Raw genomic sequence first — 122,261 nt, forward strand, 5'->3', positions numbered from 1 at the left:
TGGCTTGATGCAGTTATAAAGAGAAATATGTATGAATGAAAATTACAGAAACAAAGTATAGCATAGAAATAAAAGGATGTCTAAACATTAAAAAAGTTCAACTGGTTAAAGCTAAAAATGTGATGAATCAGCCCCTAGTGAGAGGTGATTTTAGTGAGAATTTGCCAGGAATTGCACCTTTCTCTGTGCATTAATGCCGTGAGCAGAGGGAGTACTGTGGCAGCCAGCTCACAGCTCTTTTATTTCAGAGGTACAAAGGTTTCTGAACTTTTCCTTTAGGCCCAGGACAGCTGCACTAATTGATCAAAGCACAGCAAAACACAGGCCAGTATTTTCTCTCCATGCCTTCCACCTTTGCATCTGAGATGTCACAAAAAGAACAGCTGTGTGAATCAGCAGGTTTGCGTGCAGCTCTAGCTCCCACTCTTCCTTCCTGCCTTTAGGCATGTTTTCCAGATGATGATGTAGTGTTTTCCTGCTTTTTGGTGTTGAAGTGCTTACAAGGGGAGTATTTATAGGGAATGTTTTGGGATGTATCATATTTATTTCCTACATCTGATGAAATGATGGTAAGCCATTGGTAAGCTATAACCTGTTATGGGTTTTTACTATGAATGATCACTATACCATTGCAGAAAAATACGTAAACTTCCCTTCACCTTTCCAGTAGAACTACATATGGTTCCTTCCCCATATAAGAGGGAACACAGCTCACTCTTCACAGCAAAATATGAATAATGTAGCAGATCCATAAAAGGTAGGTGTTTGTTCAAGCAATAGAAAGGAAAGCAAAGTAAGGAATCCTTCCTTGATTCCCTGAAAGCACTTTTGGATACGGGAGTGTTGTCTTGAGATCAGCTGTAAAAAGCAGATGAAGAGAGAGGAGGTGGCAAGGCGTAAGCATCCTCCTACACCTGTATGCACTAAACCCCTGCGAGCATGAGTGTGACCTCCTGCAACAGCCCAGCCCTGGACCTTTCAGCCACAGTCTGGCTCTGCTGGGGCTGCACAGCAGGACGGACCCAGCTGCGCCTTGTGCACCGCAGACTGTCACCAGCGGAGTGCCCAAGGGTGTGCCAGGGCAAGGAACCGGCTGGCAGGAGTGTGCCTGCTGCAAGAGCATTGCCGTGGCTTCTGTGCCGCTGGGACAAGTTCGCAGTAGCGTGCCCGTGTCTGAGTCTCCGCACTGCCCGAGCTCTGGGGCGGCTCCGGAGCCGCGACAAAGGCAAGGGACACGCTCGCCGTGCGCTGCCCCCGCGGCCCGGCCAGAAGGGGCTGGCAGCGCAGGGAAACGGCCGGGGCTGTGCAATACCGCTCCCCCCTGCTGCTGCGGAGCCGCTTCTGCTCCGGCACAGAGCGGCAGAAGGCCGGAGAGGGCTCCAGCTCCGCTCACAGCCGTTGCTCCCCGGTGCCGTGCCGAGAGCGAGCGCCACGTGTGCGTGCAGCCGCACGCCGCCCCGCGGAGAAGCGAGGAGGCTCGCAGGGCTCCCGCCGGCTCCCAACAGCGGCCGTCGCTGGATGCGCCGGGACGGCGCTCCGCCCCGTCCTTCAGCGGCGGCTGCCCGTCCCCGGGCCGCGCTCCGCCCCCCGCGGGCCGCGCCGCAGCGCCCCGCTCCGGCCGCGCTCCTTCGCGCGGCTCCTTTAAGGGCTGCCCCGCCCCGCCCCGCCCCGCGCGCCGCTGGGCCCAGCTCCCGGGGCGGGGCCTGGCGCGCGGCGGCGGCCGGGGCGTTGGGCGGGCGAGACGCCGGGGCGGCCGGGGCGCGCGGCCGCCGACCTGCAGCGCCAGCGGCACCGCCGCCCCAGCCCGCCCGCCGAGCCCGCCCGCCCGGTGAGCACCGCCGCCGCCGCCGCGGGGGGAGGGCGCGCAGCCGAGGGGGCGCGGGGCGGGGGCAGCGGGCTGGTTGCGGCGGGGCGCCGAGCCGGGCCCGCCGCCGGGGAGTGGGGAGCGTGGAGCGTGTGCTGGGCGGGGGCCGGGAGCCGGAAGGTGTCGGCGGCGCTCCCCCGGTGGCCCGCGAGGGGAGCCCTGCCCGGGTGCGGCCCCGCACGGAGCTCGCGGTGCTCGGGGCTGCGGCGGGAGCCCTTCCCCGCCAGGCTGCCCGGCCGCCTCCCTTACATAATGTCACCTGTGGTACCTGCGGCTCCCTCGTGTCACAGCGGCGGGTGGTCGGTGGTGACGGCAGAGGTGGGCTTTCTCTGAGGTCAGCGGTCTTAAAGTGTGTGTGTCTTCGGGCGTCAGCATTCGCTTGGTGCGGGATGAACCTCTAGGATTTAAACCCCCTAAGTAACAGCAGATAAGCGTTCGCCGCGGTCTTCGCTTTTGCCTTTCGTAGAGCTTTTGGGTGCGTCGGGAAACACAGGGAAAGTGGTGTCCGAGATGAAGGTGGTAGTGGAGGCACTGCTGCGGGGAATTCAACGTGAGAAACTTTGTGTTTGTTAGGTTTTCATCTTTGCTTTCTTCTTTATGGTGCTTTAACACTGCCCAGAGGTCAGAGCTTCCCTAGCAGCTGCCTTCACACGTGTGCAGTGCTTAGGCTGAGCCTCTACTTGTGTGTGTAACAAATCTATGGTAAATCCCCCGTGGAGGACCTGGAACTCAAAAATAGCCGTGCTAGGCTTCTCAGAACCGACAAGCAATAATTGTTCTAAGTATCCCTAAAATTGGGTAAAGGATGAAAAAATACAATAATAAATTGTTCTTATTTCTAATATACTAAGGGAAATAGTAATACAGTTTCTCAGCTTTGTAGTGTTCTTTTAAACAGATTAATGCAAATACAGTAGTTTCAAGTGGGCGTATTCTCAAGGGGGTTATGTTATTGTGGGGGATAGACGTGATCTCAGTGTAGTTACAGTAACACAGATTTTGTTGAGTGGAAGGGAATGAGAGGAAGTAAATATATAAATTTAAAATATTCTGAAGTAGTTAAGAGCTAAACTGAGTCGATGGGCAGAGAGGATCTTGCACTTGTCTGTTTGCGCTTCCTAGTGGCTTTTTGTGCATGTTCCCATAAAAGCTATTATGTAATGGTGCTTCTCTTGGCAGGAATCTATTGTCACCGTAGTTCCTGAGGTTTCTGGAGCAATGCAGCTTGTTCAGAAGTGTCATGGTCAGAACAATGGGAAGAAAAGTTCTTAATAGGAGGTGTTTAACCTCTTTAATTTTTCATGCAGTAGGACTAAGCTCAAGACATCTGGATCTTTTCCAAAGTATCTTTGCCGTCCTCTGTTGTTCAGCTTGTCTTTCTCTTCTCCTAGGCTGCGCTATAGCTGTCGGGCACCAGCTAGCTGCTTACATCTGCATCAGAGCTGGGAAAACATTGACTCTCTCCTTTAATAATATTTGTTATGCTTCTCTTTCTAGTATTTTTTTTTTTGTTTTCCCCTCTGAACAGATGCAAAAGTGATATAGTTAAAGCACTTAACTGTTGCTTAGACAAGAAAAAAACTTGAGATAATGGGGAAAGGGAACTCTCCCAGTTCTCATCTCTAGTTTGAACTTGTCTGTATACATCAAAGGGAGGCAAAATGCCTAAGCAGAGAAGGAATTTACATATTAAATGCCAGTGCTCTATGGATCAGTTTCATGCACCTCCTCTTCAGGGGTCTTGATGTAAATCTCTGCAAGTCTGCCTCCTTTTCTTCTCTTCATGACATGCTTTTTTGGGGGGTGTATTTTGATGAAGAGAGAATAATTCTTTCTAGTAGTGTAATTTGGTGGCCATTTGTGTCACTGGCAGCTTTACAGATCATAATTTTGTCTTTGTAACTTTCATGTTGTTTCTGGTAGTAATTCTCTAAGCAAAACTTTGAGAAAGAACTAGTTTTCTTTTTCTTGTTTGCAGTTTCATCTTCCTTCTTACATTGGCTTGTCCTGTTATTTAAATTAGTGTTTTATAGATCACTAGAAAAGACAGTACCATCTGAAAGTAGGAAAGTATGTTTCTTTAAGGGCCACTGGGTAAAGGATGTGCTTGAAAGATCTGCAACTTAATCTAACTAGATTTTGAAATTGAAGGTCACTGTAGAACGAAGTAGCACATGATAAGGGAGCCATAACCTCCTCTTAGACAAGTTACTGTCAAAACCGAGGTGCCCCCATATCCTCTTTAAAGGCAGATTACTCTCTGAAGTGTGGGTCTGGGAAAGTACTAATCTCGAGGCAGAAATTTCCCAACCACAAGTGTAGCAGAGACTTTGGCTCTGTCCCCTTCTCTCTCTGCTTGTCATGCAAATTGACCACCTGCAGATTTTGAGGAGAACCCAATGTCCTTGAGTTGTGCAGTGCTCCGTGTCTCTGCTGAAACAGTTTCCACACAGTTATCAGCAGTTTATATTTAGTGCAGCGTGTGAAGGTGGACTGAAATGGCTGCTTGAGCACAGCTGCCTGGGCAGTCAGCAAGTAATGGTAACTGGAGTCACTAAATGTGTGTCCTGCGTGCAGTGTAGTGGTTTTGATGGAATTCATTCTGTCTTGGGGTCAGAATTCTTTTCTGCTGCTTTGCTCCTGCCTTGAGAATTGTTACGACTCTCAGTGAGAGCAGCCTGCGATGGTCTTAATAACCTCGGCTGTGCAACATTCTAACCATAGATTTGGGTTTCTGTGACTGTTCCTGTTGCGTCACTTCTGCTTTTTATCGGTGTACTTGCTCACACCACAGCCGCCTACTGCTGTACTGCCCAAGTACACCTCTTGCTTGTTCTGCTTTTGTGAGCAAACAGATCTAAGTTGCTGGCCTCTGTCAGTCCAGGAAGGCTGGATGCTGCACTCAGGGTCTGTGTCAGGCCACTGCTGTTGTATTTTTTTTCCCTTTTATAAGTTGCATCTCTTTTTGCTTGCCTGAGATACTTCCCGAGAAGCCTATTATCTGTGAATAACTGCGTGAAAGGACAGTAGCTTGGAAGCCTTGCTCCAGAGTTTCCTGGACTGTATCCTTTTGTGCACTCTGCTTGGCACAGACACTCCCTGCAGCTCCTCTGCCCTTTGAGCCACTTGTTGGCTGCTGTAACCAGCTGATCCCAGCTGATCAGGCTTAGCTGGGAGAGGCATCTTTCACTGGCAGGGTTGGTCCCACAACCTGTTTGCCTGAAAGACATGGAAGGAGGGAGGAGAGGCAGCAGGGATTGAATTCTGCTTTAGGGCTATGTAAATATAAACATAAAGGCATTTCCTAGAACAGGGAAAGGGAAAAATTAACCCATATATAGCAAATGTATTGTGGTATTACTTTCAGTAGATTTCTTTTGCCAAAATACAGTAGTCTGTAATTATGTCTAGTTTTCATGACAGGTGTCATATCCTTAGAAATGCCATCATGCATGTTTAACCTCTTGTCATTAAGTTACTCTGTGTACAAACAGAATTATTTCAGATGTAACAATTTAACCTCCAACACAGAGTGTTGTAGTTGGGAGGAGATAGATTACTCCAGTGAAGCGCTCTGTCTTTTTAAGCCCATCTGTATAATTCATCTGGCTTTGCTGGTCTGTAGTTAATGTAGATGGTCTTTTCCCTGACTCTGCTAGAAGTCTTGTTTATGGAGCTGCAAAAATTGATTTTAACTTTAATCAGTAGAAATACTTCCTGTAAATGTCAGGAAGTGAGCTTTTGTATGTACCAGAAAAAGTTTTCATCTGCCATTCGTATGTTGGCTGTTTTGTTACTGAACAGTGGTAGCTACTGCTCTCTCACAGGAAGCTTAGTGCTCTCACATGGCTTACTACATGATGCATTCTGCAAAGTCTGTTTTCAGACCAAGCATAATGATGCTAATAAGAGACCAGTGAAAGCCTGGCCTGCTGTTTGCTTGCTTATTTATTTATTTTAAATATTTGTGTGTAGTGATTCAAGACAGTTTTTTGAGGAAGCTCAATATTGAAGAGCTGCAGGACCAGGAGTTAGAGGTGTAAAATCCCTACTGTTTTCCCACTGTCTCAGTTGTCCCCCCCAGTTTCTGTCTTTCCCTGTGTTGAACAGTGGGCAGGCTCCAAAAGTGGAGCATACATGGAGAACTTTGTCTGCAGCACAAGGGATCTCTGTGTCTCCTGTCACTCTGGTAATTCCCTGAGGGGAGCTGCTAGCCTGGCAACCAGCCTGCCAGCAGTAAATTGGCTTCCTGGTTTAAGTGAGTGTTGAGTGGAATGGATTGGTCATCACTGCTGTGGTAACCTTGTAACAAGGCAAAGTACAGCTTTTGGAGCTGGTTGAGCAGAGTCAAGGGAAATTGGCCACTGGAATCACTTTCATGTGGTAAATAAAACACCACGTCATATTTGTGCTACAGAATAGAATGGCTTTAATTCTTATAGTGTACACTTGCCATAGGAGTAACTTCCTTGTAGGCAATTGGACTTGGCAGGGGTGAAATGTGCATCATTTTAACCTCATGCTCAGTAGTGAACTAGCTTCAATACTGTGTCTCATAGTTCCCTTAGCTTACACTTCAGAAGTGCCAGAACCATTTGGAAAACTTCAAAGCCATTTACATTTTTCCTCAACTAATTTTCCTCACAGTTTATAATACTGCTGTGCTTCACTGCAGTTCCTGTTTTTTCCTTGCATTGATTTAATGGGATTTTGTAATAAAATGAGTGGGAATTGTAAGAATTTCTGATCAAAACCAAGTGTACTGCCTGTTTGGAAATGAAGATAGAAAAGAAGTTATGTTAGTATATTAGATCTCTTTCTGCAGGACCTTTAGGGGCACATAAGTTTTAAGAGGGAAACCCTGCTGATTAATCACTCTTTAAAAAATCAGCAAGCAAACCAAAACCAAACAACATCCCTCCCAACCCCCCAATTCCTGTAAGTGAGCTTGAGAATGATGTTAAAGGCTGCTTCTTTGAAAGGAGCTGTATGTGTAGTGTTAAACCTATAGGTTAGTGAAATGCTTGGATGTCATCAACCTATTTATGCTCTTTGGGTTTTCTTTTCTCTGTAAATAACTTCTTAAAAGTCTTCAAGGACAATATATTAGAGCAGCCCCCATTAATACAGTTTTATGGGGGGATGTGTTAGAATCCCCTTTGGGTATTGGAGCCCATTTGTGCTGACCACTCTCAAAAGGCATTTTATTTAGACTCAGTAAGGTACTCTTATGTTAATTAAAACACCTCCCCCCACCTCTCCTTTAAAGGAAAGTGCATACTGGGTATGTATTTCTCTCTAATGAGCCGAAAGCCAGCTGATGTTCAGTGAAGACAACAGTAAGTTATCATTCTGCTGTGTATGGATTCATTATATTTAAAAGCTAAGACAGAAACTGCTTCTAAAATACCCTGTATAGGTTGTCCTTTGGTGTTGATATGCAGACTGAGGAGAATCTCTTCTGTGCCAAAACACCAGCCTGGGAGGGTGATTGACATATCTGCTTTTCAAGAGAAGTGTCAGAATTGCAGAGCATTGCTCAGAGGGTATGAAAGCTTCACTTCTCCATCTGCTGCCGCATATGCCACTGGCGAGCCAGCGGCCATATGTGCGATCATCCTGAAAGCTTTAAAGCCAGCTTCTTTCTGAGGGCCCCTCACTCCTTTTCAAAGTCCAAAAAGGGCATGCTGCTTGCTTCAGGAAAGGGAGGGTCCCGTTTTCCCCTAAGGAAAACCGAGTAGTGTGTCTTTGTAAGCTAAAGCACTATTGCAAAGAGCTGTCTGATCCTGAAATGCTGCAGACTCATTCTGTGATGTGCAACAAAAGTGTGCTGGAGACTCATTGCAAGCTTTGCCATGGTATATAAGTAGACTACAAAACCATACAAACTTACTAACAGAGATTAATTAAAAATAATATAATGCGTATGGGGAGCAAGGCTGTAAGATCAGGGTGTGTGTCTTTTTGTAAGCATATCAGAGATGTAAGAGCAGTTTGCTAGGTTTACTTCTCATTTCATTAGCTGTGAGAACCTTCATCTCAAATATGTTTATGTTTTCCTGTCTTGCAGGGCTTACACACTTCTGCGACTTAAAAAGCTGACATTTAAATGTGACAATGAAATGTTTAGCAACAAAGGAGATCTTTAAGCAGGCTAGACAAAAATTCCTTTCAGCTGCATAGTTTTGCTCTCACTTGGATGACCAGTTTTCCCAGTTCTCTGTTTGTTGTTGTGCTTCCCAAAGTGGAGAAGGTTTGCCTTATTAATTGCCATCTTTTTAAGTACTGGAATTTTTAGTAGTAATGCTGAATAAAAAGGGTGTACTGTGATGAGACAATGAAGCATACCTGTGAATTTTGGCACTGTAGAAATAAATTTCTGTTATGCTTATCTGGGAAGTGTGCAGTATTTGCAATCACTGAAAGTGCATGTGTGTATCTGATGGCCGGACTTGATGTAGCTTTAGTATGTATGTGTATTTTGAGTAACTTTTGGGAAGTTTCTGTCCTGCTGGAAAAAGCCCCATCAAGCGAGTTTGAGTGCTGCTAAAAAATGTTCTTGGTAGTGTTCTGCTACACTTGAAACAGTTCTCTTCTTCTCCTTGAGATTTTTAAATGGAATGTGTGAGGATAGCTTGCATATTCTTTGATTTTGAGTAACTTGTGCAGTACATCTCAGACCCAGATCTGAATTTTGTGAGTAACATCTTTACCAGAAGCATAGCTGTGTGCCTGTATCCTAAAAACATAACAGAACTACTTCTACCCCCTCAAGCCTCCTGCTCTTTTATGTGACAGAGTGCCATTCTTAGTACTTACAGGGCTAATACCTACTTATTTTTTGTGTAGTTCTAGGTGCGTGAATCAACCTATCATCACTGAATCGTCAGTTTAATCTGGCTAATTTACCGTTGTATCCAGCCTGTGTCAATACCAGGTAAGATGAAAGCTGATACTGTTACTTTGTTTTTCCTGAGTTTTTGCTTTTAAAACATGCATTTTGTCCAAATGCCATGATGCTTCTGTAAACTGAAGGCAGAATGTGCTGCCTTCCATGTTCTCATCCTGCAGTGAGACAGCCACTTGTGTTGGCATCTCTAGCTTTTGAAACAGGAAGTATTCTAAAATGTTCTTAGACTCCTTTGTTCATGACTCCTTTGTAGCCATGCCTTTCTTTACTCCTCTGTTAACCTGTTTTTTGTGGTGTTCAAATACCACAAGCTGTGGGTTTTTTCCCTTGTATTCTTCACTCCTGTACCACTCCCTGGTTTTCTGAAGAAATTGCTGAAGTCCTTCCTGCCTTCCAGAGTTAAGCATGCATGATAAGTCACCTGTGCTATATGACCTTTTCTCTTTAACAAAAATAGGTTTTGTTTTGATTTGAATTTTTCCCCTACCTGCTCCCAAATGTTACCTTTGAAAACTTATCGCAGAAGGATCTTACTTGTGTATTGTATATTTGATGTTTTAGTTGTAAAAAGCTACCCAGATATGTCTTTCAGAGAATTAAATTATAAAGCTGTTATTTGGACCTCATCCTTTTATCCCCCTTTAGAGAAGGGGTGTAGATTTCAGGGGGGTGAAGTGAGGAGGAAATCCCTTTAATGCTTTCCAGCAGGTTATTATCCAGCACTCTAGGGGAGTCCTAGGGCAGACAAACTAATGTGAGCCTTTGTTCTGATGCTAATCAAGATAGGGATAATTCTTCTGACTACACCCTCTTCCCCTCAGAACTCTCTAGCATTGATAAGGCATTAAGCTCCTTTGCTACCTCTCTTTTTTCTGTGCCTGCCTGATGTCCTTGTTTTCTGTAACTGCTACCTTGAGTGCAAAGTTTCAAGTTTTAAGAAGGCCTCAATAGGAATATTTACTTAAATATTACAGGTGTTTTTTGGGTACTCTTGGGTGGTACTTGTACCCTTCAGTTTAATATATATCTTGATGGCTATGTGTGTGTGTTTATTTTTTGAATTGTTAAGTAAAAAATCCCACCTCTGTTGATGCAAGACACATTGGATTGAATGCAGTGGCATCTTTTTCTACATGCTGGGGACATGTAACTCAAATTTAGAAGGTATTTTTCATTCTGTCTCTTCTTGGCCAAAACAAACAAGTGTTGTTTCTCAGATGCTTTTAAGGATTCCTTAAGAGACTAACATCTGATCTCTAGTCCAAAGAGCTCTGTAAGTTTTCTAGAGTGAATGTGTGTGCAACCTGGGTAATGTTTTGGTTAATGCCAGTAATCTGCTCTCAGCCTAAACATAATCTGCATAGCATCAGAGATAAGCTTGAAACCTAAGTATATAGTGCAATATGACTCTGCCTGTGATGTAACACAGAATATAGTGCCTCTTCACCACATCTTATTTGTGACAATAGGGAAAGGATGGCGGTGAAAATATGGTTGTCTCATGTGAAATGCTTGCATCAGAGCTGTTAAAAAATGTCATGCAGATCAAGAAGAGGGAAGAAGTGTTCTGGGTTATCCTCTTTAGCCTTTCCTTGGCAGTAAGAAGCTGATGAGAAGCTCATCCTTGTGCTGCTAAAAGCAGGTCTGCTAATATATAGCAGGTAGTGATAGTGGGCTCTCTGAGGATCGATGGTGGCAATCCTCCATGGATAATCTGTCCTGGGTCTGGCTGGGCTGGCCTTCTGGTGATTTTGTGAGGGAGTTTGCAGTCTTTTGCTAGGAGCTGTTCCCTCCACAGGGTGGTTTGAGACCCTTTTTGGTATCAGTACAGAACAGAGGGACGGGAAGGATTTAGACAAGTTAAGATCTTCCCTAGAAGACAGAGGTTGCCTATGTGTGCACAGGTAGCGTGAGCATATTGGTGCAATGCTCTCGTTTCATTTTGGTGGAGTGTTTTTCCTTAATGCAGAATTGGAGAAGTCCTGCAGTGATGCTGTAAAAATTTGATTTCTTTGCAAACTGCCCAATTTTTGCCTAGGTAGTCATGGAATATCTAGATAAGTTGAGTGAAAAAACATGTGTGAAAAGGTAATGGGGCAGAGGGAGAAATGCTCAACTGAGGTGACTGACTTGAAGTGCTTTCTGCCAGTGACTACGCACAGATGCAGGGTTTACTTTCAAAGTAATCCAGCCTGGCTCCTTGATGCAAACCTGCATGGAAACATTAGCTGTGGGAAGGGGTTTATCAGCACTTCTAAACAATGTTGTTTTTTAAGGTTGATTCTGCTGACAATATCCTGAAGAGACATCACATCCAGATATGGTACATTTTATCTGGGTAAAATTCTGGGCTAGGTCTAACTGCCTTTGCCTAGTGCTATTAACCCAGCAACTGTTAAATCCCAGGAAATGCTCATTTTCAGGGTGATTCCTTTTACAGCCTGAAAATAAAACCTGGAAGATGTATGTGTTGTTGACTTTATTTTTTCTTTACCCTTGATTTGCATTTGCAGGGCACTTCCTGCAAATGAGTGCCCTGTTCTTAGTTATTCATATTCTATCACTTTTCAACATCCTGCTCATCTTTTGTGACTTGAAACAAAGTAAGTTGATCTCTGTTAGCTTGGTAGACATAGCTACCTGTGCCCAGTGTTTTCCACCATCTCCAGCTGGGCATCTTACAGAGCGATGTGCATGCTGCAGGCTTTGCAGGCATTGTTCCAGACAAGCCTTGCTGAATTTGAGATATGTGATAAGATTTATTTTTATTGTCTGACGTACGTGGTGTCAAGCAACCACACTTGCTAAAGCAAGCTGGTATTTTATAGTCCTCTTGTTCTGTGCATTAATTGCTGCATAACTGATTCCTTCTGTGTCGAGCATACATTGATTTTGTGGTTTTTATGCCAACATTGATTTTGGGGGTTTTTAAACCATTTGTTTAACAGTCTCCCAGTACATAGGGAAATATAGGGAAATTTTGCACCCTCTTTCTACTTAAAGTAATACTTTGAGCTGTTGAGAGGTATTCAGCTTAGAAAACACAGTGCTGTGTCTTAACAAGGGCTTGTGTATATCCTAAACTCTGAAGATACAGCCAGGCACTGTCAGGGTGCTCAGGGAAGTTAAAGACAACACTTTCTTCCCTTTCAGCAGCTCACACAGACTGTTCAATTCGCTTAATCCCCATAAGTGCTGAATTTTATAGGATGGATACAATAACAGAGGGGGCTTATTTTTGTTTGTTTGTTGTTTTTTTTTTGTCTTCCATGCCAATATTTTTTTTTGTCTTCCATGCCAATATTAAATGTAAAATCAGTAAATTTTATCTACATTTTTTTTCCTCTAGGACTCTCAATTACTTTAGTCTTTTTTGTCATTGACTTCTTCTTAGCTATGGAGCCAAAAATGTTTTACGTGATGATGGTAGAATTCCCTCTAAGTGTAGAAGGCAGCCTGTTTTTCAAATGGAAAAAAAAAGATTTTGAATGTATATGAGGTTCAGGAGGACAGTGAGATATTCAAAGGAAGCTTTTTGAAGCTGGCTTAATACTTTAGTATACTGAGATTATCCCATGAGTTCAGTAGAGCTACTTCAGAGTTGCACATGAAGGTGATTGCTGTTATACCCTCACCTGATGTTGGGAAGACTATTGCAGAGATCCTCTCCTCTTTTGGCCAAGGGAAGTACAACAAGAATGTTGCACCCACAGTGTGTGGAATGCCATGAGGAGTGTGACTCTGTGCCTGCTAGCCAGGAATTGGATACTGAGAAAGCTATTTGACTTGCACTGTCTGTGAGAACAGAGACTGATAGCTCTGGAGGTGAGGCTCTGTTAGTGTCTCAGGAAAAACCCATGAGGTTAGGGAAGTTGATTAGTGTAGGCAGTATTAGTGCAAGCTTTGTATAGTGCCGTGAATGTTGTGTAGCTGCTGCCTGGCTTTTCTGCGAGCTTCTTGCCTTTCAAAGCACCTGCAGGAAATGTCACAGTAAATTAGATGAGCTTGTTTTGATCACTTGTGGATTTTTGCACATCTATATGTGTGCAATTTTTGAGGGTAGATCAGTTTCCTCAGTATCTATCTGTCTGTAATCATGGTGTAATCTGCAGTGTGCTAGGCAGTACTCCCAAGTGAAAACACAAGTCCCAGTCAGAGGCCAGTAACATGCGATGGAGGCAGGTAAGGGGGATAAAAAGGCATGTAAAAATGTAACTTAAACTGAAATAGCCTGTTTCTTTTATGTGACCTTACTCATAAGATATTGGTGATATGAGTGCATTTGGGAAGACAAACCTTGCAACAATCCACCAGTCTCCTGATGTCCAGGAGCTAGTTCTTGGAATGCAATAATGTTCATTAGCTTCCTGTGAGGAATAATTATCATTTGGCTGTAGGTTTTTGCCTTTAGGCTATGTTTGGCAAAATAAGTTTTAGGTATATTTAATCCAGTTTGCTTTTTATTAGTATTAAAACTTAAATCCCATTCGTTCTCCTTGGCCTTTCTATGATGAAGACATTGCTTGGGTGAGCCTTGCACTTGGATAACTTGTCTGTGTTCTACAGGTGACTCTGTAGCAAAGGGTAGGCTTATTTGATGTCTTCTGGAAGAAGAGCTAGAATAGCTGAAGTATATAAGCAAAAGCTTATTGACTAAAAATTAAATGCTTCCACAGTTAATGGCTCTTTCCAGTGTAAATAGGGTGTAACATGTGGCTGCTGCATGCCTGTGTGTGACTTCATTATGTTGTGGTTTTCCCAACGTGTTAGGCTGTAAGGTTGCCAAGCTGGTGTAGGGTTGTGCCAGCCCCACCTGGCACATGGGGAGGAGGTGACCTTGTAGGTGTGCAGGGCATGGGCAGCTGCAGGGAAGAGAAGCATTTAGGTGCTGCTGCTGATTTCTTTCTGCTCAGAGCAGTAGCTCTGAGCTAGACCTTACCTCCTTTTGCATCCAACAGGAGTGCCTCCTCACCAGACTTCGCTGGGCAGGAAAGCTGAAATACTTGGTGTTCCGGAAACAAAAATCCTGTTCTTCTGGGGTTTCTTAATGCCTCATGAGCAGGCTACGCAAAGGAACTTGGTCAACTGGAAATTGCTCTCTTTGCAGAAGTTTCTCTGTATTTGTTTGTGTAAGATTATGAAAAAGTTTGGAGGGTGAAATGTTACTCTGTTTTTCAGATCGTAGTGTACTCATTGACATAGGTGTGGTTATTTTAGTATCCCACAGAATACATCTGGTTCTTCCAAATTTGAAGGCTTGCTATTCTGCTGCTTTTCTTCTCTGTGCTACCTGAGGTGATGAGCAACGAAGCTGTCCTGTATCTAAAGTTCAGACCTTGGCAGAGCAGCTGGGTGGCATTGCTTATACCTGAAGCTTCTTTTAATTTGCAGGGGAAAAAAATCCTTTAATTATTGGGTAGGTGAAAAATACACAGATCAAAGTGATACTTTTGAGGCAAAGCTTGGCTTATAAGGTAGAAGTAATCATGGCTCTTGTAGTGAAGTTTAATGTTGGCACTACAGAACTGAGGACAGACCTGGGAAAAGACAATGTAAAAGTCTTTTGTCTGTCCTGTGATATATTGGCCTTGTCCCCTTGACCTCCTTATCCTTGGCAGAGGGCAGGTGCCACGTGCAGAGTAACTTCAGCCACTGTCATTTTCTGCAGTCCTGTGTGCTTCTGCTGAGGTGACACAATCAACTGCTGCTCTGCTCTGACCTTTTCTACTTAGGCTTCCACATGCAAAGGGATCACTGTCTAGCTCTGGTTTCAGCTGATCCTAAATACACAAGCTATCCCGAGTTTCACACAGGAAAACAATGAATTTTAGTTGTCTTCACAAAATCGGCCTTTTCTGGAAACTGTAGCAAGTGTGCTATGGTTTGATTGCTGTCAGCTGCAATCAGAGTGAGTGATACTAGACAAAAAAAAGCCTAGGAGTATTTGTTATGGAAGTCCATTTTAGATCTCTCCCTGTAGCCTTTGGCTTGCTACAGCCTTTCTGATTTGCTAAAACTGTGCTACAGCCTTTCTGATTTCCCGGACTATTGATTGCCCCGTGTCTGAAAATGCATTTAATTATGAGACGCTTTTATAGCAGTAGTCTTCCTTCTCACATGAAAGAAATGGAGACTAGAGTTCTTGTGACAAATCGATTGTGAGTTACTTCTGGTTACATAGAAAAACTTACATAACAATAACAAACTGTGTGCAGAAGCCTGAGTTGCAAAAGGCTTTAAGTTCAGAAGCCTGCGTTCACCTTTTAGCTTCTATAGGTTTCTACACCACACAAGTACACTGTTTCTGCTGCACTTTGGTGTAAAATGTATCCTTTTATAGTAGGATCATCAGTAAATGATGAAGGCAAAACATGTAAGAAAATGACACTTTGTTCTACAAGTTCATCATCAAAAGCTGGATTCCATAAGCTTAAAAGATAAAACTCCTGGTGCTAAGATGACGCTTCTAGACAACTCTCTCAGGAAGTTCCTAGCCTAGCAGTAGCTAAAATTCTGGTATGTCATCTCCTTTTACCTCTGGCTGTGGGGCTGTTAAGCCAGTCACTGGCTGTCTGGGTCTCTTTTGTGCTGCATTGCTTTTTCCACCTACTGCTTGAGAGGAGCTGAAGAAGCCTTGCTGTCTCAGCAGTGAACTTGAACCCCACTCAAGAGTGTACACAGGTACCTGGGACACTGCCTTTGTGTCTTCCTGTAAACAAATGCTTGGCTCTGCTGCAGACGCTTATGGATTACTGTTCATGTAAGAATGTTCATCTCTGACTTCCTTCCTGAATTCCCTCCTGTAGGCAGAGAGTAAATACAAAGTGAGATGTATGGGTCAGGGCAATAATATACTTGGATTCACACCAGAGTGTTTTAAAGAGGTGGAGAGGGGAGGCTGGGACATGTGACATGAATGGATCTGGGAAGTAATGCTGGCACTAGTTAATCTAGCCTGTCATTTTTCATTTTATTTACTCCTGACACTTGATTGTCAGACTAGACTTTTATACTGTGTTCTCTTTGTGGCTTAGACTGCTCAGCACTGCTGCGAAGTCCTTCTAATCCTTTTTGCTATCTGTCTCTGGCAACAAAAACTCAATTGACAGACTGAATACTTGAATTCCAGAGAGCAAGTGTGGATTCAGGCTTGGGAAGAATGAAGAACCAGCAAATATGGCAAGATCTTGTTGGGAAGGAGGGACTTAAAGAGGTGAATTAACTTGTGCGCTCTATATTGGCAGCTGTTGAGGGCCTTTGCTAGTGTCAGGAGTCTTATCTGCTTCCAGAGCTAAATGGTACCCACCAACAGGTGTTCAAATAGAAAAAGACTTTATTGATCTGGTTTGGATTTTTTGATGAGACAATGAGAATGCATTAAGATTGTCCCTCTTGCCTTGTAACTTTGCTGCATGGCAGATCCATGTGTGTGTTGCACTGCAGAAGTGGAAGCTTTCTCAGCTGGCAGGCAAGTGTTCTGCCAGATATTAGAAACATTGCTGCCATGCTTGCTCCTGCCCTCACGTTTGTTGAAGAAAGATGTGTTTCTGGGTGCTCTGATTGGAACCAACTGTGTTGGTTGCAATTCTGAGCAGTTCTTTCAGGAACTGAAGATTGCTTCACCATAGTGGTTGAGATGTACTGTGCTATAACCATGCTTACTGCTGCCAAATGCCGCAGAGCTCCAGAGTGCTAACTGTAATCTGCTGGTGACAAAACTGGTCTTTCAGTGTTGCAGCTCTGACTTGGCTGTGGATAAACCAGACTTATGTTAGGACTAAGCAAAACTCCTACGTAAACATTCTCATCCTCTTCTTTCTGGCATCTTGACACAAAGTGCCCTAAGCTTGACAGTCTGGGCCAGAATACTGACAGTACTAGTTCCCTGGAAGGCTGTATCTGGACTGGGAATGCTGTGTCTGTAACAGGGAAAGGGGAACAGGCATTTTGCCTCTAAACTTGGATGGAATGACCTATTACTTCTGCTTTTAAATATGAATAAACTCATTCTCCTTACCTCAGATATTGGCCATATGGTATTCCTGGTAAAAGTAGCAGATGTTCTTCTGCTGTGTTTTTCTTTGGTACACTATTTCTCTTTGTTTTCTTTCTGTTCTGTCTGCAGTGGGCTGTGATATTGCTCATCCAGAGTGTATCAGATTATTGTCCTGATTTTCTTAATGTTCCATTTAGAAATAAGACAAGGGGTGCATGAAATGTTGCTTGGGTGGTGGATCTGATATCTGTATGTGTATAGATGGTAAAAAACATGGTTCTCTATGCTCAGCTCAATAGCTTCTCCTTCTGTTTTACTGTTACTTATGACCTTTGCACCTTGGTCTTCAACATAAGAACGTGTTCCACCCCACCGTGGCATTCGGCAGTCTGAATGCAGGAGTTTGATGACTGCCCCCATAAAGTGTTGTTCTCTGTGGTGTCTTCTGTTTGCAAGGGATATGAATTACTTGACACAGCGCTCACTTGTGACCCGTGTGTTGACACTTTATCTCTTGCTTTACTTCGGAAGGCCTGTGGTAGTGACATGGGGCAATTCTCCCTTTGGGGAAAACATGGGTGTCTAGACAATAGATTCTGTCTTTCTGATGAAAGAAACAGAAGTGGGGAGGTGCTTACCTCAGAGCCCAAGGGGTTTGCCCTCAGATCATGCACTGAAGAAATGTGTAATAAGGAACTGCCCTTCCTGTCTGTGTTCAGAAACCACTAGTCCTTCCTGGAAGACTTGTGTCTGGGTGCTCTTGGGCCTGTTGTTTTCTGCTTGGTGCTGTAAGTTACCTGTGATGGTTTGCGCACCGTGCTTAGCGTGTAAGGGCTTGTAGTTATGTTCAGTGAGACAAAGTGGTTTTGTAGGAAGATTTAACTGCAAAATACTGTCACTTGCAGGTACTTCCAAACTTAATGTGGCCCCTTAGTGGAGCCAGTAGAGACTGAACTCTTTTAAGCATCTGCTTGTGAAGGAGACTGAAACCCAAAGAGTGCTTTGTCTAAGGGGGAAAGAGTCTGTTTGATGACGGTAGGATTAATGGTAGAGTTGTTCAGTTATGATAGGTGGCTCTAAAATTTTAATACTGCTCTTACTAGAAGACAAAACCACAAGAGTGAAACCTCCTCATAACTGTGTTTGGGAGCAGACTCATGTTCCCTGAGAATCCCACTGGGCCCAGTTACAAGGACGCAACAAAGCAGTGTTTTCATCTTTGTCCATAACCAAAAGAGGAACGGCTGCTCTAGGGGATAAAATGCAAAGAAAGGCTAGATAAATTCTAAGACATTGAGAAGAGACAGATTTTCTTTGTAATCTCATTTGTATTTACAGAGTTACTACAGTCCTTGAGGTGCTGCCACAATGTACACAATTTAAGCAGAAACAACAACAACAAAAATGTTGTTTAAACTCTGATGGACAAGGCCAGTGTTCAAAATGGCTGGAGATGTTTTGTAGCAAATGTGTGTGTTTCTCTGTCTCACTGCTCTCAGTAATTTACCCCGCACTGCCATCGTAGCACCCCATGTTCCGTGCTGGAGGAATGCTTTGGCCTAATATCAAGCTCTGAAAGATATGTTCAGTATCAGCTCATGACCTCAGCCAAGGAGGGGGTGTATGCTCTGTGCTTGTGTAGGTTCTGTCTCTTAGGAGGCATGGCTAAACTGGGAACAGTTAAAAAAAGATTACAGAATAAAACCCCTACACCCCATTCCCATCTCTCCTCCACCCCTGCCCCCCATCAGCTCTCCCTACCACAAAACCTGCACACTTCCTGAAAGCTCATCTGGCATGGGAGAGGGGAGTTTGCTCTTTTTCCTGGGGCAGGAGATTCCTTTGTTCCCCATTGGTGGTTGTTAAGGGAAGAAGCCTTGTGCAGGTATCTCCCAGGTGGTGCTAATCCCTTGAAGGAAGGAGCACAGTCCCCGCTGTCCGTGTCAGCCCCCGTGCGCTGAGCTCTGCTCAGCCCTGCTGTGCCCGCACCAGCCTCCCTGCATCGCTGCTGCAGCTGCAGCGCGCCGACCTGGGCAAAATGCACCAAGTAACTGCCCTCAAAACCTTGCAAACTCATTCCTGTCTGCCCAAGGGCGGTTTTTTTCAATCATGGGAAGTCCTGGAGACACTGTTAATGAGTTCAGCTGAGGAAATCACACAAGGAACTGTGGGAGAGGGAAGGCGCCTTCTTGCGTGCCAAGCGTGAGCTAGAATGTGTGCAAAGAGGGTAAAGAGGTGTGGTAAATATCTTAGGAAGAAATGAAAGAAATGAAACAGAGGTGAGGCAGTGTTAGGACTTGAAAACAAAGGAAAAGAGCTGGAAACTGGAGAGGGTAGCTATTGGCAAAGAAAGTCTTAGTTGTTAGTCCTTTCATAAATGTAATTTTAAAAAACAATAAATATCAAGCTCATGTCAGTGACTGTAGCTACAAAAATATAAAGGGGGTTAAATATTTACAGACAAGAATTTGAGGGAAAACATGTTTTCAAGAAGTTTTGCTCTTTGATTCTTGCTACTGAGTCAAATTATTGGCATATTTGAGACAGAAATAGCTCACGTATGTGAGTGACCTTTTAATTTCCTTTTCAGTCTTCTGAACTGTAGTGAGTAATGAACTGTAGTGAACAAAGAAAGCATTAAGAACAGGCGTGGTGCAGATTTTATTGCATGTTTGCAGTAGAGCTCTGTATTTCTTTGGGTGTGATAAAGCAAGAACCTGCTGTGAGAGTTAAGATCTCTGGGACCAGTGATCGCTCGGATTAAAGAGGTGATGGTACCTTCCTGTAGCAGTGGTCTTTTTTTTTTCTTTTTCTTTTTTTTTTTTTTTTTTTTTTTGCTAAGTGTTTATACAGCATCCTGCACAGCATGGTCTGATTTGTAGGCTCCGATTTCCATTTGTCTTTGACCTGCAAGTGTTAATGAAGCAAGAAGTGCTTGTGTAGGGGTTTTTTTGCCTAGTCACATACCTGTCTGAAAGCAAAAGTTTATCCTTTGCCATGTGCCCCAGGCTTCCTGTCTGCAGCTCTTCCTTTGCAGGGTCTTCTGCAGCGAGTCACAACAGCTAGCTGTTTTGTAGGAAAAAGGATGTTAAAAAGCATGTGCTAAAGGGAAGGGATGGGAAATGACGTTTCGGCCAAGAGGCTTTCATTGTATGAGGGGGAGGAGCATGCAGCAGAGGGGGAAGCAGCATGAGATCACAGGGCTTTTTATTGCACAGCATGAAAAGATCCCACAACTAAAATCTGATCTAACCTTTGCTTCCTGTGTGTCTTACAAGAAATGTTTTCCATGTAAGGCAAGAGAGCCTGCTGTAAGGAAGCATGTGGCTGTCATTTATTTCAGCAAATGTGTCTCAGCATTCAGCTGTAGAAAAACAGACCAAAGAAACCTGTGGTAGCTGCAGCCTTTGTTGCCCACGTTTATGCTATTTAAAGACTAGTCTTCTCCAGCTTGATTCTGGTGAAATAGCAGGCTTCCCTAAAGTCTACTGACTCCTTGTAGGTGAAGGGATTTAGCCAGGCATTGCTGGGGATAGGCCTGACATTTCTCAAGTCAGCATAATTGGATTATTCAGCTGATGGTAAGCCAACACCTTTCCAGAAGGTTTCTAGAGCTCTGGTTTGAGTCTTGGTAAACGATTTCTTACGCAAGTCACCTATACAAGGCCACCTACACTTCAGGTGTGGTCCTAAAAAGAAGTGTTGATTATGTTAATCACCTCTCTGAAGTTCTTTTAGACTTTCATTCCTGATACCCTGCCCCCCTCGTACTTTTTCTTGACTTAGAATAGTGGAGGAAAAAAACATTCTGTCTCAGAAATGGGGATTTAATAATTTTCTTGGCTGAAGAAGCCAATGATTCCTTTTTGCATCTTGAAATTAAGGTTTTTGCAGGCCTTGGGTTAACCTTAATATCTAAAAAATCATTTCAACTCTGAACTAATGTCAGGAACCAGACCATCCCAGGATTGATGACATTAAGGCCGTAATGTGCGTGTCCCCTGTTTCAATCTCCTCCTCAGCTTTTTTTTTCAGTCTTCTGCAAAGTCAGAGTTTCAATATAGATTGTACATCTTTCTTTTGTTGCAATCTCTTTCACATTACTATCATTGGTCTTAACTCAAACCTTTTGGGTTTTGGGTGAGGACTTGTAGAAGGGAGCTGGGATCCCTCTGCCTGTTCTCGTCTCTTGAGTGATTTGCAAGTGAGCTCTGTAGCCCATTCTCAGGATTGTGCAGTGGGTGTTGAGCATTGCTGTGCTCTGAGATGGCATGGCTCTCACAAGGCCAGTTCTTTCTTTTCTCCATTTCTTCATTCCCATCAATCAGATCAGGAGTCCTTCCTGCAGTTAGGAAGTCAACATAATTTCCCCAGTAAAAAAAGCAAGCAAAAATGTTGGGTCAGGCATCTTGGAACTATTGATGTTGCAGACCATCACCTGCTCTGGATTCCTCTTTGCTGGTGGAAGTACTTTCAGTGTTTGCAAGGAATAGTGTTCCCTTGATGGTAGTGTTGAGGTTGTACCTGTAAATTCTACCAGGCCTCACTCCTGAGGGCCTTTGCCTTTGGGGAAGAGTAACCTTTTATGTCATGACTTCTGAGAGCAAAATTTGCTGTTGGTCTAGTGACAAAACCCAACAGTTTTCCTTGTTCAGGATTAAAAATTTATTAGTAGAACTGCTTCCTCAAAGAACTTAAACTCCTGTGCAATTTCACTTATTTTGTAGCAAATGTAGCCTAAATATAATTAGCTTTTTCAGATTTGATTTGTCTGCAAGGAGCTTGTAAAGACTGTTGATGCCTTTGATGTAAATAAAGCATGGCTGTTCTTGGCAGAGATGATGAAGCTTAACCTTGGTCCCTCAGAAGTACGTTGTTGAGTTCTGTCCTTACCACCATGTGTTCCTACCTTTCAAAAGAGCTCACAGTAGCATTTCTCTGAGATTTCTTTTCATTTTCAAGTGTTCTGTGAAGCAGCCTCTGCAGTGATTTCCAGCAGCTATATACTCAAGTGCCTCTGAGGAGCTGGACTTGGAGGTGGAGGCTGTAGCCGTGTTGCTAGAGACCAAGGAAGGGTATGTGAGTGTTGGAGAAAAGGCTTCTGATGGCTATTGTGCTCTGTAGTATGCTGTAAGAAGGGTGGTTTCCTCAAAATGTGCCTCCTAGTGTCCTGTGGAGCCTTAGTGAAGCTATTTATTTTCCACAATGCAGGCTTGTCTTTGTCCTCCCCCCTCTTCCCTCTTCATGTGAAAGGGTGATTCCGCTTCATGAGGAGAACAGACCCTGATGTGCAGAAGGAGACAAATGGAGATCCTTTGTTATCCAGAGCCAACTGTTACTTACACCTGTTACATGTAATGTTTGGCTTACCTAGAAAAGCAGCTCTAGGTGAGTTAGAATGTGTATAAAACATGCAGAGACTAGTCTTTTCACAAAATGAAGCTTGCAAGTGGCTTTTTAAAAGAAAATTGAAGTCCAGATAGTTGCAAGTGACAGACCACCAACTCCTCTGGATATAGCTGCTGTGACATTTGTGCAATACAGTCTCTCTGAACCTAATAAGTGGAGCTACAGATGACATTTGGTGTTTGGTTGTCTTTTTCTAACAGCTGTTAGTCTGCATATACTGAAGAGAAGTGAGATTATTAAAATAAAGCCACCAATCCTCTCCCCCCCATTCTTGGTCAATTCCTGGGCAGGGACCCTTTCTGAAAACTCTGCATAATGTATTTTTTTCTTATGGATAAGAACAAGAAGCTCAGTTAACCTGTGCACTGGAGACCATTGCCAGTCTGATGTTGATGTTTAGATCTTTCTGCAAGATTCAGGGTTTTTTATTTGTAAGCTTGCCTTAATTTAAATGGTTGCTCTGTTTCCTTTGCACCAGTGTCATTACTTTCCTGTTACTTCCTCTTGTCTATTCAAGAGATGCCAGAGAATTGTTGAGCAAGTGTCTGATCCTGATGCCAAGCTGTTTGCATTTCTCTAAATACATGTAGCATTTGTAGAAGCTAACACTTATCTCTGTATGAATTTTATTTAGAATGTTTGGTTTTAGAGGAAAAGGAAATTAGTAACACTGAAAGATGGCGTTAAAGGATTTCACCAGTTGTTTTGCAGCAAATCCTTGAACTGCAGAGGTAAAAGGAAAACAGCTTTGGTTATGGCAGCTGCTGACTCTCAAAAGACTAAATTGTATATCAGATTTACAAAATGGGAAAAACAAATCCAGTCTTAAGAGTACAGTATAAAAAGGTGCATACCCTTTGAGAAACTAATTTCAAAATAGATTAAATGAACATAAAAATCTTGTGCTGTTGAAAGTATTTGTAAATCACCTTCTCACTCTTTGGTGGCTCTTGCATATTAATTTTTTCATGCTGTAAGCTCTTGTAGCTGATCTCTTTGTCCTGCTGCTTGGAGCAGGTAAAAACATGAAGAGCAGGACTTTTAAACAAGCTTGCTTTATACTAATTCTAATAACCTTTATTTAATCAATTCAGTCTGAGGGAACCTTGTTTCCAGAGACAGGAAATTGCTTGAGGATTACTGGCTGTGGCAGGACCTTCATATTTATTTGCAAAATGTCTGGAAAAAAATAATAATAGGATCAGTCTTCCCTTAAAGGCAGTTGAAACTGGAGTTGCTGTGCTTTTCTCATGAGGCTGGGTAGAGGTCATTGGTCACATTCACTAGAATGTTTTTTCTTGAGAAATAGTTTCATAGCTTCAGTGTTCTCATGGAGGGTACTTGGAGACACCTGAAAACCCCAAGCAAAGCAGGGAGTGACCTGTTTCCCAAGTGGATGTACTGTTCACTTAGCTGCTAGTTGCTTGGCACACTTATTCCTTACCTTCAGATAGTAAAGAGCTAAATATTCCTGCTCTAAAATGCACTTTTTAGAGGGAATGGGGAAGGATCTTCCGCTTTTTAGGTCTGTATGTGCAAGAGGAGCAAGGCATGGAGGGACAGCATGTGTGGTATCTTTCATGTTCATGTGCCCAGTCTGTTGACATTTGAATTCAAGTATGCTGGACAAGTGAAAAAAACAAGTAGAAATCCAGAAGACTCCATAATGTGTCTTCTTGCCTGTGCTTCATGGATGGTTGCCTTGTAGCTAGCCCATTCAGGCATGGAGGACTATGCCTGGAGCCAGGAGGCAGGCAGCACCTGGGAGTGGTGTGCTTGGCCGAGGGAGAAAGGCAGGGAAGCAAGTGCTTAGGTCAGTAGCGGGATGCTTTACCTCTGTGTTCTGGTCCCTGGTGGAAAGGCGTTGCCCGTGGCTTAATCCAGAATTTGTCTTCACACATTTTGAGTATCGGGAGGGAATATGATCTTTGGAAAGGTTTTCCCTAGAGTTTTGAGGTAGACTGGACAAAAAGCCTTGCTGTGCTTTTGGAGTCCTAGTTGGTCTAGCAAAACAACCAAAGTGTGACGTAGAAGATTGAATAACCTGTATGCTCCTTCTGCTCCTTTTGACCTGGCATGGGCCTGTGTGTCATTCTTGCTTGTGTGCAGCGCCTCTTCATAGCTCTGCACAAAACTGTAACATTTACTGCTGAGCATTTTGCTGACTCTTGTTGTTCTGCCTTGTGTAACTTTCCCCTCCGTTTTGGCTTTGATTTCATTTGCCTGCCTCTAACTCTAACAAGCCTGTGTTACCTTTGGCTATTTTGGAGCACTCTCACCCACCTTTCTGGCCTTTAATCTGCATGGAAACCATGATGCTGGATCCATGATTTAGGGGAAGGATTTCAATGTAGAGTATCTTTATGTATAGTAAATTATTTTTTTCCACACTTCAATGTGGTTTTAGGAGCAAGAAGCCTGTACAATTTCTTGGCCTAGCATAGTGGGCTGCTTGCTTAAGCCAGAGAGTGCTTTCAGATACTTCAGGCCTTGGCAGCAAATCTGAGGTGGGAGTGTTTCCCCAGCTGCTGCTTCCACTGGCCCCAGAGCTGACCTTGTGCAAGGGCCCAGTTTCTCCCAGAAGTTCCCAAAAATTTCATTACTGTTGCAAAGGGGATATTTTGCTGCAAGGTGGGTGTGGGAGCAGCAGCATGGCAGTGTCTATTCACTCAGGAGTGAGGGTCATCCTTCAGCCCAGGGAGCCTGTAAGTGGTGGAGGGACAACCCCAGCTGGCTCTGCGAAGGGGAGATGCTGATGTACAAGAGGGGTGGACTAGACTGCAGGTCTGTAAAGGGTGAGGAACCATTCCTGCTATATAAACAAGGTGCTGAGAGCTGCTAAATGAGCAGTTGCTCTCAGGCAGTGTTCCTTGGCTGCCTAACGTTTGTTTTGAGTTTGATAACAGCTTGACAGAGGCCCCTCCCTGGGGAGTGGAGGAATGGGGATCCCTTTGACACTTGCAGGGTGGTGCAGAAGACTCTCTGTGCTCCCTCTCCTGCTGTAAGTCAGAGCATCCTGTGTCCCACTTCTGTACTACCCTAGTTCCAGCTAACAGTGACTTATTTTTTAAAATATTTTTCCCTCTACTAGCCATGCTTTGTAAAGCCTAAAGGCCACTGAGTCAGGTGAGGAAGAAGTTGAAGCTTTAAACTGACCTTCTATTGAGGTACAAACAGATTTTATTTATGAAAAGTTTTATTCTGCAAACTCTTACTTCTCTACACTTCTCTCTGGCATGCTTCTCTCCCACCCCAATTTGATGGTAGAAATCTTTAATACAAAATCTACATCTTTAACACACAATCTTTGTATGATGGTTGTAGGTCTCAGATGATGGTTTGGTACTCTGCTGGTAAGGGATCTATCCTGAGAATTCTGCTTGGAGCACTTGGCCATATCATGGTGTGTGTATGTCCCCTTGTGACATGTAATAAGCCACTATCCTTTTTGGAGTGTCTGTCTGACTTGATTATTCTAGCTTGTGCTGCTCAAATCAGAATGTAATTGCAACTGATCCCGTGTAAGAAAATCAAGTTAAGTGTAGCCTGTTGAGTAGTTAGAGGAAAAAAGGCTGTGAGGGTCTTCTGCATAGTGATGTGTCGTCTCTGTGAGTAATTCTGGTGATTGTAAGAGTGATTTAAAAGAAAGCAAGCTGTCTCGGCTCCTTTTCCCCACCCCCTCTTCTCTTGGTCCTGTTGACTTTTGAAATTAGTTTATCTTAACTTGCCTGAAGTCTGAAATCTTCCTGTTGAGTGTTGGGGTGGCATCTGTGTGGGGTGTGCCTGCTGCTGGTGAGGGTGCTCTGCTGGGGGACCTGCCAGGGACACCAGCAGTGGGTCTGTGTGCAGGCAGTGTGCTAATTGTCCTGTGGTCTTAACTGCGAGGGGGTTGAATGGGGATGCAAAGTTTTTTCTTTTCTCATTGTACGCTGGCAAGAGTGGTGTGGCTCTGTAAAAGCTGCCCAGTGCCCCTGGGATGGATGTCTGCCACAGTGAGGGGTTTGTGACAGTACATGTGCATCTATGCTGTTAGCACAGTGTATCCTGAGGAGGGAAAGCAGTAAGAAACATCTAGCAGCTTTGCAGCTTCTTAAAAACAAAAGTAAAGAAAAATGGTGGGCTAATGGATGCAAAACCAAGCCCTAGTGCTGAGTGAGACCTTTTGAAGGCCTGCCTTATCAAGACCTATTGAAGTAATTCTCTTCTGTGTTAGAATTTCAGATGCAGTCTTAAGGCCAAAACCAGAAGTTAAGACTTTTTTGTTTGGTCAATGATCTATCTTGTTGGAAGATTAAATTTTCAGAGGACTTAAGGGACAGTCTTATTTTTCGGCGGTTTTTTGTGTGTGTGTTTATCTCTGAAAAGATCTATGTGCTGACGGACATTGAAACATCAAGGATTTGTTAGCCTGGAATCTCCAGATACAACAATATGTCTCTTGCTGAGAACCTTCTTTATAAGGTGGAATACAAATAACAGGCACTGTACAATATTTGTCACCGTTCCTTGAAAGGCGGTGATACATCTGTATAGTGGATATTTTTATATCTCGGAAATGTAATCATTTTAAAGTTGAGTTGTGTCTCACAGCTGTGCTTTTAGGAATAAATGTAAAGAGTTTCTTCATCTCCTAGTATAGTTCCTTACTTAAATGTCAGACTGCTTCACTGAAGTTTATATTTAGAGGACTTTGATAGGAAAAAGACTTCCAAATGGATGTCCTCCCAAGTGGCTGTGCAGCCTGGTGGTATTGCAGCTGCATGTATAGCAGTCTGATGCTTTTAGCCTCATTAGTTGAAATGAAAGCACAATAAATGGTCAGGATAGGGAGAGGCATGTTCTGGTAGTGAGGGATTATAAAATAAGCCTTTACTGTACATGGGCATTCATTCTCTGAAACAGATTAAGATAGCTGCATAAATGAGAATAGCATCCTGGATATACAAGTGACTTTACCAATCCAGTGCTTCTTTGTCAACCCTGTTACTGAAAGTAACATTTTAAGCTTGGATGTGGTTACAAGAAGTTCTGCCTTTGCACGGATTTTCTTTATTCTCCTTCCCTGAAGCCATTCCAGTTTACTGTGAGTTTTCTTTTTTAGGACTTATTATTTTTGGAAGGCATTCTGGAACATTTTGTGCATATGGTCCTCTCTAAATGTGCTGTTGTACTGATTAAAGCTGAAAGTATGAAACCTAGCTTTTCTGATGCAGTGCGGCAGGGGAAAAAATGCTGAAACAATGGTTTCTAAAGGGAATACTTTTCCAAATAAAGACATTTTCAAAAAACCCACAAACAACAACAACAAAAAATCACCCAAAACCAAAACTGAGACAGATTGTGAGATATTTGTTTTCCACAATCCCCCAGTCTCTAGTTCCTCCCATAGATTGCATAGATGACAGTATGTTTTAAAAAAAAATCCTTTAAAGCAGATCCAGCACTTTTTTAAAAACTACTGTTTTCTTTTCATTCACTGTTGACATGATCCCACTGCTATAAGCATTTTTGTAATAGTGCAGAAATATGCAGTGCATTGGAGTTGTGTGCATTAACCTAGCACTTCCACTGCTCCTCTGCAGCTCTGTTTTTCTTCTTACTGGTTCCTGGAAGTTCACTGTCCATAACTAACTTCTTCCTTATTTGGAAGGACAGTGGATTTTGATCTCTTATCTTCCTCTTCCCAAGTAAAACAGAAAAATTTTCCAGTGAAATTCTGTGACTTTAAAGAAAACATCTTAAAATCTGGGGAGCTAATGATATTTAGGGCTTTCTCTTGGGCTTACCAAAGCAAGGAAAATTGGGGTGTTTTGTTTTGGTTTTTTGGGTTTTTTTGTTTTGGTTTGGTTTGGTTTGGTTTTTTGGGGTTTTTTTGGGGTTTTTTGGGGTTTTTTTTTTCGGTTTGTTTTTTTTTTTTTAAGTAATACAATTTGAATCTTTGAATCTGTCAGACCTGTCATGGCAGCCACGGTATGGGGAAATGGGGAAGGATCACACAATACTGAGACTGTTTATAGTAGTTTGTTTCTGATTCTGTTTCTAAAAGTATGAGTGCTATTTGTAAGAATCAAAACAGAGCCATGCTTGGCAGTTAATCCACACTGACTTGAGCATTTCCATCATGCAGTGGATAGTGAAAGGTACTGAATACCGCCCCTTTTCCCCTTGGCAACCTTGCACCTCTCCTTTGCACACACCTTGGAAAGTCTGTTCCTTCCTTGTTACTTACCTTTAAAAGGGTTGTTGGAGTTGAAGCTTGTTTGGACCCCACAGGAGTATCTTTGAACCTGCTGTCCATTTTTCTGGGCTGCAGCAGGGAAGAAGCTGGTATACAAAGGCTTGCACCCAGCATGGAAGGGGAATAGCTGGAGGAAGTGCTCCCTGCAATCAGCCCACAGGAAAATATGCTTGGCTAACCTCAGGATGGTTAGAGGAGCATCAAGCGAGATAAGGAGGCAAACAAAGGAGGGGTACAAAAGCACGATCTAGGTGCCAAGAGGACATTAGCCTGTGATAGGAAGGGTAGAGAGGAGGAAGCTAGGGAGTAGGCTGTGCAAATTGGTGAATCTGGCGGGTTTATTCTCTTGAGGTAGGAATATTGGTGTGACTTCATCAGTTGTAAGGTAGTGATTATCCAGTAGTGAAAAATCCAGTTCCCTGGCTTAAAGCTTGGTTGTGGCTTTGTGAGTCTGTGGAGAGTTAGGTACATGCCATTTATCAGAGATTAAAATGGAATTTCAGAGTTTAACCTGTCCAGCAGGCTTTTTTCTGTGCAAACTCCAGTGCTCTCTCTTGAATATGGAAGTTGTGCATCACCAATTGTTGATTAGTTTGTTGGGATTTTTTTTTAATTTATTTTAAAATTTAAAAGAAGTGTTCTAGAAACTTTTGTGGGAGAGAGCAGGTAAAAGCTAAATCAAAACAATTATATGAAAGAAACAGCCAAATTTGAAGGTCATAGGCCAAACCCTTGGTGCAGTTGAGGAATGAGGAAGGAAATCCAACTATTCGGATTGCACTTCAGCAGTGGGGTTGTTTGCAGTGGGTGTGTGCTGATTCCAATGTCCAGAATAAGCAGCTCGGTCTTTCCTAGTGTTTCTTCTTTGTAGCAGGGATTATGTGCAATTTGCCTATCTGCTTTATGCTGTGACTGTGCTATGCAGAAACCTGCCTTTTTATAATTCAAATATGAAGGTGTAAAATGAAGCTACCAAACACATAATCTGGTTACTGGACAGGAGGAATGTTACATGTTGTTTGGCTTTTCATATTTCCTCCTTTACTCTTCCACCTTTTCTGATTATCCTGAATAGTTGAGAGTTGGCTGTGCTGAAAAGTCAGATTATTAAGAATTTTCTGAACTGCCTGCAGGTAACTTCAAAGACTTTGGTTTTTCCTTTTGTCCCTAACTTAAACGGAACAGTGTAATTGAATTGTGATGCTATTCCATAATGTTAAAAACAGAATTCTGTTTTTAAAAGCTTTCAACTAAACTGGTTTAACCATAGAAAGTAAGTGGAGTGAAGGATTTCTTTCTTCTGCTGTCACTTGGACTTGTTTTTTCTGTATTTTTTTTTATTTAGCAGCCAAGAGGATGACTTTTTCTGCTTTAAAGCTTGACTGTTCTTTGAAAGCAGGCAAAATAAGGATACAACAAAACCAGCAACTAAGGGTGAAGGTTAAATCCTCTAAACCACACTGCTTACGTTAGATTCCACTTGCAGTGTGACCATGAGGCAAGAACAACACTTGTGCTTAGCTTTTCAAAAGCTATGCCATCTCTTATGCCACTGCTAAGATCTTTGCTGTGTGCATTCAAGAGTTAGCAAACTAATGTCCGAGTATTCTGTGAGGAGGAAATCATGTGGATAAAATAGAGATTTCTTACGTGCATGAGGGTAGCTAATTTTCTTTTGCTAAGTTTCAAGTATGGTATTTAAAAGCAAGCAAGTAGCATTCCACACATTCTGAACACTTCCCTGAATAAACTTTGAAGAATTCAGGTTGAAGACCTGTTTTCCAACAGCAGTGACACAGGACATAACTGTGCCAGGCATTTTGAGCAACTAGAGAGCTTCAGACTGTCCAGTCTCTGGTTGTCCAGAGCGTGTCCTGAGCATATGACCTTCCAAAGAATGCTTTTCCCTGTGGACCTAGGAGTCCTTCTGTGACAAAATAAGAATAAGAAAACTAAGTCATAATCCTGTGAAAATTTACACATGCTTAAAAAGGGATCTTGGTTCAAGGGATAGGAGTTGGCAGCTTCTGAAGGTCTGGAAGATAAATGGCAAAGGTCCCCAAAGAGCTTATTTTAAAGAGAGCTCCTGCCATATACAAGTGTGTTATCTTCAGAAAGGGCTGCTGAGAACAAGCAGGGAGTCTGCCTTGCATGGTTTCGGTGAGAGTTGATGTCTGCTTGAGGACTTCATGTAGAAGCAAACTACTGTTCCCTGTGCAGGCAAGGGAAATAACATGCCAAATAACATGCAGCAAGGGGGACTCTTGCTGAAGCATCACTGGGAAGCTTGCTTGATGCCGAGACTTAATGAAAGAGTTGGAGATGTCCCTAAGCTGGGAGCAGTGGGTACTTCTTCACTTGTTCGTAGCACTCGCTAAGAGGGTGTGTGGCTGTTGACTTTGTAGATATAGAGGATGGCTTATTGTCTTATCCATATTTAGTAGGTGTTTTTCAAGGTTCACATTATAAAGAAAGCAAAAAACCTCCACCTTTATTGACTGATACACTTTTAACAGAGAAAAATCTCCTCCACTCCTTACTGTGTTTATGGGCACTGCTGGCTGTACTGAATATTATCTTTATAAACATCTTGGTTTAAACTTCATCCTTACATAACCCTTCAGCCTAGGCTGTGGCATGTGAAATGGGTCTGAAATGTCCTTGCTCTTCGTACTTGTGCCACTGTCAGCTTCTGCCTTACTGTTCTTAGTATCCATTAAAGAAACCAGCCTGTTCCTTAGTGCTTTATGTACACTTTGATTCTCCCAACCCCCTGAATTGTTAAGCTATGCCCCTGGGAGTATGTCTGACAAATGTGTGTGATCTACCCTGCACTCCAGCTAACTCCAGGCAGTGGAGGCCTGAGGAGTTGTTATGCAAGCTGCTTCCCCCTGAGCTGTAGGTATAAGGAGTGTGCTAAAACAACCGTCAATTTTCAGAGAATTGAATGTCTGTCTAAATAGCCGTAAAATCAGCTCTCCTCTGGGAAGAAGGGATAGTTTCTTATCTAGTCAGAACCTCTCTTCTAATTTTGGCAGGGAGCAGTCAAGGCTGGGAACAAGTTTGGTAACTTGGCTGAAGCCCAAAGGGGAGGATCCTCGCAAGCAGTACCTGTACCCCATCTCTCCTAACAATCCTGAGGGGTTTGTCTATGTTATCACCCACTGAATGGGCTGGCTACCCTTGTGTTTCCTTCAAAACCACACCAAACTATAGCAACTTAGTGGGATGTTTCTGTAGGCATAGCAGCATCTATTTACAGCATTCCTTGAGTGGCAGTCCCAGGCCTGCAATAGACAGGATATTTGGTAACCTGGGATTTGAGTGACTTGGTAGCTAAAAAGAGGTGTGGAAACCATGTCTGATTTTATAAGAAAGGAGAGAAACAGTGCTGTGCTTTGGAGCAATCTGTTAGTGAATCAAGAATAAGCAATAAATTATTCCCTCTGAAGATATTCTTGTTTTAGGTATTTCTGACTTGTTCGCTGTTCAGAGACCAGAACTGGACTGCTGACTTCTGGGGGCATTCTCTGGGGGAGGAAAATGCCTCTGGGGAAAGATAGCACACCTCAGGTGGCTCAGCAGATTTTGTGATAATTGCATGCCCTCTTCCTACCTCTCCTGGCTGCTACTATGTCATGCCTCGTTCCAAGGGCAGGAAGGGCCACCTTTAAAAAATACTGTGGCAGTACTTTCAGAGGTTCTTAAACTAATGAGGCTTCATTAAATTGGAATAGGGAGGACAGAGCTTTCTTGGTCTAATCAGAAGGGTGTTTGTTGAAGATGATGCACTGCTTTTTCACAGCTGTAACTCTGTGTAGAGCAGGGACTCTTGGAGGAGAGCAGCCATCTGTTGGCCTGGAGTCTAGGCTGGCCTCTTCTGACTGAATAAGAAGTTAGATGCTGCGCAGGAGGTCTGACTTGAGAAGACAGGGCAGACATACAGATTAACTGGCTTGGCTTTCTTCACATGGAGTGTTTTTTTCATTCCATGGTCAAATTGTTGCTGAGGGTATTCTAGCAGGTAAGTGAAAGTATCCTTATTTCATTCTGCATGGTGAAAGTTTGCTGAGCAAGTTTTGGCTCCTTATTCATAGAATACATGAGAAATCTATAGGCTGTGCTACAGGCATAGTGGTATAGATGCGCTCCTCTCCTTCCCACTCCAAATGAAACAAGAAATAAAAGGGGTAGACACAGAGTTTATTGTAGCAGCAGCTCCAATACACATGACACTTTGTCATCTTGAAATGACATTTCAAGGGTGTATACAGACAAAGAATTTTTCTTTGAGAGAGATCCAAAAAGAAAGATCCAAATTTTAAAGATAGCCCTTTTGTGAATGATAAGCAGAGTAGTGACATGGACCTAAGGGAAAAACCTTTTCACTAGAATGGCTACAAGGTTTATTGACAAATCTATATATTCCCTCCCATAATGCATCTACTGTTTTGCCTGAGTAATTGGAAATGTGAGTTGAGGCTGAGTTGTGTGTTTCTCTAGTCTGTGCTGGTGTATTGTGCTGCTGCTGTGCTTTAATCTTGGAAGTACTTAAGGATCTGAAGGTTCTGCCTTCCCCAGTAGTAGGAGTGATAACCCAGATGTCCTATTTGTCCTCACAAGGTACAAAAGAGTACAAGACCTGCCTCTGCATTTCTCAGATCTCTTTGAGATTAACCAACAGTTTTGAATTTCCTCGGGAAACTTGGCCAAATAAAAAAATCTGATCTTCTTTCAGTCTGCATATTCATTTAACTGAAGAAGCTGTGGCTGAATGAGGTTTTCCTCAGAATTAAAGGTATTCCTGTTGTCAGGAATTAATTTTGGCAAATTTATTTTCACCTGAGATCTTCAGATGTGTAATGGATAGCAGGATACAAGTATTGAAGTGTGTTTCCATGTGGGGTTTTTTTGGCTGTTTTTATTTTGTTGGTTGATTTGTTTTTCCAGGATGTTTTTTTGGTTGGTTGATTGTTTGTTGGTGTGTTTACCATTAGAGGCCTTGCAGGTTAAAACTACAGTAGGCTGGTGAAATGTGTTTTGCTGGGTCTTCATTAAAAGTAAGGGCTCAACTTTGTGCTTTCTCTGTTTCCCAGCTGTGCTTTTTGTGTTTGTTACAAGGCTGGTTTTGCTGTGACAGTACCTTGTAGGCTGTGGGTGAATCCCTCAGTCCTCAGGTATGAGCAGTGTCACATCCTGCAGTTTTAATTGCCGTGCTCTGTGGCAAGTTGTTTTACATTCCTCCTCACAAGCGTGTGTTTGCCTGCCGGCTGCCTGTGCCTCTCCAGGTGGCTGAAGGAGCATTTGATTGATTTATCCTACAGTCTGCTCTGTCTCAGAGTCCCTCTGAAAAGTGGTGGGAGTGGAGGAAGACTGGCTCTCTTGAAGAATTTTTGAAACAAATCCTCCAGATGCTATGTCCTCTGGGGCTGGCTTGAAAGGAAAAACGAAAATTATTTGTAAGCTAGGCAGTCTTCACATTTGAAACATCAGTGGGTGGACAGTTATGGTCTCTCTCTAAAACAGCTCCTTTTAGTCATTCCTGTGTAGAAGATTGCTTTTTCTGTTCCTGTTACCTTGAGAATTGTGAATACTTAGTAAGGTTCCTAAGTGCTAGAACATGTAAAAGGTTTCTCTTTGTTTCTAACTTTCCCTTCTCCCTCTCCAGATGTTGTAGATGTTTGGCTCAACATTTTTTCTTGCTTTGTCTGTTTTTTTTAGACCAAGGTGCTCCTGATCAACCAGATCTTTCAGCAATTTTTAGAAAGGAACCTTGGTGGGTGAAAGATGTGCCATGGAATGGTAGCATCAAAGAGCAGCACAGGATCGTCTCTTACCTTGACTGGCCATGGGTTATTTCGTCTGCTAGTTATCTTTGGTTCCTTTATCTTGGAAGCACAGTCCGCCGGTAAGTGAAACCTTTATATATGCTGCAGGGAGGGGGAGGTATATCAGTTTGGAAGTGGCTGTATATTTTTAGGTGAAAACTGGTGATGGTTGATGTATTTGTACACATCTTTCAGCACTCACAGGAAAAATTCCATCACTACTTGTTGAGCAGAGCGGGAAGTGTCTGAACTGAATGAGTCTTGCATATTAGTAAATATTATTGCTTGTTCTTCATCCTGTACTTTTGATTCCCGTGGGTTCTTTTCCCCTTCATTCTCATCCCTTTGCTGCAGCTGGGGACACTTGGGGCATCTCTAGATCATGGACCATGGTTTTGTTGAGTGAGATTCTCATGTAGGCAGTGTTATCTTTGTGCAACTGCTCATGTAAAGGGGTAGAAGCAGAGATTGTGTCCAGCTCTTTTGCACTGCTGATGAATCTGTTCAGTGGTTCCTTGTATGCTATCTTCTGACACCTTAACACTGCTACCTCTGCCCCTCTATTGGATTCTAGCTTAGGTTTTTCCCTCTCCCCTCATCTCTTGATGTTTCTCAGATGGGTGAGTGTTGTGAATAGTGTAAAAAGTAGTGGAATGGAATGATATGAAAAATGTCACCAGAGATGGGAGATCTGCCTCTTAGAAATGAGTGGAGGAAGGAAATGTACTGGATACTCAGAAGGTAGTATGTGATGTGAAGTGTGTGCTTGGTTACCCAGGATACCCTGAAATATGTCTTTTTTCAGATCAGCCACGATCTAGTTTTTGTCTGTAGAGAGATATCTGGTCATAGGAGGCATGAGATGGAAGGAGGAACTTTGTTTGCTTTTGCAAGAGCTTTGAAGGAGTTAAACCCAAAAAGACAGATTTGACTTGAGCAGCTGTTGTAACGTAGAGCATTAACTTGCCTATGGAAAGAAAACTTCGGTTCTTGACATAACTCTAAAAAGCCCTATTTATTTGACATATCGTGGCACCTGAGAATGTCATGTGACCAACATTCCTCAGCATCAGTGTGGTACAGCAGAATAAACATTAGCTGCCAGATGCAGTCAAAATTGAGGTGATCCTGTATGGAAAAGTCTGCTGGTGCTGAAAACTTCTGGAGGTGGAGTTGATTTCCTTTTACTATTCCTGGCTCTTTGAGTTGGAAGGGAGAGACTACTGAAATCAGATATCTCAGACGTATATGTCTTCCTGACCTGATTTTGGCCTTGTAGATAATGAGGGGGTGGAGAAGACACCCTTATGAGCATGACAAATTGTCATGAACAGTTAGTGACGGTGGGAAAGGAACAAGATCTTTTTGGATCTGGGGTATCCATGGGTTTTTTTTTCCCAGCCTTGCTGTTGTTGGTGATAGTGTCACTGCCTCATTTCAGATGTAGGCCTGTCAGATATGCCATCTGAAACCCCCATTAGGCACTGCAGCACCTTCAGCTGAGACTGCAATAAGTATGCAAATGCCTTGTGCTGCACGGACTGCTGGATGGAGAAAAGCTGCCACAATACTGGCAGTCCTTTTTAATATAATTTTTGAGACATCCGATCACATGACAAAAGTGCTAGCTAGGCATGCCAGAAGACCCAAGAGTGATTTTGCATTGTGTTTCCCTTTCTGTGTTCTTTTTGCTTCAGGATCTGAAACCAGTTGTGGTGAACTGATCAAGGCAGATCATCAGCTAAACAGGATTATAGTGGCTAGGCAGGAACCATTTCCTGCAGGGGAAGTGAGAAAACAGAGGGTAGCCAGGATCATAGCAGAGGGCAAGACATGCAGGGAAAGAAATCCTGGGGAAGGGCTTGCTGAGAAGCGCTTCCATGTACAGTTTTTCTCAGACTGGGATGTAGCAATCCAAAAGGCAATTGCTGGGAGGGATGGGGGGTGCTCAGTGATGCGTCACGGGCCCAGGGAGCTGCACCTGCAGCAGCGTGCCAGCCGTGAGTAACATTAATGAGCAAGTCAGCTGAGGAGCAGAGAGCCAGATGGATAAACAAAGAGTGCTGGCGAGGCGCTTGGAAAATCAGCTTTCCCTCATCTTGGTCCCCCAGCCACCTTGCCATCCTCACTTTATTACTTTGCAGAGCAAAGTCATTCAGAGCAAGCAGAGCAAAACGATGTTAACGTGAAGCAGGAGACTGTATTAAATCTCATGGTGGTAATGCTGATCTTGAATGTGGAGCCAGTGTGACAAGCTCAAAATTGCTATAAAAGCCAAAGAATGTTCTCATAAAAAGACAAGCATGGAGACAATGCCTGGCTCAGCCCTGAGTAAGAAAGCAGAGCTTGTGATTCGTATGTATAAGACTATCTGAGGTATATTGTATTGCAATCATTTTGCTGTTTAGAAATTCTATTGCTTAAGTTCCAGGAAGCTTAAAGACATATTCATGATCTGGGCAGGAAGATGTTCTCTTTGCCATGTGGTTAATGCAGAGAGCAGACTCATTTTCAGTCAGCAAGCATCTGCTCTGTCCTCTGGTAATAAATCGGTTTTATTTATGCATGGATTTTTAAGAAAAATCCTCAGCACTTTGTCTCAGGCAATCTATCCAAATATCCTCAAGTGCCATGAGATGAAGATGAATATAAGTTGCTTAGTCACTAAACATACTGCAGAATTTGGGGAAACTGTTCCCTTTTCATGGGAAGATATGCATAAATATGAAAATAACCACTGCACATATTTTAACATAAAACAAATGCAGTGTTTGGTAATAGGCAAGCAGTGAAACTGTGTCAGAAGAGGAGGATTTATGGAAACTTGAGTGCTGCTCAGGAATATTTTTTGAGCTTTATCACTGTTGCAGCATTTTTCCTTGTCTGGCAAGTTCTCTAAGATTAGTTGTGGGAAATAAGGAAGGAATGAGCAAGCAAGGAGACTTGGAAAGTTCCTTAGTAATATTGAGGCTTAGTTCTTCATCTGTCTTTTCTGTTTCTTTGAGGATTCAACTGGATTGTAGCTAAGAGCCAGGATGCTTAGTAGATAGAGGTGGAGAGTTTTTAGAGCATTGGAGAAGAGCAGTGGCAACCTTTTTATCTGCATTTCCACAGATAATGCTTCTCCATTTTTTCTTTGTTGCTGTGACTTTTGTAATTTTACCCCCTCTCCTCCCATCTCTGTCCCTTAAGGCCTTATATTTATATCTCATTCACAATGGTCCTGCCCAGCCAGGCTATTTTTGGAAGAATGACAGTGGATCAGAATAAGTTGTTCATTAAATTTTAACATGTAGTCTGTAAAATACTCTGAAAGCTTCCTATGATTTATGTTCCAAATGTTTAATCTCTCTTGGATTCATGACTGGCTCTGTCAGAAACCTATCAAAACAGGTTGGGCCTTTCATTATTGATAATAGCATCACCTGATCCTGAGACATGCAAGTAAATGTGTTGGTGCAAGTATTAAACATCCCGAATTAAGCAAATATCAATACCCATAAAGGAGAGAGTGTAAATATTAACCTTTTAAAATTAATAGTAATGCAGGCTTGGAGAATCCATTTAGATTTAGACGCAGTCTGATTTTTGTTGACTGCAAGTGCAAAATGCTATAAAGTTAGCTCTTTAATTTTTAGGATTGCCATTAAAGTGATAAATTGAGCTTGAATAAACTGAAACGACTTCATTCCTGTGTGTTGTCTGTGACGCAGATGCAGCCAATCTGCTGCTTGCTGTTCTAAGGTCTTTTCAGCGCCAAGGTTATTCTGCACAGAAGCTCTTGGACACCGCTGCCATTTGTTTGCATTGCACAGAGCAGCTTGTTAGAGCGTACTCTGCTCATTGAGCAGATTCAGACTTGTTCCTATTCTTTGGGAATCTCTGCGATGCAGAGCTTTCCTTTGTCTCTGATTGTGCAGCTGAAAGGAAGGCGTTTATACAGCTAGCGATGAATTCAATGGCCCTGAAAACAAGGACACTGTAGCGCTGGATGGCCAGACAGAGATGTGGAAAGTGTCATGCATGAACAGATGATCTTTATTCTAACCTGTATGCTTCATGTAAGTGTGGGTTTGGAGAAATTACAGTGTCAGCCCAAAGCAGCATGGCTTTCTTCGTGGAGAGAAGAGGGAGCATTTTCAGGAGCAATTCCTCTTTCCAGTCCCTTTGTAGAGCTTAATAAGAACAGAATGGTATGGAAGAGCATGGTGAGGAGCTGCAGAATAATGGCCAGGCTGCAAAGATGGCTAAGAAGCAGATGCAGGTAGGCTCAGAAGTAGACTATTCATATAATGATAATAATATTCACACTGCTACACACACTGAACCAGGCAGTGTTACTTAAGTAAATGCCTTGAAGGGAGTAATAAGGATCTCAAGAAGCCACATAACTTTTTAAATTTTAATGAGTTCTAGTGGCTGAAGAATGAATTAAAGCTTTGTGATGTTTAGCCAACTGCTGGCTTAACGTGATAGCATAATCATAATCCTGAACTCTCCTTTTGTCTGTCCTAGGTTGGCTAAGCAAATCCAAAGGACCTGCATGTGAGTAAACTTACATTCACTGCTGTACTATGAGAAATGAGTGTAATATTTTACTGGTTAATATACGTGTCTGTGAGCTAGGATTTCCATTATACTTTTGTCGTGTTGAGGTTCATCTCCATTTTCATTTTTGACCCTTGGATTTGTGAATGACAGCTGCCCTTAGTTTGAGAGATGGTGTTCAGCTTCCCATCTTTCACTGTGCTTGGAAGGGATCCTTGTGCCTTCCACAGCATTTAACTTCGAATGACTCAAGAAAACCACAAATCAGAATAAATATTTCAATAAATGCAGAGACATGCTGCTTGTGAGAGTTTTGAGAGGCTGACAAAGTATTGAGAGGACAGGGACAGCAGGCTGAAGTAAAAAAAAAAAATTTCCTTTAATCAAGAAAAGTGAGCATCTCAGCGTGATTCTTGATATGTTCCATTGGATACTCCTGCTTTTCATTTCATGTGCTCAGAAAAAGTCTAACATCTTTCCGGTGGCCATGTTATGGATGCATTCAATGTTATGGATCCATGCAACTTTGGAAGCAGTTGGGAAGCATATTTGATATATCTCTTCTAAATGTATAAAATACAATTTTCTGTACATTTTTCTTAAACTCTGAAATAGGATTTGTTTAGTCTGAACTTTTCCCCTCCTCTGGGAAAAAAAAAAAAAAAACCCAAACCAAACAAAAAAAAAACCAAAAAAACCCCAAACAAACAAAAAAAACCCAAACCAAAACAAAAAAAAACGGAAAAAAAACCTCACCAAAAAATAAACTCAAAAAAAACCACCACAGGAACAAAACCCGAAGGGAACGGATTAAGGAAGAAGAATTTAAAGGCGTGGGAAGGGAATTTTGCCACCTACCAAATTTTGATCTTCAGAAAGTGGGGTTTAAGAGAAGTCTGATGGGATCATCGGAATCCTCTTCTTTTATTCAATGCCTCAATATTACTCCTGGCAAGAAAAGTGGTATCACATACACATAAGGGGCTTTCAATTCTTGGCTGTGGTTGCTAGCAGGAAAATCAGCCATTTTAGGAAAAACCTCAAGAGTTTTCTGGTCCAATTCATCGTAGCTTCTGGTCCAATTCCATCGTGAAAGATGGAAACTGGTACGTGTTTCGTTGTTGAGGGAAGCAGGAGGGGTGCTAAGTGCCATTCAGGAGAAACTAGTTGTGAACTATAGTCTAGGTTCTGAGTCATCACCATCCTGGTGTTCCTTGAGGATACAGGCTGAAGATACAGATTTCCCTGTCTCTTCCTATTTTAACTCAGTCCTTTCCTTTTTATTTGCTAGAGGCAGTCATCTGGGAAAAGTTTGGGTTCTTCCCTAGTATCACAGGGAAACTGCTGACAGTGGGATAGAAGAAAGTTTGCTCGTTTATCGCCTTGTCCCAGTTCCTTTCCTGCTTTCTATCCCTTTTGAATCCTGCACTGGTTCCCAGAGCAGTTGAGGCACTATTTTTTTAGAATATATGGAATGTTTTTCATCTGCGCAACCCATGTCTGCCATTGCTTCTCCAGCCCTTACATTTAACTGAAGTACCACAAGTAGTTACCACTTCCTGTTCATGCTGCCAGCTGAGAGTGATTCTGCAGTGGGGATGGCAGAGCAAGAAGGACATTTGCTGTGGAACTGTGGCAAACTTCAGCCTGGGCTCTTACTGCAAATACTGCTGGAATAGCTGCTGTGTGGTGTGTAAAGCTGTGGGTATGACCTCAGGGAAGAAACAAGGGGTAGGGCAAGGTAGGAAACTGTGGATTGTTGAGTCTTCAGCTTTTGTGGTTGAATCTGTCAAGGCTCTGCTAAACCTGGGAATCTGTGTCTAGATCAGGACTGCTGAAACACTGCTGGTAACAATCTGCCAATATTCCAAAGTGAAGATGGTACTAAAGGCACTTGACCAGCAAGCTCAGAAATGTTTGTACCTTGTGAAAGTAACTGGAAGAGGATTATGACATTGTCACAAGAGGTTGTATATGCTTACAGGTATCTTATCTGTGTGTGCTGGTCTGTATATAAAATCACATTTTCCTTTCAATGAACTGGAACCTCTGGAGAGCATTGATCTTCCCCTGCAAACAGGAATTCCCGAGGCTCTGCTTCTGCAAAGTGTTGCATTGGAGTTGGAGGACTGCTTCCAGATGTTGTTAAAGGGATTTGAAGTAACTCCTTAGGTGTGGGGCTGCATAGATGAGTTACAGGATGTGCTAGGTAGATTGGGCTGTAGTGGGTTTGTTGCTAAACTGTTGAAGAATAAAATGAGCTTTTGGCCCAGCCTAGGACAGTGATCCTTTTGTTATAGAATTTTATAATGGAGGGGAACTTCTGGGTTTCTTGTACTAGGAAGAGTGCCTAATCTCAGGAGGTAGTTGGGATGCTCCCTCATTGCTTGAGTACTTTGGCAGGGCTGGTGCTGGATGGAGATGTCTCCTGTGTTTCTTCCCTATAGGTCCAATGCTGTGAATTCAAAAATAAGTGTGTTTATCCACCTGGCATAGTAAGAAGCGTTTCAGTGGGAGCACAAGCCAAAGAATTGAACAGTAGGGTAACAAAAGAGCATCTTGAAATCCTGTGGGCTCAGCATTTTAGGTCTAGCCAGCCATCTTAATTCAATTGGGAAAAATACTTCTTGTTCAACAGCAAAAAAATACCATTGCTGCTGCTTTTGAGATACATCTTTTACTTCATCAGTAAAGGGAAAAATATGTCTTAGTTGAAAAATGTTGCCTTTCTGTAGAGTGAGGTAAGCACCTCTGGTGGATGTTGTCCTGAGTTTTCAGCCCACAGACAGGGATGAAACATGCTTTGTAAGCTTTGACACATGGAATAATTAGAAAGTTGAATGCTGCTGCTGGCTAGAAAGACAATTTTCTATGTCCTGAGAAAAAAACCATCATGGTGTGTAAAGAATTCTGTCAGACATATTTTTAGACACTGATAAAACTGTCCAGAAAGAGAATAAAACTTTTTGTACTCTTACCAATGTTGTAAGGCAAATGGGGATTTGTAGGAAGGTGGTAAAATAGTTTGCATGTGAATGAGGATCAGTAGAAAATAAAATTCTAGGAAGGAGAGGAGGGGGACAGGAGTGCAGCAAAACAGAAGAGTGACTGTTTCCAGAAGTGGCGTTGTGACAAAGATCCTAGTAGTTTATAAAGCAAACTAGTGGCTTGGTGGTTAAGTAGTGCAAATCTTAAAAGAAGGTAGCGTTTTATTTATGCAAGTAGACTAGAACAGTTGAGAATAGTATGGTCTTGGAAGGGACAACTCTAGTAGAAAAATATATGTATTTATTTTTTAAGGGTTAGGTAAGAGTGTCTTAATGCTGGAGGATGCCTCTACAGCATCAGGGTTTTGAAGCTTTTCTGTGGGCAGCAAGACTGACTTGTGAGACACTGATGGACAGTTTAAGAATTTAAAGCTTACAAAGTGGATGTGCCCTCCAGGGACTGAAGTGCAGAAATCTGAGGCAGAAGCAGATCAGGGTGAAGACACCAGTTACTGGAGCACTGGCTGTGCCTGTCTATAAGTGCTCTAACATCATGGATGGTGATCTGGGGGGTGAGAAGTTGTGAAAGACCATATAGCAGTTTTCTGTGAAAGGTGACATAGGGAGGAATTTCAAGTGAAATTGCTGCCATGTTTAGAGTAGTACCTGACTTTCTCAAAGTCCTGCTTTTCTTAGTTTGTGTTCACTTTAATAGTTAAAAGCTGCTTTGCTCTTTCCCCTATCCTGCATTTGTTTGGCTGCTTCACCCCTGTAGAGGACCCCTTTTTGTGAAGAAGATAAAACTATTAAAGCTGCCTAACTCTAGGTCCTTGTCAACACTCGTTGCTGATGATGATCCCTTCCAGGTGGTGTCTGTATGTCACTGTAAGTGTGGAATGAAATTATGTCAGAGTGGGTAAGTAACTTCTAGTGCTGCCTTTATTCTGGACCACCAACATGCTGGAGATTCAACCTCCAGGAGACTTAGCTGATGCTGCAGAGACCTTTAGGAATGTGCTTCTGGTGTGTCATACAAAACTCACAGCTGTTGATATATCTCTGTCATGGGAGGAGAGAAATGTATATTTCTAACAGTTTCCTTGTGCCCATTCCTGTTGTAACTTCAGAGCAGCTATCTTTGAAACTCAGAGCCCTCGGGATGCCCTGTTCTGTAACCAGTCTCCAGCAGTTTGAGTTTTGGGCCTGCTGGTGTGCATTTTGAAACGGAGCTGTACTGTACGAGTTGTGCTGAGCCATGTGCTGAGCTGCAGCACACCTTCTCATTTGCACAGGCTTAGTGTATAAAGTATCTGTAATGCTCTCTATTACCCTAAAGCTAGTAAACTTCCCTTCTGTCCTTGGTTTTGCTTTCCTGAGCAAAAGTAACTCTTTAAAGCTCCTGGAGGACAACCTTCAGGTTTCATTGTAAACACTTTCTTTGGTGTAAATTACTTGGGTTGTAAGATACTAAGAAAAGGTAAAATGTTTATCATTTGCCTGTTGGGGTTCAGCTGTCACTTTTCTCTCAAATGAGGACATTACTAATTTTTCGCATGTAAGCTGAGAAATTTGAATATCATCACAAGGTGCAATGACTATGCCTTTAAGAGCAAGTCTTAGTGAAATCCATGAAGGTTGCAAGTTTTAATGTTTTTTTACACATTATTCTTTTAGTCCTCCAGTCCTTTGCCTTTCCCAGCAAACTAGTCTTGCTGCAAATGTTAATGTCATTAGCACAAAGCAGGGTTGACCTTTGAGCCTTCTCACTTTGAATCTCTTTATTTGCATTTACTTCTCAAATATTTAAATGTTATCTTCGAGTTGACAGTTCCTGCTTTGATGGTGGCTGTTTCCTCCATGGCATTTAGTAAGCTGGACTCCACTTTTGGAACAGTTGAGGGGAGATGTACAATGCTGGGAGAGCTGAGCTCTCTGTTGGTACAGGACCCTCATAAATTTTTGTTATTGCAGCGGTGGTGAAACGCATAGAGGCAGATGACAAGACTGGCAGGGCAGGCCCTGTTGGTGCACTTGTGCTGTGTGGGAGAGGAGGTGTGTGCAGTGGTGGCCTGATCCCTGTCTGCTGGCACCAGGCCATGCCTCTGCTGGGCAAACACACTGGAAGTGCAGTGTGGGGGCTGTGCTGAAAGGGGGTAGCTCCTCTGGGAAGTTCTGCCTCCCTGCCTTCTCTTAGCACCCTGGAGAACTGACTGCCTCTTGGCACATACCTCCAGCTGTGGAAACTCCTCAGGGCTGGACCACCTTTTCAGAAAACTGGATTTTTTTTTTGGTTGTTTGTTTGTTTTTGTTGGTTTTTGGGGGGTTGTTTGTTTGGTTTTTTGTTGTTGTATATTTTTCCTGTCAGTATTGCCTTGGTCATGTCTGGTCCCACTTTAACCAGGTCTTTCCAGTCATGAGCTGATATTTTGTATGAGCTGAGTCCTTGGGCAGGCAGTGGTATGACTGCATGGGGGAAAAGGCACATTGCAGCCTATCGTCTGGGACAGAGGTAGGGCTGCTTTTAGCATCCTTGATTCCTGCTGTTAGTAAACAAAGAGGGATTGCTATAAGCTGCTACCTAGGAGTGCTGTGAGGAGATTCACTCTCTGATTACAGTCAAGGTGAGCAAATTCATAGCTATTTTACTGCATACCTCTGGCCAGTTGTCTGAGGCAGGTCAGGAGTATTTCACGCTTGGCTGCATTGGCTGCCATGGAGGGATTTGAGAGGATGAAAATTAATGTCTGTTCTACATCCTCTGACAGCAGGAAAGCATCTTATCATTAAGTCTGCTTCCATCCGCTCAACTCTTGACTTAATTAGTTGCTTCGGATGAAGGAAATTTTTCTCCTGACTTTTGTTAGTAGCACCAAGGGAGGATGCCTGCAGAATCTGAGCTTTTGTGGTTTTATTTCTAAAAAGCTGCCGCTGAACCCAGAGTTTTAAACCTGCTTGCCAGTATGCACTGTGCACAAATGAAACCAAACACAGCTCTCTTTCCAGAGGGGTCTGTCACCTTTCTTCATTCTGTGGCAGTAGAGGTTGGCTTCCTCATTAAATGCAGATACTTCTCTATAGGTAAGAGTTAAAACACCTGAGCAGAGTTGGATGAGGTGCTCTTATATATTATTTCATAGACTCATAGGATATGCTGAGTTGGAAGAGATTCATCAGGAACATTAAGTTCAACACCTGGCCCTGCGCAGAACACCCCAAGAGTCACACGTGTGCCTGAGAGCATTGTCCAAATGCTTCTTGAACTCTCTCAGGCTTAGTACTGTGACCACTTCACTGAGGAGCCTGTTCCAGTGCCCAAACACCCTCTTGAAAAACTTTTTCCTGATATCCAACGTAAACCTCCCTGGCCACAACTTCATGTCATTTTCTCAAGTCCTGTCACGTGTCACAAGAGTGGAAAGATTGGTGCCTGCGCTTCCATTTCCCCTCATGAGGATGCTAAAGACCACAATGAGGTCTCCCCTCAGTCTCCTGCAGGCTGAACAGACCAAGTGACCTCAGCTGCTCCTCATGTGGCTTTCCCTCCAGACCCTTCACCATCCTCATGGCCCTTCTTTGGACACTCTCTAGTAGCTTTTTTATATTGTGGTGCCCAAAACTGCATACAGGACTGGAGGTGAGGCCACAGCAGTGCAGAGCAGGACAATCTCCTGCTTTGACTGTGGGGTTAGGGTAGCTTCACCCACTGTCATTGGTGAAGTGGGAATTGCTGTAAATGCAGCAGCGTTTGTGAATGGCAAATGTTTCAGTCTGTGGTTTGCTTTTCCAGTTTACCTGTATTCCACTTGGTGTTAAACTTGGCTTGATTTAGTTCTCAGGCATTGTGGTGATGATCTCTTTTTTCCTACAGTGTGAGATGGTAGGAAATGGTAAGTTACAGGAAACATTTTTGCAGTAAATCCTGTAGTATTTTCAACAGAATAACTAATTGAAGTTGGTTTTCCGTGACTGGTATCAGAGGTAATGAAAACTGAATTAAAACAAAACTAGAAAGCCCTCTGGTAACCATCTGTCAGTTGTTAAATATCATGTGATGGCGAGATGAAACTTGTAGTGCCTGGTGTGGTCTCCAGTCTCATCACAGCAAATAACTTCCCCAGCAAAAGCAACTGGAACCGACTGTTCCCTGTCCCTTTGGAGTAGCTTCTCCATGGGAGGGATTTCTTCCCAAGGCTGAGCTGGTTCCCCGGGTGGAAGGATAGATTTATGCTGATTAGTTTCTTTGAGCCGTGCTCTCCTACACTGGTATGTGCTGTGCCCAGTTTAATGACCAGCTGTAATGATTTTTACTGTTGTGCAGTTGTTTAGCAGTAGTAAGAGAGCAGTTGGGGACCTTTTGCTTTGTCTTGTTTCAAGTCTTCCCCGAGCCCATCTTTGTCCTGGCATCAGAGAGCGCATGGCTGCTGCGCCCCCGGCCCGCACGCATCAATTCATCAGCCTGATCTTTGCACCCCTGCTCCTCGGGAGGGTCGGATGGCAGCTGCAGCTCCTGTCAAGCATGATGCCGGGCAGGGAGCTTCGGGGAGGAGAGGTACAAAAGGCTCAGTTGAAATCATCTGTGTAAGGGCGCAGCAGAAGCCCTGTCACTCAGGCCCCGTGCTTGTCTTCTGGTGCTATGGTTGTAATGACATTAGCATTTCAAAAAGGGGATTACCACAACCCCGGGTTCTGAGAGGAGGCTGTTCTGGCTGTTACTTGAAAAGCTGCTTTCTGGTTACCTCGGTCAGTTTTCCCCCCTCCCTCCCCCGTAGATCCTGAAGGGTTGATGAAGGTATACATGCCATGTTACAAGTGGGTTGTTGTTGTTGCAAGGAAGCTGTTTGTTTATTGGCCTAAATGTGGGTTAGCAGATATAAGGTTGTTTCTGATAGCATTTTTTCTTACTGATTTGGAGTGACTGCTTGAATTCCTGATGGAAAAGTTAAAGGGTCTGTGTTGTGATCATAGCTGTGTGCTAGAGAACTATCCTGTATTTATGTTTACAGGAAGAAGTTACATTATACTAGTTTGTCTTGTGTATTTCAACCAAAGGAAATGGGCAGCACATGTGTCCTATTCATTGTCTGCCTTCCACTCACCTTGTGTCATGAAAAAATCCTTTCTGTGCCCAGGCACAGGATTTCAGGGTGGTTCCTTGGGAAGTGATTGTATTTTTATAAGGTCTTGTTTAGCAATAAAAATTGTTTTTTGAAACTTAGCTCCTGACTCTTGCAATTCTGTTGCATTACCCTCACCTCTGATCGATATTCAGTTGATTGTTTTTCACTAAGTTCACTTACCCTTTGTGATGTTAGCTGTGCTGGAAACTTGCATTAAGGCTCTAAAAATGCTGGACTCTGGTGAGAAATCCATGTGGTTGCTACTTCCTCTCCAGTTCCGTTAGCTATAGAAATGGCAGATGGGGCCAGACAGATTGGTTGACAGTCCCTGGGGAGCAGAACAACGGGAATTGCCTTCTTTGCCTGCCAGAGTGAGGCGGGACTACTTTGTACAACCTCTCCAAAGGCGTGAGCCCTAAAATATTAGCTGGCCCTCAGTATCCAAAACAGAAACCCTTGCCTTGACTGAGCACGCTTGGAGGGCGTGCAGCAGGAAATGCTGGTGGGTGCCCGGAGCTTTGTCTGGAGCAGTAGTGCCAGTGCTGTGTGTATTGTACTGTTGAATAGGCAGGGAAAGGTGTGCATTGAAGAGGCATTGTTATATATGGAGGCAGAGGTGTTGACAGGCCTTAATCTTTGTGTGTGCCCATAAGGACTTGTCTGCACGTTCACGTGGGATGTAGTTCAGCAAGTGGCTCTGCAAAGCAGTGCTGAGGTGTCGTGGGTGTCCCTTGCTCTGGGGCCTTCTCCGATGACTCATGGCTCCTGCGCAGCTGTGGCTCTTCCTGAGGGACATGGCAGGCCTGAGCCAGAGATAAGCTGTTCTTCTGGGAACCAGGAAGGAGCAGGAGTAGTTTCCTCTGTAAACACAGTACAGGCTATTTGGTGTGCTGAGAAAAGGAGGCATTTACCTTATCTGTGTGAAAACAGGAACTGTGGAGGGCTTTCCAGTAGCATGGTGGCTGCTGACAATGTGTGCGTGCTTATTCAGTGTATTTCGAGCTCCAGGCATGTTCTAATCTGCGTATTTCCGTGGAGGGCACTTCTGTCTGTAAAATTCAGCAAGGATGGAGTTTCTTAAACATTAGGTGTTCAATTGAACCTGCACAGAGGAAAGGTGGAGCTTGTGGGTGCCCTGTGCTGGACAGCAAGCTGTGGTCGTTCTGTCTTCTCCTCTCTGTTTTCCTGTTTCTGCAGCAGCACACACAGCTATGCAAAGTGACCAGCTGGCTCCTTGGGAAGTTAGGCACTGAGTGGCTGTGCTACTAGCTCTAGTTGTACAGGCTTTTGGATTTACAGTTCAGCTTAGCTCCTCTGCACCTACGTGTGTCTGGTCTTGAGATGTGTGAGCTTCTGCATCCTCTTTTCAAAACTTCTTTTCTGGTAGTGATGCTAGAAATTAAATATTCTGTATCGTGGTGGAAGCAGGCTGCAGAAAAAGGAAAACTGTAAATCTGAATACTGTGAACTAAACACCAAAGAACAGAAAAATGCAAGAAGCAACAAACAGCCTTGTTTCTGAGAGGCTGATGAAGTTTGAGATTTACTGTGGGGGAAACCCTCTTTTTCTTTTCGATTTCAGGGCAATTACTGTTTTAGGGCTTGCAAAAGAAAGATAAGGACAGCAAAAACCCAAATGAATAAGCGCTGGTCATAATATTTTGTGAGTTAAGACCATTTATAATTATTATGGAGTAAGAGGAGGGGAAAAAGCGTGAAGGAGAAAGTAGTTTTATTTCCCTTGCTCCCTGTTTGGATTAATGAATTTAATTACTTGGAAATAGCTAGTAGCAAACTTGTGGCTTTTTTCAAATGTACTTCTTACAAGACTGCAAATTTTAATAGAAGAGGCAATTCAGTAAAAATAATTGAAGACATGAGACCTTAACCACTATATCCCTCATTGCAAGTGCTTTGTGTCAGATGTTGAGAACTGAATTAATTTGCCTCTGATGTATTGAGAGGGAGAAACCAGGGCAATATACGATGCAATTCTAAATGCTGGGAAGCAAGTGAGGTACAGATTTTTAAATAGATCCTTGTAATAATGAAGTTGTTCTTTCTTTTTTTCCTGTCAGCAAAAAAATATAGAAACAAATACGGAAAGGAAATGGCTATACAAAGTAATGGGATTCTGTGTAACAAGCAGCAAGAGTGCATGAGGTGGGAAAAAGACCATGGGGCAGATTGCCAGGAACGGGTCTTAGTACAATAAATAAAACACGTGTCAGAAATTTCTCACTTCTTGATGGTATAGTTTAGATTCCACTAAATTGTTTGTTCTTTTGTCAGCTTGAAAAGGTCTTTATAAAGTGATATAGCAGCTAAGCAAGTAAATAGCAAAGAAAAACAGTAGTGGATCTTCTTTTAATTATGAAGCTACCTGGTAGGATGGCTCTGATGTCAGGTACATTACCATCAAATTAAGTTTTCCAAAGTGCTTGTGTCCCACTGGTAATCACTTGGGAGAGGGTGTCTCAAATCATGCAAACGCTGCTGAAAATTTTGCTCACTGTGTTTAACAGTCTGAAAGAGTGATTTAGTATTCTGCTGCTTAAGTTTGTAGGCAATCTATTACTGAAGGAGAGCTGCAAAATTCCCATGACAACTGGGCAACATGAGATTAACAGAGCAAGTGAGTAGCATTTGGAATTCCATGAACAGACTCTGAAGCTGGCTTTCTCCAAAGGTTGCTTTGACCATAAGCAGACTGAGGAAGCATTTGAAGGAAAGCTTAAATCATTTCCTTACACAATTCACAGTGATGACAGTCTGTTCTGAGTTGTTTCAGGAAGGCAGTGTTGTACTGTATGCCTTTTCTTCTTGGGGTCTATGTATCCCCAGACAATACCATCTGCACCTATTGCAAAACTATCCTTGCTGTTCCTCTCAGCCACTGCAGCCCTGGAGATCTCCTTTACTGCAGTATGGCCCTGCCTGTGCAGGCATTTTGCACCTCTAGGCAAAAACTCACCATGGTCTTATTGCTCAGGGGGCTTGCCATGTTATGTTCCCATTGCCATGAACCTTGCTTTTGACCATTTTTACTGAGGAGAGCAAGTCACTTGTTATGTCTAAATTTTCTATCTGCAGCCGTGTGACCTCCTGTCAGAATGGACTGTTATGGAAAAAACTACTTTTCTGGGAGCTTTTTGCAGAGTCTGGACTGGAAATCTGTTGCCTGTGCATGTGCTAGACTGGGATTAGAAGTTTCCAAGCAGTGGTCTTTGGAACACATAACATTAGCCCATGTAGTTTTGCCTGCCACATGACAGCTTCTTACTTTCAAACTGCTCTAGTTGTGTTAAAATAAAGCTTTGAATGTTTTTTTGCTTTTCAGTGCTAGCAATTTCTGTAATTGGCAGAGGTATGTGCCCTTGAATAAGAAGGTATGTGGTCACAAACTGCCTCTGTAACAAAAAAAAATGCTCTTGTTGGAGTGTGTTCTACACACTGCTGTGACTTTCATTGTGATGAGGAGTTTAAAAACACCAGTAAGAGAACTTCAAAAGCACAGCTACTAAGTGGAAAACAGGTGCAGTTGGAGTCTAGGCCTGGTAGTGTGGTTGTTACAGGGTAGTGTGGGATCAGTGCCTTACCAGAGCAGCAGAAGAGATATTGTGATTTGGTTTCTGTTTATGCTGCAAGCTAAAGAGTGAATGTCAACTGTCTGGTTGTCTCTTGTCCCCTGAGAATGAGTGACAGTGACAGCTTTGATGTGCAATAACTAGGTTGCTGCGATTTGTGTTTAAGATTTTAAGTTTGGATGCTTGTGGGGGCAGGGCTATGAAAGTAGAACGTGGCATTTGATATAAGCAGACACCTCTACCCTACTTTCTGATAAAGGCATATAGACTGGGAGGAAAAATGGGAGAGAAAAAGGTCCAGTGTCATAATCCAGGACTTCTCCCAGTGCCTGGGGGACTTCTGCTTTCTTTGTTCTCAGGCAAGATACCAAAAAAAAAGGCATCAAGAAGAGAAGTCGGTCTATGTTTTGAGGAACACTCTAGTTTTCCAGACATTAAATACTCTTTCTGCTTCTTGGAAAATAATTTTGACTTCTGGTAGGAGTTCATACAGTATAATGGTGTTTAGCTACAAAATAGCTTTTACACAATTGCAGCATTAGGTTAAGAACTGAGAACCTATTTTGAGGTTTGTTGCTGGGTGACTATTCTTGAGCATGTATTTTAGAAGTAGTGATTTGGAAATGCCTGGATCCTAGGTAAAAAGATCTGTGTAATCCAGAGGTTTTGGAAAGGGGCATTCCTAGATTGGTACTAATATATCCCTTTTGATATTTTAGAAGGCTCTTCTGCATGCACAGAAGAAAGTGGTATTAGCTGGAGGATGTGTTGTCAATCTTTAGTTGGGTGTTCCAATCAGTAAGCAGTGATTTGGGAGGACACAAGAATTCTTAAGTTTAAATAGGACTATTAAGTATTTCATTAATACCCTGATGAAAAATACAGATTATTTATGGGGAAGTCCATTTGGGAAGTAAGTACTTCTAACACTTCTCCCTTCTTTCCCAAGCTACTTTCAACAGAGGCTAAGCTGTCTATTAGGAACATTGTCATCTGTTCTCCATGTCAGCTGCCAGAATGTAGCTGTTTTTGCGAGTAGCATGCTCCATACTAAGTGTGGCTAAAGTAGCCTTTTCTAAGAAGTTAAGAGAAAAGGCAGGGGTGGACAAGGGGCGGAATAAAGGATGGTACTGCGGGCTGTCTAACATGATATGAGTGCTGTGTAATTGAGCACGACAGTCTTCGGACAGTCTTTGGCTATAATTGGCAAGGGGAAGAAAGTTCTGACAGTGTCTGTGGGATCTGTAGGGTAAGAAAGAGTAATTCCTGTGTGCTGAGTAAATTGTATGGAGGTGGAGGAAGAACAGAAAATTACCAGAAGTTTGAAAGAAGGGGCTGTGCCATTTGTCCTGGTAGCTCCCTGCTGAACATGGTTCTGCAGTGCCTGTTACCTTGCTACTAAGACAGTGGGGTTTGTCTTATTTCCTTCCCCTAAAAACTTCCAAATGTCATTTCCCCCAGTCATACGGAGGAGATAGGGGAACAAATGAACAAACCCAGGAAAGGTCTGGGTAAAGGAGTTCTGTCTTTAGTATCAGAATGACTTTGTTATACCTGCTGCTGGTATGTTATGCTTCCTAGATGGTACGTGTTCAAGACCCCATGTGTTCCTAGCAAACTTGGCCCAAGTGCTCAGGTTTGGGTTCGGAGCTCTCAGATTGCTGTACACAGTTTCCATGTAATACGTGTTCTTCCTGATTAGGGCATGTGCTGTTCTGTGAAATTTTCTATATTGCTATGAAAAAGAAATCAGTTACAGAGCAGTAACTGATTGATTTAGTAATGGACTCCTGTTTTTTCTCTGGAACTGTATTTTACACTCTGGATGTTCATTTATCAGCATCAAATAACTTCTCTTCATGCTGTTTTTCCCACTAGTTCCCAGGCGTGTTATTTAAGCATTCTCAAGGAGTCTGCATACACAGTTGGGAGAGTTCCCAAGTGTGTCTCTCTCTGGGGGGCAGCAGTTGTGCTATTTTTAGCATGATTTCTTCAAATCTTCCATTTCCTCTGTGTGAGAAACTTTTACTAATTGTAAAGAGGTTGAACCTTACAGTAAATGTATCTCAAATTTGCATGGGAAGCTTCCACTCCGCTACCAAGAAACCTGTGAGCACTGTCTGGGCATTTTTGCCAAACCCTCTGATAGACTGAGCTACTTCAAGCAGCTGCAGAGACATTAGAGAGTAGCCTGACACAGATGTTCTACAGCTCAGAAAGAGTTGTTGTAGGGATGCTGTCTGGGCACCATTAATTTTCACTGTGTCTGGGGTCTTCATTTTTGTCTGCTGGTGAACTTCATCTGGCCATAACTCTTGGTGGTTTATTGCCTCTCTACTGAGTTACAGTCCAGAAGATGTGACGAGAGAAATTACAGCATCTGCTACAGGGAGAAAGAAAAACTCATTAACCAGTGAATATATAAATGAGGAAAAAAGACTTCTCAGTTCAGGAATTGAATTAGCATGGAAACTGTTCAGATGTAGACCTGGTGACTGAGAGTGGTCTGAAGTCAGTGGCCTGCATGTCTGTCCTAAACTTCAGCTTCCTTTCTGGAAGGGTGCAGCACTCCTGAAGGCCCTGTGCCTTGTCTGCCAGCCTGGCGTGGGTGCTGGTGCTTCAGAACTGGCTGAGCCTGAACCGAGCCCTCTCTCTCTCTCTGGGGAGTCCTGTGCAGGAAGCGCTTTCTTCAGCTCCCTGGAAAAGTGACCTGGGAAAATGCATGAGGATATAGGTTGCCTTATGTGTGGAGAGATCTTGTGGTTTTCTTGAAAGTGTGAGATGATCTGCTTGTGAGCTGCATCCTCCCAGAAGTGGGGCTTGCTGAGTCAGTGCCCAGGCCCGTACGTGTCGGATGTCAGGACTGATGGGCAGAAGCCTGGTGAGCACTGGGAAAGGTGTAAGGCAGGTTCAGCCACTGGTTCTGGAGAGAGCGAGCATAACCTCTGCCCTCCCCTCTGGTGGGTTTGGGGCTTTTTTCCTAGGTTCAGGAAGTATTAGATGGGAGCACTGATGCTGAGGAAGAGCTGGGATTTGGATACTTGCTTCCTACCGTATGTTCATGTGATGATGTGGGAGGCAGATCTGGGTCCAGCTGTGTGAGGGTGAGGACTCCCCAGGGTGTTCTCAGCATTCCTCTGAGCTCTGGCCCCAGCTTGGAGGAAGCTGGGAGATCTCATGAATTTTTCCTTTGTGCTCAGCAGAGCACTTCCTGTGGCACTCAGGCATGCTGCAACAGCTTCCTCTACTGCATTCTTCCCTGGGGAGCATCTGAAATAAGCTTTTCTTTTCTGTGTAGGAACTTGAAACTGCTTTGTTCTTGCATGATTTGGGAAAGATTATGTTGTTTTTAGCTGACAGGCTGTAACTTCTCCCACCGTCTTGGTTGCTCTTGCTTACTGTTTCCCTTCCAAAGCCTGAGTCAGGTGGTGGTTGTGAAATGGGTCTGCTAAATCAGTGTCCGTGCTGACCTAGGTAGTGGAACAGATTTTATGTCTAGGGAATCATGCACCTATAAATAAATAAATCCTTTAAGTAATTATTTTGTGGGTTTTTTTGAGTAATCTGGCTCCCCCATCTCATCATTTTCTTCAGAGGATCACAGAATTAAGCTATTATAATGACATCTTGCAGCGTAAAGTCAGCATTTCATTCTGATAGGTCTCTCTGTGATAAGATGGTTTTGCAGCTCTTGAAATCAAGTTTGAAATGTTGTCCTGCTGGATTTGAAAATTTAGACAAGAAGGAGCAAGTAGCAATGTGGTGGATACTATTATTATCTACTAGCATAGTAGATGTAGTAATAACATTAAACATTGCTGAAATGTGCCAAAACTCTCCTCTCAGTTAAATGCTTTAAAAAAAAACCCCAAATCCTACAACTTAAAGTACCCAACCCAAAGAAAAATAAAATACGCCTTGCAAACCCCAGCTAACCACACAATCTCTTTTATGGAACTAGGTAGTTGAAACAGGAGTTAAAACTATTGTCTGATGTGAGGGAATGCTGGGATATGAGCAGAAATTTACTCGTATGTTTGGTGGAAGATGGCTGTGAGGAGGAGCAGTAAGATTTGAGAAAGGAGGAGAAAAAATTGTAAGAAGCTCAGGAGGGACTTGAAATATCTCCCAACTTGATGCTGTAAATGCTGTGTGGAATTGCATAGGACAACAAACAAAATGGTCTCGTGTTGTTTTGGTTCTTGTGGTAGTCAAGGAAACTGGGTTTGGAACAGCGTCTGAAAATCAGCTGAATTGTCTGGAAGAACCTGGCCTGCAACAGTCTCTCCTTTTCAATAAGGTACAGTCCTAGACCTCAAGGTCTGGCTAGCAGGAAATTATAATAGTATCTGTCAGACTTGGTCTGTTGAAGTCAGGAATGGTCCAGGTAAAATGCAGTCACTGAGGTGTGATTCTTGGTGCTTTATGGAACCAAAATTCAATTAAGCATTTTCACACTGTTGTTATCCTGTGAAATGTACATTGCCCTGAGAAATACTGCTGCTTTAGCAAGAGCTGCTCTGACAGGACTAATGATGCTGTATAGTAAGATGTAGCTGAAGGAAGCCACTTGAGAATGCTGAGCAAATAAGTGCCTCAGAACAATAAAGGAAACTTAATGAAATGTCACAAATAATATTAAAAAAACCAGCTGGCATGCAAGAAGCAGAAGAAGAGAGGGTGGCACTGCAAGATCTAATGGAAAGTGTCCCTGCCCATCACAGGGGGTTTGGAACTAGGTGATCTTCAGAGTCCCTTTCAACCCAGACCTTCCTATGAAAAGCAACCCCATAATAAAGCATTGGGAGAATCTTTGTTTTGTTTTGTGGCTTTAACTTGGCTTTTTAATTGTTACAGAACAAAGAACCTCTCTAAGGTTGCAAGGGAATATAAACAAGAAGCAAAGAATATGCAGAGTTTTGTATTTCTTATTGCTTAAAAGCAGTGAATTGCCGAGAAACAGGACTGAAGTTTAGTAGTCCTTGAGGAGACCTGATTTCTTTCCTGAAGATTTTGTTTTTGAAAATGGTTAAACTGCAGGGTTTGGGGTTGTATGTTTTATAATTTCTTCTTATGTCAAATGTACATAATGGTATTTAAAATTTTCCTATGTTTTTATCAGGCATCAAGGGCTACAAATGAGTTCTGTCTTGGCAGTTGCTACTTCTGACTTTTTTTTATTGTTATTACATGCATTTTCAGCTGGATATTTTGCCATGCCTGTGCTTTGATTCAGTGGCTATAGTGAAAGTGTCAAAGGACAAATAGTATTTCAAACGGTGAGAACTCCTTTTACACATCTTCTCTGAACACTTTTCTTGCCAGCTGTGGAAGGAGCTTGTTTTTTGAACAGTTTCCCAATCCTGGCTTGTTTCAGTTCAGCTGTGTTTACCCTGTGGGTTTTTGGGATGAGAAGCTATAAAGACAGAAAGGACGAATTCATATTTGCTGCTAGGAATGCTTTTGACAATTGCTATTTCATATCCATTGATTTGCTTAGAGATGTTGGTAGGGACTGGGAAAACAAAGATGAAAAAACAAACACTTTGAAATAAGTACATCTGTGTAGCAAGACAGTCTTTTCAAAGAAGGTGGCTGATAATCTGAATTTTCTATACACTGCATTTGTATGCATAATACTGAGTTGCTATTTTCTTACTGTGTATCATTTGATCCCAAACAGACTCTGAGTTGGTGGAATGTGTGGGACTTTGCCTGTTCTGCCAGAGCTGATCATGTCTCCTGTGACTGGTAAATCAAAGTAGCAGCAGCATCCTGCCAGACCTTGATGCCTCTTGCTAGTCATGCTCCAGTCACAAAGCAAGCTTACTAGTAGCTTCGCTGTATTTCCTCCCTTCTTGCCAAAAAATCCTCTTTAATTATTTGTATTGCCCATAAATAGAGATTACTTGCTGAGTGGGTGTTAAGTTTCAGTGCAGGTTATACAGGGTCTGACACCACCTCTCCTGCTATCACCTCCTTAGCTCTTAAATTGCTCCAACACTGTTCAAGTGTTAGGCAACTCAGAGAGGTGTGTCACAGCTAGCTTGTCTCAGTAGAAGAAACTTCTTACTTTTCTTTGAAGGTGAGTTTTTCAGCTTCACTTTATCATAGAGCTTTTGAATTTATTCCCGTTTGGATTGTGTCTGTATCAGCTGTCAGTTCAAGAAAGTGAAGCTCAGAAGCTCAGACTGATCTTGCATAAGTAGGATTCTGTAGCCCTGGGGTCTCTGGGAAAGGTACGTTTGCCATATGCAGCACTTCTGTTACTGTGCAGTCTGACCTGCCTCCAACTTTGAACAGGATGACTTGAGGAGTGTTCAGGTAGGTCTGGGGTTTTTCTTTTTTCTGTCGTGCTGGACTCTGTAGAGAAGTTGTTTGTCATGCTGAGCTTCTCTAAAGCTGGTAGGAAAGATGACTTAATACTTACAGCTAAACTAACCACATCTATACTGAAAATATGACTGTGCTCAAGAGAGGCTTTCCAGTGAGACAAGGATAATAAGTCTTTGCAGTTCTGCCCAGTCAGTGGTAAATTATCTGAGTGCTTGTTTTGACAAGTCCCGTGATACAGATGACTCATTCTTAAAGGATAAACACATCTGCCCAGATATTAGATTCTGTTATGTTCAGTGGTCCTGAGCAGAGCCAAAAGCCAGAAGAGAAATAGCATGGCAGAATGAAAAAGTGCTCTCCTCTGTGTGTTGGTGTATCAGATTGGAGTTTCAGGATCACTGTCCTTACCCACTTTTCCCTAGCAAATCTGTCAGTAGATGAATTGCATGGGAAAACTTCAATAACCCAGAGCTCTGAGCTTCCCTATTTGATTTCCACACAGATGAAGGTGGAACAATATTTAGTGCACAGCGCTCTCCTGTGCACAAGCCATTACTAGATCAGCCTTGGCCAAACTTCCAAATCAGTACATTTTGGATAGGCTGAGTCAGAGGCAACAGCTGCTGCTGCTGAAAGGATGAAAAATGAATCAGTTGCAAAAGGTTCATTAGTGTCCGAAGGAGGCCTACCAGGGCAGTGACTTGGCTAAGTGCATCTAAACTCAGAAATTATTGCTTCAGATTCCCGTGTCCCCTTGGGCTTTAGGACTGCCTCACGAGCAGATTTATGACTGTGCATTGATCTTTGTCAAGAGTAATCCGTAACAGTACTGGGATTAGAAGGTGGGCATGGACTGGCCTCTAGGGTAAGGGGAAGCCAGTTGTTGTGGTGGTTGATGGTGTCTGCCTGAGTTCCATCTCATGGTGGACGGGGAACAATGGACTCCTACTGCTGTTGGTGTTACCAAGTAGTATGTGTCATCCTGAGCTTGAGTGGCCATGCTGGAGTCCACAACAGGGACATATTTTGGAAACTCTCATAGCAAGGACTTCTAAAGCCTTATTGGGAAAAAGAGCCTGATTGCTGTACTAGGCTGAAGTTTCAGGAGTGGAAGTTTTGTAGCCATATGGAAATCCACAAGCAATTAAGTTTCCTGAGGCACTGCTAAATTGCAGGCCTTGTGTCACTTGCTGGTAGAGACAAGTTTCGCCCTGCTGTGTCTTTAAGGTGTATTTCCCTGGTGTCCTCATCTAGTGTCAATAGAGGGACCATTTCATTTCAGTCAGATTGTTACAGACCAGTCGCCTGTGTCCTATCAAAACCTGGTGTCCTAAATCAGCATGAATATCATGTTATGCTGAAGAGCATAGGTATGTTCTTTCCTATACTGTCTCATTGTTCTTACTGAAGCATGAGATGTTTTTCATTATACCAGAGCCCCATAGTGTGTGTCAGGCTTTTATCCTAAAAAATCCCCAACTTAGGGTATTGCTATCTCCAAACTGAAAACCCACCTAGGAACAGATAAGGAAACGGTGGAGTATATGTGCAGGTTACCCCTGAACTGAGACCAGTTTCTAGTTTTGTAAGTTTTGAGAAACAGGTAAGCCGGGACAAGACGACAAATCAAAGCTGTATGAAGTTCCTGCACAGCTGTCTATTTCTTTTTTGTAAAATCATCAACTTATTTTGACAATTCTTGTTATTTTTAAATAATCTCCTCTTTGTTGCCGTATAAAAGAAAATCTAGAACTGGAAGAGCCCACTCTTATGAGCCCACAAGGCTACTGGGTTTTGGGTTCAAAAGCAGAATCTGCAACCTTTTGATTATACAAAGTGCACTTGCTTAATTTCCTTCTTGGAACACATGAAAATAATTATAGGGTGGTTGGAAGAAGGCACAGGGAGGCTGGAAGCAGCCTTAGAAACCAACAGCAAATGAAATGTGGCCACTTGGAAAGCTGCACTGTGCCCATGGGTGAGAGCAAGCTTCTGTATTAATTTGGCTTTTTTGCAGCTGCTGTACTGCTGACTCCAACTGCAACCCAGATGCAAATTGTTTGTACTGTTCTGGCAGTGTGGGATGTTGTAAAGTACTGCTCAGCTGCTCTTGATCTTTATGGAATATAAGTAAGTTTCATGAGCTTCCACACACATCACCAGTAACTTTAATTTGTGTGTGTGTACAGCAGTAAGAGTACTGTATCAGAAGATCTTAAAAGTACTTCTGCAGTTGTTCCTGGTTTGCTTCCTCCTCCTTATTAATGCTTCCGGAATTAATTTATCATCCTGGCTTTGTTTAGAAGCACCGGGTTTTTGTCTTATGATTTGTTATGATGTTATCCTGATGTCCAGAATGCCTGGCACGGATGAGAGCCCTGCTGCAGCCAGCCCTGTGCAAACATAACACAGAGCCAGCTCTGAAATACTTGGAACTGTTAGTCTCGGAGCCTGTCAGGCTGAATCACTCGGGAATGTATCCGAGGGGACCCCATTACAGGTTGGCTTATTACAGGGAAAATAATGCAGTTGTCACAGGGAGTAGCACTCTTCTAGGGAGGTAGATGTGCTGCTGGAGTGCAGTTCTGTTTGGTTGCTGCTTTCCATTGCAGAAATCTTCCTTTCACAGATGTGGTTTTTGCTAGACCTGGAATTTGGATCTTGGTTTTCCAACTGCCTAGCATACAGCAAAGTCTGTCCTGTTTTGAAGGGGGAAAGAAACTTGAAAGGCCTAACATCTATTTTTCTGCCAAAATATCAGTGACACTGGGAGTTCTTTACCTGAAGCAAGGCTTTCTAAGGGGCAGAGAGAAGTATGTTTTATATCTAGACAATCTGTAGCACTGTAGAAGCACCAGTGGCAGCTTATATAGCCTAAACATTTTGACTCTTGTAGAACATAAATATAATTTGCATTTTAGTGTAAGCTTTGATGCTAATGGTTTTCTTTTTAGGAGATAGATAAACTACTGGGGGTAAAAAAAAATAAAATCATATTTCTAATAGAAAGACAGACAAGACCCATAATTAATGTTGCACTACCAGGCTTCCTCTGTGGTTGGCTAATCACAGCTGAGTGTTAATAAGCATAGAGTTTTTTTAAATACTGTTGTAACATGTTAATTAAGATAATTCGTCTCCATGTGTCTCTTGAGTTACCAGATGGCGACTGCATTGGTGGAAGGCTGCAATTAGAGTCTTTTCTTTCTTGCTTTTTCTTTCCCTGCCCTAAGGGGAAAAAAAGAACGAAGGAAAAGGAAAAAAAAAGCAGCTTTACTGTGTATAGGATGGCTGTGAGGGGTGCCTGTTACTGTACACATTTTAAGTGCTTGTGTCTAATTATATAAATGCATAGCTATATGATTATATATACAAATCTCTTTGCTTTGCTCCTTCTCATTTACCCACATTATGACATTAAAAAAAAAAAGCCTCCTTTTCAGAGTATGCCCTTGCTGGGGAAACTGTAATTGCCCTGTGAAGACTCCAGTCCTCCTCAGTTTGGTCTTCTGTCTGTGACTTCAGAATAAGCAGCATCTGGAGCCAGTAAAGACAGAGAGCTTATTTTTCAGTGCACTTGGCCCCTGCTTAATACACATAACCCAAAAGAGGGTTATGTTTTGCAGTGTGTTTTTAGGAAGGCTCTAAATATTTTAGGGGCAGGGTCAGTGAGAAGTGTGTGCACTCACAATGGAGGCCTTTTATTGACTTCTGCCTCCTGTAAGTTAAATATAAAGAGGTCCTTTAGCCTCAGCTGTTGTGAATAGGCCCCAGCAGCAGCTGCTGTATCAGGTTTGCCCCTTTGGGAAATGACCCATCTGCTAGAGAAAGCCAGAGCGCTGAAAAGGAGAAGATTCAAAATCTGTTCTCCTGCTTCCAATCCCCATCTCCTCCCCAGAAATTACAGACCAGTGGAAAACCTGGGCATCTGGTAATATGTGTTTTACAGAGTGAATCCTGTCTCTGGCTAGAAGCACACCAAGTTGTCAACTCTTGCCAGCTGGCGGAGGATGGCTTCAGTCTGGGTCCCTTTTCACATGTTCTGTCTGCAGCTACTGTGTTTGTATAGTTAAAACACACAGGCTAGTACACTGGTGGGCAGTCAACAAAAAAAAAAACCACTAATACCTCGAGCTACCTGAAAGGGGAGCAAAGCATGCTTCATCTCCGCCAGGAGAGACCCTCTTGTCTTCTAGGCTTTCTAATGATTGCAGCAGACATTTGTGTTGGAATTTCATTGTGTGGGCTAACAAATGCTCTGAAGATGTTGGAAGAGGATAAAATTTCAAATATTATTCCCAGATCAGGTCATTGTGCTTCTTGGAGCCTGCCTGCCAAGAGAAACCCCTGTGTAAAGTATGTGGCTCTTTGTGTTCAGCACAAACCTGCTGTTAAAAGCAGTGACGTTTGTCCCTGAAATACTTGATGAGCAATTTCCTAGCCTAATATTAATCCAGGCTCTCTGCCTGGGAAGGACAATGCAGGAGCAGAGGGTGCATAGTGGGAGGCTGCTGTGCTGAAAGCTTTTGAGTGCATCCAGGCAAGCATGGTTAGTTGGAAACCTGAAGGTATTTAGCATTCAGAAATGGAACTGGCACTCTTGTTGGAAAATGTGGGTGGGGGTGACTGCTTTTCTGTCTACCACTAAAGCACATCCCCTTGTTTCTCAGCAGGAAGGAAGGTGTGGGTGGGGAGCGGCAGTGCTGTTGATCAAAGCTTATCAAGGTGCTTTTTCTCTCCAGACCAACTGGCTAGGAAGTGTTTCTTTCTTTGGTAAAAGATGGTGTTTAGTTGGTATAGTTAGTCTAAAAGGGGTATGAAATTATAACAGACTTGCTTCTTACTAAAACCGAAGAGCTGCTGAGTGAAGAGCTGCCATAAGTGGCTTCTGCTGTTTATAGGCTGGTTTGTGTGTGCAAGGGAGGAGAAGAAAAAAACCGGGATATTGCTTCTCTGGATTTCACACTGAAAGCGAAGCTGGCCAGTCATCTTCCTCCATCATCTCCCTTGCTGCGGAAGGCTCCTGGAGCCAAACACCAGTCCTGTCACAGGCAGAAGGAAATCTTGTGTGACTGAAGGCCCCATTTTAAGAAGAAAAATTCCTTACTGAAAAAGAAGCTTGTGGAATAGTTTTTTCCTTTAGTCAGCCTGTTTTCCCCAGAGAATGACACAGCAGGAGATTTGGGTTGGGAGACATGACAAGTAGTTGTATGCTTTTTGAATAAAATAGGTGTATATGTATTTTTTAATCTCTTTTCTTCTCAAGGCAGGAAACCACCTTTTGCCTAGACTCTGCAGAGCATAGGGGATAAAGCAGCTAACTTGGACAGTGAATTTCCTGCCCAATAGTTCCAAAGGGTTTATAAAATAAGTGCTTGTTGTTAAAAATGGTACATATGCCAGTTGTGTGTGTGCCTTTAGTTTTGGCGCTGCATTTCATGTTTTTTATCTCGGTGGATAGTGACATTTGAGTTCATCATATGCTAGGTAAGGATCTGTCCTACCGTAGCAAATGTGGAAGTGTATGAGACAATGTTTTCCCTGAGAGGAAAAGTTACTCTGAAAAACAAGAAAAACTCCCAGACCCCAACAAACACACCAAAACAAAACCAAAGAAGACCCAAACCAAACAAATTTAATTAAAGTCACTTGCAGTGTGTTCTGTTAGGTGCAACCTGAGGCACTGGGGGCTGTCTGCAGCACTGCGGGGCTGATGCGTTCCTCTGTTGTTGCTCAAGAAGCTGCTAAGTCAGCTCGGTGCTGTGGCTGACTACCCTGCTGGGTGGCTAAGGGCAGCACTGATGCTGTTATCTGGCTGGATCACATTCATGCTTCTCTGAGTGCTGGTGACAGGAGTATATCCAAGAAATGGGCAAAGGGAGAAATTCTTTCCTTATTGGTTTGCTAAACAACCAGGAGATTAGCAGAGAGGTCAGGTAGCACCCTGCTGGCAAGAACTGAAACTCTGCAAGGAGAGAAAAAAAAGTCTCTTCTATTAGCAAATACGGCCAGAGCTCTTGTCAGGAAGCAACTGAATGCATTTGCTGAGGCCAAACCAACGTTCAGTGTCACCCCTGGGTGGGATCCGTAGGCAGCACTCTGCTAGAATTTCCAGACCCTATAGAAGCTGAAGTGAGGATTCTTTCTGCTCCCTGGCTTGCACTTCTAGCCTGCTGACTGCATCAGGCTGTCATGTTTTTATTGTGAAAAACCATTGTGTAAAAAAAAGATGAAGCCCTGTGAATGAATTTGCATGCAAATAGCAATTGTTAAAAACCCCACTATTGCTGCAAGCCTGTTCAGGGCACTAACTGGAAAAGAACTGTGAATCTTGCTCTGTTGTTTTCAGCATGGTGTTAAACCTGAACCTCAGGTCTGAGATGCTGAAAATGCGCAGCCTCTGCAAAGGCTTCAGATGGAATTAGTATTTCAGACCACCCATTTAGCTGTGGCAAGACCCAGATTGAAGGTGGGAGTAGAGAGGGAGGATTTCTCCCTTAGAGTTCGGGGTTGTTTGGAAGGTCCTTGCCAGAAATTAGTAATAGCTTTTGCAGTTCCCTCAGCTATACTGAGGTGATGCACACACAGATTATCCAAGTTGAAAACTGAAGTCCCTGTAGCAGGGACAAGTAATTGGAAGATGGAGATATCTTGTGTTTATTTTGGGTACTTTTCTAGATGTGTTGTTTTTAAGGCTGGTGGCAAGTCCTGTCTAAAAGATTAAAGGTGACAATGTTTTGGGGAATTGGAGACTTGGACAGAGAAGTTCTCCTTGCCACTGTGGAGTGTGCTGAAGCACAACTTGTGAGAGAGTGAACAGGAAATGACTGTGACCGGGAGGAAACCTTCCTATGTGACAGGAGATACAAGAAGAGACAAAAAGATGGCAGGCCTTGAGACAAGCCAATGTTTCCTGAGCTATGCCACAGAAATCCTACTGTAGGGCAATCAAAGTTGTACAAAAAAGTGAGGATCAACCTTCAGGGGAAACAGCATGAAAGCAATGACATGGCCTCTAGCACTGGGAAGATTTAATTGGGTGCTTCTGTGTTCTGCTTCACAGAGATATTTACTCACCAGGTAAGACCTGCTGACATGAAACATCATGACAAGTTTAACCAGACTAGCCAGGGGAATATTTATCTTGATTAGGAGGGTGGGTTTTGTTTGTAGGATGTTTTTCTTCTGTGAGTCTTGATAGTATCTGTTAAGTGGAGTAAATATTGTACATGAAGAAATAGAAGTACTGAGCTTAGCATCTTCCATTTCTAGTTTCCACATCACACAAAAATTGTGGTACGTCTAAAAGGCCAGGAGGTGTTAACAGTATCCAAGCAGGACACACACTCAGGGCATCCAGCAGAGCAGTTGTAAGCACAAATGACTTCCACAGTGCTTCAGCATAGACCTATAAGGCTCCTCTGCCACTGCTCTGAGGATAGTCAAACCTGCTAGAGCTCTTGTGTAGTCAGTGAGGGATTTACCTGAGGCTGTGTCCACCTTCCTCTTGAAATTGCCGGGAGTTAGGCCTGACTCATGTAAAGAGTAAATTTATTTTGTCAAAACTGTTCCTGTCCTAGTTTTAGTGACCTTTGTGTCCTGCTGTGGAGAAGAACAACTATTACTGGATGTTCAGTGTAAAAACATCCTGTTGTTAAGCAATGCTATGCACAATTGTCTGCCCATGTAAGGTGAGCAATGCTGTGGCTTGTTCTCTCTCAGTTACAAACTTACATTTATGCACTCTGGCAGATCATGATTGGAAGGGATTTTTTGTTTGCTTCTTTGGTTTATTGGTTAGTTGGGGTGGGGTTTTTGTTTAGTTGTTTGTTTGGATTTTGAGGTTTTTTTCTCATAAAAATGCATTTTTTAAAGGAGAATTGGGTTTTCATCTCTTTATAGGCAGACTGCCTAGTAAAACAGGTTAGTGACTGAAAAACAGTTCAGCTTGGTGCAGAAAAGAGGGTGTAAGGCCCCTCGCAGAGTCCATGCATCTTACTGATTGAAAAAAATAAAGAGACAGTGCCAAGCAAAGTAGGCTGTAGAGAGGTCTTAGACTTCTATGTGGTGTTATGCCTGTGCAAAGAAGGTTAATACTGGGGAGCTTTTATAATTCTGTGACAATTATCCAGTCAGATTGAAGTATGATTTAATCTTTCTTTGTATGTGTGAGTGGAGTGTATTGTTCTTCCTGCTTGCCACAACAGGCTCATCCTGCTTGAGCTTTGTAAATCTTCTGCTTATCTGTGAATTTCACTCTCAGTGATCAAGGCTCAACTGTGCTTCTGTGGTTTATGTTCTGAGCACTTAAACCTCTCACTTTTGTGTCAGCACACAACAGACCATGCTTGCATCTGTGGCATTATATATGACCTTGGCTCGGGTTTGTGTCTTTGTTACATTATGCTGGAAATGCTTTTAGTTCTGCGTCAGGTTGGCATTCAGGACTGCTGCTCAGCTTCAGCTCAGCCAGGACATGAAAGAACCATTTTATCCTTTGGTGATTAGATTAATCAGTTTGGCCAACTGTCTCTAAAAGAAGCTGGATTCCAGCTCCTCACAGCTGTCTGTGAATCTGGTGGAAGAGGAAGCAAGTGAGGATTGCTTCTTGAAGGAGAACTATGGAAAAGGGAGCTGGAAAAGGTACAATGTGTTGTTGCTGTTGCTGCAACAAAGGAGAGGTTCCTTAGTGTTGTGGTGGTTATTGTCAAGCTGGTAACAGCTATTCAAAGAACATCAGAGCAGTTAACCCTCCTTGAAGGAGGACAGTATTTTTCTATGTGACCAAAACAGAAAAATATGGTGCTTATAGGTGATTTGGTGGGACGCCGGGTGGAGGTACATACTGGCTTAGTATTTTTTCATTTACATATTAAAAAACTGTATATTAAATACTTAGTTGTTTGGAATGGGCTTTGCAGAAGCTCCAGTGCATAACTTAATTTTTGCCTGTCAATCTGGAAATGACAATTTCTTTACCTCTGAATGGAGTTCAATAATGTTCTAAGTTCTTTGGACTTCTTTTTCCTTTCTGTTTTTCAGCAGCTTATGCTGGCAGAGAACCAGCTCTCTCAGGAGATGTCATAAGCTTCAGTACCTCCTAGAAAAAGAGCCTTTGGGAGTATTTGCTCCCTTTGCACAAAGTGGAGAAATGCTTAAAACCTATTTCTGTGCCTCCTGAAAGCTTGATGAATCAAGATCCTGGCAATAGCTTTGCAAGCCTAGAATGTCAGTAACCCCCTAGGAAGTTGGTGACTTCTGTAACTTGGCTCTCTTACTCTTCCCTCCCCTGCATGAACATTTGTCTTAAGATGTCTCACAAGCCCTGGGATACTTCCAAAAATACGTGTTTCAGGGTGGAAGTTGATGAAATTCCTGCATGTATCTTTCTGTTCCCAGTACTGAAGCATCCCGACACAGCCGTGCTCCAGAGTGGTAATACACAGTTCACACAGGCAGCTCCAGCCCCTTCTGGCTGCTGCTAACCACAGCCAGGCATGGGCTGCTCTGGGTCTGCGTTCTGGCAGCAGTTGGTTCCCGGCTTTTTTCACCTCTGAAGTGAAAATGGGGTGCTCTGCCTGGTTCTGTATTGCTGAGAACATACCAGTGCTGCAAACTGGGGCGTAAGCTTTGTTGCTGCAGACATAAAGGATAGTGCAGAATCAAACTTGTACTTTGTCTTCTATTAGCCCCAGTGTAGAGTGCACATATGGAGGCAGTTGAAGAAACCTATTATGGAGAGTGTGAAAGCTGAGAGCAGTGAAAGCTTAGGAAACAGGTCACTGCATTGTCTGTCCCAGGCATTCTGGATGCCTCCGTTATGCTGGACCGGGCCCTGGTTTGCAGAGGTTCTGCGTTCTGTCAGACATGCCAGGGACAGAGAGCTGGTCTAGTAGGGAGCAGAGTTATTTGACTTTCTCAGTTTTTCAATTACCACTAGTCCATCATCTTACCCACCCAAGCCTTGCCTTCAGCAATTTTCAATGCCATCAACACTGTCTAGTAGACCTCCCCAACGTGGCAGGCTCTGAGAAGCTTTGTTCCCCTGCGGCTGCCTTGCAAAGGACAGTCCAGGATCAGCTCAATCACGTGGTGGGTGGAGGGTGTTGATGTTCTGGCTGCCTAATCCATACCTTTTTTATCTATTTCCCAGCACACAGGCAGTGTTCTTCCATCACAGTGATGGGGACATTTTAAAATACTTGTGTGCTCCTGGATGCTGTGATGACAAATGAAGGTTGGGGGTAGAGGGAAGGGGAGGTGGCTGATTCTGCAATCCCTTCCCTGTGAATAGGACAAGTCAGGTATAACTTGTCCTAACACACTTACCAGCTGCTTCTCTCCTTTCTTGTCCAAGTTGTCTGTGGAGGTGAGGAGGAATCCAGTTTGCAGTTGAATAGCTGTGCATCTCCTGCAGACCTTACCTGAGAGACCAGATCAGGGTTCTGCAGGTGCCTGATGTGGTGATGTTTCCAAGACTTTGAGAGTGCAGTAATGAGTATTGCATTAAATGAGTCCCTGTTTCTTTTTGGCTGGCTGATATTTGTACGTAACTGAGAAATCTCATCAGTGTAGGTGGCACTTTATGATAGAAGGGGAACCAACACTGAGCTGCTTCTGCGTGCAGAAGGGCTCCTAGTGCTGTGGGCAGGCTCAGCTCAGCTCATGGGCATAGCTCAGGAGAAAAGGGAACCGTGGGACTGAGCTCTTTGCTGCAGTCAGCACAAAGATGCTGTGCATGACTCCCAAGCAGTTGCAGGTACCTGCTGTGGTATAAAAAGCTGTAGGGAAGTCGTCCTGTCTGCTCTTGAGTTTTGGCAACTGCTGTGGTGACGCTGGCTTTTACCCACAGCTCTCTACCAGTCCCAGGAGAGGTACCTGGTACGCTGCTAAAAATATCTCTGGTGCTCAAATGGTTTTGCAATTTAGCATAAAAACCTCTCCTGGACTGCAGATGAACCAGGACATTCGTCTATGTGTTAGAATGTGAAATTTGCCATTAATCTGTTGCTTTGGCTGATCCCAAATGCCCTGAGATGTTTCACAGGTTCACAGTGAAAGGAACTTCATTCTCATCGTGCGCCGGATTAAAACACTGGTTACAGAATTTTTGCAGAAAGAAAAGATGAAAAGCACAGAAGAGGTAACAGTTAAAACTCATGAGGCACAGGACAGTGGCTTCTCTGAAGCTTATTTAAGAATAAATCTCAAGAACAAAGTCCTCTTGAAAAGCTGCTGCTTAGACCTCTGTTAACCTTTTCTGAAGAAGTAAATTGAATTGCAGTTTTAAAGCTGGCAGAACTCATACCAGAGCATTTTTGGCTTCACTCAGCACTTCATCTCAGCATTTATTGGCATTTACAAGCACTACCTGTGCTGCATTCTCACACGTATTTAGGTTCAAGAGTCGTTTGCACTAAGGCAATGTGGCAAATTTTTCCACAGTGAAAGAAACTCAAGTTTTCTTTTGCTTCTTAAATCTTGCTAAAAATCCAATTACTTGAAATTTGCCCAGCTGTTTGTTGCTGTTTGTCCTATAGCAAGTGGGTCACTTAGAGGTAGAACTTAGATGGGAGAATGTGTGCTCTGGGGTTTAAGGACAGGCCTGGGTCACCATGCTCTGATGGAACAGTCTGCGTGGGTTGACTGATTTTCCATGCCCCAAAATGTCTCAAGAGGGATCTGTGATGTATTTTCTTTTATGAAGTCTGGGAAGCTGATGTGAATTTTGAGGGAAAAATCTGGATTTCTCCATCTTTCAGCTGGGCAGATACATGTTGTCAGCAGAAGTTATTGGGCCTGTTCTGAAGGGCCATTGTGACCTGTCAGAAGAGAGGAAGTTCTGAGCAAGACAAACATCCCGTTTTCAGTGCAGTTTCCTCAGTTTTGGTTTGTTGTTTTTATTTGAATGACTGTTGAAAATTCTGCAAGAAAAGTTCTGACATGTGCCAGATACCACCTGGGCCTATACCCACTAGTCAGGGTAATGGAGGTACAAAAAGGAATGTGAAGCACTTTTAACATTCATATGGGCAAACAGAGAGGTTTTCTAAGAAATGTTTTCATAATACACTGAATTCATTTTTAAAAGTAGGCTAGAACATTTGGTTCTAGGAGAAGTCCCCTTGAGATGATCAAGTCCAACCTTTGATGGAGCACCACCATGTAACTAAACCATAGCACCAAGTGCCATGGCTGGTTGTTTCTGGAACTCTTCCAGGGATGGTGACTTCACCATCCCGTGTGCAGCCTGGTTCAACGCCTGACCACCCTTTCAGTGAAGAAGTTCGTCCTACTGCAACAAATCTGTTCTCAATCTTGTTGGTGGCATATCTATGTAAAATAGTCAAAATCTGTGTGCTTTTACAGGCTTCTAGGGTGCCTTATGATGGGGCAGGTCTGCGCCCTGACACTGTGTACCCATAGTACAGAGGGGTTTTTGCCTTCCTCATTCCTTTCAATAGGTCTCACACTCTTCCCCTGCCAGACTAATAGGAAAGCCTGGTTTTTAGGTTCACCCCAGTCTCTAGTGAAACAGCTGTGGGGAGAAGATAGCAGTAAGGATTTCCTGGGCCTCTCTCATGTGGAATCTGTGTTGTGTCACTGTTCAAAAATATCACCAGTTTGGTGCCTGCCGGTTGGACTGTACTACTGGGATAACAAGCAGTATTTAACAATCACAGAAACATTATCAGAGGTGTTCTCTGCCACTGTGTAACAGCCTTTCTTCTCTGTTTTAGTTCCCTAATTTAGCAGGTGTTTGTAGGTGGAAGTCTGCCTTTGTTTCATATATACTGTGTAATAGGTGTCTTCTTCTGAGATGTCCTTCATGATCCTTTCTTTTTTACCAGATTGTCCCCAGCCACCACAACCTGAAAATGGAGGCTATAAATGCCACCCTAGCCCCTGCAACAACCCTCTGACTTCAGGCAGTGTCATAGAGTATCTGTGTGTTGAAGGCTACATGCTGAAAGGAGATTATAAATACTTGACATGCAAGAATGGAGAGTGGAACCCAGCCATGGAAGTCAGCTGCAGACTTAGCCCAGGTGAGTGCTCCCTGACTCTAGAATTGCTCTTGCATTGACTTTTCAGATTATCTTTAAGCACTTAGTGTGATGCTGAGGAAGTCCATATGGCTGTCTCTCATTGCTCCAGCAATTTCATAAATGCAGCTCACAATCATGACTCTCTCTTTAAAATGTCTCTTCAGTAGCAGCCTGTCAGATGCAGACTTAGAGTCCCTAACACAAGGAGAAAAGCCATGGACAGGAGTATAAAGTAGGCAACTTGTTACTTATGGAGCCTCTTATCTTGAGGCTCTCATCTCAGGAATGCTGGAAGCCCTAACAGTAGCATTTTCCATGCTGTCTGGTTTTCCTTGATGGGTTTGATAGTGCATCTCCTTTGGTGAGTCTATGCACGTGTGTGTGTGTGTGGAGTCAATCTTCCTTGCAAACATGTTAAGTTACCATCAGTTTCCTGTGCTGAAAAGATTGATGGTTCTACTTTTCACTGTACTGGTGGGAAAGGATATTGCTGACAAATGATTTCTGCTTCTGTCCAAATAGACGTGGACAGCTTTTGTTTTGTGTCTCCCCAGCTGAACAGGAACTCCTCCATCAAAGCAGCAAAGTAAAAAGATTTGCAGGAAAATGTTGATCATACAACTCTTAATTTGCCTACGACTCTTCTGCTTTTAACAGTGGGTATATTGGAAAAAAGGAGAACTCTCTCCCCTCTTCTAGGTGGACTTGTTGATAGAACCTTACTACTCAGTCCTGCTGAGCCAGCGGGATGTATACTTTGGAATTAAGTCTCATAATACATAAAGCAAAACGTGTCAGCTTAATTGGGAAGAAACAGGAAATAAAAAATTACCATGATGAAACTCTTTATAGAGCTCACTGCATACCTCTCATCTCTGGAACATCCTGTCCTGTCCCAAAGACACTGTCTTTTTATGCCACTCCAATAGCCCTTCCTGTGATTTATAAGGAAGGATCTGGGAGTTTACCTGGCATGAAATCCTGAAGGAGATTTTCAAATTCAGCTTAAGCTTCCCTTCCACAGCAATCCCCCTTCCCCTTGCTGCACCCAGGCTGGAGAACAAAGCTGTGCTATTGCACATAGTGTTCCATGAGTGGCATGAGATTGTGTTGTGATGAGCAGAAATCCCTCAGATTTCTTTAGCACCTTGAAGGGTCAGTGGCATTATCAAAAATATGGTGCCTCAAAAGTCTGACCCAATTAAAAGCCATTGCTTTCACCACACAAGCTTTGAATCAACTGTTCAGGGTCAGAGATGGCTGACTCGACTAGTGGGTCTCCTTCAAAAGGCTCAAAGAAGAGGAAGGGCGTTGGGAGACTCTAGAAGGGCAGTAGGTCTTAAAATTATTGGTAAGGGTAAGATCCTACCTGCTCCGTATAGGATAAAGTAAGTCCCTAGCAGTTATGTGTTTTGTGCAGCTCTGAGCCTGTCAGCCCCATAGCCTTTTGGCAGTTTATTGTATGAGGTAGTGACATTATTTTGGCATATGAGATGGTAAATGTTCTGCAGTGCACTCTGGATAGTAAGCAGTTTGACAGCATCATGTGCTGATGCTGAAAATGGGGCATCTCTATTTGCCTTCCCTTGTTTCTATTAGTGCCCTGAGAAATGCTGGAAGTTAAAATCCTTACTCAACCCTATTTGCCATAGGGAAAAATGTGCTAGTCACTGTTTTCTTTTTTTTTTCCTGGGAAGGGGTCAAGCTACTTCTAAAAGATTTCAAAGAAACAAGTTGAAAACAACTAAACCAAGTAGGTTTGACTCCAAAAGATGATGCAGAAAATTGCAAACTAGGTTTCCATCTTAAATGCCTGTCTTGGGATAGATTTCAGGCTGTAAGCTTAAAAATAATGATCCTCCAACTTTTTTTTTTTTGTTTACCTGTTGCTCTACCTCTCATCCCTCATTGCATGTGTCCTGAATTCTCTCTGCACTTTGAGCCCTGTGCTCCTGAAGAATGTGTTGGATATAGAAAGAGGAACTGAGGAATTGCATAAACCAAATGTGCAATTCACAGCAGTATTTGCTGATGAGTAGGTGAGGCTTTTTGGATCTCTACCAAAGACACAAATTAGGGACAGAAACAATACATAGAGACAATTATTTCCTCTAGAGAGGTGAAAGGACTAGTGTAGCCTTCTAGGCATGGTATGCAGTGCTCAGCAATACCACCTCCAAGCCATTCTCTCTTCACTCCCAATTTATTCCTGCACAGGTCCTTTAAAAGCCGAATTGGTTTCCATGCAGTCACACAGCACAGCTGCAGAAGGGCAGGAAAGAGTAATGTGAACAGGACACATGTATCTAACCCTGAAAACTCAGCACCCTGAAAAAACATCTGCCTTCCTTCTCTATCCTCTGACATGTGTTTGTATGTGTGAGAAACTTAATATTTTCTGTGTCTTAATTGTAATAAGTGCATAAGAATACCCAGCCAGTTGATTTCCACCCCTCTTTGCAAGACTGTTCCATTAGTTGAGAAAAAATGTTTTTTTGAACTTTTTCTGTTGTTTGGCCTAAAATATGCTGCTTATTGTGCTAGACAATTATTGGCCTTGCTGGTGACATCATGACATTCTCTAGCTTTTGCTCAGGCAGATCTATATATAACATGACCCTTACACCATCTGTCAGTTCCCATGGCCTGCTTCCATTGCTTTTCTGTTTGCTCTGCGCTTTTCCTTGTATGTGCCTGGGTTATGTTGTGTTCCCTTTACAGCTGATGGAGAGATGTCATCTTGAGCTGCAAACTGAGATAGGTGGTGTGTCTTGTATGGCAAACTTGGGTTCCTTACACGCACACTCAGGAGTAAGTCCTGAGGAGCAGTGTGACTGTTTTTCCTTCTCTATGGCAGTTACACATTTTACCTTGTGTTCCCCTTGGTTTTGTAGAAAAGGACTCTCCTCCCACAATTGGAGTGCCCACGCTGTCCATAGTAGCCTCCACAGCAAGTTCCGTCGCCCTGATTCTGCTGTTAGTTGTGCTGTTTGTTTTGCTGCAGCCAAAGCTGAAGTCATTCCATCACAGCAGGTAAGTGTAGCTGGGTTTGCAGGGGCTCAGAGGCCCCCTGTTTCTTTGCAGTAGAAACCCATTCAGGTAGCTGGGTTAGACCTTCACGTTGGAGCAACTGGCTCTTCGCTTCTCTGTTCCTCTTTTCATATCCTCAGAGGCATCTCTGCCCCATCCTACTGATCCAGCTCTTCTCTGAAATGGTGGTCTGTGATGCCCACCTGCAGTCCCCAGTCTTATGTGCCACCCAATGAGTGACTTCCTCCCTTATGCTGTTGCCTTGGCTTTGAATGGAAAAAGTTGATACTTCCTAGCCTGGCTGTAGATCAGTTTCCTACCTCTTCTAGCCTTGGATAGCTACTGAAGTCTGTGTTTGGGTGTATGTATGTGCATCTTTCCCTGACTGCTTGAGGTCCTGTGGACCTGAAATTAAGCAGTACTGCTCTTCAGATACATGTGCAAGTCTGCCATCCTTCTCTGCCGCAGGAGGAGAACCCTCCTGGCCTGGGTTTGTGGATGAGAGGAGGGACCCAACCATAACACTGCTGCCAGCTAAGGCAGACACTCCAGTAGTGGGGAGGTTGAGAGGTGGGGCCCTGCAGTCTGCCCTTTTCTGAAAAGGCCCAAACTACTAGAAAAGAAAATTTTTCTCTCAGGTCTTACGAGGTCAGGTGATTCATGCTGTGCCAGAGCTGTCTTCCCCATCCTGCCAGAGGTTATCTGGCCGGCAGCAGAAGCAGTGAACAGACAGTGCTGGGTGTTGTGGAATGTAGCAGTGCACCAGGCTGGCCTCAACAGTGCTCTTTGCCAAAAGCACGGAGCTGAGTCATGACCTTTGTCAAATTTAGCTATGTAGGTAAGCAGGGAGGGCAGGGGGAAGCATTGTAACCTTTTCAGCTCTTGCTGCTAAATCCATCAGATGCTGTGAATTACAGCCTCTGCTTGTGTTTAGTGGCAATTTGCAGTGGGGCTCCAAGACTGTACTTGCTTGACCTTTTTAAATCACCATGCAAGTTTCTGTCCTCCCCTAAATGGAGAGAGTTAGAGTTCTGCCAAGGGAAGTTACTGGGGTTCTTGGTAAGATATGTATAGTAAAATAAATACTCAACTTGATTTCTTTTTTTTCTCCCCCCTCCCCCCTTGTTCCTTTGTTTTTTGAGGCGGGACCAAGGTGTGTCTGGAGATCAGGTCTCTATTATGGTGGATGGTGTCCAAGTGGCCTTGCCATCCTATGAAGAAGCAGTGTATGGCAGCACAGGGAATTGCATTCCACCCTCAGACTCCCGAGTGCAGATCGTGCTCTCAGAGGGAGCTGGACAGAATGGGCCCAGAGAGATGCAGCAGCCAGACCAAGGGGCTCACAATACCTTTGAAAGAGAAGATGAAGCCCCTGGACATTCTGGACTGTGTGAAGCCAGTGGCTCTCAGCGCTCTGAAACTGTTCTTGTGCATCAGGCTGCTACCTCTTCCTGGGTAGCTGGCATGGCTAGCAGTAGACCTGTACACAAAGAGGTGCAAGATTCAGAAAGCAGTGACATACAGAGCCTTTTATCACTCACTTCCTCTGAGGAATACACAGATGGTAAGTGACTTGTGCAAGGAGCACTAAATGAGACCCTTTTAAGAGTAGGTTCTGAGCTGATTATCTAGGGTGAAAATTAGCAAGGGATGCCCCTATGTGTGTCTGCCACTAGAGCAGCTTTTGAAAATATCTAGTCTCTATAGCATGTTTCACCTCTTAAACGTGTAAGCAGTATTTAATACCTTCTGAAGAATTCTCTGTTCTCAGAACTGGGAGCCTAGGGCAGTCTGAGCAAGTTTGTCTACTGCTTACTCTTAACAAAGGATTTTTAGAGAAATCCAGCCTCTAGCATCATAGTGCAAAAGCACTAAAATAACTGTGTTGGTGGAAACTAATTTGGTGGGAGTGGGAGGACATGCTTGGAATACAAACCCTTTGTGATGTTTGGGCTGCTTAATTTTTAGACTATTTTAGTGAGCAGCTTTCTGCCACAAAACATTCAGTGCTGCAGCCTTAGCCTGCAAGACCTAAGAGGGATGTGCTTGAACTTACTGTAGAGGGCAGAGGGGCAAGTCTGTTGAACAGTCAAAAGATCTTTTATTCCTCACTTCTGTGCTGTCCTGAAGGAGTGGCTTTGCAATGCCAGAGCTGATGTGAAGGTGTAGCTTAAAGTTGCTTCTGCAGGGACTGCTGTGTCTTAGGCAAGAAATGTAACTGGCTTGTAGATAGCTCAGGGCAGAACTTCCCCTTTCTGTGGTATTAAGAAATACTTTGTGCTAGGAGGGTAACGCAGGACCAGATATACACCCAGAGTGGTGATGGAATGCGTCCTTGGAGTTTTTCAAGGCTGGAGCTGGTGATGGTCCCAATCTCAGGAGCAGGTTGGAGCAGAGTCCTCCAGAGTTCCTTTGTGCTGTGATGTGATGAGAGGAAGACAGTGCATTGTCATGTTATGAAAGTGGGAGCCTGTCTTGCTTTCAACAGTACTTTTTCTGGTGTGTGTTGAACTACAGAACTTTGACTCCTTTTTCTCTTTTTTTTCTCTCCCTGCCATTCAGATATTCCCTTATTGAAGGAAGCATGAGGTCTGCTGTGTTTGTCTAGTTTTCTCCATCTTGGATTTCTTCCTCCTCTTCTCTCCCTTCCTTTGGGACAGAAGCACTCTGTGCAGTCTTCCCCATCCTCGCAAGCTGTACCCTGGATACCTCCAAGAAGAGATGCCCTCAGCTGAAGATCCAAAGGATGTCGCCAGGTTGCCTCCTGGATGCACCAGTGGAGTTGGTGCAGCACTGGCTTCCCCATTCCATCAGCATCAGGGGCTCAAGGAACAGAGTGGATTTGAGCTCTCCTCTCCTCTTCCCCAGCCAGATGTTTGACAGCAGTCTCTGAAGAGCTGCTCTTTTCTTGTGCCTTTCTCCTCCTCACACCGGCTTGTTGCAGCTTATCAGCCTTTCTAGCCCTCTGCTGCCCAGAGAGCAGGGGCTCAACCCGCTTGCTCGCTGGGTGCAGACACAGTTTAAATATACATATATATGTTATATAGGCTCTTCTTCCAGCATCCTCTTTGTGACAGGGCAGGACAAAAATGCCTCACTGGGACTGACATTGGGCTTGGGAGGGGTGGAGTTAAGGGGCAGCTTGTGATGTCTTGAAGCGCCTGAGATGGGCTGTGTGACAACTTAGCCCTGCAGGAGCGGTTCACTGAGAATTGCTTAAACGCTGAAGGCTGAGAAGTCCAGCATGTAGGAATGCCCTCTGTCCCATCTCTGCAAGAGTCCATTCCTGAAAATGATTTTTGTCTTCTCCTTCTTCCTCTACCAGTGCAGCCCACTGGAAAAAGTTCAGGTGTTTGAAAATACCAGGACAAAAAAATGCCTGTAGGTAGTGAATTCCTAGTGCCATTGGTGCAATCCCAAATTCCTTTTCCAGCCATAGTAGGTACTTGAATCCTGGGTAGCTGCCATCTCATAGGCTGGTGTGTCTTCCTCACTTCATACAGCAAAGGGTCTGCTGTGTTAACCTGGAGGGCTCCAGTGGGCCCAGAGAGAAGGGCTCCTCCCTTGTGGCTGGGGGTAAGCAGCTTTTGTAAAGCTTCTCCTAAACACAGTGCCAGCCTGTTGCTGTGAGGGAAAGTTGAGTACAATGACAGCAGTGCTAGAGGACACCACAGCTCAGTGCTGAAGTTTTGAGGATTGTTTCAAGTTCTGGTAGTAGGGAAGAGAAAATTCAGAAGTAGGTGTACCTCTGCCTGCCACAGTTATCTACAGCAGGTCAGATTGTGTGTGTTGGGACTCTATAACTGCAGGAAGCCACATTTGTCTGGGGTAGACAGTCCAAGTCCAAGTGCTGTGGTGGTTGTAAGGTTCCTCACTGAGGTCTGGACACTGTTCCATGGGATTGGTTTCAGCAAGAAGAGCTGGCTTCTTAGATGCATGTACCTTGTCATAACTGTCTTGAAGTAACCAGGGAAGTGTTTGCCCTATGAGAAGCTGCTACATTTTTGAGTTGAAGGAGCAAAATGTCATGGCCTTACACATCATGTGGTAATGTACAGGTAAACAGGGATGCTGTCTTTGCTGCTTTGCTTTTGGTTTGCAATCCTCACCATCCTCATCCTCACTGCTACAGTAAAAAACCATTACAGCACTTGACAACAATGATACAACATCTTTATGTATAAAATCACTGTGGCTTAGCTCCAGTTCTTTGAAATGGGGATTGGCCATAGTGTCCAGCTGTGTATTTGCTATTCCTTTTCCTGAATAGCTGTTAAATCCCAGGACACATGGAGCAGCGTGTGCCTGTGGATGGAAGAATCATTTTTCCCTATCCTTGTTATAGAGGGATGTTAATTTAAAATTAAAGTGTTTTAAACATCCTTCCCTGTTGCTCTTGTTACCTTGCATTAACACAGGATTTTGATAAATCCCATTTGGGTGGTTTAGTTTTTTTTTTTTTTTTTAAGTTTGGATGGTGAAAATCTTGTGTCATTTTACAGAGGGCTGTGGTATCTCAGCTTCAAGAGCTGTAGAGGACAAATGTTGTTTACACATCTGCCATTGGAATTTTTAAAAATAAGCATGGGGACGATTGTAGTTAGCTTTTTGACTGTTGGAAATGGTCTAAGCTTGAGTAAATTCTCCTTCATTGGTTTATTGGAGGGTTTGAGCAAGTGGAGTGGGGAGGAAAGTCTGTGTGACTTTCCTGCTGCCTGAACAGCTCAGAGCAGGAGTTGCTTTTTATGCATTTAAGGTCCTGTCTGTTCAAACTGACCCTCTGCAATTCAAGGTATAGAAGTTGGGAATGTGTTGCCTTCCTGAAAGGGGTAGTGCTAGTTCCGGGTTGGTGGGAGAAGCTGGAAGCTGATTCCAAAGCTTAACCTTGTGCTGGACAGGCACCTGCACCACCAGCAGAAAACACATCCTCTGTGGCCTGGCCTCCTCTCTGCTGTTGTAAAACAAGCAACTGCCAGCTTGGAAGAGAAAATTCCGTTTGAGTGGGGAAGAAAAGGAAGCAAGCTCTACAAAGAAGGAGTACTTTAATTTCACAGTATCACACAGAATTAAGTAGGTTGGAAAAGACTTTTAGGACCATCAAGTCCAACCTATGACCGAACACCACTTTGTGAACTAGACCATGGCACTGAGCGCCACCTCCAGGGATGGTGACTCCACCTGGGCAGCCCATGGCAATGCCCAGTCACTCTTTCTGTGAAGAATTTCTTTCTAATGTCCAGCCTAAACTTCCCCTGGCACAGCTTAAGACTTTACCTGGGAGCAGGTACTGGCCCCCACCTGGCTACGCCCTCCTTTCAGGAAGTTGGGGAGAGTGATAAGGTCTCCCGGAGCCGCCTCTTTTCCAGGCTGCACAACCCCAGCTCCCTCAGCCTCCTCATAGGATTTGTTCTCCAGACCCTTCACCAGCCTTGTTGCTCTTGTCTGGATGCATTTGAGCATCTCAATGTCCTTCCTAAATTGGGGGGCCCAGAACAGGACACAGCACTCAAGTGAGGCCTCACTTTGCCGAGTACAGAGGGACAATCCCTGCCCTGGTCCTGCTGGCCACACTGCTCCTGATCCAGGCCAGGATGCCATTGGCCTTTTTGGCCACCTGGGCACGCTGCTGGCTCATGTTCAGTCCGACATCAGTCAGTGAACCCAGGTCCTTTTCTGCCTGGCAGCTGTCCAGCAGCTCTTCCCCCAGCCTGTAGCACGGCAGGGGGTTGTTGTGGCCAAAGTGCAGCACCTGGCACTTGGTCTTGTTAAAGCTCATATCATTGGATTCTATAAAAGTTGTTGGAAATGGCTTTACTAACGAGTTGGGGAAATGCAGAGGTGGAGGAGGGAAATATGCAAGTGTAGCTATTGTGATCAAGCATAAACAGGCAGCTTCTGTTGACTTGTTGAGGGTGAGCCAGCAGCTTCCAGGCCAGTCACTGTGCTGGCTGGTAATCTGATTATTCCAGATCCTGCAGAAGAGTTCTATTCCGTGCAGCAAATCTTGTGGGAACAGGCCCCAGGGATCTGTGTGAGCCTGAATACGGAACACAGTTTGGAGGCATCACACTGTTCATCTATGTCCTTAGCTTTAGAGTTAATTTTCTTATAAAAAGAGGTGAAACAGCAGGAGAGGAACCCAAAAGACATCTGACAACTTTTTCAAGGGGGAGAGAGAGCAAGGCCTCACTTTACTGGTTATCAAATGATTATTATTCATTCATGTTTATTTTAATTCTGCCAAGGCTGAAGGACTGAGAAGTCTTTGGGTAGAGATACAGGAAAGTCTGCTTTGCACAGTCCTATCTTTACTTATGGAAGCAAGGCCTGAAGCCTAAAGATCACTCAGATGTGAGCTGTGCTCTGCCTCAGAAGTGTTTGTTATCTCTGAGCTGAGTGTGTTCTCTCTGGATTTTGCCATAAGGAGATGCAGGCTGGATCTCAGTGTTGTGGATAGGAAGCACAGAGGCTCAGCCTTGCAAGATGTAGTACTGTAAATGGGTTTTTAACCTTTTTTTTTTTCCCTGATGGGGCCACAGTCTCCATACCTTTTCTTCCACCACCTATGTCTGGTAAAAGATTTCAAAGGGAGGCATTTTTTCTTATTTAACACTCCCAACATAATCATCTCATACTTTGTCATATGTGCTGGATCCTGTGATATTCAAGAACATTAAAATTATTTAATTATATTGAGAAAAGTAAAAATAGCACTTATTTTAAAGCTTTCCATTATTTTTGCAGTCTGATAGTTGGGGGGGGGAGAAAGGGCATTTCAGAAATTCAGGATATTATGTGCAATAGAAAAACTTCCTTGCTCCTTTCGAGTTCCATAGTTCTTTTAAAAAATAAATGCAACTCGTTGCAGTGTTTACAGCCCAAGCGTTGTAGAACTGGACCAGCCTGAGAGAACCATGATGTGAAGTTTTGGCAGTGACCCATGGGGAAGTGGGCCAGTCTCTCATCAGGGTCTGCATCATGAAGCTCACCTCAAATGATGAGCCAGCTTGGACTGTGTCACAGCCTCCTGCAGCCTTGAAGGGTGCCAGCAGCACTGGTGAGAGAGGGGTTTGTGTGTTCTGGTTTCAAATGGCTTGTGCCTCCCCATCATTAACTGCAGAAGATGTAAAAATTGAGTCAGGAGAGATGCACTGAAGCATGATGTGAGCCTTTGGAGTTGTTGCTGAGTTAAAACATGAGTTTGGGAGGGAGAAGAGCTTAATGCATTTTTATCCTTAACCACCAGGAAAGTTGCTGGTAGCAGGACGTGTACTCAACAAGCAGAGTGCTTTTCACCCCTTGGACATCTCTGCTGAGGTTTCTCCTTGGCCTTTCAGCTCTGGTGTGGTGAATTGTTTACTGCTTCTGGAGTCTTAATTTGGCCTTTCAGTATGTGAAGAACTCAGGTGTGTAGGAGGAAATCTGTTCCATATGCTTTGGGAAGAAACATCCTAAGGTGCTCCCAGAGGTGGATGACTTGGGTCAATACTGAGGAGTGGGGTTAAGAGAGCAACTGGCTCAGCCATTGGAAATAATCTGGGATGGTTAAGTTGTTTGCAGCACAGAAAAGGGAACACAAGGAGCTGTCTAAGGAAGAGCAGAAAACAGAGGTTTACTACAGACTAATGAGCTAATGCAATCATGACCAGGTTTTAAGGAAGCTTGTGCTTTGTTAGATGATTTAGCATACACCAGCAGGCTTGCTGTATAAAAAAAATTAATGTACAACTGGTTGGACACACTGAGCTGTCCTTGCTGACCTTTTTAGAACATACTTGCAGAAAATGTGGTTTTACTGTTCTGATAGCAGTTTAAACAAAAAAATCTGCCTTGTTACTCTATCCAGATATCTATTTAAATAAATTTCACATTGGTTTATTTTGTATATAAATGCAATAAATCCCATTCACTTTGCACATCCTGCCTCACCCTGTCCTCACCCTTCAGTCCTTACCAGGGAACAGCAGATTGAATTTGCTCTATGTGACAACCTTTGCTTGCAGAAGAGCTTCATTAGAAAACAGTTTTTCTCTGCTATAAGCTTTGAAAGTGCAAAGAGGTTTCCTAGAGCAGGCTTCATTTTAAGGTGTATTTTTATATAAGAAGTAAGCCTTTTTCCAATCCTAGCACACCAGGACAGAACATGCCCCTTCCCACACTTCAGGGCCCTGTGTTCAGCACTGCTTTCAGACTCAATCCTCTGCAGATGATCAGATCTCTGTACCCACCAGAACATGTTGTATTGATGCTCTGCATATGCTTTCTGTGAGCTATGCTTTTGCTTCTGTCCTTGAGTGAAGTCAGACAGAGACAACTGAGTTCTGCTGGAAAATATTTTAGTTCAGATTCTCAAAGTTGCTTCCTTCCAAAAGAAAACAAAGTGAAGTTGTCTGTGAAGCAGAAGTCCAATGATGTGGTGGGTAGACTGCTGGTAGTTGCTGATCCAAGTGCAAGGGGAGCTTGATTGCCTTTCTGCATTAATCTTTTCTTTCCTGTATGTGTTTTCTTTTTATCTGAATTGCACCACTATGAAATTATTTGCAGAATGGTACTCCATATATATGTGGGATTTAAAACCATAACTGATGCTGTGCAGGATGTCACTCAATCACTTTTATTTTGCTTTATTTTATATGTATTTTCTGGTATCCTGTACATTGCAGTGGGTGTGAAAATAGTATTTTAATATTTGTACAAAGTTTAATTTAATTGTTCTATGTATATAACTGCATTTCTAAATTAAAAAAATTCTTTTGAAGTGAAGGTATAATTTCTTGTGTTTGTTTGGTGGGGTTTTTTCTGGTTTTTTTAAACTGCTTAGGCCTTGTGGCCTGGAAATCTAGCAGATCATTAATTAATTTGTTGCAGTTGTGAAAACCAGGATGAAGATAAACCTAGGGAAGCTCAAGTGGCTTGGGGAAGAGAAGTTCAGAGTTGGTGCAGCTTTAGAAGGATCGAGTTTCCAAGTTCAGAAGCAAAGGCTGCCCTTGGTGTTCTTGCATAGAATTCCTTGAGGAATGAGACCAAGCTGGGCAGGGGGGAAAGGTTTAAAGAGATTACGTGTGGTATGAGTGGATTTCAGAGAGGAAGACAGTAAATATAATAAATGGCTCATTAATCCTTGGGTCTGTGTAAGAACAGTATGTATAGAAGAGAGTGCTATTTTTAGAGGGGAGATAGCTTTCATTGGTGAAATAATAATCCCAAGTGGGTAGCAGGACAGTATAGGAGACATTAGAGAGATCTCCAGGTACATGGGTTAGTGCATCTGTGAGTGCAGAGGGGAGGCTGGGGCAGGCTCTGCTCCTCCCTCTTCTGTAGTTGTGCTGCACTGGGAGGGTGGGAGAAGCAGAAACTGCAGAGGAGTAGACACGCATTGTTCTTTCAGTGCTATATACAGTTCATTACTATTTTTATTAATGTTTGTTTTGCTTCAAAAACTTAAGGTTGCTTCAAAAAACTTTTCAGGTAAGTGTGTAATGAGTGTTCCTTTCTTTGAACAGAATTTATCGGTAATGTCATAGGGAAGGAGGGAGGTGATCCTTTTGTCCAGCTTGTTCAAAGCAGTCCTCAAAGATGTTAAGATTTTTGTGTAATTGTAGACATGACTTATTCTTGGGGAAGGAACAGCCAGGTTAAAGAGAAGGGAAGGGGTGACATCTACCTTCCTCCTGTTTCCATTTGTTCCAAACATTATTCCCACGCAGCAAGCAGATCTTAGTGTAATTTTACTACTGCGAAACTGGGCCTCCCTGGTCTGTGCATACCTTCCTGTACCAGACAGTGACATGGGAGTCACTGGCCTCCAGGAATTATCTTTAATTATTGTTTTTCACTGGGCGATGGTCTCCTGCCACAGCAGTTCTGGCAGCCAGGAATGTGCCCTTTTTGACACATTGGAAATTATTTGTCACCTCTGGTTTGTACTGGCAATGAGAAATGACTGTGGGAGACAAGCCTGAAGGAAGCCAGCCTGCGGTGGGTGGTCTGGGCAATCTTCCTTGCCAGCTGGCGCTTTGGCGGAAGGGCAAAACGGCCAGGGCACACATGAACATCTCTGCTCCAGAAAAGGAGCCCCGTCACAAAGACTGACCCCGCCACAAAGCCTCTTTGAGCAACTCGCTCAGGAAAGGGGAGAGATGGGCTACTGCCCTCAGCAGGCGTCCTGCAGCCGGCGCCCTGCCCTGCTCGGCTCGCAGCCGGGATGTTCGGTGGCGGTGCCTTGTCCGGGAGCGCAAAGCCGAGAGCCCGGAGCGGCCCCGCGCTGTGCCGCAGCCGGAGCGGCCCGGTCCCCGCTCTGTGCCGCAGCGCCTCCAGCGGACAGCTCTGCCCCGCGGTGCTGCCGCTCTGCCCCTGCGCCGCCCTCCCCCGCACTCAGAGCTCCCCCAGCCGCTGACTTGTTTTTGAAGGTGTCGTGAAAATGCAGATTCCCCCTCCCGAAAGCAGAATGCCAGCAGGCTACCTGCCAGGAAGCCCCGTGCTTCCCAAGGCGTTAGCCCGCTGCTCGCCTGCCAGGCCCGGCCAGAGGGCCCCTTACGGTGCTGTCACTGGAGCGGAGAGCCGAGTCTGGCCAGGACACGCTGCCGGCCCCCATTCCTCATCGGTGGTGGTACTCGGCAAAACTGAATGGTCTCTCTTGGCACCGAGCTGGGGTGCAGGGGGAGGGATGGGAAAGCGCACGCAATGGACTTCCCAATTTCTCTGTTCATTTTTGCAGGACAATGATGTTCACCAGCAAACTCCTCACCTTAACCTTCTGTGAGACACAGGCAGAGCCGAGCAGCCCTGAGGGTACCTTGGCCTAAGGTGATTGTTCTTTGACAGCTCTTTGTCATGTGATCCATGCTGAGCCCATGGTGCATCTGTGGGACATAGCTCAGGCTTTTCATGTTACACCGGTGAGGAAAAAAACAGATTTTGGGGCAAAAGGGCACAGACTGGCTCCAGTATTCAAGGCACCAATACCCTTGACTCCTTGTCCAGACATGCCCCTCTGATCTGGCAGCTCTTCTAGTGGTTGGTGTTTGAGATCACACTGAGTTTAGCAGCTCGGTGTGGCATGCAAGCTTTATCTTCCAGGCTCATGTATCCTAATGAGGCTGGGGGACACACTTCATGGGACAGACATGCTCTCCCTTGTCCCCACAAGTGTCAAACCACAGCACCCAGCAGCTCGAGCAGCCAAGCATCACTGGGCACAGAGCTGATGCTCTCAGGGATCTGTTGTGGGCCACAGCATCCTCTGCATACCAGAGAGCACCAGGGAGAACTGTCTTATTCATCAGGTTCAGGGGCAGCTGGGGGTGAGAGGGCAGGTGGCAGTGAGAGCTGGCAGTGGCAGTGCATGACCTTCTGACAGGTCAGTGGCAGCTGGGGCGCTGTTGGCTGGACTGGGCAGAGTTGCTGGCTGCTTTGCTGGATTTGCTTCTGCCCCGGCTCTGCCCATCAGGTAGATCCTCCACTAAGAAGGGATAACATGTTACCTGTAATTAGAAGGTATATATGTTCATCTTTAAACCCACATTTTAAATCTCCTCATGTTGAGAAGATCAGGGGCCAGACTGGGGAGTAGCAGAGCTTTCCTAGGGAGCCAGCTCCTGGATGGGAGCCAGAAGTGGAAGCCTGGTACCCAAGGGTGCAGATATGCTGAGTTTCCCATTTTGTGCTCTTCTCCCTGGGTGCTGCAGGGCAGTATAGGGCTTCCTGTGGGTGACAGGACTCCAAACTTACACAACTTTCCTCCATCTCCATGAGCCACCTGCACAGAATGGCAGAAATGTCCCTGTAACAGCTGTTTCCTGGAGATTTATTATCTTGGGTTCAGCTCTGCAAGACAGAGTTGTTACCATCCTACAGTAGGTTCCCCCTCATAAATGTAACCTGGCTCCAAATAATTGCTTCCTCCAGTAAGCTTTAAAATAGTTGATTTATTTGTGAAAGTCTTCAGTATTTCTCTTATTGCCTCCCTCTGCTTTCTTCAACAGCTTTACAAATAACTGGGAATTTTATCCTTGTGGCATCTCTGTGGGAGGGAAAGCTCACTGCCCTTGTTAATGGAGAGGGGAAAAAACAAAAGCACAGAAAACTGAAGTAACCTTCTCCAGGTCATACCAGAGGTTGTGTTGCAGGCAGGAAAACAAATGCTTTTAATGACAGCTTCCCCATGTCTTCTTCCAGACCTCTGCTTTAGCTGTGAGCTCCTGTTTGTTCTGCATGTGGTGACCGAGGGATGGCCCCTTTATTCCAGCCAGGCTGTGCCCAAAGGGGATGACTGAAATGGTAATTGAGAGATGTTGATTGTCCTCATCGTGGAGCCTAACAGCACCTGCTACATAATCACTCTCTTCTTACTCTGCCCTGTGGGCAACGGGCTAGAGATAAACCAGTCAGGGCCCTGCCGTTCCCAGCCTAAGAAAGGTCAGTGGGGACTCTGGCAGTCGTGCAGGGAGGTTGCCTTTCTTCTTTACTGAATTTTGGCAGCAAAATTAGGAATTTCAGAACAAGGTGGTAAAAATGCAATGGAGTGTGGGGGGGTCTGGGTGCAGGGATATGCGGTGCTGTTCCTCTGAGGCCCTGGAATAAGGTTTTCTTGCTTACTAGTGCAATAGGGAACAAAGTGTGTTGCTGTTCTGGTTGGTTTATCAATTAATGGGCTGGTCCTGGTCCCAGTGAGTTGAGAAGCAAGGATTAATGCCTTGTAGCTTCCTCATGCAATTGGCAAAGACAATTAGGAGAGATTCAGGGAGATTAAATGTTTTTCTTTCTTTGCTTCTCCCTCTGTTCTGCATTTGGATGAAGTCATCTTCACTTTACACCTGGGATTACTTTTTGTAGTTTTTGAGGATGCCCATCACCGTTTCATTTTGACCTTTCCCCCAGGAGTACAAACCCGCCAGCAGCATCCTATTGCTAACATCAAGGGGGTAAGGAAGGGATGTAAATGGGGGAAGAGAAAGCACTCTTTCCAGTCTCTCTCCAGAAGTGTCAGGGATGACACTGCAACCCAAATGTGATCTCTCAGGGCATAGGGGAGATGCTTTGCCACCCAGGTTAATGGCCAAGTTAATAAATTCTCCAAACACAATGCGCTTCTGGGCAATTGATACAGTTTCCTTTGAAATTTTAAAAAAACACAAACTTTTTTTGGACTTTTTTGCTTTTTAAAGTCCAAAATATCTTTCTTATTTTATTGGGTTCCATAACCAAGAACAAAAAGTTATTTATAACTTTTATGTGTCTCCTTTTTAGTCTGGTGAGGGAGCAGGGGATATTACTGCTTGAGGGGGATTCCCGCCCTCCCCTGCTTCTCAAAGAAAGCTTGCCTTGTTTTAAGTGTTTTCCCTCTGCCTGTCTCCATAGAAAATATAAGGGATATGGGATCTGGTATTCATTATAAGCTCCCAACAGAGTAAGATCAATGAAACTGTAAATAAAGCAGCTGTGAGCCAGTATGTTATTTAGCTGTTGAAGCTGAAAACGTGCTTAAAAAACGGAGCATAATCATTTAGTGAGGGTCTTTATTCCCTCTTTCAGAAGCATATGTGGTACCATCTTGTGGCTGGTGCTTCACAGTCACCCAAGGCAGATCTTGCTTGAATTTTCAGCTGTGTACCTACCTATCTACTACAGTGTGGAGCCTAGATCATGAAGCACCCAGCTAACATAGCCAGGTTACTTTTACTATTAAAATTAAGGATGTTGGTTTAGCATAAAACCACACTTTTCTTCCTTGAATGTGAAAAAGAGTTGGTAAAACAAACAAAAAAAACCCCTTAAAATTGTCTTTTCTTTAAATAGGGAATGATTTTTTTAAATGCTCTTCTTTATTTTGTTTTTATTCCTTTTTTGTTCTAGCTTTGGAAAAAAACCCAAACAAACAACAACCCAAAATAGAACTGAAGCCCCAGTGCAGCTGTCAGGAACACTTCAAATTTCCCTGTGCATACAGTTCGGTCACAGTGTGTTACATTTTGAGTGCAGAGCCCATCAGAATTTTGCCCCAGTCACTCTTCTCCTCTTCCATGAAGCTGCCTGCCAGAGCCAGTGCTTTAAGTCCATATTTCAGTCAGACAGCAGAGCTAGGATCATGGAGAGCATTTTTCACCTGACAGGGAGTTCATTTTCCTTCCTCTCAGCAGCACAGCCCAGAGCAGCAGAGGATGTTCAGGCCAGCCTTGTAACATGAATTCAGCCTAGCCTGAAGAAAAGGCTTCTGAGCTTCCAGGAGATACCCTCCCAGCAAGAGATGAGGAGGGGTGGGAGGCACCTGTGGGAGCAGCAACATATTTAATTATGCATCATGATATTTATCAATTTTATCAGCTGTCTTCCAGCTGAGTCTAAGACATGGGAAAAACAAAGCAAGGGTCATGAAAGACCAATGAAATTATCAGAGGCTGGAAGGACTTACAAGAAAAGATGAAAAGGGATAAATATGTGTATCTCAGCTGTGCAGGACAGCTAAGGAGGGTTATTATTACTATCCAAAAGGAACAGTCCCCAGGGAAGAAAAAGGAGTCTTTATACTACTTCAAGGGCTTGTAACTCAGTGTGACAGGAGAAATTCTGAAACATAAATATGGGTCAAACAGACAAAAAATAAAGTGTCTTGTAATGCCATTTGTTAAACTGAAGTGACTTCCCACAGAGAGCAGCAGCAGCCAAGGCTCTGGGCTTGTCTCTGCTCTGGGGAGGAGACATATTTTCCTGTGGAAAGGCAGAAGGTGGTGGTGAGGAGATAAGAGCAAGTAATGAGGAATGGACTTCCCCTCCTTGCCATTCAATGCCTGAATTTGACAGAAGTCACAAGAGAACTTTTCTGCTTGGGTATATGCTGGGAACTAGCAAACTGGGGATGCTGGAGAGTCATGTAGCAGTATCAGACCCTTGGAAAAGCTGTTGTGGCATTATTTAATGCACTGTGCAGCTCATGAGAGGGGGGGCTGCATGAGAGAAGACATGGCTGTTTTAGAGCTGCAGAATGGTGCCAAATAGAAAAGACATCTGCACAATCATGTCTTTTGTTTCGGGCAGATGCATATTCAGAACATTATGGTGGCCAAACACTTTAAAGCAATAGGTGGAATATGTGCTTGAGTTACTGTGCTATGCAGCCCGGCATGCACTGCAGCTCACTGCACATCAGTGTCAAGGCTCAGAGGTTAACTTGGTTCGAGCTGACCCTCATACAGGCCTTTAAAGTCTAAGCAGAGAGTAGCATGGTGCAGACAAATCCCTATGCTTAAGAAATAAGAGGTGAACCACTACAGAGGTCTGCCCCTGAGCCTTCCAGCTGCTGCCCCCTGGGAGCTGTCCCACCTCACTGCTATTGTTGCTGGTGCCCTTAATGCCTGCAGATGAGAGTGCTTTGTGACACCAAACACCCCCTTGCTCATGAAGGGCTCCTTGCAGACAGAATCCCTGTCTGAGGATAATACAAGCCAAAATCTGCCTAATTTTCTCTTACATTTCGACAACCTTTCCAGTACTTGTGGCTGCAAGGGAAATTTTCAGAGAATTAATTGTCTTCTTGAGGGCTTGGCTGGCTGGCATTAGGGGTTTGCAGAAGGGTGAATTCCAGTGCCCTCACTAATTATTCTAGCTCTGTGTTGTTGTATTTGTCACACAGACCATGGGATAGTTCAAAGCTCAAGGGCCTGATGTTACCTGGTGGCACAGCTCCCAGTAGGGAATAAGCACTTCAGAGATAAATTCTCTGGTGTGGATGTGGTGAGACGTGGATCTCATTAGTACTCCTCTGACAGCAGAGCCCTGTTAAGGGGGAGGAGTGATAGCTCCAGTTCAAAAAACCAAAAGAATTCTTATTAGAGTAGCCCTGAAAGTTGAGTTGGAAAAAAGGAAGGAGAGAGAACAGCAAGAACGAGAAGCTGGGAGGAGAAACCTCCAGAAACAGGCCTGTCACTGAATGGACTATAGCATCAAATGACATCTATAAAAAGGTCATGTATACATGTATCTTTAGGCAGTATGAAAAGAAACACCTAGGTATTGGTATGAGAACATTCAAAGAGTTATAATGCTTATATATATACACACCTTTTCCAAGTAAGTGACCTTTTCCAAGTAAAGTGACATATAAATACAATGCAAGTTGTGCATAATTCCTGAATAGTTAAGCAAATACTGATAAGACAATTTGCTTTCCAGCAACATCCATCAGAAGGCTGAAGGAAGCATAACATCATATATATGTGTATATACATTCCAATTCCTTTCAGGAAAGGGAATGAAATCTTGTAATTTCAATGAGGATCAGTTGGGCAAGCTTTGGTCCCTCTCCCTGCATTTCAGGTCATCCCATTCACTTTTATTGTTTTTGTTCATTTCAGATTTTTTTTTTTTAGCATTTAATTTCTTCTGTTTCTTCTCCTGTCTTTTTATTTACCCTTCTGGCCTGCTTTTGGAATTTCAATGGGAATGATTTGAGCAACTTTTGGTCCTTTGCACTGCACCTCTTTTCATCTCAGTACATTTCAAATTTTCTGGATTTTTTCAATTGTATTTGATTTGATCATATCTCCTTTCCAGAGCATTTGTTACACTTGGTTCTCTGATTTTAAGATTTCATTCCCTTTCCTGAAAGGTAGAATATATATTTTTGTGTTAGCTTTTTCCTTTCTTGTTTTTATTTTACTATATGTAATGTGACCTCTATTTTAAACAGTCTCTTGTAATTACAGCCTATTGACACTTTTCCTGGACTGGTTAAGAATGTGGTAGAATGTTTTAATTTTTTTTTTTTCCTCAATTTAACTGTGTCCTAGCAAAAAGAAATAAACACACCATTGATCGGGTTTGTATTATCCTCCCCAGACTTGACCTGCATGTGAAAATAGGGTGAGATGAACAGAAGGAACTTACAGCATTGATAACACTCCAGCCTTCCACAAAGGTTTGACTTCTATTCATTAAATATAGCAGAAAACAATGTATATTCCTCTTTATGAATGGTGTGGCATTCTGTGATGAGGAAACTGAAGTTATTGTTAAATCTTGCCTTACTGTCATTCTACCATTCACTTCACGATGCCCTTCATAGTGCCCTTAAATATCACACCCTCTTTTCTTATCTTCAGAGTATTTGAAACTCTTCCCAGCCTGATTCACCTGCATGTTTTAACACTGCATGCTCTAATCTGTTTAACAAATTATTAATGCAGGTGTTGAATGATTCCATGCTAAGAAAAAGCCCCTGATTCCCCAAAGGAATTGTCTCTAGGCTTGTCAAGGAGCTATTTTGAGTGCAAACTCTGAAAAAGTTGTACTTTCAGCTTACAATGAATTTTACTTTGGCATTTTCCTAGTTGCTTAAGAATGGAAGAGATTTAATACGGTCAGGGTTAAAACATCTCTATTTTCCCCCCTTGCCTGATAACTTAGTATTGCAGTAAGGAGTGTTGTATTCATTTGAAATGTCTTCACCTTGACTGCCTGCCCTGTTGGCATAAGCAGCTGACCAGTATACTGAATGAAAGTGTGTAAAAATTGATGATTTAATCTTTTTTTCCATTGCCTTTCTGACCCTTGAAGTCTGCCAATCAAAAAAAATCATTGCACCACTAGGAAATCAGGCATTTGGTATGATACTAGAGATTTCTCAGGTATGGTTCCTTAGTTACTTCACAGAATTTAAGGATTAAAAGTGCTGTTTTCTTGAGAAAAGGTGAACTTTCTTCATCCTATTCTTCCCCTATTATGACCTATGTTCTTCATACTCCGTTTAAAGTGAATACTGTATCTCAATTAAGCACAAGGTTAAGATGGCATGTTCAGTATTTGCAATCTGCCCTCTGCTGAAAACAAAAACTGTTGACAGTGTTAGTCCCTAGGTCTTTGTACACAAAGAAAGTGGTTTGTCAAAACAAAGACGTATGATTTAAGCTGCTTGGAAATGTAATGGCAAGCCATGGCTGTTGGGGGTATCTCTAACATGAAGTTAAATCAGAAAGGGGCTTACATGGCTTTCAGAAAAGGGCCAGACAAGGAAGGACACATGATCCTGCAGATGATCTCCTGTTACCCTCTGGAGGTTTATAAGTAGCTTTGACCCCATAAGGAGTTTTTGCAGCAGTCTACAGCTTGCTCACAGTGTTCTGAGATTTCCTCATGTGTTTGCATTCAGCATCTAAAAGTAAACACACTGAGCTGGTGTAAACTTGTTCTGATGATTCAAATATTAACCCAAGGGAAAAAACCATCCTTTCCGCTTTGTACCTGCAATCTTCATGTTGGACCAGGTTCCAGCTGCCCATCTGCAGCTGGCACAAATTTGCATAAAAGCTAACCTAAACCTTGTTGCATTTATAGACCATGTAAGAATGTGATGGTGCATGAGGCCTTATCATTATTAAATTTCTACTGGGATATGATCTGATGTGATGGTGCACTACTCTGTTGTCAATCTGCCTTGACTGCTCCACACAGTGGCAAACTGCAGAGACATAGGCAGTGCCTGCTCCATGTCAGGACGAGGGGATGATCAGTTCCTGCCTCTGCTCCTTTTTCCTGAGCCACAGCCATGGATGACACATACTCTCACCTGAGCTAAAAGGTAAAGTCTGCAACTTCACTGTTGAGCTACAGATCCCCCTGTACCTAAGGTACCTTCAGGACTAGCTTAATGCTGCTGCTGAGCTTTAATTAATGGGATGTTAATTATTACATTTGGCTAGAAAAGATGAGTGTAAGGAGCTGTTATCCAGGGTGTTCTGGCAGGAGCCAGCTGAAACAAGGCAGGTTAGGCTGTGAGGGTCTGTCTGGACCCTCAGTCAGGCCCTCTAACTCTACTGACTGTTCAGTGATACAGCCCCAGGGCAGCACGTTTCACCCTGAATTACAGTCTGCCAAAAAAAAAGGATTCTACTTGCTGAATATACTTCTGGGGGGTGGGCAAGGGCTCTCAGCCTGACACTAAGATATAAGAAATCTATATTTTTAGATCTGAGCAATTCAAAAAGCTTAGCTTTCCCAAAAAGTGGAAAACCAGAAAAAAAAACGTGTGAAAAACTCATTTCTGAATGTGTTATTCTATTATTTTTTGTCAATTTCCATTTTCTTTCTTCAAATGTTTTGAAGAAAAGCAATTGATGCTCAGTGATTAAATTCTCTACTCAGTGTTTGCCACTTACTTGAGACTTTTGTAAAGCTGCTCGTGAACCCTCATTGCTGCTACTTCTAAGAGAGCTACACTTATGTAGCAATAACAGAAATATGTTAGGTTAGTTTGTCATGGAACTTTGGAAAAAAACAGAACAGAGAATGCATAGGTAACTAAGAGTACAGGAAAGGAAAAAACAAAGAACAGTAGAGGAGATTAACACAGATAACCATAGTGGAAGAAGTAACAAATATATTCACCAGTAGCAGGAGAGGATGCAAACTACATTTCTGCTCTCATTCAAGAAGTCTTGTAGAACTGGGCAAAGTGCTGAGTCTCTGGCTACATGGCTTATACAGCAGCTTCACTGTGGATCTGTGGGACAGCAGGTTTTGTAGAGGGTCTTCAGCAGCTCTAGGCAGTCTCTGAACTGGAGTCTCTTTTTTCCTCTCTTGCTCTTTTTTTTCCCCTGTTTCCTCCTCCTCCCTGGTTTAAAACTGTCTGTAGGGTAAGGCCATATAAACTTCTTGCATCCAGAGCATCCTGCAGCAAGTTATGCTAGAGGTCTACTATCAGTTGGTGTGCTCTATTTGCACATTTTGACTTGAACTTCATTAGTTTCATTTGATTACTTTTTTAATTTTTTTTTTTAATTTGGAAGAGACAGCAAAGAGTTATTCCTTATCAACTGTTTTCCACCAGCAGACATTAAGGGTGTCTGGCTGAGACTTTGTTTCAACTTTCATTTCATCTTCTGCTGCCTCATGATTTTCTCACTTCTAAATAGTAACTGTATTTACTTAGTTACCTTGATTAATAAACTGCAAGGATTTTAGCCTGTTTGTGCGGCTCTCAACAACCAGAACTGCAGGAATGTAGGAATGTGGACACTACTGGGCAGTAATATTAACAAGGCCTTGGTGGTCTTCAGACAACCTCAAGCCAGAGGGAGAAATAGTACTGCCTGTTTACATAAAACTTGGAGAAACTGGGTAGGAAACACATGCTTGCTCATGACCCTCATGTGAGAAATCCATAAGAGTAGAAGAGTGTGTGACCTTTTTGCTGGTAACAGACTTAAGACACAGGACACTTCAGGACACAAGAATGTCCTAAAGAGGAATTGTTGTCTCCTGACTTTTGGTGCTTTTCATCCAGTGTTCCCATGCAGAGCGATTACTGCCTGGCAGTTACAAGGACAAGGCTTTTTAAACTGCAGTTTTGCACTGCTAAAATGAGCAGCTCTTCCTTAAAGGGGCACTCCTGCCCCTTCCTCTCTTTATTCAGTGCTAACCCTTGTTTTTCTCCCACTACAAGCTGGTTTTCATGGAGTTAAAACTTCAGAAGTCTGCTTGCTGCCATTTCCAGCACTACCTTTTGCTGGCTTAGCTTTGTGTATCAGCTCACTCTCACTCTGCAGACAGGAGAGTCCTGGTGTTGACAGGAACAGAACTGCCTGTTCCCATGGCACCTGTTAAAGCTCTGTAACTCATTATGAAATTAGCACTCTTAAATGTTAGATGGCACATCTGAATGTATCTTCCTCAGCAGGCAAAGGTTATGATCCATAGGGATAACAGCAGCATTGTCTTTCCCTGCTCAAAGTTCTCCCTGTACTGCAGATTTTCCCATCTGGTTTTTCTCGCAGACGCTGCCTCTGCACAGGACAGAAATGTGCATCTTTGGAACACAAGAGAGATGTGTAAGTGATGCTGAGAAGCAAGTGCCCTTGCCAAACCTCTAGCTACATGGTAGCCTTTCTCGTCACTGCATGCAGCAGAAATAACTTTCCCATTTTTGGAACTCTGCACGCTGTTGCAGTTTGAGGAGTGACTGTGGGGGCAGTCACATAAGCTATGATGTCAGCTCCATCACGTGCTGTATTGTTCCAGTGAAGGAGATGTCGGTGACTAAGCATGAAGATGAGAAATTCATCCCAGAGAGGTCATTAATAACAGACCCTGGGTGTAACAAAGATGGTTCACAAAGGGAAGGAGTAGGGCCTGGGACTCAGGGCAGCATGGGACTTCAGGTGACAAGTCCGGAAAAGCTATTAAAAGGATCATACTGTAATTATCAAAATGCATCAAAAGAGGCAGCCTGGTGCAGCTGTAAGCCTGCTGGCTTTTTGTGTAAAGTCAACTGATCCAGCAGTGCACAAATCGGGCAAGGACGGTCACAGAGCTACAGTCTCTGTATTGGAAAACTAGTGGGTGTATCTTCAACTTCCAGATGTCTTCTTCATTTTAAATACCCCTTGGGATAATCTCTTGCCTTTACTGCAACCACTTAGAAGCCAAACTGTGATAAATTCTGCAGAATTATGTAAAATGGAGACAAAGCTCAGCTCTCTCCCTTGTCATTACACATTTGATTCCAAATGAGGATTTAAGCAGATCAGAAGCTCCTCATATATTTTCCTCCCCTCATTCTTTGTTTATCAGTAGCCAGAAACGCCTGACGCAAGCCGTTGCCCGCACACAGGAGCAAGACAGGTTTTAGCTTGTTGTGTACTGGACGAGTGGAAGAGCCCCGATGGCTGTGTTTCACCCCTCAGCACAGCCTTCCCGGCGAGGCCCCCCGCCGGCTCGGCCTGCTGATCCCCGCTGCCGCCCCAACATGGCTCCCAGCTGAGGGGCGCCGCCGCGGCCCCCCGGCCCTGACCTGGATTCCCCGGGGAGGGGCGTGGCCGCCGCCTCCGCCAATGGCCGCGCGGGGCGGTGCTGACGCGCGGGGCCGCCTCCATTTCGCGGTGCAGCGCCGGTGTTGCGCAGCAGTCGGAACCGTCTGTCGCCCGGGGAGGACATATCCGCCCGACCGATCCGCCGATCGTCTGCCGCGCCGCACCGCGCAACCGTTCGGCTCGGCCTGCACCGAGACCCACAGCCCAGGTTCGTAAAAGCTCCCGGGGCTTCCCCGCAGAGCGGGGCGTGGGGGAAGCGGAGCGTGTGCGGTACGGGGCGCTTCTGCTGTGTGCTCGAACCCCCGGCCGGCGTTGTCGCCGCTCCGTCCCGCTCGGTGCGCGCCGCGGCAGGGTCGGTGCCGGAGCCGGGTGCGGCACGGCCGCCATTTTGTAGCAGAGCGATGGCGTTTGCTTTTCTTCTTCGGCTGGGGAGGCGGGGCTAACTGGGAGGTGAGGCAGATGGGCGGGGCCGAAGGCCGAGCGCCGGGCTCCTATTGGGCGGGGATGAGGAGGTGTCCCCCCGCCGCTTTCCTATTGGCCCTTGTTGGGGGCGGGGCCGGCTGGCGCAGTGCGGCAGCGGGCGGTGCTGAGTCACCGGGCGGGCCTGACGCGCTTGTTCCCGCAGCAGGGCCGCGCAAACACAGCCATGAGCGGCTGCCGCGTCTTCATCGGGAGGCTGAACCCGGCCGCCAGAGAGAAGGATGTGGAGAGGTTCTTCAAGGGGTACGGCCGCATCCGAGACATCGACCTGAAGAGGGGCTTCGGCTTCGTGGTGAGTGCGCCCCCTCTCTCTTCCCCACCGCCTTAGTGCTCACTCGTGTTTGAGGTTTATGAAGCGACTTCGAAAGAAAATTATTAACGTGACCGTCAAGGCACACCACGTGACAAATAAGCACTTGCTCGTTCATTGGAATGTAATTGCTTGGTTTTATTGTCTTGGTTGTGTAGGAGTTTGAGGATCCGCGGGATGCAGACGATGCCGTTTATGAATTGGATGGAAAAGAACTTTGCAGTGAAAGGTGAGGTGTCTTATTTCGTGGCAATTCAACCTTGGGAATCAAGATTGTATAAGTCAATTTGTAAAAATCAATTTTAATTTGAATTGTGTTATTAGTATTGGTCAAACTGTTTTGTTTTTGTTTGTTTTGTCTCTGTCCTGAGAATTACAACTGTACTGAAAAGAAGACATATGTAAAAACAGGTGTTTTGTTATGTTTTCCGCTTTGCAGGGTGACCATTGAGCATGCCAGAGCACGCTCGAGGGGCAGAGGCAGAGGGAGGTACTCTGACCGGTTCAGTAGCCGCCGCCCGCGCAGTGACAGGAGGTACGTGCAGCTTTGAACCAGTGCAGTTTAAAAAAAGAATGCTTTGGGCTCACCCCAGGAATGTGAGCTGCAATGAGCTATTAAAAGGTGTTGTTTGCCTTTTAAGTTGTTTGATGTAGCAGCAGGATAGTGAAGATTACAGAGCTTCTCAGATATGCCTGTCATTCTTACGCTCCCTCCCTTAAGTACTTAATGCCTGCTCTAGATTGCTCAGGCCATTGCATAGTTCTGGTCATAGTACTAATGATGATATGCTGATACCAGCTCTTGGTACAGCCCTCGTTAATATTAACATGGTTATTTTGTACTTACTGATAGACGTCTGAATTGTTTGTTTCAAAACAGAAACGCCCCACCTCTAAGAACAGAAAATCGCCTCATAGTGGAAAATTTGTCATCCCGTGTCAGCTGGCAGGTTTGTTGAAACATGATTAACTATTTTGACTTCATTTAATGGGTATGTAATGTAATGTAATTATTTTGTAAAATAATTAATTAAATTAAAACCTAATTTATTAAAACGTTTATGTAATTAATATGATTTTTAGTAATGTAACTTAAATATTTCGAATGAAAGCTAGTTAACGTTAATTCATAATAATAATAAATTTATATGTTTGAGGATATATATTTATTTTTTTCTTGTTTTTAAAATCCATTTTAACCACATATTAAACCCTTTATTTGCCAGCCTATCTGTGTCGTTGGCCTTATGACGAGGAGTGCCTGTGGGTTATCCTAATCGTTCTGTCTTGGTCACTCTTGGTCGGGCCTGGTTGACTTTCCAGTCAGCTCCTACAATGTCACTTGGCCACCTCTAGATCTGTGTTTGCCGGTCTAGACGTAATCGATGCACTCCTTAAAGTGCCACATTGCAGCGGTCCCAGAGCGTTAACGAGATCTGATTCCTAAGTTGAGAGCTGTTCTTCCTGTAACGCTTCCGAATAACGAGGTCCTGGTCGAAAAGAGTTGAAAGATTGGAAATTAGGTGGTCGTTGGAATCCTGATCGCAGTAAAGTGGTCCTTGGTGACATCAAGCATAGAGAATGGATCCATCCATAGTCTCCTGATAGGGAGGGCAGTGCGATTAATGGCTTCCATCGACTGGGTAGTGTTCGGCAAGTGGGTGGCGAAGAGCCAGTCGGGCATATGTCATGACGGTATCTCCGGTCGCTTAATGCAGTTTGCTGCTTGGCTAGCCTAGGGAAATGTTTATAAAGGTAAAGTAAACTATATTTTTAATGACATATGGGGCACAAAATAATTGGTGTTATGTAAATGTAATTTTGTATTCATAAAAGACTTGTAATGTAAATGGAGACTGAAATAGTCCAAAAAAATATACGGGTTGTATTTCAAAGTCAATTCAGTAGATATAAAAATGTGCTTTTCATTTCTTTTTTTCTCTCTCTTTCTTTCTCTTTGTTACTTAATCTATAAAATCATTTTAGACTAATACTTACCCTAATGTTAAGACCCTTTTATTAGCATTTTGCTTAAAGCAATATGCTTTTCTCATTTATTTCGTGCCCTGATACAGATAATGCAATTTTGATTACAAGTATGGCAGTTGCCATGTTTGTGATTTATCTAACAACTTCTCTTTCAGTAGTCATAAGTTTCTTTTGTTTGCTTTAAACTACTTTTGTATAAGTAAATGTTAATTTCACTTCTTTGCATAACAAAAGTGGTCTTGTGTTAGGATCTCAAAGACTTCATGAGGCAAGCCGGGGAAGTAACCTTTGCAGATGCACACAGACCTAAGTTAAATGAAGGGTAAGTCTATCAAGTAATCTCTTGAAATCAGTAGAGTAACCTGTATATGTAATATTTGGGGAGGGAAGGTGGGTACTTTCAGTGTCGGCAGCTGTTCATGGCTTAATTTAGCTGCCCTTTGAAAACGTATGTAGGAAATGTTTGGGGAGGTGAATTTTTCATGCTTCAGTGATGACACTACTGAGCATTGTAGGTTTTGGAGTTTTGTTTGTTTGGCTTTTTCCCAGTGTAAATTTTGCTTGTATTGGTAGCTACAACCTGTAATAGTGAGCTTTATGTTTGTTGTTTGCTTTTTTTTTTTTTTTTTTTCTCCGTAGGGTGGTTGAATTTGCCTCTTACAGTGATTTAAAGAATGCTATCGAAAAGCTTTCTGGTAAAGAAATTAATGGAAGGAAAATCAAACTAATTGAAGGCAGCAAAAGACACAGGTACGGATTTCTACTCTCTTAATAAGGCTTAAAAGTTAGTGAGGACCTTTGAAGTCAGTGACGAAGCAGCTGAGCAGGAGAGCTGTGGAGTGCCTGGTTAGGGCCGTGGGGTTCCATAGCTAGCACTGACTGGCGCTCCCCGTTGGCTCCTCAGCAGGTCCAGGAGCAGGTCGCGGTCTCGCAGCAGGAGCTCATCGGGCTCTCGCAGCCGCTCTCGTTCCCGCAGCCGCAAGTCCTACAGCAGGTCACGGAGCAGGAGCCGCAGCAAGTCACGGTCAGTTAGCAGATCTCCACTGCCAAACAAGAGCCAGAAGCGTGGTTCTTCCAGCAGATCCAAATCTCCGTCATCGGTAGACCGGCAGAGGTCTAGATCAAGGTCCAGATCTGTTGACAGTGGCAACTGAACTATAAATGACTTGCCCTGGGGGCCCTTTTTTAAACCATACTTGCTAAAACTTGTGGTAAGTATGTGACTTTCTGAGGGAAAGGGTTTGGATGGGGAGAGGGGAGGGAAGGGGGAACTTTGTAGATGTGGACCATGGTGGGAAGGGTTATTGACTAATTGTATTAAATGTTTTTGATAACCCTTTTCTTGCTCACATTTTTTTGTGAATGTCTGAAGTGTATAGTTTGTGTATATTGGCAGGGCTCTTTATAACTAAACCAGACAGATTTTTTTGTACTCTGAAGTCATCTGAACACTTAATTCTCAGTATATTTAACTGTGAATAGCAACTAAAAACATTAATGTCTCAGACTAATAGTTTTAGACATCTAAGAGAGCTCTATATGTGCTGTATATAAAGCTTTATTTCAGAGGGTATTTTTTTGTGCTTTTGAGACATTGTTTCAGCTATAGGTCAGCAGATTAAGTGCTGGTCGGTACTGGTAATAAAACTTTATTTTAGAATATTTTCATTTAATATGACTTGCACTACACTAAGAAAATGCCCATTTCACTGCCCTGTGGTAATAATATTCTATAAAGCACTCTTATTTCTTGATACCTAAGAATAAAATAGTTCAAATAAAGTATAAAGAAACATTTCTGCTTCTAGTTTGTTTCTTGGTGTTAATAAAGTGGTTGTGACTGTATTAAAATGTTTCTTAAAGATGGAGCTCCTAAAGTGATAACTGTTTTGGGCAGGGGTGAGAATTAGCATCCTTTTAAATACATTGTGTGATGTCCTTGGATGTCTCTGTGTTCTGAAATAAGAGCATGGGTAATCGGGGTGTCATAGTTCATAGCAAAAAGTGGAGTGGATGAGTCATTCAGTTTTTAATGACTTGGGACAAGAAGTGTGGAGTGTTAAAGACATGTAGTCAGCATTCTTCCTTAGTGTATTTGTGCATGTTCGTATGAGAACACTGAAGTGTAGATAAACCATTTTTGTGAGCATTAGTCCTCATTCTGGGGGAAGAGTGATTTTTAAGTCGGTGGGTGGGAGTAGTGCAGCAGTAGTACCATGAGGTACTGTTTTAGTGTTTGTGCCTTCCAGTGGCAGCAGTTCTCTGCAGTCTCAATTTCTCAAGCCCTCACCCACAAGAACTTAAGAATGAAATTTTTTAAATAACATGTTTTCTTATAAAGTGCTTTACAGAGCTATTCTAGTAATCTGTAGAAACCTTTAAAAAGATCTTTGTAGCCTAGGCTTAGATTTTGATAGATTGTAGGAAGTGCAAGGTGGTTGCTCTAGGAGCAAGGTGTGGCCTTGTGGGAGTCAGGTGTTTGGCCTCTGCAGCTCTGCTGCCCTTTCTCCCTGCTGCTGCACAGTTCTCAGGTGCCAAGCTAAGGAAGGAGGAGGAGCTCTTGTACTGCGTGGGTCTGTGTGTTGAGGTGTCACTGTATCAGGCTGCCAGGCACTCCTGAGAGCAGGCCTGAGAAGGGGGCAGGATCCACAGTTAACTGGGTTGTTACCAGTGAGCTTTGGGGAATGGGAGGCTTCATCTGCACCTTAGTGGTGCAGATGCTCATCCCAAGAGATGTGTAGCAAGAGGGCTCTAACTTGTAGGGATAAAACAGTATTCACACTCATCAGGGTGGAAGGTCAGCTGTGTAGAGATCTTGAGTCAGTTGATTATACTAACTTAGATGATGATGGGCATCTGTGTCCAAGTGGGACTTTGCTTCAGCTGGAACCCAGGTGGCTGAAGGTACTTGATGTGATGAAAAGGACCACAGATTTCTTTCAGTCTAAATGTGAAGTATTATCTGCTCTATAAATAGTTATTCTGAATTGTGTTTCTAGACCACACCACATACTTGCTGTGCAAGCAGCATGAGCAGGTGCCTGCATTTTCCCTGGGGAGCTGGCTCTTGTAATGATGAGCTTCCTGTTAAACTCCCAGGCTTTGCAGTATGGAGGCTTATGTTGATTCATGGTGTAAGAAGTTATGCTGTTTATTTAGTGTAGGTTCTTGGTACAAACCTACAGTTTATTCTTAAGATGAACTACTGTGGGTTACAAGGCACAGTCTGGACACTGGAGATGTTGATGCCAGTCTTTCCTGGTACTTTGTATGTAGTGTGACCATACCTTGGTGGTGTCCGGAACAGGTGTCATGTTGAGTTCACTGGCTGCTGCAAAAGAAGGCACGTTTAAGGTTCATCTGGTGTTAGAGGTACAGCTTGCTGGGCCCAAACTCAGCATTCAAAGGCAATTTGTGTAGTCATGATCATGGTTTGTGTGGTCTCTGCTCTGGGGGATCAGTGGTACCACATAGTACCTGCTGGAGGATGGAAGAAACCAACAGCCCATGGGCTGCTTGGCTGTGCATTCGATCTCACTGGCTTCTGAATGGAGAAACTTTCACAGCTCATTCTGGGTCTGTTAAAGAAATAACATTTATCTGCAGTGATATTGTCAGGATCTGCTTCCATTATGTGCCAGCAGGACAGTTACAGGTAAGTGAAATTAGGAAAGGGAACTGACTTAAAACTGGGACAGTCACTTGGCATGTTTTTCAGCTGTCCCAAAGGGTTGTCACAATGACTTTGAAGTCACTGAAAGTCTCCTCCTCTCTGGGCTGACAGAGCGAGGCTTAGTCTGGAGCAGGGTCTTTGGGGAATAACTGTGGGTGCAGATGGCTCTATGGCTGCTGTGAAGTGAGCATACCATAAAACTTGACAGAACAGCTGGAGACTTAGGAGCTGGCTTCAGAAGGTGGAGCTTGGAGGGTTGTGAAAGCAACTGCTGCAGAATCCATATCTTGTTTTCCTGGTTTTCCACTGTTTCTGCAATGTCTTGACACTGATTTCATTTCTTGAGCGCTAAATGTGTCCACATCTGCATAGATAATTTTTGCTGCATCTGAAGAAAGAGAAAAATGTGAGAATAGGCAATTCTGACACCAGGTTAGGGAGAGATTGTGACAGCTGCGACTGGAATTACTGGGTCATTTAAAACAAGAGGAGGGAATTTGAGATTCCTGCCGAAAGACTGAAGCCATTTTGTTTCCAGTAATTTATGACCTGGAGGCTAGAATACCACCTTTTTGTTATAGTCTTGCCAGCACCTGCATGTCTGTTTCCAGTATCAACTGCTTTGCTCTGAACACACACCCAAGGATCCAAATGAGTGTGCTTTCCCCCCCATTAAATTGTCCTCCAGCATAGCTATAAGATGTGGTAAAGTGATCCTGAAGCAGCTCTGTAGCAGCTACTCTGCTGCTTCTCTCGCAAGGCAGTGGAGAAAAGTTGTACTGGCAGCATCAGAGGGGTGGTGGGTGGAGGATCTCATTAAGCCATCTGTGCAGTCAGCTGAGTTTGGAATAGGGACCTGCTGGAGTTAGAGAAGAGTGTATTTCACATCTGTAGCAATATTGTATATATTTTAAAATGAAATTTCAATTTCTTTGTGTACTTTATGTACTTTTCTAGCAAAAGACCCAAATGTTTTGTTCCTTTGGCTGTAGTATTTGGCAGTGCTGTCCTCTCAGGGAATCACTTAACAGCTTGGAGCAAAGCTGGGATTAGTTGCATTAAAGAATATGTCATGTTTTTGTGTAGTTTTAGCCTCACGCAAACATCTCTGTTCTTTGCATTGCTCAGTGCAAGTCAACTTTCACATGGTGTCTACTGTAGCTTAAGACACCAGACTGAAAACCTGAGCACTGATAGTTTTGATAGTATATAGTTGTATGAAACATCCTGCTGATAGAAGAAGTCCATGGAATTTTTAAGGTCTTCAGTTACCTCTGAATTTTTGACTCTGATTTGAGTATTATGTGCTGGGTATGTAAACCCTAGTTAAAGAACAACTGGATTCTGCCATTATAAAGCAGCAATGTAATTACATTGTAAGCATGTATAGCTTAATGTGGAAAGTATAAGAACTAAAGGAGCAAAGCTGTACTTGCCATTGGCCTGCTTTATTCTGTCATGGATCTGAAAGGCCAGGATGAGCAGAAATCCTTCTCCAAGCTGGAACAGCAAGTAGAGTAGTGGGAAGAAGTACAGGGGGCCAATGACCCCTGGGGCAAAGGCGACCTTGAGGATAGCTGAGCCAATCTGTACATTCTGGCAGCCAGTTTCCATGCACACTGTCCGCCTGCACCTGAAGGAGAAAAAGTTAAATAGATTTAAATTGCTTCCAAACAACTGAAACAGAGCCCTGCCCACCTTGCTGGCGCACTTGCCTGACTTGCCTGTGGCTAAAAGCTGCTCTGTCAGGAACAATACTGCAATCCCTAGAAGGTTTTGCCTCCTGCTCCATTGGCAATGGGCAGAGACAGATGATGTTACAAATGTGAACTTTGTTCATAATGGTATCGGAGGCCTTGTGTCCTGCTTTGGACTCTGCAGCTTCCTGCAGGGAAGTAATCTGAGGTGGTAGGAGTCCAAAATATGAAGGTATAAAATAGGACTAGGAGGATTCCTACTAGGACATCCTACCTGGTTTATGTAGGATGAGGAAAAAAGGAGGAGCAGGTTTTATATGTCAGGTTTTCAATCTAAATTCCTGGACTGTAGCTGAGAATGCACTGACTGATTTGAGGTAGTAACCAGCTGGGGAATAATCGTGTCACTTGGGGTTTGAGCTCTGTTGGTATTTCCCAGTTTTTCGGGTTTGGGGTTTTTTTCAGTGCTAATAATTTTTTTAATCCCAGCTTCATTACCAAGAGCAGAGGGTGGCAGTATGTTTAGCAGTTCACTAGTGACCATAAGCCAAAACCATCCATCTACTTGTTCAATGAACCTTCCATGGTGATCAGGTGCCTGTGCCAAAAACACCTGCTTAGCTATTCCTCCCCTCTCAGGTAAGCCAAGCAGAGGTTAAAGTAATTTATCTTCCCACTCAAGCTGTGGGAGTCACTGGCTTGGGACCAGCTTGTAGGTACTGTGCCTGGTTGTATTTCTAGATCCTATTTTGGGTGAATGGGGTCAGTGTTCTACAGAAGTATATTCCTAAAATTCGTGTTTTCACCATTGCTCCGCAAAGCAGAGCTGACAAACCTCTCTGTTCCTGATGAGAGAGAGGGGGGAGGGAGGTGTGGAAGAACATACCGGTCATCAAGCTTGAAGGCTGCAGAGACAGCGTAGCCCAGCAGGAATCCGGTAAGGGGCATTAAGGCACAAGTTCCCAGGAGAGGTGGTGAGAAGACAACCATGATACAGCTTCCCATATTGGCCACAGACAGAACAATTATAGCAGCAGACAACAGTAGAAGCATAACCATCCCTGCCTAAAATAGAAGTGATTGACTTGTGGACAAGAGAGAAATCCCCAGCAAAATTTGCCTCAGCTGTTAGAAGCAGCTGTACCCAGTTCTCTGTCCATCACGTGAAGTACACAGAGGGCAAAAGTGCCTTTCATGGACATTAATGTTATCAGTAATCAACAAAAGACCATCCTGGGCTAGTACCGAGAGAGACCTTAAACAACAAAGTACCTTTCTAGCCTATATGCAAAATGACTACTCTTGCTGCACAAGCTGCTTGTTTCTCAGGCATTGCTACTTGTCTCTGTCCAGGTCCCTTTGTGGCTCTAGCCTACCCCAAGCAGGTGCTGAGGAAACCACTTTACTCACAGGTAGAGCCTAGCAGAGTTCTTGAGTTAGACAATGGTGTATCTGGTTGTCTGTATTTCTGTTTTGCCATTTAAATGCCTGATGTATAAAGGAAGCAGGGACATGATTCCAGGCATAAGTGGGCACTTGGTGATACAGTGGCCTCTGTTGGATAGGTATCTCAATGAATTAAGCAGCAATTTTGTGATTTGATTTTTACCTTGTGCTAGACCTCTGAGAACAGTGGATTGGTTTTAATCTGTTTCGGAGTGGCTATTGTTTGGTTGGTTTTTATTTGGGTTCTGCTTTGGTAGCAGCAGTAGTTGGGGGCAGTGCCTACGATGTTCATTAGTGCTGATGTAGCAAAAAACTTCTAAGTTAAAACTGAAGCAAAAGGAAAATGTAGGAAGTTGGCTATGCAGTGTTTGCCTGGAAAAGATGGATGACTTCTTCTTGGGCAAATTTTTTAACCATTAAAGTGGTGAAGTGCATATCTTGAGCTCTCTCCTCAACCCTTTCATTGATTTGTGGCATGTCTTAGAGAAGTTAATATGTCTGTGATTCTATTTTTAAAAACTTCCTCAAGGCCTTTGATTGAAAGGCAACTAACACAGGATACTTCTTACCTTGGTGATAATGCCAGTGTACTGTGGTTTCTTCTCATTCAAGATGATGCCGATGGCACAGGGGATTAGCATCAGCACCAGGAAGGTGATTATTCCTTTGTAAGGTACCTTGCCCTCCAAATCACCCTCATACAGTCCTCCCGAGTAAAGGTACAGAAGCAGTGGCATTAATCCAATTGCCAGGACCATGGAGCATGCAGTCATTACAACACTGAGATGAAGAAATAACCCCTCAGTAGAACAACACTTTTTAAAAATGGAATATGCTAATCTGATTACTTGCCCAGACAGATAATTTTAATAGAAGACTTCACCTTGCTTTTTCCCAACTTGTCTCTGAGATCTCCCCAACATCACTGTCAGACTGTAGAAGGATGTGATATGAATGAAGAAGGGAGAAGATGACTCAAGTTTCATCCATGCTGAGAAAGGGTACATACATACCCATGACGAGGGTACAGTTCACATTTCAGAAATTCACAACTGAGAGAAAAAGTAATACTTTGTATTTTTGTGCTGGATCTTGTTTTATCACTAGGGTTTTTTGGAGGGTGGTGTTCTACTAGTTCAACATTTCTCACTGATGCAGCCTCTTCAGGCAGCATGATCAGTGTACACAGAACTGCATGTATAGACACAGCATATATATGTATATATATATATATATATATATATATATATATATTTGCCCTATGTACTGCTACGTGGAGATGAAAACGTGTTCCTGCACCCATGCCATCAAGGGCAGCATGCCAATGATTCAGAGAAAGGTGCAAAGTCCTATTGTAAAACAGGGACAAATTAACTTACTGAGCAGTATGGGTGCTTTAAAAATGTTTTGGATTTAGTATTTCAGTCTTTGTCCAGCTTCTTGGGGCTTCCTAATGTTGATTAAATTAGTTTCTGAACCAGCCATATAACTAGATTGGCCTGGGCAATGAACAGGTACATAGCTTTTCTTACCTGAGATTCATGTCCCCTCTCAGTGCCTGGCTAAAGACGTTGGAGATGTTTCCCCCTGGGCAGCAGCCACAGATGAGGATGGCCAGGGATTCTGAGGTGCCCAGCTGGAAGAGCCTACCCAATATGAATGCTGTCAAGGGCATGATGCTGTACTGAGCCAATATTGCTATTGCCACACCTTTAGGTCTCTTGAGGTGAGTTGTGATCTTGGCTATCTCCATTGTACATCCCAGAGACACCATGATGACCAGGAGGACCGCGATGAGGATTACATTAAGGGCTGTGTCCATAACCTGCTGTCCAAATGCAAAGGGTGGTGCCAGACTGGTCAGGGAGGTGCTGCTCTGCGTGCAACCTAGGCTCCAAAGTCCTGATCTATCAAAAGCTCCCTTGGTCTTGTTCATCCTGCTGAGGGGTTTGGAGGTCCCTTCTGTAAGTGGGAATGTGAGGGAAGAATTGATACAAAAGTCCAAATAACATTAAATTAATGGAAGCAAAACATGAGCTCTCTTTCAGGACTCCCCTTTTAGCCTTCAGCACCTGTTGAAAACAGAAATTTGCATTTAGAGAAATCAGCTGTGAACCCCATTTATTTTGGAAATATCCTGTGCAGTTTATGCATCTTCTGCTCTGGTCCTCCACTTCTTTCAGCATCTACCCTCACAATGAGACAGCTCATGGTAGGTAGAAAAGACAGGTAAAGATGGGCACTTCATACAAAGGAAATGAACCAGAGCTCCTCTCATTCACAAGATACTGCTGAGGCCAATACTTGAAAACATGATGCATCTAGGGTTTTTAATGTTTTTTATGAGATTATAGACAATATATATATAAACAATATATATATATTGTTTTTAATGAGATTATAAAATACTTATTCTTCTGACCATAAATAAAGCTGTTGATATCGAGGTCTAGGATGATATTACTATGTGGATGAGTAATTTCTCTAGTAAACTCTTAGGGGCCTTCATGTCTCTTTTCCTGATGTGTTGTCTGACACTGTCTAGAATTTTTTTGGCATATAAAATTCATTCTCCAAGCCTTACCAACTTTGAAAATATTATTTCCTCCTTGGTGCTGAGGGAAGGTTCTGCATGGTAGGTACCTCAACTGACCTCTGCAGTGCAAGGCTGGGCTCCATGAGCACAGCAGTGCTGCATTCAGGACCTGGGGTGTTCTACATTGTGATCCAGCTGGGGCTGCAGACATCACACAAACTCTCCAAGCAAAGTCAAAGAGGCAGCTGTTCCCCACCCCAGACTGGTACCTGCCCTGTGCTTTCAGTGCAGGGCTGCATGGCAAGACACACACTCAGTGCTCTGGTGGGCAGGGAAGCAGGGCCTGGGTAGCTGGTGCTGGGGCAGGAAGAGGGACTGGAAAGATGGTTGATCCTCCAGCTTCTGCAAGGGTGACTGCTGCTCATCCTGCCATTGCTTCCTGTGCCTGGCTGTAACAGGGGATGTGCTTCCCTACACCTGCCGTGTTGGGGAATGGCACATTGCCTGCCTTGCCCTCAGGTGCCATACTTCCTGATCCCTTGGCAGGTTTTGCCTTCATTTAAGGCATTTATTGCCTTCAGATTGACCTGAGCCATCCCCTAGGTGAAGGGAGGGACTCTAGAAACAGAGCTGAGCATGTTAAACTAGAGTAAAATGGATGCTGTTACCTCAGTGCCAGTGGATGTGGCTGTAGGAAGCTTTGGTAGATCACCCGCTGCTCCATCCTTTCCTGGCTGGGCTTGGTAAGTGGTAGTACTCTTCAGTCCTCCTGCTTCAAGAAAATCCCCCTTGGTAAAATCCTGTCTTCTGCTTGCAGGATATAAAGCAGGATATAGAGCCTCACAGAGAGGGAAGTTGCTGTTCTTTGGTAGTTATACTAACTGGACTGGGGAAGGGATTTTAACCTGGGAGATTTTCTGCACTGTGGCTGAGCTCTAATTCCTTTGCTGAAGGGTATTATGATGCTGCATTGCTTCTATTCATCTGGGAGCTCAGCAGGCTCAGCCTCTTCAGCCCTATTGCTCTGGAAACATTGCTGGAGGCAGGCAGGAATGTCAGAGCTGTTCTCTGTGTTCCTCCCCACTTGCTCTTGCTTTGGTTGGGAACTTTGTTTTCCAGGCTGGCAGCCAGGCCGGAAAAGCACCAACAACAGCTCAGGAGGCCAGCACAGGCATCCCCATTGGGTGGGAAGGAGCAGTGCCTGTGGCTCTCAGCGGCTTGGCACATCCATGCCCATGGCTTCTCCTACACCACACTGCCTTTCTTGGGGACAAGGGGCCCTCCAGTAAGTCACGGGTGGTGCCTTGAGCCCCCTGTGTCACTGTGGTGGCACCGAAGTGCCTCGGCTTGTTGCTGGGCTCTGGCTGAGCAGGTGTGGCGAGGGGGCCTGCAGCACTGTGGGCATTTTGATTTTCTGTAGGCATCTGCAAGACTACCAGGCACAAGCAAGGGCTGCCCAAGTAGCACATGGGCAAGATCCATAAGAATTAAGATAAAGTGCAGGATCAAATCCCACAGCAATTCTTTATCTCTATCCCTCTCTTCAGGATTTTTTCCTCTGTGAATCCCCAGTCTTCCTAAAGAAATGCTTGTTTTTCACCATGTTTGCCTTTCAGCTGTGTGCTGAATTTAGTAAGAAATGCAGAGAGTCAAGCCAAGCAATAAAAGTGCTTATAAAGTGTTACCACCTCAGCAGCACCTCCTCTTCCCCTAAACTCAGTGTAGCTCAAGTTTTTAAAATGACAATGTTCTAACATTCTTACCCTTTTCAGGACTGTAGAAGAATGATTAAATGACTCTAATAATTGAAAAAAATGCCTGCTAGTTGTTCATTGTTCAAGCATTCCTACTGGTTCCTGGTAGCTAATGGAGGAAACACCACAGGAGCCAAAGAAGAGACTGGTTGAAGAAAGTAGAGTAAATTAGGATCATTATTTCACCCTGGTTCATGCTTGGACATCTAGTTCTTTGACGTGGGCACCAGAGCTGGGAGTTTGCATTTAAGTGTGGCCAAAGAGCTGTACCTCAGCTGTAAAGCCGCTGCTCCCTCTCAGGACCCGGGCGGTGGGATGGCTGAGGGAAGGCTGGAGGGAAGGAGTGCGCTCCCACTGCGGGAGCAGCGGGCCCGGCCGTCGCACCTGGTACCCAAGCACCCGCCTTGCTTCAGAGGATGCGCTCGCCTTGCAGAAGCCGGCTGTTTAACCCCTGGGCAAAGCGTGCCTTTCCCGTGCTTCGGCCGCTCGCTGGAAGGGCCCAGTTACGGAAAAGTCAACTCCCAGGTGCCCTTACATTGCTGTCTGTCTTTCAGTGCGAGCTGAGGGGCGCTGCAGCAGCCGGGCGGGAGCAGGGCTGGCCCCGGCCTGGCTCCGCAGCCGCAGGAGGGCAGTGAGGGCTGAGGGGCGCTGCAGCAGCCGGGCTGGCGCAGGGCTGGCTCCGCAGCCGCGGGAGGGCAGTGAGGGCTGAGGGGCGCTGCAGCAGCCGGGCTGGAGCAGGGCTGGCCCCGGCCTGGCTCCGCAGCCGCGGGAGGGCAGTGAGGGCTGAGGGGCGCTGTCGCAGCCGGGCTGGCCCCGGCCTGGCTCCGCAGCCGCGGGAGGGCAGTGAGGGCTGAGGGGCGCTGTCGCAGCCGGGCTGGAGCAGGCTGGCTCCGCAGCCGCGGGAGGGCAGTGAGGGCTGAGGGGCGCTGTCGCAGCCGGGCTGGCGCAGGCTGGTCCTGGCCTGGCTCCGCAGCCGCGGGAGGACAGTGAGGGCTGAGGGGCGCTGTCGCAGCCGGGCTGGCCCCGGCCTGGCTCCGCAGCCGCGGGAAGGCAGTGAGGGCTGAGGGGCGCTGTCGCAGCCGGGCTGGCCCCGGCCTGGCTCCGCAGCCGCGGGAGGGCAGTGAGGGCTGAGGGGCGCTGCAGCAGCCGGGCTGGCCCCGGCCTGGCTCCGCAGCCGCGGGAGGGCAGTGAGGGCTGAGGGGCGCTGTCGCAGCCGGGCTGGCGCAGGGCTGGCCCTGGCCTGGCTCCGCAGCCGCGGGAGGGCAGTGAGGGCTGAGGGGCGCTGTCGCAGCCGGGCTGGCGCAGGCCGGCCGTGGCCTGGCTCCGCAGCCGCGGCGGGTCCTGCCCGGCCGTGCCGCTGGAGGGCAGTGATCGCATGCCCGGAGAGGAGAGCACACCGCCCAAAACACACCGCCCAAAGACTGCTTAGATCGCCTTGACGGAGTAAGATATCCCAAATTCGCAGGTACGGTCTAACGCGGCAGGGATCAAGCGATGCTTAGCCGGCCGGAGGCATTGAAGGAAGTGTTTAAAAAAAGAATAAGAAAATGTCTACGACTTTGTAGACTTCCTGTTGGACCTCAAAATGAGCTGTGTTGCGGATTTTTTTTTTTTTTTTTTTTTTGTTGGAAGGCATTAGTGCTTCATGCTTTTATAATGCAGCTTCATAAATTCATCTGATATATACAAAATGTCTGATGTGCCCCTTTCAGAGGTGGGGGGCTGAAGTCCAATTTCTTAGTTTGCAGTTGGGAATCATCATCTCTCCTGTGTTTTTACAGAATTTAACATGAACTGAGCTCAGTCCAGTGGCTGCCCAAAGGCCCTGTTTCTGCAGATGTGCCTGGCAGGAGCAGTGATGCTTTATTTTGTCAGATTTCGCACTGTTGGCCCACAGTACAAGATATGTCTTTCACTCTGGTGCCCACATTTTGCTCAGGTAAGATTTGTGAAAACAGTGAGAACTGTACTGTTCCGTGCTTAACCAATCAATTTGCTCATTTCTGTGTGATTTTGTGGCACTTTAGCACCATAGCCCTGCCCACATGCGGGCATTATGCTGGAGTGGGAATGGAACAAGCAGAGCTTCTGCAGAGACAATCATGACTTGGCATGGCTTGTTCCAGCTGTGGCCGAGGGCTTTGCCCCAGCTGGAGACCCAGCGTGGTCTCAGCAATGTCAGCCAGAGCATGCCCCAGTTGGCCAGCAATGAAAAAGAAGCTTGCTCTGATGCCTCTTCTCTGTCAGATTATTTTAAATTTGAGTTTGCTGGGCAGGTAGGCATTGTTTATACCCTGAGGAGTGTAGAAAACTCTAGAAAGAAATGCTGCTCCCGAGAGTGTGAGGTGCTTCAGTCATTTAGATCAAGATTTCTATCATACCAGTACACTGAATCTCCCTCTGAATTTCTAGAGTGAGACTTTCCACCAGCGCTGAGAAATACCTAAGGGCCTTGATGGGTAGGAGGGATCCTACCCCATCCTTCCAGTGGTGATACTGGCCTAAGGGATTTTAAGTTACTCCAGACAGAGAACTCTGGAGAAGGGTTTTGTTCCTCCTAGGCAAGCTCAGGTTGCCATGGATTTCTGGCTGCTGTGATAGATTTTCTGTTTCCTTGAGGAACCTGAAGCAATGGACAGTGTGATGATACGTGGCAAAGACTGTTTTCCCTTGGTGGGAAGCAAGCTGAAGGTCTGTGGCAGAAAACCCCCTGCTGATGGGTTGAGGGGAGCACTGGGGGCACCCCAGCTTTCCAGATACAAAGATGTCTCTGTTTTTCCTACCTCTGCCTGCAGGAAGGGTGTCAGTGTGGTGTTGAAGCAGGTTCACCCCAAGGACTGATTTTCTAATGAAAAACTCTATAGAAGGAAGTGTGTTCATGTGTGAAATGCTTATTTTTCTCTGTAGGAAGAGATATTTTTAATGTCCATTGTAGTTATTTACTATGTAATTAGTGGGTCTATTTAATCTTGAATGCTTAGTTTCTTTAGGGACCAGATGTCAAAGACAGCTTCAGAAAAATTGGACAGCTTAAGTTTTCTTGCAACTTTGATAAAATGCTGTCAGCAGGACATTTCCCTGAACCTGTCTCCAATCTGTATAGCCTTGACTATTGCTCTCAGCTTCAGAGGAGAAATGAACATTGGCTACTGTTCTTTGACCTTTGCAGGGTGATAACTCTACAGAAAATGCTACATTCTCTCTGGGTTGTGTGAGAAGCCTCTTTGGCACGAGCTTGTGAGAGCTGCTGTGGGCAGCAGAAGGTTGCTCAGTTGTTTGCCTAACTTCCAGCTGTGGATGCTGTACACCTACAAAAGGCAATTGCACCTTCAGCTGAGGTGAGTGTTCTTATTCTGTATCAAAGCTTATATTTTAAATTATTTCATTTGGTAGGTTGTGCTCAAGTTCTAATGTCATAGTTTTAAACTGCTCAGTTAGTGACATGCACAAGTCCTTTTTCCTACATAATGAATATGAAGATTTAATACAGGAGATGGTTTGGAAAGTAAGAAATAAGGTGTTCAGAAATAGCCAAGGATTAATGAAAGAGTCCAAGACCTTTATGCATGCACAGAATGGCTGGTGTGAAAGCCTGGCTCCCACAGGACACTCACTGGGGGGGTGTCCTGAGTGTTCCAGCCCAAGGGAGCCCCCCAGGTGGGCATGGAGGACAGCAGGGATTCACAAGGCAGCACCATAGCTAAGGGGCACCTGAAACCAGCTCCCAAGGGATGTTTGAAGCCTGGGTAGTCCTGGAGTGCTGGCCAAGCTTTTGTGATCCACAGTCCATCCGCAGAGAAACCAAGTATCTGTGTGTTCAGCAACACTTGGATATGGGGATCTGTTTGTTTACAGCGTGAGCTCTGTGAGTGCTCAGTGCTGTGGCTATGCCACTGCTTTTTAGTTTGGATTGGTGCACTCCATTTACTTTGTTCCCTTTTTCTTCAACTTGTACTTGTGACTGGACCCTGATTCAATCTGAAGAGGCAGGATGTGTAGAATTTATGGTCTTCACTTGCAGGGCAAGAGAGCTGGACTTATTTCTTTGCTTAGCATCCTGCTGTAAGATGCAGGTGAGCCAATTTCTGCCTCTCTTCCACCATCCTGCTAAAATCCTGTTACTGCCTGCCTGGATGGAGCTATTGGCTTTTTTTCATGGTGCAGATGTGCCACAAAAATTTCAAGAGGACTGTTGAAAACCCTTTGCTTATTTGTGTCCTTTACCCATCTGCCATCTTTGGCAGCTCCTTAGGCCCATGTGGGCTGAGGTCTGTCTAGAACAGCAGCCTCTGGGTGTCTGGATCCCAGTTTGGGTGCCAAACATATTCCTATTCCTCATGAATGTTTTGCTGAGTTTCTGGGCTGGTGGAAATCTTGTGTGTTAGGCACTGCTGTGTTATTGGTATTCCTGTGGTCAGCCCCTGTGCTTGGGGCCTCTCCAGGCACCCAGGCAATGGCAAGCCAAACCCAGCAGTGCAGTGCTTTTGTCTTGCTTTAATTAATTAGAGTAGGACACAGCTATTAGCAGCGTGTTTTTGTTTCCATTTGTTCGTTCTGACAGCAACCAAAGGAAGCCATTATCTCTGTGAGAGGATGTTTCAGCAAGTGTTGTGGTAAATAAAGCTAACAGGATCAGTGCAAAGGAGAGGATCACATTCTCTTAAGGACAGCAATCGATAATCAGGCTGTTACATGCCAAATCCTTTCCAGAGGCATGATAGCGAGTTCACACTCAGATCAGCCTTTAATCTTGGAGGATCACTGACCTCTCTACTGGCTGATGTATTTCCCACAGTCTACCTGCTCTGTAACACAGGTCTCCCTGTAAGACATGCAGCAGTTCTTTCAGCGCCTTTGGGCACAAAGAAAATAAGTTGATGGCACCCACCTGTCCCTTTTGGTCAAGACATTTCTGTATGGTTCAGGTTAAAGAGAGAACGCCAGGTCTGGGCTTGACACTGGATAATGTTTTGCAGCCTTCCTTGCTCCATGAGCAGCAGCAACATTGAGCACACCATAGGGTCCTAGAAACTGTCTGCTCCTCTGGCCCCTAAGGCAGGGAGAGCAGCCTCAGTTTTAACTTTCCTGCAGCGCTTGGCTGCAAGCACCATTTTTATTGGAAGCAAAATTACACTGAAGACCTGTTCTTCATGCTGACAAATAAAATACTTAAGCAATGTGATGTTGGTTAAAACATCATGACATTTTTTTGTGCAACCCTGGAGAAATATGACGAGACTTATACTGCAGGGTGTTCATTCTGGAGATCTCCAGTGTTTCCTATACTCATTTTAGTGTAAGTCTTTTGATCTTTGTTGTTTGGTGCAAAGGTGTGGGCATTAGATTAGCTACTCAATTTTATTTTATTAAAAAAAGAAGTTTGTAGCCCTCAGTGATTTGCAGAAAAGTTTGAAAATGGGATTGTAAACTTCAGGAAACCAGAGTGCAAATAGGAAAAGCTCAAATGTTTATAATTTTCTGTGAAAAACAGAACAAAATGCCTTGCAATTTTAAAGCTGTGATTCTCTGGAGCCTGATGCATAATTTTTGAGTATGTGGGGTTGGCAGTGCTGGAAAGGATGCTTTTCTCTTCCCAGATCATATTTTTCTGCTGGCAATTTTAATTACCAGCTTTAACTCTTTCTGCACCTTTTTCTTGGCCAGCCTTCCTGCAGCTGAGGAGCCTCTCCCAACTCTGGGGGCTTGGAAGGGCAGACGGAGGTGGTGACAGTGGCCAGGATTCCCCCAGTGGCAGTGGTTGGGCTGCCCTGCCTGGTTGTGTCTGGCCACATCCTTCACACCTACTGGGCAGCAAAACCTCTCCAAGGTCTTGCAGCCCGCTGTCTTGCTGGGGAAGGTCCAGGGAGCTCACCAGGGGCAGAAGCACCCCTTGTGCCCCTCTCAGTTGCAGCCAGGGTGTGAACAGCTTGGCTTGGAGGATTATTTCCCACCTGCAAAGCTTGCTGTAAGGATGTGATCTTCCCTGAGGACTCATGAAGGACAGGGACTCTTTCCTCCCGGGGCTTGTTTGCATGGCTGGTGACTCCTGGTGAGCAGGGCCCCAGTGAGACCCTGCTCTCAGCAGGGCACAGAAAGGCACAGTGCCTTCCCAGAAATCCTGCAGGGATACAGCAACACTGCTGGGCTCTTCCCTCTGCTTCTGCCTTCCCAAGCCACCTCCCTTGGGCACTGCTTTTTCATGTTTTTAGAAAGCACAGTTGATGTTTTTCAGTGCTGGCTTTGCACATCAGCAGCCATTGCACAACGAGCTCTCAGGGGCCATTTATTTCACAAGCCAGGGTTGTACCCTGTGACAGTGTTTTCCGTCACCTCCTCAAGAGCACTCTGGGCTCTAGTTGCCTCAAAATGGCAGCTATTGTTCAGTGTTCCATGCCCTGCTTGAAACCAGGCCTCCCCCAGACACGTTTCAATAGCTCTTCTCTTTGATGTATTTATCCCCACGTGCTTTCCTGGGGGAGTCGGGAAGGGCTCATTCCTCTTTTAGGGACCAATGCACCAACATGTTGCAAGCAGCCCCTTTCTCTGCCTCCCAGCTTTCTGAGCTAGTCCTAATTTAATCTAGTATGAGCCCCTTGCAGAGCTGGAGGATCTGGAGGCTGGCCATGCTCACTTTAACAAGGTCTGTGCTGCACGGGCATGGACCAGCCCATCCTTTACAGAATGATGCCTGCAAACAGGGAAGTTATTATTTGAATTTATTAAAAAAAAAAAATCAGCCTTTTGGCTAAAGGAGGGCAACAATGAGCAGCACTTTGTTTTACAGCTAGAGGGTGACTGTGGAGACTGGGGGAGAAATTTGGTAATTCCCTTTGGTAAGAGAATTGGCAAGATAAGTAGAAAACTTCAGAGGCTACAGGCTGGCTTGGCAAAGTCTGGATGCCCTCCCTCACTGTTTGGACTAGGGTACTCTGTATGTTAATATGGTGAACCCATATTTACCTTGTATATCCATCATTTCCCACAAAAATATCTTATTACATAGAGCTTGTTTCTCCACCCCTCTATTGTAAGCACCTGTGAGTCGTGTGGGTCCTGTGGAACCAACCTTAGCTAGCCCCATGCCACCTCTAACTAAGCTTTCAGGGCTCTGACCGTTTTCACATTTTCCCAGCTGGGCTAAGCGCCCTTCTAAATTGTCAGCCTGGTGCCACCCACAGTGATTTATATTCCCTGAGAAATACAGTTGTAACTATTTCAATTACAAGAAACCTTGAAACTATAAATGTCTCCAAAGTTGTGAGGAATGCCCCAGTCTGGGACCACAACAATCCTGCCTCCCTAAATTTTTTCCATAATATTTTCCTGAATTTGCCTGCATCTGATGCTTCAGCTGAGATGATGTATTCCATTCCATATGTACTTCCAGCATGTGCACATCTGCATGGCACACTATCTGCTTCCCTTTACATGATGCCCACACTTTCAGACTATACCAGAAGTCTTTTCTCCCACTAAAGCTTTTCCCTAGGCAAAGACCTTTTTTGGTTTTCCTGTTCATCCCTATATTTGCTCATCCAGTTTGAAAATAAGCTCTCCATAACCCAGGATGTTATTCGTGTTTGTTTTGGGCTGGTTCAGGGTTTTGCTAGCAAAGAGGGCACAATTCTTGCAGGTTCTTAGGACAATGTGCTTTATTTCAGGCACAAGTAAACCTGTTGTACATAGCACGTGCAGCGCTGCATTCACCCACAGAGGTATATAAAGGGTAATGATAATGTTGCCCAGAAGGCTAACACATCAAAGGCCAAGGAGCAGTTAAAATGTATTATGAGCTGTTGGCAGTGATTGTGGGGGGTATTCGTGTGTTGCTCATTTGGACAGCCCGAGTAAATGAAAACCCTCTGGATTAATTGGTACACCAAAGAGATTTGGAGGAAAATGGAGGCTGATGGAAAATGACAAACACGGGAAAATACAGATAGCTGGGTGTGCTGACCTGCTGTGGGGCACTGCTGATTAACTTGCAGTTCCCTACTGTGCCCTGGAAAGCCAGGCAGAGCTGGGGGTGCCCTGCCAGCAGCTCACCCAGCACTTTGGTGGGAGCAGACTGAGCCCCACAGGCAGCATCTGCAGTGCTGCTATTCCAGCACAGCCAAGTGGGTAGTTAGAGGTGAGACTTACCAGGTGTCTTGTGACACCATGGGACAAGAGTTTAATTAATTTTAATGATGTGGGGTGCTGGGGGAGGGAGAGGAGGGTGTGTGGTGCCTGGTGTCACAGAGTAACTAAAGCCGGGAACTTCAAAATTTGCCACAGAATCTGCTGGCTGAACCAGATGACAACCAGAATTGAATGATACGCTCCCATCTGTGGCTAGGACACCCATATTCCAACTACTATTTTGCGCTTTATTATTGACACTTCAATTTTACATAAATGGCATCTAATCTAAGTGTTACAGTGGCAGCCATACAAACTCCAATCGTACCCACTCAGTCACAAGCTAATTGAGCAGCTGGGGCAGGAGCACTCAACACAGCACCAGGTAAGTCATGCCCTTTACAGACCACCTGCCTAGTGGTTGGGGTGGGTATCCTCATGCTGAAGATAGTGGTCAACTGGGAGTCTTTCATGCATCCACACTGAGGCTGCAGAAGAGGGTCCCTGTCTTCTTTTTGATCAGAAGCTGTGCTCACCAATGGGTTTCTAAAATAATTGTGCCTAAGCCAACCTGCCATAACTTGTGCTGGTGTCAGTGATCTCTCATCTGGACATCGCATGGCTCATCCTGCCAAGTACTTCTGTCTTGTCATGGTCTGACCTACTCATTGCTCACTCTGGTAGAGACACTTTTTTACTGCTAGTCTTGATGGGACACCTCCAGTTTGTGTGGTTTTCTGTTTTGTTCTACCAGTTCTGCAGCTCAGGAGTTTGTTTCATCCCTGTACTCAACTCCCCACTTTGCATATTTCTCTCTTGCAGACTTGAGGAATCCTTGTCACGGGAAGAAAAGCACAGAAGGTGATGTGCCTCTGGTCACCTGGTGATTTACAAGATCTCTTTCTTCTCTCATTATCATTTCAGGGCATGGAAGAGGGGAAGAAAGAGGCTGCTCTAACTGGCAGGTTCTCCCAACCATGTGTCCTTCTGGCAGCTATGTGGGCATGATGGGGATTGAAGGTAAAACAACACAATTCCAGAGGGGTCTTTCTCTGTCCTTTTCCTAAATATGGTTGTAAGAAAACTAGACAAGTAAAGTTAGCAGAAAGACAGAGAAGGAAAGCTCATTGCTGTATGCACAGGTAGGATTGCTCCTCTCCCTCTCCCCAGGACCTCGACCCAAGCCTGGCAGGCTCCTGTCTTGTCTCCCAGCTCATTGTTACAGATTATTTAAAACATGGCCCAGCTCTGCAGCTTCTGTCACTACCCATTCCACTGTCCTTCTGCTGGCAATATCCTCTTCTGTGGGTGTCACAGGAAAAAATCATGCCTTCTACTTGTGTCGGGGGGCATTGTAGCATTGTAATTTTTAATATAGTGAGGCCATGAGAATGAGCATCATCAACTTTTTTTCTAGGATGATTCTGAAAAATTCCTTGTTTTTCTCATAAATTGAAGATATTTATAAAGAATCTGTTTTCAGTCTTGAAGCTGAAGGCAAGCATAAATTTTAAAATCTATTTTTAAAGCAAATAGCATTGTAATTTATAATGTTAAATTTTTTAAGTGCTTTCATCCTTGGAAAAAAGAGAACACTTCATTTTTTGGTGACTAATGATGAAGTGTTTTCTAAAGGTGACTGAGCATAGCACAAAAAGTCCTAAATATATTTATTAGCTTATCAAACATAATTAATTGAATTTGGTTGCTAATGGCTATGACTTTGCAAGTGAAAAGCACTTTTGGTTAGCGAGACAGTTTTTTATGAAAGAACAAAAATCCAACATTAAAACATATGCAGCTTACTGAATAAACATGTTATTTGTCAGACAAGCAGAAGTATCATCACTGAAGTGCTCCCAAATGCCAAATTGAGTAATATACATAATTAGGCCCCATTTGATTAGATATGTGTCCATGGTAACAGCCACACTTAAGATCCATATATTAGTCTTGAAATAATCTTCAAGGGGGATGATGGCAACATCTAAAGCTTCACCAAGGAGACTTTTGGAACATAACCTACACACCAATTTTCTCTGTTCCTGTGGTTATTCTTTATCTTATTATCTTCTATTTTTAAAACAATGCATACCTTGGTTCTCAAAGGGGCTATACTGCTTCCTCAAAGTGTCAGTACACTTCTGTCCCTAGAAGGGAGATCTCTTATTCATCTTCATCACGTAAACCCTAAAAGCTTCCTATATTTAGGGATGAAACCCAGCAACTGGCAAGGCTGCTGCAAGCTGTTTCTGAGGTGGCAGCAATCATCACCTGGAAGGCAGCCCATCTCAAATCCATGCTTCTCTTGCAGCCCAGGACAGCCCTGTGATGAAGAAAGTCTTCTGCATGTTCTTTTAGGCTTTTGCAGGAGACTTATGAAGAAACTGCAATGTCTCAGCGAGAAACTGACTTTGCATCAGATACAAGATACAGAAACTCAGAGAGCCTGTAAGCCCTGAGCTCCTGCCAACCCACAGGGAATGAATCCGGAGGGTACTGTTTGGGCAATCATGAATGCAAGAGAGTGTTCAGCTGTAGATGCAATATGAATTGTCCCTGCAGTTTATTTTAACATGCTTAGAGGATGAATGAGTTTGGAAGTGTTGGAGAGAATCAGAGAATTAGCAGAATGAAATATTATTATGAATTATTTATAAAAAAAGAGAGAAATATATCTCCTGGTGCAACGCTGTATGTCCAGGGATGATGATAGGTTCTGCTTTTGCACAAATGCCAGCTGGGAAATATTTAAAAGAAGGGTTTTTTTCCCTCAGTAAGGAAGAGACCAAGATACAGAAAATTTCCCCAGGTGAAGGTACCAGGGAAAGACTGGTCTATAGCAGGGAAACTGAGGCAATGGGTGCTGAGAGGCAAGAGAGGAGCTTAGAGTCTCAGTCCTGGCCAGTTTGGTCTAGAGGGTTAAGGTGTGTGTGGCTAATCTGGTCCCATCAGCTATCCCACCAGTGTGAGAGAGCCACAGTGGACCCCTTGCAGTGTCCTCAGCTTATAGAAACAAGACAGGACCTGGCACCAGGGGACTCTGAAGATATGTCATAGAGAGGAAGTCAACACTGAAAGACTGTGAAAAATAAATGTACAGAGATGTTCTAGAATAGAATGTCTTAGCTTTTTGGAAGAAGAAGGCTGTCCTAAGCAAATGGGAAACAGAACAGCTAAAAAGCTTTGGTGGGCAGAGAGGGAGCACAGGGGAAGATTTAATTTCCTGGTTTAGCTGTTACTTGGCGCAGAGAACTCCCGGGAGCACTTTCTCTAAGGAACCAGTGACACAGCCAGCCATGTTTGTAGCCCCCAGATGGACAGCAAGAATACTGTAGGAGAGTCTATACAAAGTCATCCAACTGTTACTGGATGCAGCTAGGATTACACTTACTGAGGTGAAAGTAGATACATGGATCCACCTTGGGCATGCAGTGCATGATTAGGAGCATGTCTTCTTTCTCCATATTAGCATGTTCTTAATTATGCTCAGGGGAGAAGATCCTCAGCAATATAAATTAACATCACAGGTCAAATTGTACTGCAGCTGTGAAATTCCTACACTCTTCCCTCTTTTTTTACAGTACATGCTGTTTTTAACACTTGTTCCCAAAACAGGAGATTATTCAAACCAGTTTCTTGTTATTCACATCAGCACCAAACCCTGGGTCCGCCCTGGAGGAGAGCAGGAGGACTCTAAACTGGGTTGTGTGTGAACCCTGTGGTGATGGTAGAGATGGCTGTGCCAGCCCTAAACACCCTGATTTTAAGGTACCGTGTGGACACCCACCACCTGTGTTTGACAGTGCACTTGTACTGGATATTCCCAGGCATGTGGGACCTCCTACAGACTGAAGGGCATTCTCTGGTCATGGGGCTGGAGGTCTGGCAGCTCTTTGATGGTGAAACTAGCCCTGAGAGAGTCCTGGGGGTGTCACTGAAAGGTATGGTGGATGTGCTATGTGTGGGAGTGACAGTGCTCACACACACACGCATGTATAAGCAGTATTGGTCCTTCCTGTGATAAACGGCTCTAACTACAGCTTTGTAAAATTTTGAATTTCTGTTTTTCAGAACAGAACAAACTGGGGCAAAGATTAGGAAAAATTGTTTCCTGGAATTATAACAGTCATGTTCAGAAATGTTTCCCTGTTCTGTTTTGACATTTTTTTGGATCAAAGTGAAGCATTTTGACATTTCTGAGGTAGGAATGTTTTGTTTCAATTTGTTGAACTGACATGAAATGTTTAGTTTCAAGTCTGCTTAACATTAAAATAGGCAGTGTCTTTCCTTGGGTTTGGGTCCCATTCTCTCCTCTGGGCTGTGCTCCTTGGGAGCTCTGCCCGGCTCCCATAAAGCTTGGGCAAGGTCCACGTTCTTCTCAGTGAGTGCTCAGCCACAAGCCCTAAGCACAGGAAAAAAAAAAAAAAAAAAAAAAAAAAAAAAAAAAAAAGAGGCCTTTTCGGGAAAGTTCCTTTCGATGCTGAACTCAGCTGAATTGAAAAAATTTGTGGCAGTGGAAGAAAAGTGCTCAGTTCCAGTTCACTATGACAAAGCATCATTTCTTGTCAGCAGCATCCCTCTCTTCCCATAGGCCATTTTTATGTTGCAGAAACTGTTTTCTGATTTAAAAAGCTCTCCCAGTGGATTCCCACTGGGTGTTGATGTGATCTACACCAATAAGCTCCAGAAGGTCTGCAGGCTGGATGTAGCGGAGGAGCTTCCCTTTGGTGTTGGTTCAGCAGATTTCCCAGCAAGCTAAAGACCGAGTTTGCCTGCTTGGGGACTGGCTGGGGCTGGGGCAGCCTCTGGTTCAGCTGTCCCCAAGGGAGGTGAGAAGGCTGCAAAGGGACAGGATTGTCTCCTGTGATTTCAGCAGACTCTGCTCTTTTCTGCAGGTGGCTCTAAGGTCTTCTTAGGATTTCTGGTGAAATTTATGTAAAAGTCAGTTTAGAAGTTGCTTTGGTTCGTTCTCAGCGGCTCTTTATAGGATGAAGCAGGTCCTACTACTTATTGTGAGGGATAATTGAACTCCTTGCCCTCCCCCTTTCCTGGGCAACAGCTTCAAAAGATCTCTGATTTTGCTCACCAATCAAGCAATCTCATTTGCAAAACAACTGCAAGGGCCCTGCAAAAGCAGAAGGACAGCTCCTTTGTTAAAGAGTGCTTTTTGGTGACACAAAGGAACCATAAAGGTGATGGGGCTGCAGACTGGACAGCCACGTTTCCTGGACTGTTCAGGCTGGCTTCCGAGCTGAAATTTCAGACCCCGAGTCTAAGGATTATGCAAGGCTCGAGCCCAGTGAGAACAAGATGCACTGCAACTATTTTTAGCTCCAAAAATTATTCCTGGCTCTGCTTTGAAATCTGAACCAGGGTTAATTTCTCTCCCCCTTCCCCCGGTCTGTTTCCTCTCCTCTTTCATGTACCTATTTGCATAGACTGTCATCGTTAGAATTTCCATTAAAATTGAAAGCCTCCTTCCTGCATGTCACCTCTGGCAGCCCCCTTCCGCTTGCCCTGCATGACTTTTGGAGGGCTGGAGAGCAAAGGTCC

The 122,261-nt window shown here is 44.1% G+C and overlaps 3 protein-coding genes across 9 annotated transcripts; 2 read left to right on the forward strand and 1 right to left on the reverse strand.

Moving 5' to 3' along the window:
• Positions 1 to 1,736: 1,736 nt before the first annotated feature.
• Positions 1,737 to 81,736, forward strand: SUSD6 (sushi domain containing 6). 4 transcript variants are annotated; one of them, XM_084207426.1, is made up of 8 exons: positions 1,744 to 1,828; positions 8,714 to 8,801; positions 34,139 to 34,325; positions 38,761 to 38,790; positions 69,672 to 69,869; positions 72,764 to 72,902; positions 74,042 to 74,463; positions 75,462 to 81,736. In XM_084207426.1, the coding sequence occupies exons 3-8, from the start codon at positions 34,205 to 34,207 to the stop codon at positions 75,485 to 75,487; spliced, it is 936 nt and encodes a 311-aa protein (XP_084063552.1). In that variant the 5' UTR covers positions 1,744 to 1,828; positions 8,714 to 8,801; positions 34,139 to 34,204; the 3' UTR covers positions 75,488 to 81,736. The 4 variants fall into 4 exon arrangements, with proteins under 4 accessions (XP_084063554.1, XP_084063552.1, XP_084063555.1 ...); XM_084207427.1 differs by lacking the exon at positions 1,744 to 1,828 and adding an exon at positions 2,144 to 2,182; XM_084207428.1 differs by lacking the exon at positions 8,714 to 8,801 and having other exon boundaries at positions 1,737 to 1,828.
• A 13,008-nt stretch (positions 81,737 to 94,744) lies between these two features.
• SRSF5 (serine and arginine rich splicing factor 5) lies at positions 94,745 to 99,273 on the forward strand. 4 transcript variants are annotated; one of them, XM_084207034.1, is made up of 8 exons: positions 94,747 to 94,907; positions 95,325 to 95,471; positions 95,648 to 95,718; positions 95,929 to 96,024; positions 96,370 to 96,439; positions 97,727 to 97,800; positions 98,118 to 98,228; positions 98,383 to 99,273. In XM_084207034.1, exons 2-8 carry the CDS (start codon positions 95,346 to 95,348, stop codon positions 98,630 to 98,632), a joined length of 798 nt encoding a protein of 265 aa, XP_084063160.1. In that variant the 5' UTR covers positions 94,747 to 94,907; positions 95,325 to 95,345; the 3' UTR covers positions 98,633 to 99,273. The 4 variants fall into 4 exon arrangements, with proteins under 4 accessions (XP_084063162.1, XP_084063160.1, XP_084063159.1 ...); XM_084207033.1 differs by having other exon boundaries at positions 95,328 to 95,471; XM_084207035.1 differs by having other exon boundaries at positions 95,328 to 95,471; positions 98,386 to 99,273.
• Positions 99,274 to 101,372: 2,099 nt separating this feature from the next.
• SLC10A1 (solute carrier family 10 member 1) lies at positions 101,373 to 106,230 on the reverse strand (the record flags this gene model as incomplete). The annotated part of the gene is made up of 5 exons (XM_084207242.1): positions 101,373 to 101,539; positions 102,588 to 102,784; positions 103,735 to 103,913; positions 104,864 to 105,074; positions 105,827 to 106,230. The coding sequence occupies 5 exons, from the start codon at positions 106,228 to 106,230 to the stop codon at positions 101,373 to 101,375; spliced, it is 1,158 nt and encodes a 385-aa protein (XP_084063368.1).
• Between the last annotated feature and the right edge of the window lie 16,031 nt (positions 106,231 to 122,261).

This window comes from Fringilla coelebs (genome assembly GCF_963513975.1).
Source record: "Fringilla coelebs genome assembly, chromosome: 6".
Taxonomy (NCBI): Eukaryota; Metazoa; Chordata; class Aves; order Passeriformes; family Fringillidae; genus Fringilla; species Fringilla coelebs.

Excerpts from the sequence above, each read along its gene's own strand:
- SUSD6 (XM_084207428.1), top strand. The coding sequence starts at position 34,205 with ATGTGCCATGGAATGGTAGCATCAAAGAGCAGCACAGGATCGTCTCTT. Across the intron at positions 38,791-69,671 it reads CAAATCCAAAGGACCTGCAT|ATTGTCCCCAGCCACCACAA; the intron begins GTGAGTAAACTT and ends CTTTTTTACCAG. Across the intron at positions 69,870-72,763 it reads CAGCTGCAGACTTAGCCCAG|AAAAGGACTCTCCTCCCACA; the intron begins GTGAGTGCTCCC and ends TTGGTTTTGTAG.
- SRSF5 (XM_084207034.1), top strand. The coding sequence starts at position 95,346 with ATGAGCGGCTGCCGCGTCTTCATCGGGAGGCTGAACCCGGCCGCCAGA. Across the intron at positions 97,801-98,117 it reads AGACCTAAGTTAAATGAAGG|GGTGGTTGAATTTGCCTCTT; the intron begins GTAAGTCTATCA and ends TTTTCTCCGTAG. Across the intron at positions 98,229-98,382 it reads GAAGGCAGCAAAAGACACAG|CAGGTCCAGGAGCAGGTCGC; the intron begins GTACGGATTTCT and ends TTGGCTCCTCAG.